At 37.7% G+C, this 144,179-nt stretch overlaps 2 protein-coding genes across 3 annotated transcripts; both read right to left on the bottom strand.

The window, feature by feature from the left end:
- Positions 1–45,653: 45,653 nt before the first annotated feature.
- khdrbs3 (KH domain containing, RNA binding, signal transduction associated 3) lies at positions 45,654–102,927 on the bottom strand. Its single transcript, XM_087785968.1, has 9 exons — positions 102,593–102,927; positions 76,664–76,782; positions 71,100–71,216; positions 64,459–64,605; positions 63,727–63,866; positions 62,744–62,924; positions 56,826–56,908; positions 50,527–50,579; positions 45,654–47,666 (listed from the first exon to the last, which is right to left on the bottom strand). Exons 1-9 carry the CDS (start codon positions 102,681–102,683, stop codon positions 47,575–47,577), a joined length of 1,023 nt encoding a protein of 340 aa, XP_087642094.1. The 5' UTR covers positions 102,684–102,927; the 3' UTR covers positions 45,654–47,574.
- A 26,844-nt stretch (positions 102,928–129,771) lies between these two features.
- On the bottom strand, positions 129,772–138,246 carry LOC148084577 (CMP-N-acetylneuraminate-beta-galactosamide-alpha-2,3-sialyltransferase 1-like). Of its 2 annotated transcripts, none has more exons than XM_087787676.1 (7): positions 137,929–138,246; positions 136,580–136,890; positions 133,720–133,916; positions 133,482–133,649; positions 131,214–131,241; positions 131,021–131,140; positions 129,772–130,397 (listed from the first exon to the last, which is right to left on the bottom strand). In XM_087787676.1, exons 2-7 carry the CDS (start codon positions 136,805–136,807, stop codon positions 130,230–130,232), a joined length of 909 nt encoding a protein of 302 aa, XP_087643802.1. In that variant the 5' UTR covers positions 136,808–136,890; positions 137,929–138,246; the 3' UTR covers positions 129,772–130,229. The 2 variants fall into 2 exon arrangements, with proteins under 2 accessions (XP_087643802.1, XP_087643801.1); XM_087787675.1 differs by having other exon boundaries at positions 137,938–138,246.
- Positions 138,247–144,179: the final 5,933 nt, after the last annotated feature.

The raw sequence follows: 144,179 nt of genomic DNA, 5'->3' as shown, positions 1-144,179 counted from the left end.
GAAGAAACGGAACATCCCGCTGAAGTCGGCAGCATGAGCTTCACTCCCTGGTAAGCCTATGCGACTTTCACATTTGGACTTAAGGCCGCGTTGGTAAAATCACAAATGGAGATACCATGTTCTGAATCCATTTCAATTTGAACAGCAGATTAACCTTGATCCTGCATATCTTGGGATTATCCACTCAGTGACAAGTGAATATGGTGTGCTTTTCTGATATCCATCCAACAGCAGAGCTACAGTCTATCTGTCTAACTGCAGCTCCTCCTGGACACTCAGAGCTCAACCTACTTATCACTGGACTCAATCAATATTTATCCCGTCTTAAAGCTGATAAAAAGAAACCTGGGTCTGGAGGAGGGATGTGAAAAAATAGAACCACCAGAAAGAAAGAGATGCACATTTAAAAAAAAAAAAACGATCTCATGAACATTGTGGAAGAAGCAGTGACCGGGAAAAAAAGCCTTTCATAACCAGATATAGCAGCAATAGTTGTAGTTGAAACAGATGAAAGAGGCTGATGTCGCTTTTGTGACAATCAACATACATCTTTAGACAATGTTTTAGTGGAGAGCTGCGGGGAATACGAGCATCCATAGATTGTTCAATTTAAGAAAAAAAACATCATTGGAAACATTTGAAAAAATCTCTGAATATTACTGTAAATAATACAAGATAACTCATTTAAAACATGCTTTATTTGTAATTTTAGCCTCCAAAATTTAAAAGTATTCAGATTTGATTTTTATCTAAAACAAAGCTTTATAAATTCAGCTTGCACAAAATTTAAAGGACATTTCTGCTTCAAGACGTTTGAGTTCTACCAACAATTATCAGGAACCATTCTTTACGGTGTTTGTGTTCACATGGACATCAGTGATGGTCGCAGCACTACAGACACTTACAACAAGCACTACTGCGATGAGTGAGGACGCATCCGCTCTTATGTTTCCTGCATTTCTGCATTTGGTCCTTGAAAATTGATAAAGAATGTGTTTGTGTTCACAAATGAAATAAACATCAGCTTGTGTTGTCTTCAGACAAATCATTGTGCGTGTGCATGCGTGTGTAGGGAGAAAGATAAATCGACTTCAGAGTGCTAAATAAATAAGAATTATGGCTTGGAATAATCAATTAAACAAACTTACTCTGATATTTTTGATCGCTAATATAAAATGTGGATATTCTTCAATTATTTATTTGATTTTATTGTATAAGTAAAAACTACTGAAATACAATCTTTCAATGTTCAACATCGCAGAGATGTTCGAGTTGTTTTTATAAAAACTATGGAAAAATGGACATTAGGTTTTCTAGAAACTAAATATATCCTGCTGAGGAATAATTAAATCCAGAAAGATGGTTATGGAGATAAAAGGTGTCATGTCTGTTTGAGCCGCAGCTCGTCATGCAATCATCACCTCTGCAGCAGAGCTTAGAGCCTTCTCTCCTGCAGCAACAGATTACAATCGTCTCTCCCTGGTACGTACATTCTCTACACAATCCTCTTGGATTACAGTTCTTTCTTGTTTTTGGTGTTTTTGTTCTCTTCGTGCCTGAGCCTACTTTTTGTCGTTTTATCCAGTGTGTGTTTTTTCTAATCACCGCTCTCTTTATTTTTTTTAAAAATAGTCTGTTTTTTCTCCGCCTGACTTGTGGTGCGCTTTGAGTTTCCTTTGTACTGTGATACGGACACTTCATTTTTTTTTGTGATGTAACATTTTTGGATTCTGTCCGTTTTTTGGGTTGTTTGCATCTGCACTTGTGATCCAGCTCTAGTCAAAACCTCCCGAAAAAGGTTCCTATAGAGAGTTCCTTAAGCACTTATCTAGTTGGTTTTGGATTGCCTCGGAGGTCAGAGAGGACCACAATTTCATTTATGCTGTATGTCTTAATACATGCATATTTGAACTTGAACTTGAGTGGAGGTGCCAGGAAAACGTTCTAATACAATCAATGTACAATAAAAATGTGCCCAAATGTTTGTGAATTATCAATTTTCCAATTCATCATGTACTTGTTTCAGTTGAGGTCATCATAGGTCAACGTCCAGTGGAATTTTACACTTACCTCTTAAGAATGTATTCTTATATTTTTTTAATATGTAATATGTATGGCTATAGTAATATAATCATAATATGTACCGTAAAATATCAAGAAAAATCACAGTGAATTTGTAGTTTGTACTTTTTTACTAAGTTTTCTTACATATCTCTCTATATTTTTCTTAATTATCTTGGGCCTGCTTTGTTTGTCACTGTGTTGTCTGGGCCTTTTAAAGTTTCTAAATGTGTGTCTTTTTTAACTGTGTATTGGTTCGTTGTTTAAGCACCTCGTGACCCTGGTCTGCGAAAGACGCTTAACAAATAAAACTTACTCACTTACTTGCTTATATTTTTCTACACTTTTCTATCAACGACAAACCAAATGATATCACATACACATTTCTTTTCGGGCCTCAGGGTCATCTTGGCCCAGAGATAACACAAGGGTTAAAAAGCTGTTATAGCCATATACTCACAATTATTAAGAACAATCTAGGCCAATTTTTATTTTTGTACTAAAAGGAATTACAGCATTCACATATTAAAATTATGTTAATCCATAGTATTCCAACTAACTACATCAAAACACATTTTGTGGAAAAACCCATCAGGAAATTATATAAATCCATTCGATTACTGATGACTTCAAAACTGAAGGTTATCCTTCAGCCAACATGTTTATCGAACAGTGCAGTTCCAGTGCACTCAAAGGTGTGTAGCAGATGTACAATAGTTGTACAGCTGCACTGATTCAAACATTTTTACTCTTAGAAGAAACAGTTGTTATTTTATTATTATTATTTATATTATTGGAAACATTTTTTTTTTAGTACAAACAGTCTTTAATTAAACATATAAACCTCAAGGTTTATGGGTTCAAATATATAGTAACATGTATTTGCAATTATAGTAAGGGTACAGACGTTACAGGTGTGGGAGTTTTTTTGTACAGGACAGTTGAGTGACTTAAAATACGGTTTTGTGTAGAAAGAAAAATCAGGACACTGAACAGCAGCTTGTGTATAACCTGTCCTTGTGTCACTCCACGACGATCTGGTGAATGAACCAGAAAGATTTAACACCAGCACAAGTTAATTTGACAGGCAGACCCATGTCCCACATGCTGCCTTTATGTCTGGGGTTTAAGGTCAAATGTGATTTGCAGTATGCTTATTTTGATATTTAAAATATCTTCTCTAATTTTCTCTTCTTGAACGATTCAATCGTAATCCTCCTTGACGCAATTTTGAATTAATTAGCCAAAGAAAAAATCGAAATCTGCGCTCCAGCTCTCCTTCTGAGCACCCTCCGGACCATGAACCCTACATGTGACCACTCTCATCAACTTATTTTTCTACTTTTCACTTGCAATGTGTCGACTTCTTAGCCACGGACACAGCCCCATTCAGTGGAGCCAAAAGATGAAGACGTAATGTTAGAATAGTTAGCAGTTCTTAGCTAGCATGCAATGGAATCATGATGCTATCAAGGGAACGCTTCTGGAATTATATGTACATCGCAATAATGCATTTATTAAAGTTAATCATACAATAAATAATACAAATAATATGTATAATTATAATTGAAAAAAACAACCTCCCAATAAATTTAGATTCATCATTGAAATGGTTGCTGTAGATCAACATTGAATAAATGTAATTTGATCCAAGATATGTATGTCATTTATTTTTTGTGGGGTTTGTTTCATGTGAATTTCCTGTTAAGTTGTGTTTGTGAGCATTGGATTGTTGTTGTACTATTTATATTTAAAAAAAAATGTTTTCATGAAATATCATTAAACTTTAGCATGGATCGTTTTTTTGTTTCCGTCGTAACATGGAAGCACACATATGGAGGTAAAGCTACGTCTACTTTATTCTTCATGCGTTCCAGTCCTGAGACTGAATCTCAGCTGCAATTGTGGACAGTTTCCACATTAATGACCCCACCTCATTATCCAGCGGGTGAACTTCATATACGGCATCATTAAATGTGATTCTGCAAAACTTAACTCATGAATTAAATAAAAACGAGAGTCCTGTTCATCAGGATGTGAACATGAAGCCATGCGAGATAGAGACTTGAATGACAAACGGCCATCTTTTCATCGGACGTATTGTTTTCCAGCCCGTAATGAGTGTACGGATGGATATTCAGAAGGAAATAACGCTGGCTGTTCTTGAATGTTTGAACAATTTAAAGGCAGAGAGCTCTGAGCCTTCATCTCTCATTAAGTAATGAACGGTGATTAGTTTGAAATGACTTGAGCCCACTCTGGCGCCGTCCATTAGTCTGTTAATCAACAGCATATGACTGTACCGAATCACCGCGACCCTCCACGCTCTCCCACCCCCCCAAACTTCACCCACAACACAATGTCTGATTTGCATAATGAGGGCTATGGGAGGGCAATCTGTGCTAATAATCAGAATTCATTTATTCACAGGAGTCGATCTCTCAATTCACACCTGCTCTGGCCTGTAATCACACTCCAGGTGTTCGCCTCTGGACCTGCTGTGTTACCGGGCAGCACTCATCTGTGAGGGGACGCCCCCATTTTTAATATTGGCATTGTTTTAATATTCCACACCTTTTGCATATGTTCAATCGTTCAATACTTAAACATGTTATTTGCAAATTGTTTTTGAAATGTAAGATTTATGATCCAGGGTGGATCACAATTGCAGGTAATCTATCTCGTTGATGACATCATCGCAGCCCGCCGTAGTCTCGCAGCTCGCAACGTAAGTTATGAGGAAATATCTACTTCATCAAGCCCTCACCAGGTGAAAAAAAAGACCTATGATATGTTTTCAATGTGAAAATCTAACTCTCCTGACTCACTCACATGTTTCAAATGTTGAAGTCTTCCTCTCCAAGATGCAGTAAGTCTCTCATCATGACCATGTTTTGAACTAATTACTTTAATAAGTTCCCCCCGTCTGAAATCTCAGCGAACGAGTGGTTATAAGAGCAGATTCGATTATGAAGTAATAATGGTCTTCTCTCCTCCAGCCAGCCAGTAATTACACCCGCTTTGTTTATACAATGATTCTCTTGGAGGTGGAGACTTCATGATCCATGAAGCCTGGTGACACACTTTGATGTTTGACCAATCACAGCAGAGTGGGTGTGGTAAACAGATTTTAGCTCCAGTAAAACCAGGTGTTTTCAGTGGGCGGGGGGGTTAAGTAAATATTTGAGTTATGATAGAGTATTGTACAAACAGAGACATACTGATGATTACAATAGAGGTCCAACATGTATTTAAGACACACTTAATCAACACATTTACATCAACACCCTTTAAACAAGAAGATCAATTATTTAATTTAGTTTAAAAACACCACAGACATTATTTCTTATAGAACTAAATGTGTGTAATTGGACTTTGTATATGGATTTCTAACACTGAATTTTTACAGCATCAAAATCAGACTTTAAAGCTGTATTATGAATGACTATATTAAGAATGTCTATTTACTTTTAAATGTATGATTAAATTCAGTGTAAAATGTAGTGAGTGTAACACTTAAATGTGAAATAAATTCAATGTAAATAGATTCCGTGTAAGAAATTTGATGTCAACTAAATTCAGTGTTAACATACGAGCAACCAAAGAGAAACAATCGATAACACAAAGGTCACAGGAAGGAGGCGTGAGCGAACCAACACGTGTGATGCTGCTGCGATGAGTCTCTACTTTATTAGCATTTGTAACATTGAATATTAGATGTTACTTGACAAATTGCATCAGATTTCTTACACATAATTGTTTTTTAGAGGTTGAATTTTACACTGAATTGTTTCATGCATTAAAATAAATTAGACAGTACTTGAAATGTAAGTGCTTTTCAAATTTAAAGTCAGATTTTGATGCTGTAAAAATTCAGTGTATAAACAAAATTGCAATGTTGATGGCACACATTTATTTCCATTCTTACCCTGCACTAGATTCATATCTCTTAGAGCATTCTATCGTGCCAAACAAATAAAACTTGCATCAAAATCATGAACTAAATGAAAACAGTTTACAGTCATCTTGAATCTAAAAGAAAATAATATAATATTTAGAGAACATTTTTCGAGTGTGATTTTTTTTTCTGGCACCGTTGTTATAACGCAGACCTAAATTAAAAATGAATTTCCCTTGCGTCAGAGTCTCCAAAAAGTCGGAGGGAACATTGTACATTTGTGTTATTTTCCCCAAGCTACACAAATAAATGCAATTGTAGTGCAATGCAGACCAACAACGCAGTGTTCCAACACAGGATCTACACAACTCCTCAATCCTTCTATGACCCAACAACGTACCGAAAGACAACCATCGTTCAGGACCGTGTTATTTCCCAGAATCCTTTGTTACAGAATGAGCCCACAAGATATATTTCATCAAGTTACTGATATCCTCATTCATAATTTACTGATCATTCTTTATTTAACATACAGGACTTTTGGAGTCACCGCATCTCCTGTCAATACAAAGTTGAGCAAGAATATTTGGTGAACAGCTGCTATTTTAAAATGCAGATTGTACTTATTATTTCAAACAACAGATCGATGTCGTCAGAGGAGGTACGATGTGTCATCATTTCAACGGAATATAGATTTACGACCATTAAACGGTGTAGCAGTGCGATCAAAACAACCCACTTCTTCATTGTTAAACAAAGCCGTCTGCTTAACTGCGCTTAAATCGTTATTGAGCGATGACCAATGCGTACTTTTGGAACGTATGCAACGTTAAATTGGACATAAATCATGGAATAGATTATTTTTGGAGCCAATACATCCTGTGTGGCTCTTTATTTCTGCTGTGCTCTACAAAATCTGCTGTCATTTGTTAAAGGATAATAGAAATAAAACTGTCACATTTTATGTTTTCCTTTTTTTGTTCCGTTTCTCTTGTTGTTTGACACACAGATTATAGTGTTTCTAAACAAGTTTTCACGTTTTCTGTTTATTTCTGTTCTTACCGGTCATTCTTTGTGCCGTACCCTGTTATTGACTGCTACGTCATTCTATCAGCAAGTTTCAAATTTTCCACACGGTATCCAATTGTGCTTTTTTCTTTATTGTAGGTTATTTTATTACTAAAATAAATTCTTAATCTTAAAGATGTGTAGTCAAATCTTTTTCTACTCTCCTGCTGCAACACACGTTCCAAACTTCTCTCTGACAAAAGCTAAACTTCTTTAGTATCTTAAATTTAAAAAAAAAATGTCATTATTGATTTGCTTTTCTATCACTTATAGTAAATAAATGTAATGACATAGTATCATTTTTAACGTTAACATTTACCAGCTGTCCAACTGCTTTAATGGATTTGAAGCATTTACGTTCAATACATTCTTTCATATAAGAGTGTTCTTGGAAAGGATTTCTGATGGAACATTAAGTGAGGCTGCTGCCACCATTTTAATGGAAAAAATGCAGGCAATTATATATATACATATATATATATAAATGTATCATCAGAGGATCGTGGAGGTGCGCTTCCTGTTAAGTGCTTTGTCTTGAATTAAAATCTTTGTAGCAATGGTCAGCCTGGTATTACATCTGTTAATATTATGTTCCGTCCATGTAGATTCCGTCCGGCATCCTTAATGAAATGATCCAAAATGGGGCAAATTTTCTATTTTCTATTTTCTAAATAATGCACATTTTGTATTGCCTCAAATGTTTGCTGAATGTTAAATCGTACTTAAATCATATGTATAAAAAAAAAAGCTTAGAACCTAAAAAGACTTTGAAATCAATAAAGAACCACAACATTGAGGCTAAACCAAGGGCCGGCAACCTTAACAACTCAAAGAGCCATTTGGAACAATTTCCTACATGAAAGAAAACCCCTTTGACTTTAAAAATAAATATCATTCCATAATGTTCACTTTCTCCTTTTGCCTTTATACTATAAATAAATAGACTATAAATAAAACGTTAGTTAGTGTTCACTCAAAATTCAAACTAAACTCATTTTACACTGTCATGTCGACTAAGGCTTGGGATTATTTTCAGATTAATTGTTCTTTTTTAGAATTATGGACAAAAATGTTTGTTCATTTTTATGTAGCTACTGTAGCTCAGTTGTCTTCGTCTTCATCTTCTTCCAAAGAGACACTTAAAATCATCCAAATACCTCTTTGGTGCGCGTCTGTAACGTCCCTCTTGTATTTAAGCCTCGACATGAGAAGAATTGATTAGAAAAATAATAAAGAACTCTATATTTTAGGCTTGAGTGGAGGATACCAGGCCCGCCGCCTAAATCTCTCATGTAGAGGCTTCAATACCTTTTTTTTAAGGTCTGCACAAATTTGAAAATTGAAGTAAAATACTATAACCTTGTTGTTCTGCGTGTTACTGTTCCTTTAAGAGTGACACAGGTGAGGGAGGGGGAACCTTATCTTTCAGTAACAGTTTTGGTTAAATAAAAGGTAAAGTGAAGGAGATGTTTGCTCGTTTTTTAAGCATTATTGGAAAAATGCTCTCAAACATTAAAATGAAATTCCCACATTTATACTTACTTATTTTCTAAAAACTCGGTGAGCCGCATCAGAAGGCTGAAAGAACTGCATTCAGCTCCGGAGCCGCGGGTTGCCGACCCCTGAGCTAATTATGCGTTACAGAAAATGTTTGTGTTTCCCTTGTGTGAGGCCAAAGTGGAAGCTAATCAGATATAAACCTTTTCTTGTCTCACGGATTGACTATTGTGACTCAATTTGTCTTCAGTGCGGCAACACAGCAGCATTAGTTTGTATTTTGATGTACAGCTGCAATTATATGTTGCTCTACATAAGTGGCGTAACTGACCTCAAAGCTTTCAATGATATTTAACAGCGGCGTTAAAAAACATCTCAATTTAACCTTGAGGTATCATTTGTCCGGGGTCTTGAAACGTGAAGCTTTGCTTTCCCACAAGAGGATTAGAGATGAAAAGCTCTCCACGTCAAGTGCCAGTCCTCCAACAAGAGGCCCATGTCGGGGGAAATTGCATAAATGGCCACTTTTCAGGCAACAGAAATGACCCACAGGGCTGAGTGTCTTCTACAAATCTGGCTGTGGATGTTCACTGTACTCTACATCTTTTGGATATAAGAGTTTGTCTCTCGCTTGAATGATGACCATCAAGCTTTCAGACAAAAACACATCTATTTGCTGGTGGTATGCATTCTCATGGCCAGTGTGGAGGAGACCTCGGGGCAGACCTCGTTGGAGAGACTCCAAGACAAAACTGGACTATAACTATAACTATAAGATAATTCTGTGTTTCTTTTCTCAGGCTGCTGCCCCCACGACCCAAACTTGCTTAAGTGAAGGAGATGGAAAGAACGATGGATGCGTGTTCATCCAGAGTAAGATTTTGAGAAAAGGATTCAATCGTTATACAATTTCAGAAGATAATCACACATTAAATATTATCAGCATTTATAAAATACTATATCTATCTACATGTAGATGCACGTTCACCTGAAAGTCTTAGAGTCTACACCATAAGAAATAGTTTTGAAAATGATCATGTTGAGTTGACTACTCACCTCTCATTGAAGGTTTTAAGGGGGGCATGACAAGTTGTTTTGGTCAAGTGAAAGGGAGAAAAAGTGTGTAGGCATGTGTGTCCAAGTATTTCATCGACTCGATATAGTATTCAGTACTTGGAACATATTTCTTAAAAACAGCTTGAGTTCACTGTGAAACCTCAGTGCACTGGAAAGAGCAGCCTAATCGACTCCCTCCTGAATTAGGCCCTAATAAAGTGTCTGCTAGTACAAAGCATGTGTCCGATGGTTTGTTATTACAGAAATTGTCACAGTTCTGTTGGACCTGTTCTTATTATAAGTGCTATTTCTTTTAGTTGATCCGACACAAATGATTTCGCCCTCACATGCAACTTAGCTCTTGCTGCTGGGCTCAATCAATTAGGCTCTTTTTCCACTTTAAAGCACCAAGAATGGTGGGGGGGTTTGAGAGGGTTGAGATGTGTTTGAATAATGCTGTTGATAATGCTGATAAGCATCCAGCTTATTATCCCAATTAGAGAACACAGCTGGAGGAGGAAATTAATTCAACACTGAGCCACTTTGTTTGTTTACTCACCGTTGTGTGCGAAGTGAGATGAGGTAAACACGGCGCCGTGATGAGGGCCGACCCGCAGCCGCTTCAGAAAAAAAAAACAAGAAAACTGAAGATTCCTGAGGTTTGATTATATCTGCAGAAAATCAAATCATCATCATGTGTTTGTACGTATGAAGGAATTCTAATTCCTCTGCCCTCGAAAGATTAGCGGCTACCAACGCTTTGCTAATAAATCTATCGCTCAAGTGCATGACTATAAAGCCAAATTTCTGCCTTCAACAGTGAAAGTAGTTCCTCATCACACCATCCATCCATGTCCTTCAGATCTATCTAAGTCCAGTGGTTAATGAAGCCTAGTCCAGCAACATCAGACAAGAGGCAGGGGCGCCCTCGAGGGGCCGCAATTTCCAGCAGTTCTTCTTTTACCCACCAAAAATAAATTCTTGTGTTTTATCGTAAACATGAACTTCACGGATCATTTACTTTATTTTAAGTGTACACACACAACTATTGCTTCTCCGGTTTGTTGGTAACTTCTCTAGTTGTTGTTTTCTTTGTTTTTTTTAAAGTGTAGTAATGCCTGTTGTTTCAGGAGTAACAGGAAATATTCCTGTATTGCAGCAACTCAAAAGCAAAGTGTCTGCGATGAAATGATGGCCACATAGTGAAGATCATAGTTGCCATTTCTCCAAAGCTGTCAAAGTAAAATGTGTTTCGCAGTATGAACACTGTCTTTTATTTTGAAACTGAAAGGGTATCCTTTGATATTCTCTTCCTGAAGGATCCAATCGACATGCCCTGGACAAGGTATGAATTTGTAAAATAAAGAAAAACCAAGGTGCACTGTGGCCCTGGGATGGCTTTGACAACAAACACACAAATGTTTAATATTTTTGGAACAAGCTTCATACATTTTGAGACTAAGAAGAGGCTTAAATAATGAAAGATGCCACCAACATGTCAAATGTCTCGGCTAATAATGACTGATATGAATCAGCAACAGCAAGCTTGTCTCATGATGTCAAAAAGTTTTTGGATGTTGACGAATCTGGTCTGTGGTGACACTGTGAAGCTGACTCCTCTTTGGTTGCGAGTCCAGCTTCAGACTATCTTGGCAGTCTGATGTCAATCTCCCAAGGAGTCCCTGGGCCTGATACCAATTTGTCCTTCTTTTTTACTTAGTTCTCTCAGGAATCGCACCAGTTTACCGGAGAGGAAAGATGGTAGTTTCCAGGAGAGGCGAATGAGGATAATTGGAGGACATTAAAAAGTTATCAATAGCTAAATGAGCAGAGAAAAACAAAGGAGAAAGATGCACCCACATACCCACTAAATGGTACTTCCCTTCATCTGCCTCTGCCATAATGTGGTTTTCCTCTTAACTGGTGTAATGTTCCTCCCAAGAGGGCAAGGTTGTTCCACATGAGGTGATTCCCTAATAACCATCCCGTCACTGGCTACCGAAAAACCCATTAAGGTCAAGTCATGCATTGGTGATTGAACATGTTGGCTGGGTTCTGCTTAGAGAGAGCCATGTGTCTTTAGAATAGCACATTAATCAGACATAAACTATTTTACGGTTAAGCTTTTGGTTGTGTCATGATAGAAGACATTTGTCTCATTTGTTTTCAGCTATGACTTGATAAATGACACGCACATGGAAATGCAAAAAAGGGGGTTTACATTTGAGCCCTTGGGAGAAGCCTGGAGCTCTGAACACTTTGCGTGTACAAGCCAAAAACCATGATGACAGTAACCTGCTGTTCTCCAGATGTACTTGAAGAGCACCCTGTTCTCACCTCTAGCTCCTTCTATTCACAGCCAGCCCGTGTTCTTCCTGCTCCATTAGTTCAGACACCACATCCATCCCACACCGAGCCTCACACGGGGGAGGCACAACCAAGGACGTCACTGTCTAATGTTGTGGGTGTTATTAGGCGAGTGTGTGTGTCTGTGTGTGCTATTCGGTGTGTGGCAGCAGAGTATAGAATCTGGGAAACAACGCAGCCAAGCATGAAATCATGTCTCTTCAGCTCTAAAGAGCGAACATGGATTTTTAATGATGAGCCCATATCTTTTTATGTGCCAAATATAGTCAATGCCTCCATTCTTTTTAATACATATTTAACACAGAGAAAGGCGATGGGACTATAAGACCACTCGCACGATTTTCACGCAGCAAAGCAGGAATCCCTCTTGTCCTTGCTGCGGACCAACCAAACCAGCCTGGAGGCTATTTGCATTTTAAATTTTGGGCTTATTTGTTGGCAAAGGAACTGTCTGGATGCGTCTTTAAAACAACTGCCCTTTGGCATGTGGTCAAATCAAATTCCAGAAAAGTCGTCAAAATTCATAACAATTCTTCATGTTCTCAAAACCACCAGACTTACTGACAGTGGGGAAGTAAATGTTATTGCTTATTTTCAATCTACTGAAAGCTGAAATCAAGAATAAGCCATATGATTGTGAGAAAAAATTGAAAAACATTGCTATATCTGTAAGAACGTTCATATTTTAGGACATCAAAATTCTTTATTCAAAATTTTCCAGACTTTGCCACCGCACGATTAGCAGCACTCCTGAAGAGAACATTCGACACAACATTCGTCTTAAGCCTGTCTTTCAATGTCCAGTGTCTCTGGCTAGAATCGCTTGTTTACCTAATAACGCAAGGATAGTTGATGCACTCTAAATTAACCCTGGTTACTTACTTTCAGAAATGTTTGTACGTGTTTGCCACTCAACCGTGTTTCAACAACAAACAACATTGTATTCATCAAGCAACACGTCCAGTGTCCATCAGAGGCGACGAGGTGGAGATAGTGGACAACTATAGGTACCTCGGTGTGTGGATGGACAGTAAACTGGACTGGTCCTGCAATACAGACCATGTATATAAGAAGGTTCAGAGTAGACTGTACTTTCTGAGGAGGCTTCGATCATTTAACATCTGCAAGAAGCTCCTCTGCATAATCTACCAGTCTGTGGTGGCCAGTGTCATGTTCTATGCTGTGGTGTGTTGGGGTGGAAATGTGTCCAAGAGGAGTGTCAACAGGTTGGACAGGTTGATCAGGAGGGCTGGCTCTGTGGTTGGAATGAAGCTGGACTCACTGGTGACAGTTGCTGAGAGGAGATCATTGAACAAACTACTGTCCATCATGGATGATGACAGTCATCCTCTGAGAGAGAAGCAGAATGAGTGCACGAATGCTCCTACCCAGGTGCAACACTAATAGACTCAGGGACTCATTCATCCCTCGGGCTATTAAATTGTACAATTCTGAGTTCGGGGGCAGGAGTGGAGTGAAAGTATCTGGATGTTCTGTTCTATGTTAGTCTTTGTATCCTTTGTCTTTGTTGTTTTTCTTTGACCTATGTTCTTTGTCTTTATCTTTAGACTTAGATTGTGTCATCTTGTTCTTCCTCTGTATGTTCTTCATCTTATTTTATTTTTTATGTATTATTTTTTATTGTTTATGAAAAATTGCTGGCTATTGGTAAAAAACAATTTCCCGAAGGAGACCTCCTGAGGGATCAATAAAGTTTTACCTTACCTTACCTTACCTTAACAGTCAAACAATTCAACAATAAAATAATTCCAGTAAGCAGAAGAAAGGTCAAGTAGGAAAGTTGAACTATTGTGGCATTGAAGGTTTAAATCTCAATTATTCACTCAGAATAGAAATGAAAACAAGTAAAGCAAGTTGATGATCATATGGTGATCAGATAGGTCCATTAGGCAATGTAACACTAGCTAATACGTTCTATAGTCTTGGCTGTTCTAATTAAAGTAAAGCATCACAAGGAATGTTTCAGAATATTGTTGCTTTTATGCACAAAAATATGGTATGCTGGAGTCTCAATTATTGGCACTCACAACATAACGTTTATGAAAAGTCACACTTTATATTGTTGAAGAGATTCTGTCTAGCGCAGGGGGAGCACTTAAATTGTTGAGGAAAATGCTGTTTTGGGATTCGAAGTGACAATTATCCAGCAGAAGAGCACCCTTGTGGCTTCATACTGGGTTTTTACAGCAACAATACAAAACAAATTGAGCAAATGACATGGTGAATGTTATCTGAATTCTATTGATTTTGATTTTTATGTCTTGAACAACTTCCACTTGATATGTTTGGTTGAAGGTTTATTAAAGTATCCGTGAACCACTTTTCTTAACCCAAACCAAAATCCATGGATGAAAGGGTCTTAAACATGTGAATCAAACTCAGGGCTGGGGCCAAATCCCGCTCACAAAATAATTTAATGTGGCTCATAAAAGCTTTTTTTTTTTTAAAAGCAAGTAAACTAATTTAGTAATTCACAGTTTAATTATAGATACACACTAAATTAAATTTTGAATTGTTTTATAGAAATTCTTAAATGATCTTCATCTGAAATTATTAACTGTATTTTTTAGGGGAGTCTAGTAATTGTCAAGGCCACAAATATACGCTACATTTTCTTCCGACCGTGACCTTTATTGTGTCACATTTTGACCCTTTGTGCGACTGAGTTTTTCCATTCCTGGTCTAAAACTGAGGGTTGAAAGGATCCAAACAACAAACTTTCTTGAAAGTGAAGAAGGTAAGCTGCTGACATCAGTAGTAGTTGAACAACCCATAAGGTTCAGGTAAAGCCCAGGTCTCTACTTGTTGCTCTGCTAGCCAGCTGTGAAGATCCATAAAACAAGGATTTCAGAGATGGATGGTTCAATTGACTAAGGTCTGCGACACCACAGTGTCTCTTATCCTAGGAAGGAAAAGTCTGCTGGGACACTGGCTGTTTTGCACAAGTTTTAAAGTACTTATACCAGTGGAAACCCTAAAGAAATCATTTTCATAAAAATCATGCTATTTCCTCTCATTTCCTCCCTTGATCTCTTCTCTACTTCTCTATCTATTCTGTTCAGCAAGTCTAGAAATAAGCTGCCAAAGATTAACTGTGTTGGCTTCCACAGGGAAATCAATACACAAAGTGGGTAATATTAATTCATCATTCCTACTCTACGTTTGGATCAACTAGGTTCCTCACACTTCATATTCCAGTAAAACGACTGCAGTTTTACAGCAAGTTTTTTAATTGTATGAAATATTCCCAAAGAGCATCGATAAAGGAAGTCACACGTAGGGATGTGACACAATAGAACTGCAGAGCGGATAATGTAGTAGGAAAAATAGTGGCAGAACAAGAATTTATGTAAATAGAAAGTGAACTGACATTACATCTATCTTTAGGTTAATGTTATTTAAGATTGACAAGAAATGCTTCCCTGCAAAACTTAACCTTGGGTTTTGACACACATCATGGAGATAAACACAAAACATTAGGTCATGTTAAGCATATTGTGATTTATTGAATGTAATTTTATAAATTCTTCAAAGGGGGTTAGAACTGAATACCATAAATTGTGACATAGTCCGTTGCGTACTGCACTAATTTGGGCAGGTCCACTAACATCTTTATGTGTGTCTACTACGCTTCTATGACTAGGACCTGGTTAAAAGATATGACAAACATTTTTTCCCGGACGGGCTATGGAATGTCTCATCACAGTGCAGAGTGGATTGTTGAGGCCTGAGGTGAGACAATTTGGATTACGTAAATTTGTACAAATGTTGGTTTCCATTTTAAACAGAGGCAAAAATTAATATCCTCCCAAGCGTAGAACTTTATCACCACCGTTGATTTGTGGCATGAAAAGTGAGTTAGAGATCATGTGAGACGGAACTTCAACCCTCGTTCATCTCTGGGTCAAACTTCAAACTTTTCTACTTACCGGAGTAGAAGTCGACTAAGGGTTGGGATTATTTTAAGAGCAATCAGTTTATTTTTTAGAGTTAAAGACAAAAATGGATGTCCATTTTAATGAAGCAACTGAGCGCCCAGTCACAAACTTCCTAACAAAAAAACACTTAAAAACATCCATACGCCTCCATACTGCTTGTCTCTAATGTCAATATTTGTATTGCTATGAATACTTTTGGATGAAACTGTAAAAGTAACATAAAAACAAATAACCATTTCACTTTATCAAAAGGTCAAAATGTCACCTGTTATTAATTACACATTGATGAAGGGTTGTCATGATACCAAGATTCCAGTAGTTGACACCAATACCAGTGAATTTGTTCAATACTTTGCTACCATGGTTAATAAAAAGAAGAGTGGTTATGGTATACATGCACTGATCAGTGTCATCCGACTGATACGGTAAATTTAAAAAAATGGTATTATATCAAATTACTTGAGCCCAGCAAACCTCCGGAAGCCTTTACATAACTGTAAGTATTAGAAACATGGACATCTGTAGTGAGTGTTTCTTTAGAAAAGTATTCTCTATCTAACAGAACATGTGTTTGTTGTTACTTTAACGTGACTATATGGAACTAAAATTCACTTACCTTGAACTATTTAAACAAGGTGTTGGAAGTGTTGCCTTTTTTAGTTTTATTTCTTCAGTTATTCCACATTCATATGCCCTGAATTCAAAGTACTTTCAAATGTGATTCCAATTGCCAGGTTTATCAATGAGATGAAATGGCAGTAGCCATTGTTTTGAAGAGGTCAGAGGTTCTTCTTTGGTGCTCACAACAAACTCATGCATATACTGCCCCCGGTGGTTCTGCTAAGAACTTGTATCCGTTTTTTACGCTGACAAGGTTCTTGTGGCAACCCTCGGTAGAAGTTCAGCTTTTTAATTTTTTTTCTCATTTGTATACTTTTTAATCATTTCGTTGACCATAAGTTAAGGCTCTGATTTTATGCACATATTGGACGACAGCAGCTGCAAAAAAAAAAAAAGTATTTCAGCCGGTCTGAGCTTTAATTGCCAGAGGATATTATTGATTACTGATGCCTCACTCCGAGTTGCTCTCTCTGCCTTCAAGAAAAGAAAGTGATGCTAATTTTATAGACCTGGAATCGAGATGGGTGATGACGAAGAGACTATTGTTGGACAGCATGTATGAAGTAGCTTGTTGTTTTGTAACAGCAGGAAGGAAAACAATATTACATTTTCAAAGGGAGGTCATGTTTATTACAGTTATGCTTAAAACAGAGCACCTCAGTGTGTTCAGCCTTTTGTTGGTTACAAGAAAAATGGTTTTATTTGCTTTATTAGTTAGTCAGACAACACAAATCACCCCATTACGCCTTAAACAATGCATCATAATGAAACGAAGACTTTGTTTTCAGTCTTGTTTGCGTCAAGATAAGCCTTGAGCTTGTAAGCCGAAACCTGCTACTTGAGAAAGCAAGCAATTTCTTCTACGAGTCAGATGTTTGGATTTTGATTAGAGTCTATTTTAACTGTTGAGAGAGATTAGTGTAATTACCATAATGGGGACTTGCACTTAAGCACGACTCCAGAACGAGGGAAGATTTAAAATTCCATTAGACTCAATGACAGCTCAGCCGTGGGTTTAAAAATGGTCTCGTCTGATTAGAGTCCAAAATACTCAAGGTGATTGATGAAGGGAAAATTAGCTCCTTACTGCCCCGTGATTGATACCAGTGACTCTAATTACAGAGTGCTGCCTGTTTTAGGGACCCAAATGCATATACAGTGTTGAAAAATAAGTCATTTTTTCAGCTCATGAAACCAATAGCAGGGCTGTTTGATTGTCATGAATAGATGTGATCTGACTACCTAATGGTTTCTGAAATTACCTCAATGTCCGGCTGGTCATACAGAGCTTCTCTGCTGTGTTGAATGTTACAGTTTGATTATATTTTGAGCTTTGAGAACAAAAATACCTTGTTATTTCCATTTTTTTGTCTTTTGTCAATTACACTTTACCAGGTCTATATTAAACATGAATCTATATATTCATCATATGTAGTTTATACACTTTACTATATTCCGTCTGGGACATCTTTAGTCCGTTTTACTGAAAGCTTGTAAAACTGACCACGTTTTAGAAGTGTTACAAATACCAGATGAGTCTAGGATCAAGTTCCAGGTAACATTGGTTGAAGCTAACAGTAAATTCTCTCTGGGAGGTGGGTCATATGAGTTTGGTTTGTAGGACATCATGCAAGAATTTATTAATGAATCATGCTCTTCATGAAATGTTCCTCAGAAGACCGCGTTCCACATCTTCAACATTCTATTGAATTGAATTGAATTCAACTCAAATCACCATCCCAATTCTCAACCCACTTAAATATCAACCAAATCCAACGGGACACTAAAGTTCAACTAATGTGTTGATTTAAGTGTCTCTTAAATTGACCTTGGACCTCTGTTGTACTCAACAGTATGTGTCTAATGAGTAGTAATATATTTACATACCCCGGGAAAACACGTTTTTCTTGGGATTAAACCCCTTTACATTTTAAGACAGTTTTACTGAAAGCCACACCCACTCTGCTGTGATTTGTCAAACATCAGGGTTTGGCAACACACAATGGGTAATCAATCTCAAAGGGACTCGTTGTATAAACAAAGCAGGGCATGATTACAGCATGAATCGTCAGGGACATCTCAGAGCAACAACTCTGTAGTAAAAACATATTTTTATTTCATAACAGAGGGACAAAGTCCATTAAAAAAAAAAAGTATGTCAGCATGGAATTTCAAAAATCTACAATTCACAAAGTGTCCACTTGAGGCTGGCTGCAATAACACCGAAAGTCATGTACACGCTCAACTAAAAAAGGTCTTTGACAGCATTAATAAACATATTTAAAGCTTTGTTAAAATGCTTGGGTCTTAAACATTGATTTCACTATTAGCCACTTTGTAAAGGTGAATCATTCCTAACATTTACATTTTGATTAAATTTCTGTTTGGCAGTTTTCCTGACTTTACATTACATGGGTGTGGTTGACTTCATTGACAAATGAGCACATATTAGCCACCGTACATTCAACTAAATCTGCAGAGTTTTCATCGCCCAATTATAATTTAGCTCAGCCCTAAACAATAACTGTTGACTAGAGTTCAGTTAAACGGCAAGTCTGTATTTCAAAGATGGCTGCTAATGCAGATTGGTTTCATAACCATGATTTAGTAACAGATGAGTGACGTCACACTCTCCACTCTTTCATAACTACTTTTCTTTTGCTTTAATCATTTAGTCATTATTTGCCACAGCTGGTTATTTGTCAACAGATAATGAGCTACCATGAAAGACAAATGTGTGAAGGAGGTGAAAGAACACAGCTAAAGGGCTTTGCTATTTATAAAACTCTTGTCTGCATCTGATGTTGTGATTAAAAGCAGGAGCTCAGCTAGCAGACAATGAATGTTTTATTAACTCAAATAGCTTTAGTGTTTAAATATTTGGGCATGATATTGGCTCTTGGTTGATGCTAAGCTAATAACAACATTACTGTAGCTGTGTCACTGTTTGAAGGATTGTTTCCCGAGATTCACTCCTGTTTATTTTGTTGGCTACTAGAGCATGAGCTCATATCCAGTCCAATCCATCACCTGCAAAACGCTTTTTCAACACACCCTCTTCCCTTGATAACCAATCATTCACATCACTTACCCACAGATCACCAGTTGTGCTCATCCTACATTTTTGAAATGAATGGCACCTACAAAAAGACAAATATGAAACTTAAACAATGAAGTCAGCAACATTTCGACACTTAAATGTGACAAGACAAAATTCAAGCTTCATTCATTTTCCCACTCGACCTGATGTCGACTAAGGGTTGACATTCCTTTTATAGTGTTGCGTTCCTTTTTAGAATTATACACAAATTGTATGTCCATTTGAATGAAGTGACTGATGATCAGTGGTCTTGGTCTTCATCTTGCTCCAAAGGGAGACATTTTAATCTTGTTTGTAGCAAAAGTATCTAGAGCGTAGTCTACTGTCTACACTGGAACCGCTGTCAATATTTAACTGTAGTTCTTCTTGTATGTATCGCTTGTTAATCTTTTAACTACAGACTTTAGACTTGTTTAGGTTTTTCTGCAACATTTCCGACTTCAATACAAGATGGACGTTACAGACGAGCAGTATGGAAGTATTCAGATGTAAAGTATCTTTTTGGACAAAGATGAAGTTGAAGACAACTCAGCTCCAGTCGCCTTAAAAAATTTGACTTGCATTTTTGCCTATAACTGTAAAAAGTAAAGGATTACTCTGAAAAGAATCCCAACCCTTAGTCGACATAAGGGTAAAACGTTTGTGAAGTTTAAAGTTCAAGAACTATAACTTTAATGGCAAAACTGTATTGTATATGGCAGATGTTCGGGTGAAAGGCTCAAAATAGGTTTATTATAGTGTAGTGAACCTTTCATTTTAACCTAAGGTACACTGTCGTCCATGCCCGTTCCTTCTACTGGGAAGATCCTGCAGTTTTTTTCTTATGCATTAGTGCCACATGTGACTTCTTCTATAACCCTCTTCATCTTCTTTTGGAACAGATACTTACAGGATACTGCAGGACCACGTCTGGAGTGTTGAGACCACTATTTCTCAGGGAGACAATTGAGTTATACATTCAAGTGTGCTGCCCTTGGGTGAGACGAAGTGGATCTTGATGGGATGTGCATTAGTGAAGCAGGTACTTGACAACTCTATCCCCACACTTTGGCAAGAGTACCATGTTGTATGTGGCTCAAATGATAAAACCTGGATGTGTCACTTTCACCATTCAATGGATGGCGTGTGAGGCCTGTTAAGTGACGGTGACAAATGCTGGCACACGTGCTGCCACTGGTTGAGGCTGCCGGGCCTCCCAGTAATTGTTGATTTACAGGCACCGTTTTAGGTGACAGATAGACCATCAGCAGGTCTAAATGAGCCCAATGACTCAAGAAAATCACCACCTGCACTCCAACAAACAAGATGGCTTGGAAGTGAGTGGGCTGAGTTATTGTTTGTCGTCCCAGTTCCTAGATATCTGTTATGACTCCGGCTAAATGGGTTGTATTCATCATCACTGACACGTGTAAGCGATATGGTCTTACGGGCGCGACGACAGAACCTTCTATGAAGGCAGACCAAACAAATATGTTTGAGTCTTGTGTGATGTGCAGATTAATAATCCATGACAGGGAATTGCACAAATCCCTCAGAAAAGAACACTGAAGCTGTAATAAGAGTGTTCAATAGTTTATCAAGTGTCTGACAGCACAAAGAGGTTCAAGCGTCAACGTCCCCACCAACTGTTTAAAGTGAACGCTTTGACGCAGACTGACCTATTACTGGCTTTCATTTGAATAGCTTGTCTGTCATTTACAGCCACTTTAAATGGGTTGACAGCACAGTGTTGTAGTGTACATGTAAACTCAAAGAAGAGCATAGGTCTCAAACTTGCCATTTTCTGTTTGTTTTTGTTTTTTTAATAAAACACACATCAGACACTAATAATCAATACAACCGAAATAAAAAAATAAAAAATCTTTCTGTGCAGGCAGGTTACAAATGCGTTAAAGACTTGTGTCAGACCTCCTGCCAGCTGGCTTGGGACAACCTGAGTAAAGAAAATAAAATTGTAAAAGAGGGAAAAGCAGAGAGTGGGATGCCACAAGGCTCACTCCTGGGACTCAAATTGACCTTGTTGCCTCAAACCTGCAGCTCAAGAGCCATTTGAAGTTTGTGGGAAGAGATTCTGCTGCACTATATTTGATGTCTACGTCATTTTGAGTGCCGGCCGAGCAAATGACTCCATCTTGGAACAACAAATGGTTGAAGGGCAACTAAAGTGAAGACTCAACCTTCCTGACTCACTCACATGTTTCAAATGTTAAAGTGATTACTTTATAAAGTTCTCCCTCGTCTAAAATCTCGGCAAGTCCATTATGACGTAATAAAGAGCTTTACACTTCCTCTAGTCAGCTGAAATCAGGCTCTGGTCTTTTCATACAAAGTCCATTAGAGATGGAGACTTCTGAGATTGATGAAGTGCGGTGACGAACCTTGATGCTTGACCAATCACGGCAGAGTGGGTGTGGTTATGGTAACTGAGATTTGTCTCAAGAAAAAGTTTTCAGTAGGCGGGGCTTAATCACATTTTCTAATGTAAATATTTCAATAAAAAGATAGGTTTGCACCAACATACACATACTGATTAGTACAATAGAGTCCATATATTTAAGACACACATTAGTTGTTAATTAATAGCAATGTCTCTTGTTTTTTTTAATTTAAATTTAATTGAATTCATATTATTTACTTATTTTACTCCATTGCGCACCACGAAAATCCTGTGTGATAATGAAAGTTTAGATTCTGAAAGTGTATTTTAATGTTCCTACTGACTCTCAATTATACAATATGTAATTAATGTAATAGAATGTATTTCTTGTGCAGTTAATGGTCACATTGTTAATTCTTTTAGGGCTGTTTTTGGAGTCCTTATATCAACGTGATGGAGATGGCAGAATATTCTCTGCCTTATATGCCGTATTTTATTAAAAGAAGCTCATTATTGCGCTCCACAGGGGGGCCGTATCGTTTTTATCAAGCCACCTAAAAGAGCCGGATCAGGCACCATTAATTGTCGTGGTTTCCTGTGTTCTTCAGTGTCTCATCTCTTTGTCTTCTTCTGCTCTAGTGAATGTCTTGTCAAACATTAAAAGTAAAAAGATGAAAGATGGTTTCAGTCTTCCATCGGTCTGCGGAGGTCGATCCTTCAATCTAAAGCCAAGATGGCGGAACGATCATGTGACTTCTGCAGGTCTATTGTTGTATGATGATAAACCATAGTGGGTTCATGTATTACTAGAACACATACCTTATGTACACTAATAGCTATTGATTAAAATAAAAAGATACGTACCTAATTTACCTCGTATTAAATGCATTTAATAATGCAGCTGTGCAGCAAAATCTAGTGAATTATTTCCCAAACAACATTGTTGTCGACTACAACATAAGAGCGCCACACACACTCTGACAGTGACGACGACACAAAGCAAGTGTTGGCAGCGACCTGTTGACATGAACCCAGGCTAATTGATGTGGACAGCTGTCAGGAGCCTGATGGAACTGATTGCTGAGTTTTGATGCTGGTTTTATTTGTGCTTTCACAGTTTTCTTTCTTCTCACAGGGATTATTGGGTTGCAGTGGAGGGCAGCGGGACGAGGGGGAGGGGCACATCAGATTTCTTCTTCCCGCACAGGATATGACCACATTAATTATGGATCCTGGATGAATTTGTTTGGTATATATTTAGAATATGAGCCACTCTTCAAGGCGACAGGTGACGTTCGGTAGTGAAACCTGCTGTTAATTGTCAGTGTGTGACATGTGGAGCGAAGGAGAACAGTGAGGTGTCTATTTGTGAATTTTGGCTGCAGGCTAAATACACTCTTACCAAGTTAAACGTGATACATTTGACACGTTTGTATTTATCTATCTATTACCAAAGGTTCAATACAATGATCTCTCTGATCCACAGCAGCAGACAGTGATTCAACAAAGTTACAAGAATGTAGACAAAATAGTCGCCACTTGAACAGGACTCCATTTGTAAAGTTAACAGTGAAATATAAATACATTTGTTATAATAAATGTTTCTGAATGTTTATTGATTTTAGTGTTTGAGATTGATATCGTTTTTTATCTGAAGTAAAGACTAAACTGTTCAATCAAAGACAGTTTGACCTGTATATTTGGACTGTCGATGATCATGATCATTTTGAGATTACTTCAATAATTTTCTTCTTCTTATATTAATATATATATATGTATATATAAGTATTTTACATAAGTTACCATCCCAAAAAAAGGCAGTGTAATTTATAGAATATATACATATATAATAAATATAGTGATTTGAAAAAAGAGTATAATTCATTATAATTGTGGAAAGTAATTAAAAATACATTCAATAATAAAAATTCAAGATTTCTTTATATCGTTTTAAAAAAATCTTTGGAAAAATAATTTTAGTATGAAAGACATGAATTGAAAAAAATTAACGTTTCAAAATCAATCTTTTTTTTTTTACAGAAAAATATAATAAATAATACAATTCAGTTTTCCGCAGTTGAAACGTTTTTTTGACCTGTATAACAAAATTATTTGAAGTATTTGTTTTGTCATGATTATGAAAAATGGGGAAAAAAACATTTATAATTATTTATATATTTAGAATACACGTAATGTATAAATTGTAGTCATTATTTGTTCACCACTGACAAGATAATTATTATATGTGTAAACAGAGCTTCTAAGAGAAAATAATCAGGCTGAGTATTGTTGTTTATTAAGACAATAAATTATGGATTTATGAAGGATTCTTAATCTGATATGTCAGGTAGCGCCATTTAAAATTCCATTTTTAAACCATTATCAGCAATAATGTCTCACTTCTTAATCAAACTTCAGTTTAGATACTGCTCTTTTAATCTCTCGCCGACAAATGAATTGTTGTCTATTCATAGATTTTTGATTAGAGTCGAGCTACTAATGGAGGAAAGTGCAACTAATGTGTCTGGAGACTTTTCCGTGGCTCTGCCGAGGGACTCTCCTGTTCTCACATGGCGCCTGGAAACAAAGAGTCCATTAGGAGTTGGCAGAGAACACGATACATCCAAACTCTAATTTGTTTCAGAGATTGAATGAACTCATCCAAGAGCTAATTTGCTGTGGAGAAGATGAAGTCTTCTTTACTTTCAGTTGTTGTCCCGTGTCACCTTGGCTGGATTTTGCTCTAAATATGGAGCAAAAGGATCAATAGAGGGAGTAAAGTGGCAGGTGACATCCTCTGAAGGGGAGATGTGATAATGGATCTCGCTGCATGTCTGATACTAGCAGCATGCCGGTAACGTCTTTCTCTCATCTCCTCTGTGGCTTCCACGAGGTGTATCATATCAGCTGATGCTTTTCAATGTGACTTTGATTGATATCGCCGACGTCTCGTTCCCAGACCAGAACCTGCCTCTTGACGGTATCACGTAGCCTCTGTCCCGATTGTGTGAGGGTTCTTCCCCAGACTTTTTCCATCTGTGTGGTCAGCGACACGTTCGTGCAAGATGAGGACGAGATAACTTCACTTGCTTCACGCCGGAGTGAAGTTCCTGTGATTCACTACAGAGCACATTTATGACTTCATCAGTTTGTCAGAGTGAAATACACATATGTTAAGGATACACTTGGGATTCTTCCTTCAAATAAATAAACATGTATTTTGTACAACCAATATCTTCACTATGATAATTGTTATTATAATTGTATTGTTTGAAAAATATGTACAGTATATTCTTCCTTAAGAAGTACACATTTGAATCAACAATATGGTTATAGGGTTGTGTTGGTGAGTAGGTGCTTAATGTTTTTGTGTGTGTTTTATTTTTCCTTGTGTGGGTCTCTGTTTTAGTGTGTGCATTTCCGTTTTGGGGTTGTGTGTATTTGAGTCCATGTTGTGATGTCTTTGTTGGGTTTGTGTGAGTCTGGGTTTTGGTGTATATTTGTCCTTCTTCTTGGGTTTGGGTGTGAAACTGTGTTTTGATGTCTGGGTTTTTTTGTGTTGGGTTGTGCGAGTCTGTGTTTTGGTGTCTGTGTTTCTGTGTTTGGTTTGTGTGAGTCTGTGTTTTGGTGAATGTGTTTCTGTGTTGAGTTGGTGTGACTCTATGTTTTGGTTTGTCTGTTTTCTGTGTTTGGTTTGTGTAAGTCTGCGTTTTGGTGTCTGTGTTTCTCTGTTGGGTTTTTGTGAGCCTGTGTTTTACTGTTTCTTTTTTCTGTGTTTGATTTGTATGAGTCTATGTGTTGGTGTGTGTGTTTCAGTTAGTGTTGAATATGTATTTGGATTGGAATGTCAGTATTTAGAAGCAGAGATTTGTGTTGTTTAATTTATTGTAAAAATCATAGAAAAACATGCATGATTCATAGAAGACAAACAAGAGCTACTGCTGCATCTTGATACGAAGCCTCGGGCTTCAGCAATTACACATTTTTCTAACCTTTTTCCACGTAGAGCAGAATCCGTCAGACCTCTGCCCCTACAGGGTGTGTGTGTGTGTGCGTGTGGATGTGTGTGTGAAAGGGCTTTCTGGGAGAACGGCTCAATATAAAAGCTGCACTGAGACGCAGAGCTATCATTTACCCAGTGGGAGCAGGATACCACAGAGTAGTGAATGTCAGGAGCGAGTAATTACTGAACACTGTCAATCCTATGCTGTCTGCTTCTGTGTCACATATTGCCACCGGTGTAATCTTATTGAGGACGGTGGCTGGGGTGCCACCCCGACACTGCAAGCAGCCGGCGGGGTTTCGGGTCACCACACGTTCTTTACGACTCATTGATTTTGTTGTACAACAGAAGACTACACAAGTGGTTTGTCTCCTCGCAGCGGTCCCACTGAAGCCAGAATAAACAAACAGAGCAGCTAATTTATGGTTCTGATAACACTCGATTCACCAGATTTACTCTACGACTCCCAGGGAACCGTCAACAGATGCTAATTGAAGCCGACTCCCGTTCATCCCGTCAGAAAAAAAAGGATAATGGAATGATTGATTGAGGAGATGCGACGCAGCCGGCTGCTAGTCAAAGCAAGTTAACTCGCAAGAACATGCACGAGGACGGCGCGATGCCTTCACTGTACCTGTGCTTGCTCATTACGGGAGCAGTTGAAGCGAAACCAGAGACCTTTACACACGTTGTAATTTGTGCAGCAGAGACACGTCCTGCCAAAGAAAGACAAGAGGTAGCAAGTGGAGCATGTAGGTGATGAATATTAAAATACATCGGACAGATGTGAATACAAAGATGTTTTTATATTGGCACGAATAACCTCTAGATATATTGCTGTTCACACTCGTTTAAGAAGCTTTTACAGAGAACAACGAGAATATATTGAACACATATTCAGTTGAATTCTTAATTTAAATGTGTAGTGCATGCTTGTAGAGCTGCTCATCTTCCTTTTTTATTCTCCATATACAAGTCAGTAAATGCAACATCCAAAATTGCTGTCATGTTTAATACATCAAATAAAACTGAGAACAATTTTGTGTTTTGTTTATGAGGCGCCTACATTATTATTATAAAATCTTGAGTTTTTAAAAATATCTGGAAACAAACGAAAAAATGACAAGGAAATAAATAGAGATGCTGGTTGTCTGAAACCCATCTGGATGGTTTTCACTTTGGTTCCTGGTGATCAGAAGTCAGATATCGATGGATTAAAGTTGATTTACTATGAAACGAGGGATTGATCCTGAAATCACTTCAGTGCAGACGTGCATGCTCGATCCAGAAGAACGAGGACATTGCAGACTTGACAGAGATACGGAAAGTTAAGATCCAAGACAATCATTTGATCTGATTTAATAATATTAATTTGTAAAATCTGTCATATAATGAGAAATCACTTGAAAAACTCTTCCTTTTATTTCCCCAAAATGTTGGTTTTATTATTTCTTTTCTTCTGAGGTCTTTTGCCTTTGTCTGTTTGGTTTCATGTTCCTTCTCCAGAGGTTTAGTAATTATGGTTTATAGACTGTTTCTTTAAGTCACATTGCTTCACAGAGTTCAGGTGAAAGAAATACTTGGCAATAAAGTTGATCAAATTGCTTAAATTCTGTGCCCAAGTCCTTTTTTCAGCCGCTGCCTGACATTATAGGGAAAACAAAAAAATATATACAACTACTCCTAGCAATCAAAAATAAGTTTCATGTTTCAAAAAGAAAATGCATTAGCGCTATAGAAAAGTCTTTGTGCTGTGAGGCCTTCTATCCTCAGATGCAGAGAAAGAAAAAAACACTTTATATTATTTCTCTTCTATTGATTTTTGCTATCTGAAGAAAATCTTTTCTAGACATCTGTCAGTTACAATGGCTTGTGGATCTTACGTCAAGACGCTTGTTTTGGTCAAGTTCCAATAGAAAATAAGTGTTAACTAGTAAAAATTAATAAATACTCCAAATGGAACAATTGTGTTATACAGACACCAGCCTTCCTGCTGAGTCAGCGTTACTGTGAGATACTAGATATATTTGTATTTTTACAGATCATGCTATTTTTTATTTGTTATTTCTATATTTTAGTTGGTTTGTGACACTAATGGCTACATTCAACCAGTCCGTGGTGCGATCAACATTGGAGATCTCTGAGCTGCTCCACATATCCCTTATTAAACAGAAGAAAACCCCAATAAAACACACCTATAAATATAGATCTTGATTGACAACTTTTGTGTATTACCAGCCGAAAATGTTTCGACATGTACGAATACAGAGCTGAGGTGTGTGTATTTCTGTCAGAATGATGTGGGGGGAAAGTGACATTGAAGGATTAGACTCCCTTCATCATGTTTATTGATTGTGTTGTGGTGTAGATAACAGTCGCATTCTCGATTTCAGACAGTGCAGAGGAAAGAAAGTGCTTCAGGTAATGAAATATGAGGATCCACTGAAGTGGAAAAATAAACGCTCGACAAAGCCAAATTGACGGCATTGTGAAATAATATTTATTTATGGTGTAACAGGTGGCAGCAGATGACACGGCTTATACTGTTCAGCATTTTTCACGCAACACGATATCGCAGATTGGACGGGCTGGAAAAATAGGTATAAGGGAGCGAACATACAGAATCAATAACCAATCTGGAGAGCAGGGAGGGTCATGTATAGAGCACTGTAATAACAATAACAGAGGACACATCGATATGCGCAGGATTCAGCGTGTATTCTGAACACAACTGCTGGAAAGTGTGATGAATTCAAGTAAAGGTACACAACTTTTGGATGACTCAATATATCATATAGAACAGTTCATATTTATCTTTATTACAAAATGGAACAAAATATCTGCTATCTTTATACAATATCTCTTTTATCTTAAAAATTTGCTGGGAAAACATGTCTTCTTATTTAATTTCAACTTGTTTTTACGTTTTGACAAAACTTCCTTGACATTTGAACCTGATTGTTCCAGATTATAAGAAGGATAAAGTACTATGATCATTTTAGCTTTTGGACGTTTGCACTTTTAAGAAAGTGATTCATCCTTGAGTAGTGAAAGGAGGTTGCAGTTGATGTTGTCTACATCACTGGAGTCAACAACCTCTATAAAAATGTATTGTGCTAAAATATAAGTGAATCTGGAGGACGCTCACGTCCATGTGTGTCTCTTGTGTTGTCAAAGGGTAGGATCGCGCTGAGATTCAACAGACATGCGTCACAGACACGTCAAAGAACATGTTCAGTCAGCTCCTGTAAAACTATATACTGTCTAAGAAAAGAATGAAATCCTTGTTAACTAAACTCTGGTTGATGTTGAAGAACATCTACTTCATTAGGTTTGAATAACAATCGATATGTTTTCTACTTCATTTCTTAGCGTTATTATCTAGTTCCATGACCACGAATGACGACTCCTGTTGTTTGTGTTAAGTTTTTGTAAACATGTTGACTTTAAACAACTTTCATAAATATAGTCGAAAAATACTTAAAGGCACTGTGTGCAATGCATCAAATAAGACATTAATTAAATATAATTCTGTTTGTATTAGGATTGAAAGAATAATTATGGTGGCTCATAACAATCTATGTCGACTTATCAGTATATATTAAGTATTTGAGGAAATATATAGTGTTATAACTCCAGAATCATTGCTACTAATTACCGCAGAAATTAAATAATAATAATAATGATGACTTTACAACACTATATTATGTTATAATAGATAACATTTTAATAAAATATTTCATAAAAAATGTGGCTAATTGACAGAATAAAAACACATTTGTACCTAATTCAAAACTTAATCAGTTATAATTTATTCAGAACAATTATTATCATTTATTATTTCTTAGAACTTTAATATATTCAATTAACAGTTGCTTTTTACTGCAATATAAGAGCAGCTTTCTCACGTTTCTATTAAATCTATTTTGATGTATAGCAGCCATTCATAGACAGACAAAATTATGGTTTCAACAAATAAATGTGGTGGATGAAGGTTTGAGTTTCTAATTGTCGCAGGTATATGACGCAGCACCTACATTTGTACACAAATAGCAGATATGATCAATTTGTCTGTGCAGCCAGCAGCACATGAGTGATGGTTCTGGACCTTCAGGCAACACTGCATATCAATTTTTTATCAGGCTGGATTCACACACGGAATTTGAATCAGGATGGTGATTAGAAAATGGCGCCCACGCGGCCGCACTCCTCTGGAATTGTCCTCCCGCCGCCTTAAGCGAAGGAATACGAGGGGGGAAAAAAGAGGCTTTTATTGCATTATGACCTCGACCTCGCTGCCTGCTCCACGCTGAGCTCTGCCCATTGAGCCACTTGAGGGCCTCTTTGTGCCACTATTAATGCTCAGTTTTGTCATGCCATCACTGCACAGTGAGCCCACGGGCCAAAATAATGAAATGAAATGTCAAATCAAAGAGAGGACAGAGAATGGTCTTTACCACAGGGCTTAGCTGTTTGAGTGAAATGGGAAAGTAGATTTGACGCTGCTGTGGTCTGGTGTCTGTGTGTCGGCCGCGAGTCAGCAGAATCAGCACACAGGGCGAAATATACACTCATTATGACTTCATTGTTTGCAACGATGCGACTATTTGTTGGCATTTACATCCATCATTATCAAATGAAAAGACTGTCTCACTCCAGGGGTTATGTCTGGTTGTTTTTGTTCATCGTTCCTCCAGCTTTATTTTTCATAAAGGTGTTATGCAACACTTGAAAACAACATGATTGTTAGAGACACTTTCTACAGGTGACCATCAACCACTTTCAACAATACGCTTGGATGCTTCAGACGCCAGTAAGGAATAAGAAGGCTGATCTTCTCAGCCTCCTCACAATGCAATGGAGGGTCTTGAAGCAGGAGGCTCTATGGTTCCTATATAGAACAAGCCGATGATGGCATTTATAAGGTGGAGAAACTGCTCTGAGTTTATTGGCCAGTAATGATGTGTTGTTGTTCCAGGACAGTTCGTCAGTGACATGCAGCCCTGAAACTTGGTGGTACACATTCAGGTTCAGTATGCCGGGACTGCGTCTCCTGAAGCCCACAACAATCGAACCTTCCGGGCCATGCGACAGACCTGACTCCTGTAGTCTGTGTCATCCTTTTTGCTGGTGAGACCCACCACAGTCCAGGTGACAATCTGCCGTCCAATCTTGGATCTATCTGATCAATGATGATGGCGTACCACCTTAGCAGACCACCAGAACTGGTCAAGTTATGGGAGCAAAACATGAACAGGCAGCAGAGTAAGAAAATATGACTGGACAGAAAGTAAATGGCGAGTTTCATGACGAGTAAAACAACGATAATACTTCAATAAAGTGTCCAAAGAACAGCCATCATTTCAAAGATTTTCAAAGATTCTTCTCCAATCTCAACCACTAGTTGTTCACAAAGGAATATAAGCACCTGCGGTTGATATTTCACTTAAGAGTCACCCAGTGAGAAGCTTGTCAACCGTGACGCCTTGCATGAAATTTGACATTTCTGCTGCACCATTGACATGGAAACAACATTCCTGTAATGTGAGAACAAGCAAGAGGGCAACAACACTCCTTAAGGCTGACAAGGCTGTGAAATCTCCTCTACTGATGCAATGTGTGAACCTCCAATTAAATCATGACATTTTAAAATAGAAAAGTTCATCGTACAGTATTTTTTCTTTATATAATAAAATGATTGACAAATAACAGGTGTTTATGTATATATGTCAATCTAACACCCCAGATCTGGCACTTAAGTCTGTGGCTCAGAATCTACAGATGGTTCCTGAACATGGTTCAGGACCAGAGGAGAGAAATCCTTCCAGGCTGTTGCTCCTAAGCTTTGGAACGATCTTCCTCTCTCTCTGTGTTTGATGGATCTACTGACTCCTTCAAGAAACATCTTAAGACTTTCTTTGTGACCCTGGTCTGGAAAAGCGCTATACAAATACAAATTACTTACTTACTTACTTACTTATTTGTGCAGTCTTTTTCCTAATCTTCTTGGGGCTGCTAAGTATGTATTTTTAACTGTGTATTGTTGTTTAAGCACCTTGTGACCTGTGCTCTGTGAAATGCGCTTTACAAATAATTTTTACTTAATATGTATATATAAAAAATACAAAAATAACATAAAATACAAATTGTTTATAAAATAAAACATTTTTTGATTTATCTGTTGTGTAGGCTTTAATTTATTAACTATTTATGTGGGTCTGTAATTGAGACAGGTTATATAACCAACTGTGAAAAGTCAAATGGCATCTCGAAGATCAAAAATATACCTTGTGTAACCAGTTACATGTGCAGAAAAATGTGAAAGAATTGATAAAAATGGGTTGATATAAACACTGTATATGTATATATAGACTGAAAAAACATGTTCACATTTGATGACATTTTAAAATATTTTAATACATAAATAATAATAATAATCTCTATTTATATAGCGCCTTTCTAGACCAGGGTCACAAAGCGCTTTGACAGCCATTCACACATACTGATGGGAGTAGGCTGCACCACATGGCGCCGAATCTGCCATCAGGAGCAATCAGGGTAAAGTGTCTTGCTCAGGGACACAACGACACAAGCTTGTCTGCAGCTGGGATTGAACCTGCAACCTTTTGGATTGCAGGCAACCACTGAGCTATGACGCCTATAATACATAAAAGTTTTTGAATCATCACAGATAATTGAATTGATATTAAGTTTTTGTTTTGTTTCGTGTATTCGTGTACAGCATGCAATCGTCATCGACTGAAGGAACGAAGAGATGAAGTGATCTTCTAACTCAACACCCTCATATGTGAATACAGACACAGATAGAACTTGAGTCGTTTGACCCTTTCAACTTTGTTCTCTTTTTCTTGCAACAACAGGAGAGACTGTTTGAGCATCAGAAGTTGCTGTTTTATTCACCGTCCAGCCATGTGGAGATAATCTCTCTCTGAAGTGTCCTTGTGGCAAAGATATGAAGCATCGCGGCACCTCCCGTCTTTGCTCAGCAGTAAAAACAACACACCATGGATCATGCGGCCGTGGCGTCCTCCTGAGAGAGCGAGCGCTCGCAGGGATGACGCCGGTGACCTCACAAGCGATCGGGGATCAGACCCGGTCCTCCGGCTCTTTAATAGACACGACTTGCATAACGAGGAAGATCCTCTGGCTGAAGGATGAATCGATGTAGCATGAAGAAGAGCACATCCCTGTGATTACGACCACATGTTGCTCTCTAATAGCCGAGTGAGTGTCATAAATCTCAAGCACACAACACCAGAGAGAGCCCATGAGTTTGATTTAAGCACCGTTTTGATTGATTAAATAATGAGTGAATAAATAGGCATCTCAGCCTATTAGACCTATTAGACTTTTTATTTTTGAACTCCCAATTCTCCCTCCACATTGATGGTGTTTTATCCTGGAAAGTTAACTTCAGCATATTTATTTTGCCAGAAGGCCAGATCGTTGGAGCACAAACTGACCAGAAACTGTTTCCTTCAACTGAGAAAAATCTCTAAACTTAGGAAAATGTTGTCGGAACATGATCTGGATCTTATCCATGTGTTTGTTTCTTCTCGTCTGGACTATTGTAACAGTTTGTTTTCATGTCTTAACAAGAAGGAGCTGTCTCGCCTGCAGTTGATTCAGAACTCTGCAGCGAGAATTCTGACCCGCTAAAGTAGAAGAACTCACATTTCTCCAATCCTTAAAACTCTTCACTGGCTTCCAGTTTCTTTCAGGATCAACTTTAAAATTCTGGTTCTTACTTTCAGATCTATTCATGGTCAGGCTCCTCCTTACATGACTGATCTGATCCAGCCTTACACCCGAGCTCGGGCTCTGAGGTCTGTGGATCAGAGTCTACTGATGGTTCCTGAACACGGTTCAGGACCAGAGGAGAGAAATCTTTTCAGGCTGTTGCTCCTAAGCTTTGGAAAAATCTTCCTCTCTCTCTGTGTTTGATGATCTATTGACTCCTTTAAGAAACATCTTAAGACGTTTCTATTTGTTCAGGCTTTTCCTTGATTTTCCTGTTGTGTTCTCAGTTTTATCTTGATCTTTAAAATATATACTTTATTGAATATTGTTTTGATTGTTTAAGCGCTTTGTGACCCTTGTCTGGAAAAGCGCTATACAAATAAAAATGACTTACTTACTTACTTACATCCTAAGCTGCTGTTTGATATAACGATTTTTTTAAACATGTAAAGCCAGAATATACTCCGGTGATCAGAGAAAGAAAGCGGACCATGCAGCTGGGATAGTCTCCAGCCTCCCACCACTGCAATATGGGAATAAATGGTAGAAAAAAGAACTGCTTCAACAATCAAAGCTTCCTACATCCAAAATATATACTCCTGGTCGACTGTAGCGACGAGTTAGCGCTGTGTGTCGCTGCGTGCACGAGACAGCCGAGCTGCAGTGGGTCATGATGAGCGGTGGGAGAGATACACACATTAGTCATCCCAGTAAATTGACTCTTGCTGACAGAACCACTAATTAATGTTTGAAAAAAAAAAAAGATTCCGGAGTGATTTCCATGCCGTGCTCTTCCACCTAATCACTTCATAATAGCATTTTTGTCCTCTGGAAGGATAATGCCTCCTCTCTGAAGCGGCTGGCTAGCTCATTACGCTCCGCAGGAGTTGAAGTGGATTCTTCTGAGTCAGGAGGAGATGGTCCTGCCACCAAGAGAAGCAGGAATAGATGAGAGGAAAATGAAGACAAAGTTCTTCATTTCGCCTTTCCATAGACTTCACGTGGAGCGCCGTGAGGTGTTCCTATCCATGATAACATCATCATTTTCAGCACTAAATAGCATTCGTCATCGCTCAGCTCAAACACGTCTGTGTCCTGAAGTCACATTCCTCAACGCTGCTGGTTGGATTGGAAGGTCCTAATTGTTGCTCACGAGTTTGTTCAGAATAGTTCAGAAACATTTTCAACGGTGAGTGGGCGAGCAATTACATTTCCTTCGCTTCAGTTCAGAGAATAATAAGAAATGATTTTCTTTCTCTGCTACTGTTCAGCCTTTAAAATCTAAACGATTGTATATGTAAAATGTATGCAAATTATTTGGTAAAATTGACTATTAAATAAATAAATCACAAGTGAATTGTGAAATGAAGCCAATAAACTATTAACAAAAACTATTTCTTAGGTTTATCTTATCCAAGTTCAGTTCAAAGGAAGAATTCAAGAGAGCGACTCATTGTTTTGGCTCATCCTGGTATTACAGGACATTTCAGCAGCAAAATGACGAGACATTTATGGATATTTTATATGTTTATCATTATTTTAAATGACTAATTGTTCTTGGCTTTTTTTCCCTTACTCAAGATTGATGAGTTGAAAATGTAGTTCAGTGACTTGTATGTAACAGGGGTTTGCTCATTTAATTCTTTGCATTAGTTCATCATGACAGCTTGTTAGAAGAGTCTTCATCCACTTAAATAGACACTAAATCAGTTATACAGTAAAATAGTTTGAAATTTAGTTTAAAATATCAACAATAATTCAAATTAGTATCATTTAATAAAAAATGTTTTTTAAATTAATATGACGTTGTAATTACAATAATTAAAGAAGAAAAAATCATTCGTAGACTTTCAAATAAAAAAATAAAAAAATGAAATGTGGTTTTATACAACAGAGACCGGACAATACCAAAGGATACCGAGCTACGTTGATCTTTCAGCCAATCATGTGACGCGTAGACGATCATGTGATGACATAGAAGCACTGGTGCTTAGGTTAGGTTAGGTTAGGTAGAGCTTTATTGATCCCTGAGGAGGTCTCCTTCGGGAAATTGTTTTTTTTCCAAATTATTATTAGCAAATACAGCAATTTTTCATAGAAAATAATCAAAATAAGAACAAGAACAAAGAGAAATAAAGAGAAAGAACAAGATGAGTCTAAAGATAAAGATAAAGAACATAGATCAGAGAAAAATAACAAAGGATACAAAGATTAACATAGAACAGAACATCATGATACTTTCACTCCACTCCTGCCCTAGAACTCAGAATTGTACAATTTAATAGCCCGAGGAATGAATGAGTCCTTGAGTCTATTTGTTTTGCACCTGGGAAAGAGCTTCAGGTATTTTCCCAACATTGTGTTTGTTTTGACGCCCGGGGTCTCTAAAAACTTCAATCTGTGGTTTCTGAATTCAAAGGATTATATCAGGAATGATTTTATAATGGGTCACATCATTAAATATTAATTTGACACACCAGCCGTTTAAAGTTTATTACGCTGTCCTTGTGCATAACATAAACACTTAAGGATAGAAGCCCTCAACAATAATATCATCGTTGACTAAACGTCCGAGCAAAAGCGAGGGATCGGCTAAGGGCTCCTGTCGGAGAATCAGCAGTGTCTGACGGCGGGGTCCTCCTGAGGGTCCTCCTGCTGAGCAGCCGCACGGCCACCTCTGACCTCTGGCTAGTCACAGAGTTTCTGATCCTTCCTTCAGCCAGAGGAGCACAGCTGCCCCATCAGAGGGAGTCCTCGGGCCCCAATTAGGCTCTGAGTTGCCGAGCCCACCGCAGCAGTTCTCCTGCAGGGACCGGCCCCTGACACTAATGTGGCGCTACAGCAGCTGAAGGGGAGGGCAGCAGTTGTGCCTCTGAGTCTGAGCCAATCAGAGCTCTGAGAGAATGTTCGCCATCCTTGTCACTTCTCCGACCGGAGCTGCTGGCTTCGGCTGCTGGTGAGACGTGATGTGACATTTGTTCTCCAAGAACGATTGTGCACGGATCACACAATACTCAACACAAAACACCCTTTTTAGATCAGCTTCTGTACTTTTCATTCATCCTTTTAATAATCTGTGCTGCAACCTGCAAACCACTGAATTCAAATCAAAGGTCATTTTACATATAATACCACCAACAAATGCTTTGAAAAACAAAATCATACGTTATTCATTATTATTCAACTGTTCAATTTCTGGATACATGCGTATGTGTATTTTAAACATTTCAGGGTCTAATATTTATTGATTTAAGTTTGTTTTTTTGATGTTTCCTTTTTCTGTTTTAACTCAACCTGTCCTTGTTTTGGTTTTGGTTTTGTTTTGTACGTCCATATTTCGCAAATTATTAAAAAATAAAACATGTAAAGGAAGTAATAAGAACGTAGTTAAATAATGAATCTAAAAACTGTTTAACCAATGAGGTTTCAGCTTAAACAAGCAACACCAGACTGACACTCAACTGAAGTACACTCTGAAGACTCCTGATTGGGTTAAAGTGGCTGCTTTTGATTGGTTGGAACAAAAACCTGCACCACCGGCCCTTTGAGGACCACTTTGGAGACCCCTGATCTGAATCAGCTTAAGTTTGCCTTTACACGTTAAAATTAGGCGATTAAGATCATAATAATTGTAATTTCAAGGGCGAAACTTGTGATTTTAATTCATGTTTTTCAGATAGCCTTCAAAGGAAGACTTGAAAAGAATATTATTATTGTCATTTACTTGTTTCTGAGAGAAGAGAGAATGTTAGTTGTTGTTCCCTTGCAGCAGTGACACCTTATGAATGTGGGATTCATTCCTCACTCAGTGTTCAAATCATGAAACCAGTCACATGTTTAACATGGATGTATTTGATGCTGTTTCTGGTGGCGGTTTTATCATTTTTGTTTTCGAGAGTCTTTGTTCGTGACTCAAACATTCCACGTGAGCCAAACATTCCCGCTGCGATGGAAGAAGAGCGACGCATGACTGCTGTTGCTCACTGTCTTCTATTTTCATGATTTCATTACAGGATTCTGTAGAGTTCTGTTCTAATTAAGCTGCTCCACATTTCTAAATATGTCCGAAAACAAGAACCCCCCACTGGTCATGTGATGCTCCGGCTTACAAAGGACTTCATGTGGCGTTCGCTGAGCTTCTCGCCCGCAATGTTGAATCTGTTGAGTCTGAAGTAACACGTCCATGTGAGGAAGACAAAAGCTTTCATTACGAGAGCCAGTCATGGTCGTCGTATCGAATCCAAGCAGAAAAGCCAGCGCAGAATTAAAAGTCTCTGGTGGAAGTCACTCTGGGAATTCTTGGAATTATTTCCACTGCAGTCTCAACTATCAATTTCTTCTCTTTTTGTCCGATTTAATTACTTTGGAGGGAAACAGAAGATGAAAATTACTGCCTTGGAACAAACCAGAGTTTTGACACTTTGTGTCAAACCGCGTTCAAAGCAAAAGAAGAAAACGCTAACGATTAAAGGGTTTTTACTTTTTACTTTCGAAAATGTTTGACACATTCCAGGTGCTTTTTGAATAGATCAGGCGTTAATTAAGAAGCAACTCAAATGCTGGAATGTTGAAGTCTATTTCACTTTGAAGACTTTTAAGTCTTTGTCTTATTTTTTTTATTAGGTTATTCATTCGTTTTTGTGTTGTTTGTTATTGTAATTTGTTTTATTCTATTTGACTTTATATTATTTTACTTACTCTGTTTTAATTTGTTTTATTTAATGTTATTTTTTTAAATTTTGTTTTACTATGATTCATTTAATATTCATTTACAGTAGTGAATTGTTTAGTTTTATTTTATTCATGTTTCTTATTATAATTTTTTTGTAACTTTTAAAATTTAGTTTTTGTTTTATTTAATTTCATGTTTAATTCACTTTTGTGCTATTTTCTTTACCATAATTAATATCAGTTAGAAGTACTGTTATTTATAAGTCATGCTGTATTTTTCATTTAATTAAAACATTTAAATTTGACTTGAAAATTGTCTTTTTTTTTCTGTATTGTCTAAACAGATGTTCCAATGATTGTCTACAACTGTCTATAATCAATTTACCTGCTTTTTAACTCTTGTGTTATGTCAGGGTCAAGGTGCCCCACAGGACCGAAAACAAATGTGTTTGTGATATCCCTTGTGTTGCCTCTGGGTGAACGACCTCTACCACTGCATATGTATTTCCGGAAGCCAGTTCACCTTGACCCAGAGACAACACAAGGTTACCCTGACCTTGAGGATAATAGCTAAAGTGTTTGGTGAAAAACAAGATAACATAAACATAACAGGGAACAAACAGCTCTGTGCTTCAGAGAGGATTCAGACAGACATGTAAACTCTTCTTTCTCACTTGCAAGTAAATGTCTGACTTTAAACCGGATTTGATTTCTATTCTTTGTTTAAGTAAAAGTGTTAATTCAGATTCTGACATTATTTGTGATTAAGATTGAATCCTTCATGTTTAATGTATTTCAGGCTGAACTCACTGAACTGAAATTGTGAAGGTTCATCTGAGAAGCTCTTCTGTCTCCACTGATTTGATAAACCCTTGTTAATGAAACTGTGGACGATTGTGATAGAAGGTACACTCGCGGGGTTTCTCTCGTGTGTTTGCAAGCCTGGAATGTGAGAAATAAGCATCAGAGATTGTTTATTCATGAGGTTCCCGGCACTGCCTCCCAGGTCATTTTCGCACTATTCCACTCTCTGAATGGAAGCATTTAATTAAACTGCAAATAAACCTGCTCATTGCATTTGCCCCAAGTATGACCTATCATAAGACCAAATGATCTCAGAGGACGAGCAGCCCAACAAGATGTGAGCGTCTTTTAATGGCACACGGCGAGAGAAACATGAAGACATGAACATCTGATTGATAACCCTGGTATAAGACTGTTATTATTTGGGTGCAAGTCTGGAAGAGAAACATCACAAAACACCATGACTTCAACTCCTTTTCATCGTAATGCCAACCTATGAATTCATGAATTCATCTTTTTGTTTCATAAAAGAGAAGCTCGAGGCTATTTTCTAATGACTTCTCTTCCTCACCAAAGAAAGATTTCTGTTTTCCTAAGGCACTCTGTAGAAGTCTGTATGGGTTTAATTAAATATTGTAAATGTTTTATTATAATGTATAATTTGAATTGTTTATTTTGCCTCAGATATACAGTTCACAGTAAATGAAATCAAATTAATAATAAAAAATAAATTTAAAAAAAGCTTTTATAGTAATTAAACTATGACAGAGAAATAGAGTCACACACACTTTTCTGGGAGATATTATAAGATTATAAAACAGAATATTAGAATAAGAATCAGAAATATTTATTGCAATTGTAATTGTAATTGTAAACAACATTTGAATTTGATGTGATGAATAAAAAGTTAAGAATATAAAAAGGAAATGCAAATGAAATAGAAAAATAGACTAATAGAATAAAACATAATAAAAACATAAATAAGAGACATTACCATAAAATGTCAGATAAATAAATAATTGATAATTAATATTAATAAAATAAAATATATTAAATTTAATCAAACATGATTCATGATACAACTTTAATTGTAATAGAATTTACTACGATATGTATGTCCCGATAAGGTAGTGGAAATTCATGTTTGTTTTTTTTTAAATTCAACAGTAGAAAACACAACAATATACCTTTAATTATTTTCAATACATGGTGAAATAGGCCAATAATATAAACAAGAACGTTAATATTAATCATCAAGTAAATGAAAAAACTGAAAGATACCAGAGGTAGTCTTCATAAACAAAGGAATATAGAAACAAAGCAAGAGCAAGGTTCCAGAACATAGCTTTTGCTACGATAAAGCCTCTCACTATGTGTTCATGGGCGTCTCTCAGGACAACCAGACAAACTTTGTGTTCTCAATACAACATGAGATTTGTGTCGCTGTCGGTTATTTTTAAACATTTTAAAGCCAAAATATCCATCTATTCTGTATTAAGCCGCGGCGGGTTGTTATCCCGGTGATGTAACAGTCTGTAGTGGAACCATCACTCGCACCTCCTTTGTTGGAACCCTCAATCAATTAAGCTGCTCTCACTTGATTAGCTCGCAGCAGCTCAGCGCCAGATAAGCCTGTCATGTTAAAACCCCGCAGGAGCAGGAATCAGCAGCTAAAGGTGAAGATATTTGACTCCGGGAAGATCCCCCTCCTCCCCCGTCTCCGGAGCCGAGCCGCTGAGTTATTGTCTGAGGCTCTGTACGGAGCTTCGGGGAGAGAATTGCTGCTTTAATGGAAAACCATTGTTTGGCGCAGAGGGCATACAAGTGCAGCGGCCGCGGATCAGCCTCCCTGGACTCACGCGCCACTGAGAGCGACTCTGCCATCCATTTTGGGAATGTAGAATCCATCCATGTCAAGTGTGATTAAGACGCACACGTGGAGCAAACACGCATCTGTGTTTAAAACAACACAATGATTTATTCACATCCGTGGGTGAAATGTGGGTCAATGGGCTCAATGATCCGGGTTTGGATGATACGTTATTATTTATTCATTTGTCGCCGACCACGGTTCTAGTTGACTATGATTTCCTCCACAGGCTTAAGGCGATGGAGCGCCACAACAGTTTCATTCTCAGAACCATCAGTAAAAAAAGAGATGATAAAGATGGACTTGTTCTTATTTTATTATTTTTTATTCTTTATGAAAAATTGCTGTGTTGCTGTGGCTAATTGGAAAAAAAAACAATTTCCCGAAGGAGACCTCCTGATGGATCAATAAAGTTCTACCTACCTAACCTAACCTAACCTGACAACACTGTTCAATATCATGAATCACAGCATCCTTATCCTACATATGCTGCATTATTACTTTGAAATGCTGCTGTAAGTAATACTACAACCATTTTGTTTAACTACAGTGTTTTTGCACAGGTAGTTAAAGTGATAGTTCACCCGCAATTTAAACTTAACTCATTTTCCACTTACCCTCATGACAACTAGGGGTTGGGATAATATCCAGTAATCTGTTCCATTTAAGAGTAGATAAAAATGTATGTTCATTTTAATGTAGCGGATGACACTCAGTCGTCTTCATCCTCATCTTCGTCCAAAAAGACACTTAAAAACATCCAAATACCTCGTCTATAACGTCCCTATCATATTGAAGCCTCGACAAGAGGAATTGTTCAAAAAAAATGTAACAAGTCTATATTTTAAGCATGTTTGTAGCGTAATCTCTCAGTTTTAACTCCAGCTCCAAGATGTACGATGGTAGCTTGCGATCTTCCGCCAAAGAACAATCTTAAAACATAAACTTTTTTTTACATTTTTGGGAACAATTTGTAAGGTTGAGGCTTCAAAACAAGATTGACGGTACAGACGAGTACCATGGAGTCATTTGGAGGTATTTAAGTGTGTCGCGAAGACAATAAGCATGAATAAACAAAAAGAGACATATTCTAAAAATAACATCAGAGTAGAAAATGAGTGAAGTTTGAATTTGGGGTGATTATCACAAGTTTAGCATTTATATCTGTATGTGCTTTTGTTTTAATTTCACTAAAACCAGCACTTTGTAGCATGTCAACATTATATTTTATTACTTTTTCACATTTTCTGTAACGATGGTTTAATGTTTAAGTCACAATTTATGTCTAACTCTCTATTTTAAGTCACTATATAACTTTACCCAGAGAGTGATCTGACCACCGAAATTACTTACTTATTACAGCAGTCAAACTGAAAAAGATTTCTCCAACACAAGGCATCCAAAACAAATTATTATTAAAAATATATATACGATGGGGCCTTTAATGTTTTTACAGTTTTAGCTTCTTTAAATATTGATAAAAGAGAATGTCAAATTGTAGAAATAAATACACAATTCTAAAAACAAATACATGTTTGAATTCAAAGAAATGAATCACTTTTTAAATAAATATAAAATATACTTAATTTATGAATTCATTATGACTTTTCTTTATTTGTTTATTTATTTACTATCATTATTACAGTATATATGTATTGATTGAGCACAATCAGTGACTCAACAGCAAGTGAGCCATAAAATATAATTGAACTCTTACAGTTCTTGTTCTGCCACTTAAAATAATGTTTTGCAAAGAGATAAGAATCAATGCAAGATATTCTGAGTCAAATGTCGTCTATATAATTAGCAACGATGCGTGTTGTGAGGGAAAGTGCTTCACATTGGAATGTCAGAGTGAAGCAAAATTATCACAATGAATTATTTAACAGTTGTGGTTTAACAATAATAATACAACAAAAGCCTTGAGCATTAATGAGGCAGAAAAGGAGCGCTTTAAGAAAATGTTTTATTTATAATAATAATAATGTAGATGCAGTGTTGAATGGATGTCTGGGCTTCGATGAGTTCAGGGATCGTGGACACGTCACTTCAATCAGTACTTTTCTCATGAATATTACTTTAAATCCAGCAGTTCTGAAACAATAACATGATTTTTCACCATCCATACAGAACCAGAACAGTCTCCTTGGTTTGGCCCGTCCTGGGTCCAAAGAGTACAAAGTCCAGTAGGACTGGGCGTCTCGTGGGACCTCTGTGGAAGGGCATGAAAAAAAAACGGAGGGAAGTGATTTCTCAACACTGGGGTTATTTCTGACGTTACAAGCTCCAGAAATATATATATATATTTCAACACTAAACACAGAAGTCAGGAGACAGTACCTGTGTCTCAAAGTCATGTAAATACTAGATCAGGCGAACTCAGGTCACTGACACAATGCTGGAGGAATAAAGTGCACAAATAATTTAAACAAGGATTTATTGTATGTAGCATTAGTTTTTATTGTAAAGGACACTGAAGGACAACCCTCCAGAAAACTATTGGACTACTAGAATAAGAGAAAGATTAGGATGCAACTGAAACTGCGTGTCTGTTTTTTTTTCAACCTGCTTTATAATGATATTTGTGGTCACCATACATTTATAAACCTTGATTGCATGTCCTGGGTCTTCTTCATGGTCTCCCAATGTCCGAATTCTGTGGAAACTACTGCTGAAGCTTCATGAAACAGTGTCATATTGTTTAGAGGTCAGTAGGTGGCGCCACCAGTTTAAAAATGATGTGATGTTTCATTAGAACAGTTGTTCAAAACAAAGGAAAATAGTGCAGAGACCGCCATCTAGTGGACACTGAAAATATTGACACTGCTTCTTGAAGCTTCATCGTTACTTGTAGGTTATAACCGATATTAGTGCCAAACTGTTGCTTTTGCTTTAACAGGGATTCAAAAGATTAACGCAAAAGTCATTTTCAGTTCCCCCAGTATTTTTTGGCGACTCAGTTACACTGTCAGTATTATGTTGAGGCTAAGTTGTGTCTGCATGAGATGGTTGACCAGGTGAGTACCAATGCGTTGTGAGAGATGGAAACACACATCCAATGTTTGTCTTTTGGATAAAAAACATACCAGAGGAACTAAAACAAAAAATAGAAACAAGGCACTGACATCTGCGTTGCATCTCATGCTGATGACAACTGTTCATCCCAGAAGTGGTGCTGATACTTGATACCCTGAAAGGTACCTGCAGTCTTCCTCTCTTCTCTGAAGACAGTCCTGAAGCACACAGTCAGCATCCCATCGCTACACAGTGACATTGTTTGGCATCACTGCGTCTACTTTTAGCAGCACCAGAGGACAGAAAGTGGCGAGTACCATGGCTTCAATAAGAAATAAATAAAAAGGTTTTGGCGGGAAACGAGTGGTTTGGCAACGATTGGGTGGAATCTAGAGAGGGAAAGTGGTCTCAGTAGATCTGGAGAAGCTGTGGAAGTCCACTTACATGTGACTCCATGTGGCACGAGAAGTAGAACCATAAACAATCATTAACAATATGTCAAAGCTAATGTACCTTCATCACAGAGAAGACAATATGATGGCCGACTCGCTACACTTACCTAGAAGGAAAAAAAACAAACAAGAGCATAAATGTGCCTGATCAGCAATTTTGTAATGGTCGTATCAAAAGAATGAGGACGTAGGAGCAGTTAGTTTCTAAATTGTTTCAAGTTATGACTGGGGTTTATTTCACTTTAATGATTCTGACTTTGTCGCATCTAAGTCAAACTGTGATGCGAGAGGTTAAACTATGTGGCGGCCTTTACCTTGTGGGACGTTTGAACGGCTACTGCCAGCCGGGGGACGTTTAGACTCTTATTAGCGGACAGGGCAGACTCTTGAAACGAGAGGGTCACATGACCAGAGGAGGAGAGAGAGGACGGGAACAAGTGAGCGACATTCATCCGAGGAAGGAGCGCCGTCCGTCCTCCGTGGCAGTGACCGACAGGAGGTCAATACTGCGGCGCTCGCAGCCATGTCGCCTGGCAGTAAACACCCAGTTAATGCATGTTTACTGATGAAGTAGATGAGCGTTCGCCTCACGTTGAATTATACGAACAAACACAACAGATTTTTCAAGAGTGGCAAAGTAATTATCACAAAATCCGTCACAGGGAGTTTCGACAAAATGCATTACATGCTGACCAGATAGCAACTGTTATCTGATCATGAAGGTCGCCCACAAGGTCGGACTTCTGTCTGCAAGGTTTTCTTTAGAAAAGTCTTTAGAATATGTCCGTTTAAAGTTAGTCGAAAGATTATGTACTTTTTAAACATAAATATTTAATGTTATATTAATTATAAAACATAATTATTCCTCCAAACACACATTATTTTCAAATGTTTATTCAGCATCAACAAGGGTAAAATATTAAAGGGCTTACATAAGCTTTTATTTTATATATATATATATATATATATATATATGTATATATATATATATATATATATATATAAGAAACTTAAAATCACATAACTTAAAAAACTACTGTTTCGGCAGTAGAACATGGACAAAATATGAAAGGCCTGCTTCTATAAGCCCTTTAAAATATGTTACAAAAAAGAGTGTAGACAGCAATACAGTATGCAGACAGTCTAGTTTCCTGTCTTGTTGAAAATTTATTTTACAAAGGACAAACCTCCACCAAAAACCCCAGAAAAAAAAGGATCTCTAGAGTACGGAACTTCTCTAAATCTAAGCTACGACAATTTAGTGAGCAACAGTTGAGAGAGTCGGGGATTCAGTGGCACAACCTGTTGTGAGGGAATCATCCGTACGGATTACGACATGTCTGTTTCTCTCACACACATGGGCTTCATCCGCACTGTTGAGTTTAGGTTTTTATGCAGTTTTATGTCCGGTGGTTTAGTGTTTGATTCACAGTACAACATATCAACATGTTCCGGGCAATAATTTTTGACGTTCAAGTGAAAACTGAGGAGTAAAGTAATATTTCCCTCATACATTATTTCAATTTTCTCACCAGTTTCAACTGCTGGTACCTTTTTGTGGTGATGGAGGATGAACTTGTCTGTCACTAAATTCACATCTATTGTATTTTCTAAATATAATGACAAATATTTATTACTATTATTATTGGACAATGTTGCTTCAAGTTGCCAACCAAGTAATTTAACCTTTGGCTGACACGATAACTTTTCTGTGGGATAAAGACCGGCTGCAGACCTGGTCGATGGTGACCCTCCTACAACTCCTGAAATGAGGGATTACGTCTTTCTCAAGTGAAGCTTAATGTTTCTGGTTGAGAAGATTCATTTTGTCCTGGTACTTAATCCTGAAGTTAAAATTGAACATCAGATTTGTCACGCGTGAGCAGGGCTGGGTGTGAGTAAAAAAAAAATGTCGATACAATACACACTCCTGAGTGACACTTTAACTGATGATCCTTCCCTTAAAGACACTGTCATTTCAATGTCATTTCAATGTGGAGTCTAGAAATTAACCTTAATTCTCAAACGACATACCTCAATCTAAAATTGTATTTATCCCACAAATGCTAAAGGTTTATTTGTGTTCATTCTGAAAAACAATAAATAATGTTAACAGAAAATAAAAAAATCAAGTCTACTTTTATTATTGATCATAAATTATGTTTTTGTCAAAAGCAAGCATTTATGTTGTGTCTTGTCTTGTTTTCGTTATTAAATAAAGGCTTGGTGATGACAGTATTTTGTCTTTGTTGATGAAGGCTTCACCAGACTACATACCAAGGACATTCCCACCGTCCGTGTTTAGAACTTGGCACCCAAAGATAAGACGTATTTCGATACTTATTAGTCGCAGAACATTTTGATGGGTGCAATGAAAGAACCAACGTTCAGTCACCAGCACTACCTGTGACATCAAGTTTATCTCTTATTCCTCATTTACTATATTCAGTTCATGCCAAATCAATTATCCCCTGTTTTACCTGCATCCTTTCAGGTGGAAAACACTTTAAGTTAAGGTGAGGGTTAAACCATCAATGGAGATATTTACTTAACTTGAGCCAATAGTTGAGAGACGAGTGTTCAGTTATATATATATATTAAAACATACATGAATGATGGCTGTTTATCATTCATTGACAAATAAAGAAAAACTCAATATATGAGGGATCGACAAAACCTCCAGACAACCAGGTCGTGGTCAGTTTGTTCATGAGCTCCACCATCTAGAATGAGCCACAGTCACGGAGATCATTCGTACATAAATGTGGACGATGTCCGAACATTGGCCGCAGTCCGTCTGACCTCCCGTAAAAAAATGTAACATTGACTGACAAGGTCTGGATTCAATTTGTATTTCATCTAATTCCATGTTGGATTGGGATTCCCTTCATTTCCACTTGAGGTTTCTTGTCTAAAAATGAGGAAGTGTCCATAAAAAACTCCATTACTTGGGAACACAGCCACGAGGACTTGAGTGAGGACTGTGTCAACAGTTCAATATCTTGTGTATGGCTGATCTCTGTACGCTGCTTTAGTTTTCCGCGCTGATGTTGCCTTTCCACGATTGTTCGCCCAGTCTTCCTGACCTGGGAAACAAGGAGAGAAAACGTCAGCTATTGTTATTGTTGTCATGCTTCAATGTTACATTCACAAATGACATTCCAAAGATTTATCAAGTTTAAGTCAGTGTGATTGACGAGGACGATTTCTAACATGGCAGATGGCAGCTACTAATTCTAATACAGTGAATTAGCAGCATATTTAATCAATGCAGAACCAGTCTGACTAAAAATAAATTGGTATAAACTTCCTTTCATTTGCTTGAGAGCAAATACGATAAACAATTATATATTAAAACTATAAGAATCTTGACTTGAATAAACGCAGAGTTTAGATACCATTATGTTGTATCTAATTCTGTGTCAATTTAGAGATATACAAACCACAGCCATACAATTGTAACTACCGTATCTCTAGAATAACATCATATGAAAACTTTTTGTTAGAACAATGTCCTAGCTGTTGATGTATGAAGAAAACATGGAAAAATGTCTCGATTTTAGCTCTTAAATGAAAGTGTTACTTGTACCAGACATCCAGATTAACACGAAATTGAAGAAAAAAAAGGTCGTTAAATCTTACATGACATTTCGAGGCTGGAACATTTTCGACATTACAACAGTAATTCGACAGTTAAAAATAGCTCAGAGAGCGAATAAAATCCACCTTCTTCTGATTCCACCAGGAAAGATGTGCCTTCAATAATTGGATTAAGAGGATGAAACCAGGTAATTGAAAAGAAACCATTAAGCTACTTGTGGGGAAAAAGTTCATTATTAGTGTGAACGTTGATTATTATCCCGGCATCGGGATGAAGCCTGCCGGTACCGTCAGTGTGACTGCGCTTGTGTCAATGGCGGCTTTGTCTGATCTTCGGCCAGTGCATAGACTTCCCCAGAGGTGCTGCTCACAAAGCCTTGTTTTTGAGTCGGTGCGGTGGCGCTCTGCAGCACGGTGCCAATAGCCCGTAATTAAAAGTGTCACCCTCATTCTGACACTCACTTTGAAGATATGGACCCAGTTAACCTTGTGTGCGGACACCAAGGAGACATCAATGATGATTGTTTTCTCCCCCACTCTTAGCGCCGTCTTTGTGTTTACTTTGACGTCGTTTAGAAAGGTTTCCGGAAGGTTTCTGGATCAAGTCAGATATCAAATCATGAAAGAAACTAATAAAATCCTAGACATTGTCTTCATGACAAATGAAGATGATTATCAGCATACATCAATTGAACTATTAAGATGATCAGGTGTCATATTAAAATAAAAGCTAATAATTATATGTGAGTGATAAAGTAAGTTAAGTGTTTCTACTGGCTTTGTCATACAAAAGTTTAGGATGCGACCTCTATTGTCTTTCTATAAATGGATCAATATTGCAACAATCAATAATTTAGGTCAATCTTACTCCAAAAGGAAGACTGAATAGAAATCAATTACTTTGGACTATCTTATCTCGATGTATAACTGTTCAGAAAAAGCTTTTTTGTTGATGTTGGCCTAAGTATTCCCGAGACTCGTCAGTAGATATTTAAGGTTTGGGCCATTCAAGCGATCCTTGACCAGGACTCACACCAAACCTGATTGTGGTGTCCCACATTCGACTTCATTTACAACTTTATTGACACGACACAGCCAGCGGAAACAACACAGACCGTGACTAGTTTGAAAAGGAACCAATGGGCCGTGGGATTTGATCGCTTCAGCCAGCTGCCAATTAAAACAGTTGGTGTTTTGAAGATCACTGGATTGAATTAATCAAAAACCCTGGTTCTCCTAGTGTCATAAGAAAATGCTGACTCTTGATCTTAAAAAATGAATCTTCATCCATGGCGTTGAGTTAGTAACGGAAGACTGTCGTCTGGGACAAAACAAAGTGTTTGTGTTGTAATGTTTATGTTTTCAATTAAATGCGACAAAACATCTGCCAATATGGTCTTGTTTTAATGAATCCAGAAAAAAACTAGTTCACTATTATGTCAGCTTCAACTTGACAGCACAGCAAAGTAAAATATCAAAATTTAAACTTTACACTATTGAAGTGGTGCAGTCTTGAAGATCCTCTGATTAATATATACAACATTATGTTCCTGCACAGAATATAACAACAATGACGCAACTGAATTCATTTTGTGAACAGGAGTTCATCTTTACTAAATCACAACTGAATATTCTGAACCCGTAAGTACCAAAATTCTTAGAAAAAGTTTTTTTCTAATCCATCTACTAACTATCAAAATACAAAACATATATTCATCTAAAAATATACTGAAAATGATATGTACAATGATATATCTTACATAACCACATGAGACAATGCTACACAACATTATTAACTATGTAAATGTTTACCAAAGTTTACTTTGATGGCTTCTGTTGAATCAATTGAGTCATTTAAGTCGATGCAATGAGAACATTTCATGAGTTTATACCAGTGATCTTCAAAAATACTACTCATCTATTTTACTTGAAAGCTGGCTGATCCAAGTACATCTTTTAGAATTACCACCTTATGAAAAAGAAAGGAGCCAACTGGTTCATTTTCTTTTTTTTTAAAGAAATAAACATATTTGATCAGACCAGCTGCATCAATTACATCAAATAAGTGACAGGATGGATGATGGGCTGAAGTCTATTTTTTCTATATATTATGTGTTCTACCCACAATAGTTTTTCAATCGAGCGTTAGATCCTGATCTACCTATTGAGCCGACCTACTGGAGGGCATAAGATGCTGGAGTATGACGCTCATGAACTGTTGAGGACACACAGAGACCCTTTGACTCCAGGTGCTGATACAAAAGTTACTTTTTGAATTGGTAGCGTCAATGTATGTCAAAGCATCATAAAGTAAGCGGGTCCAAAAAATGTATGGATTAAACTCACCATATTCTTCATATGAGTCACTGCCGTTTCCGTATTCATAGTAGTCGTCTGAGCTGTGAACAGAAAGCAGATCATTGTTTTCAAGATAATTTGTCAGACAGTTTCAATAATGACAACTTTATTATTAATATAAATAGAGACACATTTTTCCCCTTGTTTATTTATTTAATTGCACTTGCTAGGACGACGCTGACAGACCCGTCCTGTGTGTATCGCTCAGTTAAAGTGCTATCATCCAACAAGAAGAAATTCATCATTGAACTGCCACATCGTTGACACCGGCCATCACAGCCGGGTCCCCTCGTCCTGCCTGTCAGTCACGCTGTCAGACGCGCTCGCTCCATTTGGCTGTCTGGATTACAGACCCGCGGACCCACATCTCAAGACAGCGTTCAGAGGTCACTGATGGGACCTGGCAAGCTACATTTTTGACCTTGTGTCAAGAACAAATCTCCAACTGGATCCATGCCCGAACCTCAAACCAATGATATCTGGAGGTGTATTATGTGTTTTAAATTCCCAGAAAATAAACATTTGGACTTGTTCAACTGCATACAAGCGGCCTCAGCAGGGAAGGTGAGTATGGTAACTGACAGGATGAAAAAATAATTAGATTCGCACTATGCTACAAAAAAAAAATGCTGAACTTCAACAATGCCATATAGTCAATGAAATTTGAAAGGTTGTTTCTATTAGATTCTTCTGCTTCCGCCAATGATACAACACTTTCCCTGCTGAAAGCTTAACTAGCTCTGGAGGGAGGAAAAGATAACAAATACATAAAGTGTTATAAAAAGTCTTTGTTACATTTATTGTATTATGTTTGTTAAAGACTACTGGATCCGACCCAGTATTGTCTTTTTATTTCATGTTTAATGTTCAGCGGTCGTTTCGAGAAGGAGGCATTATTTTATCCTCACATAAAAAAATGTTGACAGTCTCGTTGACGCACACCAGAGGTAATAAAAGCTCGCTCAGACAATCAGGAGTCTGCTCTGCGCTGTGAGGAGAGGTTCATCGTGCCGGGTCCTTCCACTTCTCTGCTCGGATTTGTCATGCAGCCAACCAGGAAACACACCGTCTGTGGTTTAGATAGGCGTGTTGCCAACACTTCACACTTAACTGCTCACACAATCTTTGCAAATCACAAGCAAACCACACAAAAAGGTCAGCATTCTGTGTTGAATTTTTGATCCACATGCTATTTAGGATTTATGTGCAGACGATGGCGTGGATTTGGGACACTAGGGACACGTCCCTGTCCGCTAATGTGTAGTCACGATCAAGCTTGTTCACTGCAAGTCCTGTCTCTAACTTAAACATCGCTCTGGGATTGGCTCTTACTCTGTTGTGTTTAGCCATTGACCGCCGCATGGGTGAGTTGCAACATGATTATGCTAATGCTTGACACCTTTTGACTGGATATAACCCAACCTTTGGGCGCAAACAGGCTAAAACATTTGCTACCATAAGAGAAACCAAAAGGGTAACAGAAAAATGTATTTCCAGAAATCGAGACGCCTACTAATCTTGACATTTAACATCTTTTTGTGCTTGTTCTTTTTTTTAATCAAATCAAAAAGGAATAAAAAGTGGATATTGACAAGACTTGTTTAGAGGTTACTGAATAAAAAAAATAAAAAAATTGTTTGTTAGATAAGCCTTTTATATTAAATTATGATTGCAAATACACAAAAACACATGAAAGAAACTGCTAAATGAATTTCCACTGTATATAATGTAAGTTTGTTGTATGTTGAAGGGTGATATTTTGCCAGGTTAAATAACTTTTTAAAAGCTTGATTAAACAAAAAAAAAAGAAATACGTAGAATTAAAAAATGTATAATCAGATCAGTGTCAGATTAACACAAATTAACCAGTTTTAATTCAATGTTCTCTCATTAACACGAGAGATTTTCTCTACAGGTCAGAAAGGACATTAACAGCAAAACCTCCTCATGAACAATTCAAGAAAAGCTGTTGGTCTGGGCTGACATTTCATCAATATTGTCTTCCTCAACGGTTAATTAGGAAAACAGTCTCCAGACTCAAATATCCATGATCTTGAAAAACCTGACTGTTCGAAAAAAGCTAAATAAACAACATGTTTTATTATATAATTTTAAAAAATACATTTAAATGTCAAACTTCAAAATATACCTTGAGACCCCCTGTCTATTGCCTGGATATAATTTTCAACATCTTCCATCACTGATCTAGAATCACAGCGTCTCTTGTCAAAGTGCACAGCTGGCTGCACCAACACTTGCACGAGGATGATGAAGCGCCCGTGGTGTTCCAGGGCATGCTGGAGATATCACCCTCTCATAGGTGTGAAGATGCGTTGCTTTTCTAAATAGGTCAGCTTTTGATGTGACATTCATTAGCAGAGGGCCACCGCTGTTGTGTGTCCCCCTGAACAAAGGCATCCCAGAAAGACCACAGCTGCCTGAATGCTAAGAACCTGATATGGAGCTTCTCGTGGACTCAAATAGACTTTTGATCAATAACTTGTGTTTGCAGTTAAGATGAATTGTGCGAAGCCGTCTTATGCATTTGTCATCGCTGTAAGTGGTTCATCTTAAACAATGATGCTGAGTAACAGATGGCAGAGTTAAATCTGAATGATGTAGTACAAGTCCCCGGTGGATTGTTTTTGGATGGCATCATTACTCTTTCTGTCCTCCAGTGATGAGTTTAAAGACACCTGGATATCAAGTGGATATGTGAGTTAATACAGAGCACGATAACCTAATCTGTCCTTAATGTCACATATATGAGGTAAAGCTGACATTTATCAATGATTGCTGTCTTATGTTTTGCAGTTAATGATGCTTGGTTACATTGTATCAACGACTATTGCCAGGGTAGAGCTGTTATTCCGCTGGCTACAATAGGATGAAACACAAAATCATCTATGTACACCCATTCTTGAGTCAAATTAAAAGTCGGTGGACACAAGAAACCAAAATTACGTTACTCTGTCTGGACTCTATGAGAGAAGGTGAGGAGCTCAGTCATTGAGGAGAGACTCAAAGTACAACACAGACGGACAGATGGACAGACAGAAGAATAGTTTGAAGGATAAATGTATGTGGATGGATGGTGCATGGACAGATTCATGTATTTTTTTGGATGGCTGATTGAAATACAGATGGATGGATTAATGGATTGATTAAAGCAAGGATAAATGGATGGATGGGGGATAGATGGATGAAAGTGTTTTGTAGATGGACGGACAGAGGGATGAATTGATGGATGGATGGATGGATGGATGGATGGATGGATGGATGGATGGATGGATGGATGGATGGATGGATGGATGGATGGATGGATGGATGGATGGATGGATGGATGGATGGATGGATGGATTGATGGATGATGGATGATGGATGATGGATGATGGATGATGGATGATGGATGATGGATGGATGGAGGCAGGATGGATGGATGGATGGATGGATGGATGGATGGATGGATGGATGGATGGATGGATGGATGGATGGATGGATGGATGGATGGATGGATGGATGGATGGATGGATGGATGGATGGATGGATGGATGGATGGATGGATGGATGGATGGATGGATGGATGGATGGATGGATGGATGGATGGATGGATGGATGGATGGGTGTCTTTTCTAGTTGTTTGGTTGAAGAAAAAGTCTCACCTGAGCCAACATACAGAAAAGGGAGCATGCACATATTGTATCAATAAAGCAGGTTTATTTATTGAATGGTTATGAAGATGAGTTTTGGTGGAATAAGACCTTGCTACCCTGTTAACATCGTCTTCCATGTCTTTTATAAATTCCCATCAGGCGTTGCCACGTAAAGTCTCCGCCACCATAACCTTGTCCTCCCTAGTCACTCCTTTCCTACTCATGGCTTCATGTCCTTGAACCATTGACTCACGTACATTAATGAAAGGTTACTTTACTGGTGAAACAGTTTGTACATTTTTGGCGAATAAATGTGGTCTCAGACTCTTGACAGTCACTGCAAGTCTGCTTCCCCTTCTTAAATCTGGCCTTTCAAAACTCTCTCTCTCCTTCAGCCTTGGGATCTTTTCAATTTAACAGCCAACTGAGGGGGGAAGGTGAGAGATGTCATCTAGTGACAGTTTCTCAAGTGTCAAGTATAAAATAATGCTTTAAACACACCTGAAGTGTGTGAGACGACAGTTCTGACCTCTAAACCTGAAAGGTGCCACAGCTGTCATTCCGCAAAGGTCCCCAAAGACATTGCAGTTTCTATCTGTGAACGCCATTAAAGCAGCACTTTTCACCCGGAGGCCCCCCCCAGCATCAGTTAGCTTAGCTAGTGGTGAGCCGTTCAAAGAACTTAGCCCTGAAATACTGACAGAACACAATTTAGACCAAGCGTATTCATCGTTTATATTTTATTCTATTATTTAAACATTTTTAAAAATCACCTTGACTTTGGTTTCTATTTAACAAATGTCATTCTTTAGTCACAACCGGCTAACAAGAACCTAACATCCAGACTTGCTGTTCTTTTTCCTGCTTTTCTATCGCTTATTTTGTGTGTTATCCTATTTCTTTCTTTTATTCTGTACTGACACCACATCAAATCCCATGTTGTGTTTACAACACTGGCAATAAAAGTTTCTGATTCTGATAATGGCACCAGTTCTGACATAAACCAGACCGAAAAGCCACAGGGATAACAATGCTCCAGTTTGAAAATAGAAAGTCTACATGGCAAATATGGATTTAGACAACATAGATGGAACATGTACGGTATCCGGGATACCATTTGGACTGTGGGAAGGTACAACCTCAGATGGACAAGAACCTTGAAACCCCACTGGAACATGTCCATGACGTTTCTCTTCCTGACAGGCCATGATGACGGACCACACAGCTCAGTGCATCAGTCATAAATTGAGCAAGATACATGTTACAGTGCAGTAGATAAAGAGTGAAGTAGGTGGTATGGAACCTTTTGTTACTACCTTTTGGGGCATTAATTCGATTGAGTTCACCTTCTGCTCAAGGGAAAACAGCATATATGGATATAATCCTGATAAAACATATCAAATAATACCATTGATATATTTGCTCTTTTACACTTTCCACTTCCTTCCTCTCCATCCTGGCATGTCTGTCTGGAGCAGAAACTGTTTAAGTAACAGAGAGAGCGTAAATAGTTCTGCTTTTTCACCTCTGGGTACTGACATCCTACCAACCCGTCAGTTCAGATAGAAGTGTGACTTCGTTAGATGTGAGACAGATTGTTAGACGTATACAAGGGTTAAAAAACAATCCTTTTTCTAACAAAACATGACCAAAATATATTCAATTTCAGCCTCATAAGTGTGGGTCACACATAAAGGATAAAACATGTAACTTCTTACTAAGGTTTTTTAGGGACTTTTTGTATAGTAAGACATGTTTCGATCAATAAAGGTTGAAATGGATGTTACGGTTGAATGTAGAAAGTCAAATGAGGACAAACATATAAAACAACAACCAATATGTGGTGCCTGGATGAGCCTGTTTAAAGTGTCTAGACAATAACAGCAGCGTTACCTCGCAAAGATAAGGGAAAATACATCTCGATCAAGCAAGAACCTTGATTCATAAAATGCGCTTCAATTTTTAACTCCACATAGAAAAACACCTCCTTTATTTACAAGCAGAAGCTGATGACTCAAACACTTAATGGGAAAAACCATCTGTCAGATTTAAGAACCAGGTTTGTAATGGTCTGGTATACTTGAAATAGTATCCGTGTGTCCACCTTTTTCTCTTTGACGTTAACAATTTCAGCATCTATTCTCATCAGCAACCCAACAGACGCACAAAGTATAGCAGTAAATAACCACAAAATAGCCTTTTGACCTTGTGACTATCAAACTCATCATCACAGAAAGTGATATAGTTACGACCAATATGATCAATTAGGAATTAAGTATTTAACTACACAAAAAAAAAGTGGAATTGATATTAATTAATATTGTTACACTAAATTTATTCACACATATGTGTATTTAATTTAGAACATTGAACACATTAACAGGTGTGAAACATGTGCTTTGAAAAATCTGTATGAAAATAAATGAAGTAAAAAAAAAAGTCCCATAATTCAGTACAAGAAAAATTCATTTGCAACATTCGGTACACAAAGGAATCACATTTAAATTTGGCATAAATTCAGCCGATGAGATTATGGTCTGCTGGTCATGTGACTAATATTCAAGTACAAATACACAGAACATAAACATTACTACTTCACAACTAGCACCTGTGAAGAGAGGAGAATAATCTTACTTTTGTCCTTGATCACTGTAGTTGTTTTCAAATGACTCGTAGCCTTGGTCGTCATATGCGGCGCTGTATCCGTCTTCATAGTCCTGAACGACAAAAGACAGAGATCTCACTGGCACGATATCAGAAAAAACAAAAAAATGATAGACTTTATGAACTTCAATGATTAAACACCTTTACACGTAGCTCCCGAAGATTTAATCAAAGTAGAAGAATATTCAACAAATATTTCTGCTGAGCAGGTAAAACAACATTCCTGTGAAACCCACTGTATCGATTCATCTTCTGAAGCTCACTCTCTCAGAAATCAGTTAATATTTCCCGGCGTTTCAAAGCGATTAGTGAAAGGTTAGTGAGGTTGAGTATAGCTGAGCGGAAACTGCTGCCCTGCCCAGGTCTGTGTGTTTGACATAAGTGACAGCGCCCGGCTGACTTTAGCTGTGACTTCGTTTTATCGTCACCTCAAAGGATAAGCCTTGAACATCTGTTTGGTTTTCAGCAATCTGCTCGCTTCACCTACCAGCACAGCACCTAGACCCCTGCCACGAGCAACATCAAAGCCAACCACTGTTCCACCACTTCTAATTTTGGATAAATGGGACTTATGTTCCACAAAAGACGAAGAGCCCCCACGACACGTCTCTCATCCTCCACACACACTTCATATCCAATTCCATCTGCTCCTAATTTGCATGCAAAAAATGAACATCTGCTGGATTAGGCGGGAGGAGGAAATGTTCATCACGTTCACATTAATTGGTTGTAATTATTGAACACAAGTGTGTATTCGCTTAATGAGGAGTATCTTTTCTGGCAGCGAGCATGTTTTCTCTGGTCTCGACAGCAAGTTTAAATGTTTGCAACCTTGTTGGTGTTAAATGGCGGGTAAGGAACCTTGAATTCATATTTGACTTCAACCAAAACCCTTTTACTTTGAACTGGAAGTCAAGATGTTGGGTCTCTAAGATCCTTTTGGTCATCACTCACTCCCAGTCTCACCCAAAAGGAAGATATTCTGGATGACTTGTGTCTCAGGCTAATGGTGACTTAATGTAGCGCATATGCTTACCTGCATAAGAATTTAAAAGCACATTGGTTCCAAGCTTCTCACACAGCTTTCATATCATCTTTATAGCGGTTATATAGGAATGCTTTATTATAACTACTAGGCGCTACAGAATGTCTGCCTTGTTGCTTGGTTCTGTTTTTCTATTGCTTTTTTTGTGTGTTATCTTATTTCATCCTTTTATTATTTACTTTACAAATAATCCTATTTTGTGTTTACAAGTCTGGCAATAAAAGTGTTTGAGTGTGAGTCTAAATTTTCCTTTGCTATTGGGAGCTTCTTAATAGTTTGGATTTCTAAGAATGCTGAGAAAGATGTGCCATGCGTACTAATGTGGTGAGAAAAGTATGAAAAATAGATTTTAAAAGCCTGTCGTCTCTCGGTCCATGAGAGGATCTAGCTGCCTGGTGAACATTTTACTTCTAAGAGGCAACTCACAGTCACATCTGTTTCATCACGCAACAGAATATGTGAATATGATACAGTCAGTGGAATATACCTGCCAGTTTAACCTCATTTCCATTAATCAATACATAGTTGACAAAAAATATATACTGTATTTACTGTTTTTTCAGTCTCAGTTTCATGTTTGTCTAGACCTCATTTTCTTTCTTAAAGCTGAAGATTTACTATAAAACAATGGCTGACGAGTCAGGGTTCATATGCAGAAGAACGGGGTTAAGGTTGTTGCAGCTGATAAACCCTGCACCACGGGGTAAAGGTGATTCAGAAGCTTTTGTGATGTGTTCAAATTGATGCAACATGGACTCTGGCCATCTTGAGCTCACAATTGCACTGCAACACTGCCGGTTTTCCAGCACTAAACAGGATTAGTGTGACAGTGAGAAGTTGGAGGCTACGGGAAGGATCGGGAGCAGAGAGAGACAGCGAAGGGAACGAGCAGCCCCAAAGTGAGTCTTTCATTTGTATGCCAGTGGACGGCTGAGAGGCGTGTTGTTAACAGATAAGGACTGGCCTCTTAAACCAGCAAAAACTCACAGGGGGCCTGGCACTACATGTTAGAACAGCAGCGTTAATGCACACTACAATACTCTATTCAACTGATACTATTGATCTTTTTGTTAATCCAAATGCATATTTATTTTAATATTGTTACACATAAACAACTGTAAGGTAAAGCTTTTAAATACAATTATTACCCTACTTGAATGTGTAGTGTTTTGTCTATCTGAGAGTCATCAATACATCCTGAACGATTCAAATACATATTTGCAGTCCTTCATTAGAATTAATTGGCTCTTCTACGTCACTCCCTCTTCTCACTGAAACATTTTACACAAATGGTTCAAGTCTACTCTGATGTCGCTCACAACTTCCTCCGCTTCATTGTACTAAACTGAACAACCGAGAATAAAAGTACAGTGTATATCTTCTTATCTTATCTTTTTAATGATGTCTTGTTAAGTCTTCAAAAAAATATAAAACAAAGTGCAATTATCCAATGACAGTATTATTACAAAACAAATGCTTTAATTGATTTTAAGGTGTATAATTTTCTTTTACATAATATTGAAAATTAAATTAAAAAAAATCAGTGTTAGTTAAAGTCTGACATCTTGAGGACCACACCAATACAGTCAACCAATACAGTCTAATTGACCTGAATTGTAATTTAAAAAAAACATGGTCTTTATGCAATCTGTTCTGGAGAAGACTCTATTTTATCATTTATTTTCTTGTTCCCTGTATACAACATTATGAAGACGGTTTTATTGATTATCTTGAGGGAAGCTCAGAACAAAGATTTCCTTGCAAAGAGGTTCCTCAGGAATGATTCCCATTTGATGAGTGTCGACCAATATATGGATTTTTTTCTTCTTCCTTTTGTCTGCTACTTCTCAAATAGGTTTGATGCAGAATGTGCAGACACACACATTCCCCAAATTAAAGAAATGACCTGTAATTATGTTGTAATAACTTAAGGTTGATGGAAGCCATTACGCTAAAATGAAAATTATCGACAGGGAAAGAAAGTCTCTTTTTATGCATAATCTTGACCAAACAGTTCCACTAATACCTGTAAAAAACAAAAACATTTGGGGAGCAGAATGCTACACAATTCACACACATAAAAGAGAAAGAAGCTGGGTTAAATACATATAATTTACATATAATTCAGAAACATGCTCTATTGTGTGCCATTGTTAGGACTTGTCAAATATGCAAATGCACTTTCCAACTAGACAGAAACCACCCACAGGGACCACGTCACTTTGGAGACATTGTATGAGGCTAAGCACATAATTAATACGATTTCTAGATTAAATTTTTCATTTAAGGATCTTAAAGATGGTAACATAACAAGGAAACGATACAGAAGAACATTAGCATCATTTATTTTTTCAAGCAAGATTTACACATTTAGGTCGTGCCCTTCTATTCTTTTCAAGTTTGATATTGTGCAATAACAGCATATTGTGGTTATATATCCGTACACTTTTTTAGGGGTTGCCAGGGCAATAATAGCCGTAAAGTATGATGAGCACATTTCTAAGCACCTCATCACGCGCTGAGTCTCACATATTTTATTTTATTTTTTCAAATAGATGTTAAACCATGCATGTTTTGTTTTTTTTGCTTTAATGAATTCAGCAGCTTGCAATCCTTTTCTATGACCAGGTGGGGAACACTTATTTTTGTTGATGGTGTTGCAGTCATTAAATACAAGACAACTTCATCTACCACTAATTCACAGCAATGTTTTTCCATTTATCTTCTGCCAGATGTTGGGATGTTTCTTCCGCCCAGGGAGGCATAGAAGCAGGTGTCGGGGGACCCAGGTTACAACTGTGACAATGATGGGAAACAGCTGGCCTAGAAGTCATTCTCCCTGACCTCTGCACATTTGAATCACAACCCCTGAATAAACCTGTCAGATTGGGTTAGCTATGTGCTGCTGGGACAAATTTCCAACATAGTCCTCGCAATCTCGTTCTCCCTGATAAATATGTTAATGCAGGGAGTGCGGGGATGAACCGGCGCTGGAAGTGCGACAGCAGACTTATTTGGCACAGGTTCAGAGGCGGTGACTCGCACTAATGTACCTGTGGCAGCTGTTGTTATTGGAGACACCCTCGCCAGAGAACAAATTAAAATCAAACATTTTTATTTGGTTATTTATTCAGCTTATCCAAGCAGCCATTTTTTTCTAGAAATAAATCGAATATTTCATCTTGCTGTCCTTACAATATCTGCAAATTAGGCAGTACCTTTCCAATGCTTTGCCAATCTGTGTGCAGTTGGTTCTTCACCTCACCTTGAGCATCTCTCGAGATTGAATCTTGGTGGTGCTAGTTAGATTCTCTTTGGCTATTGCTTGTGTTAAACCGAGGGCCAACTCTCACTTTTTATAAAGTGAAGCCAATGGGATATACATAGTTTATTGATTGTCAAATAGAGGCTCGCCGCAGAAATACTGGAGGTCTTGTTAAAAACATATTTACCATTTTTCCATCTGCACCACACAGATGAATTTCCCTTTTAATCATGTTCTCCTTAATCAGTTTTCATGAATTGGGGGGAGCGTGGTTTACTAGATTGGCCCTCATAGGCTCAACTAAATGGGTTTAATCTCATCGCTTACTCTTAATTCAGTCAGATTAAAATGGGGATGGCATAGACACGATTTCAAATCTTGATATTTCAAGCTAGATATCTGGATATTGATATGATTTAAGTGAAAACCAAATAGTTTATACAAAAAAAACAACCAACACATGAGGATGTAGAAAGTGATACTTTATTTATCATCACTCACTTTAATTAATAAACATTTATTAACAAATAGGATGAGACAACATTAATTTTAGTTGGCTTTGGGTTAAAAAGAAGGAAAAAAAGGAACAACATTGCCATGTTTTAAAGTTTTTTAAGTCTACTTTTCAAAAGAAACTTCTGACTCAAATTGTTCTCCAGATTCTTACTAACTTAGCAGGATATCAGGAGATATAGCTGGACTTCTAATATAAATATCTTGAATCAAAAAATGGTGGTTCAGTCGCCTGACATTACACATTACACACTACATCTATACCTTCTATAGTCTATGTAAAGAACATTAGTTTCTGTTTACCTCATACGTGTACAGCCTAAACAGGTACCAAACAAGCAGCTTTCTTGCTGTACTGTAGAGGTTTTATCAACAGGATTAATGGTTAATTAATAATGAATTACCATTACTGAGTAATGTAAAGGCATGTGTATGTAGATGTAAGCTAGTTAGGCGTCAATACACACTTCTGTACCCCTTCAAGGATTAGATGTGACAGTGTCTTTGTTGTTCGTTTGAGGTTTAGGCGGTCAGGATGAAAATATTTTGTGTCACTGGCTTAAGGGCTTCAAAACAGAAATGTTGTGATACTTTTTACGTGCCAGAAAGACAAAAAAATGAGAGAAAGCCACTTTCAAGCAATTTCCACTGCTCACTGGCAAATCCCCCAAACAGCAACTGGACAGGTTTCAAAGCTTTAAAATAAGGTATATTGATGAGTCATCAGCGGCTTACGCATTATTTATTGGAGACACTTCAACAACAGCTACTATAAAAGCACCTTTGTGTGAAGCACAGGGACATGTTTTATGTTTTTGTAAGAGATACTGCCATCTGAAATGATTGATGGACCCTTTCAGAAAATATCAGGCGCAGCAAAAAATGTGTTTACTTTATGGATGTTTAAATACACGAGCACACTTCTGTCTCTCTTGTGCATGTCTTTGTTTGATAATATTAATAATATACTCATAATAATATTATTAAAGTCAACATGTGAAAATACATTATGAGCAAAGAAATACATAGTAAATAGAAAATGTATATGAAACTGGTTGTACTTACATATTCCCCATATGGCTCCTGGACAATGGCAGCAGTTGGTCGAAATCCACCAGTGGGTGGAGTGACTCGGGCTCTAAGAACGCCCCTTCCTCTGGAGAACGGTGAACGATTGGGTGGGGTCCCTCTTGGTGCTGCCCCTCTGGGAACAACTGCATGCAACGGGGGTACTCCACCACGACTTCTGAAACATTAGATCAAAGTGGTCTTAACATGCCATGAGAGCTAAAAGACCAATTTGTCAAATCAGAAATGAGTCAAATGTATCTGTAGTTGTGAGTCTGTGTAGTTGTGCGTCTCTGTGCTCAGTGACAGCTCGGCGACCTGTTCAGGCAGTCGTACTAAGTGACCCTACTAAGGCAATCCTTGCTAGAAAATGAATAAATGTAGTTTTGAATTTTACTGCTGCTCCTTCTCCATTGTAAGGTTTTGTGTTTTATGTTGTATGGTATTCCATCCGTGCATTTGTCTTCATGATTAATATATAACACAGGTCACCAACTTTTCAAGGGCACAATGTGATCGAAAGGGCTACCATTAGTTTGGTACACACTTCTGAAATTACTTTCATATATTATTAAGTATGATGAATGATATTCCTTCAATAGATTAATCACATTATTTATTCTTCAATATTTGCAAATGTGGCAACAAGAAAGGAAACACAGATACAACAAAATTAGATGTCGATTGTGTGTCAAATACGTTTTTGAACAAGCCCATAGTGGGCTGCTCTCTGGGTCTGTGGGGGCTACCTGATGACTATGGGCACCATGTTGGTGAACCCTAATCTAGTGGATGAAGATGAACTTTTTATGTCGAAATTAGTTTGACATTTAAAAACTGTTTCCACTCTACAAAATGATATTCCCCTTTAAAATCTTCCCTTCATTGCAAAGTTATATGAACACTGCCAAAACCGAATATATATAGGTATATTAGGATATATCAGGACTAGAACAAAAGCAATGAATCACTCTTGTTACCTGGGAGGGACAGGTGCAGGTGTTCCCCGAGCACGGGTGGCTGACTTGCCCCTTGCCGAAGGTACCTTGGCATCTTCTGATCCCCCATTCAGGTACGTGAGCTCCTGCAGCTGGGCCTGTCTTATCTCGTCGTTGTAATCCTGCACACAGGGACCAGGCTTGGTCAGAAAACAGGCTGATTGACTTGCTTTCAATTACTCTGTATCAAATTACACACTTTATCTCTGCTGCACCTCCGGGAATATCTAATTAATGGGTATTACAGTTCTGGCACTTTCTGAGGCAGCAAACAGTCAAGATGCTGGCTGATAACACTGAGACGTGGTTATCTTCTATTTATGTTTTTTTATCATTAAATTAGAACCCTGACTCTATTAAAAAGTGATTGTTGTATAATCTTAAGATGTGGACAGTTGTGTCCTCTTTATTAATAATCATTTTTGGAAAGAAAAAAGGCTCTAAGCAGGAGGAATAAGCTCATGAAGTAGGCGATGCGCTTGAAGTTGCTGCCATTAAGGATGTGCAGAGAAACTCCAGCTGCTAGATCCACCACTTCCAACCAAGCAGCACACAATTGATATCGATGTCCTGCAAACAGTCACAGTGTAAGACACAGAGGGGGAGATACAAAGGGCAGGAAGCTGCCGGCATATCTCACAGCAGACAGACTAGACAATGAGATGCCTCGGCTGCAAGTGTGTGCAGTGTGTGCTTCGACAGTGCAGAACGTACTGGGATGAGAAACTTCTTGATCTCCTCGAGGGCATGACCCATCCTTGCGTAGGCTTCAGCTGGTGGGGCGAACACCTCAATCAGGACGTGCAGATCCTCGTTCAAGTGTAGATATTTGGCCTCGCCGCTCTGTCTCAGCTCTTCCTCCTGATTGAAAACAAATGTTTTTCTATGGTTAGATCACACCCTTTGACAGTTTCTATATGCATTAGAATTTCAAATACTGAGACATTCTGCACTAAAAAGACGAAATAAAACTTCAACAGATGCATCATCAGGTTTACTATTGTTAGAGGCTAGGAGAGATGGAATTGAACTGGAATTTTTCTTAACCATAACAGATCCATTGACTGTATAAAACATAAAATAGTATCTGAGATATCACCCTTCTGATACTACGGGTGTGGCTGTCTTGAAAATACATGAAAACCCTCATGTAGTTGAAGCTACAAGGTCTAACATGCTCAAAAAAGTTTGTATATTTAGTAAAGGTTTTTATAGATAAGATACAGCAACTGCATCATATATATTTATCATTATATATACTGGAAAATGTATATATATATATGTAGTATTTCCTGAGCACTTGACTCTGCATTTGCAGAATATACAGGCTGCATGTTTTGAAATCAAAATATGTTTAAACATCAGCTTTAAAAGCTGCTGTAGTCAACTGTATCCTCTTGTCCTCATTTATCGCCGGGATCTCGCGGAATCTCATTGTTCCTTTACCTGCAGAGGACATAATAACTGCTGCCATCTAGCGGATGATTATCATTTTAAGTTTTAATGCAAAACAAAAAATGAATGCCGTTAATATTTGCGTGCTAATTGTAAATTAAAAAATGAGTTATTTTACTTTGTTGTATAGTGCTGACAAATATTGCTACATTATCATGGAAAAAATGTCGCAATATATACAGTAGGTGTGTCAATATTTTCTAACACCCCTAATATATAGTTGATTGTGTAACTTATTGTCTTTAGGCAGCCGACCTGAGGAAGCAAAATGTGTTTTGGCATTGGCCTCCCCTTTGAAATGTACCTCAATGTATCACCAATTCACAATGACACACAGCAGATAAAAAAATGGAAAACTTTGCGTATGACATTGGACGGACTTGAAGAGTCCACCTCACAAAAGTATTAAAGGTCAACCAGTAGATCATTCAAACATAAGTGTCTTACAACACTGTGAAAAAACACTGACATCAGTATTTAACATTCTATTGTATCCCTTAAACAAAACTGTCACATTTATTCTCATAAATGTGTGTTTTCAGTTAAAATAAGGGATTAATATTAACCTTCTAACCAACTATCTTAAAGTCCATGGATCGGAACAGGCCAGCCCAGAACACCCAGAAGGAGCTTGAATGTGGCGTCCATGCTCGACAGAAGCAGGCCAGAGCAGTGTTATTGATGGTGTGAAATAGGACAGCAGAAACCCCAAATGTCTCGCACACTGAACACAAAGGAAACAACAGGTTTGGTGTCCTAGATTTTTTTTTCCAACACAAACTGCCGCTTTCCAATGTCGGGGACCGCCTCGTTACCCGCCATGTCAACCAGTGTCTCAGATGTCAACTAATTATAAATAACCTTCTTTAAAGAGTCACTGTGGTATGTTAATGATATGTTAATATTACTCATAAATCTCCGCTTTTATGAGCACGAGCCTCGTCTGCGCTGCACACTGCCGGCTTGAACTGCTGGAGACATCTGCTCATGAAAGGACTCGGATCCTTCCTGCTGCTGTGTTTGTGTGTCTGTACACTTGAGTATGCTTAAGTGTATGTACGTGTTTATGTCCTTACATGTGTGTTGTGTGCAGTAATGTGCGTGTGTGTACATATGTATGTGTCTGTGTGTGCATGTGTAAGTGTGTGTGTTACTATTGGTGGGTTTCTTATGTGTGGTAATGTGGTTTCTCCTCATGACCTCATCCTTCTGATATGACATCATAGGTCCTCTCATGGCCTCACTCATCCAGTGATGATAACGGAAACGCCTAATCCAGACACTTTCAACATCAGCTACACAGCCCACAGCAAGAGATTAGAGCTGCCTGTTATTCATATCTGTTGGAAGCATCACTTTCACTTCACTGCTGAATCTGAATAAGCATCCTTGACAGATACTGTAGTTGGTGTTCCTAGTTTATTATTAATATGAACTATGTGAAGGGCAAATATACCACACATTTACCACACATAAATATTCATGTTCAAGTAATCAACAATATTTAGGGAGCTTCCATGCTAATGAAGTGACAATTCAAATGAATCTCCTAAGTGACAAAGTCAATTATGTCCTAGATCAGTAACATCGTTCAGTTTACTCTGACAGTATTCGTTACCAATATTCACCCATAAAATATATCAGGGTCTTTGAGTTTAATTTCCCTCTTTATCAGTTAAACCAATCTCAACTTGCTGTGACCTTGTTGAGCTAATTTTTGGACCTTGAACTGCTGACACTTTACTGTCTTTACTTTTACTTACTTTAATCTTGCCACACATTATAGGGCAAATAATGTGTTGATTAAGTGTGTCTTAAGAGATGTTGGACCTCTATTGTACTCATCAGTATGTGTCTGTTTGTACAAAACTCTTTTCATTTAAATATTTACATTAGAAAATGTCATTAAGCTCCGCCCACTGATAACACATGTTTTTTCTAGAGTTCAAATCTTGTTTACCCCAACTACACCCACTCTGCATCATCAACACCAGTCTCTACTGCCAAGAGACTCTTTGTATAAACAAGGCAGGACGTGATAACAGCTGGCTGTAGGAGGAGCCATTATTGTGTCATAATGGGCTCTGCTCTCGTAACCTCTCTTTCACCGAGATTTCAGACGGGGGAGAACTTTATAAAGTAATAAGTTCAAAGCATCGTCATGATGAGGGACTTACTGCATCTTGGAAAGGAAGACTTTAATATTAGTGCATAAAATAACAGAAGCCATATATCTTGATAATTCACCAGTGATATGAAAACAAGTAAGAGACAATGCTGTTGAGAAGTGTCCTGTGAATCATATATTAGCAGCTCAAACTTAAGATTTATGATTTCATTTTAACTATTTTCACTGGTTGTGTATTAGCATCTATCGCTTATACCCCCTTCATCCAGCTGGTCCACAGCCACAACACAGAGGTCAGTGTCAACAAATAAACAAAGGCTACTGTATTGATTCAGTCGATAAAAACATTCACTGGTTAACTCAGATCAATAATCAATAATCAATTAGCATATGTGGTCTCATGCTAACAACTGTTTGCTCACGTGACACAGATGCATCTTCGTCATCCAAGTCTGACCGAGGCAAGACAACAGAGGAGAACGGCCAGACAGGGAGCCGGTTCAGTCAACTTAAATTGAAGGTCCCAGAACAGAGAGTGTCTCACAATTATCCTGTCTTTATTCTGTGCGGAAGAATACTGCCGCGTCATCCAGGGTGTCAGTCGTCCTTCTGAAGCCATTTATTCACTGACAATTCTTGAAAAAAGATTTCCCGAGATATTGTTCTTTTATAAGCAGCCCTGACAGCCAGGATCCAGAGTGGAAGTGTATAAAGTATAAGCTAGTTTATTGTCAATTCTGCAATATGTGTAACTGAATACAGAGGATTGGCATAACAGTACCGAAGGGCCAATGCTGTATAAATAAATGTAAAATACAAATCAGTATATAAGAAAAACACTAGAAAAAAACAATATAGAGTATGGTGTGCAAAAGAAATGCACCAGTCCTTACTACGAGATGAAGGGTCTCGTGACTTTGGTATGTGGTTCTCAGGTAGTACGAGTACATGATGGGTGTTGGGGCTCTAGCTCTAGGTCACTACTGTGGGCTGTCTCATCCATGTTTAGGACCCACCACAGTCGTCCCACCACAGTCGACATGTCGTCTGCGAACGTGATGCTGAGGTTAGAGCTGTGCATTAGAGTAAGACTTATAGTCCCAGTCCGCCTATTTTTCATTCAAGCTGGAGACCCCATGATAAACCTCACCTAGAAGGTGTGAAGGTGCGGTGAGGTTCACGCAAGACAAGGAATTACCTTTTCTTTATGCGTAATATCAACCTGCTATAAATTCAAGTGTTAGTTCACTACAAATTCATTCATTTCATTCATTTTCGACTCAAACTTATGTCGACTAATTCAAGGCTACTGAAAAAAAATTATTCCACCCATGTGGTACATATGTTTCAATGCAATCATTGTTTCTAAAAATAAATAAAACGCTGACATTTATTTAAAGCTCCAACAAACATGAACTGGAAAATATGTCAACACTAAGTATGGGATGTTTAATATATCAAGGTTTTTGACAAAATTTTAAGCAGGTTTTTGGCCGTGGACTGTTCCCTGTACACATGACTCAATGACTGTGAATTACTATTTCAAGCATTTGTTATCAGCATACATTTATATTTTATTTATCTATATGTAAAGTAAATAATTTCAAAATAACATAAAAATTGTGAAAGCCATAGTAAATACCACATTTTGAGCAGAACTTTTCATACAACAGTAAACTTGCATTCAATCGTTGCGTTAGAATCAGTCAGATTCTCGTCAAGATCTTTTAAATAGGGTTCATAGCGGTTCAGTGCTAAATTTTTCCATCATTCACACATTTAGTTTCATCACTCATATCTAAGTTTATTTCTCTGTATTTTCACTTGTATTTAAATTGTAAGTAAATGATGCTGCACTGAAAACTTTCCTTGTTGACCTCAGATATAATCACAGTCATTCATCTGTTAGAGAGTGAGCGGCTAAAAAACATCTAAATGTCACCTAAATGTTACAGATATTTCCATGTGACACAGAAAACTTTATTGAAACTAATGTGGCTAGAAACTAAACACTCTTCAGTTAAATATTTATAATTGTAAATAAAATCAAGTGATATATTAAAATAATGTAATTCTTAATGTACATACAGCTTAACTGGAGCTTTGTCAGCTTTGACATATATTTGCTTACATCACGCTATACAATCAAATATTGAAGGGTTATCATATTTTTAATAACATGACATTTTAATCGTCTCTCAGTAGTAATGGAGCAACGTTAGTATCTTATGTTAGATAAAGACAGAGCTACAACACTGTAACATAAGTGCCACTGTAGACGATTCATTTTTACACCAGGGATTTCAAATACTGTATATACTTGACCTCCACCAAGAAATCCTTCAAATACCTTTGAAAACTTCAATCTCAGTCTGTTAATAATTGTTGCCATCATTATTCTTTGTTGCTTATCGTATTGTAAACCTGGCATCTTTATTGATCAGCAACATGAACATCTTTGACTTTGAGCAAACCAATCGTGTGTTGTGTTGTTCTGATTTCTGACTCAAAGTAACTTGGAGTAATGGATTACTCTAGTCTACTCTTCTTATTACTAAACATTTAAACGGTCATTTAGGAAACTAAATAGCTGTAGTTGTTGTGTAATGATGATTTTGATCAATTAAAAAGGATTTAGTAATAAATGTCCATTAATACACAATAGGCTCATTGTCCACAATGAGGTTGATAAGCACTATTTACAAGTCACTAGTGTGTGGTTGGAATGATCACACAGGAAATAAATCATCAACTAAAAGAGTCACAACAGAAATGTTTTCAAGTTTTCAAGTTATTAGACATCATAAATTATTCCATAAGGAGCTTTGGCTGCTATAATATTCCACAGCAGAGTTAAGACGAAAAACAAATTTGCAGAAGGAGATCAAATGTCTACCTGTGTTCACTCTACCTTGTTACTATTGTTTACGGTGAAACATATTTGCACTCCTACGATCATTAAAATTTCCATAAAACTCGGAAACGCAGTTCTAGACAAAGCACTTTGTGAAAAGAGTCTCACCCAATTGTGACCATGCAGCTGTCAATCATCTGCTGTCTATGACTAAGTGTGATCTGTAAGATTTAATATGGATGAACTAAACCGCAAGTGAAAGACAATAAATCAGAGGGAAGAAAGTTTTACTTTTGATCGAAGACATGTTTCTTATTCACCACCACATTCATATAAGACTCTGTTGGAGGTAGGAAATATCAAAAGTCAACATTGCAGAGCAGAAGATAGAAAGGAAAGAAAGAACTTCGGATGAATTGAGTTGACTACAAAACCATATTTTTTAATATAAAAAGAAAAAAATTTAAGCTGAAGTTGTAAGTGTCTCTGGTTTTCCTGATCAGGATCAATGATAAATAAATAGAAACATACTTGATTAATTAATGTTATTTTTAAAAAGTTGTTTTTAAGAAGTTATGAAGTAAAATAACACATTTTTTCATTTAAAATTACCATGCAAATATTTATGGCATTCATTTTTGTTTTGCATTTAAACTTAAAGGATGACAAAAAGTGACAAGGATGTTGCCGTATCCAAGTAGTCTTGTTTAATTCTGGCAATAAGTAATCTTTGTAATCTCTGTAATCTTTAACAACGTTTTAGAACAGAAAAAAGTTTAAATAACGACTAATATTATTATTATGAGTTTCTTCTCTACACTTGAAGAACCGGAGTTCAATGTTTTAAACATTCTTCAAGGCAGAAAAGTTAGAAAATGTTGACTGGATGGTGATACTGACACTGGTCCACTTTCTTACCTTTTCTTTGTCTCTCATTGAGCCTTTTCCCAGAATTGACATTTTTGTGAGCGTGTCCTCCTGTAGTCTCTTTAACGAGTTCCCACGTGGACCCAGCAGTTTGCCAACAAAGTTAAACTGTGAGAAGAAAAAGACAGGAGAAGTGAGAGATCAATCATTTAAGGATTTTAAAGACACATGTACCTACAAAACAAATCAAGCAAACAGTGGAGAGTTGAGAAAGGCAGAGTTATGAGGCTTTTGTTTGCCTAAAAAGGAGTCATAAATATTTATGTCATTCACAAGAAAGCACACATTAACAACAGTTTTCATGCTAATCTAAACACTTTGATTTGTCCAGGCAATAAATAACACAGTATACAGCAACATTGTTCTGAAAAATATGTTCTGATGAAATATAAGAATACATATAATCAATTTAAAAACAAAACAAATAAAAAAAAAGCTTCTTAATTGAGGGAGAAATGATGTTGATATAAAACAAATTAAAATTAGTATTATACAGAGCAATAAAGTAAATAACAAAATCAGGTGTTGTGATCCATTCTGCATTTGCTTTTACAGTGTTTTTTCAGTTGTCCATCTGTGTTCCTTTCAGTTTGCCTTTTCCTCGACAGGTGATAATACACAGATACAAACAATCTACAATCAGCGCCCCTGCAGCAGCTTCTTAAGACCTGGTTCCAGTCTGTGGTGTCAGATCGTCGCAGCTACTACTCTGATTAAGTTGACCTCTGCAAATTCATTGATTTGATATAACTCCCTGGTGCTTTTAAGCTTTTCAGTATATTCTGTGAATGTGGTACTGTATGTTGACAGCTTTGTTTCTTTTGGTTATTCTGACCGATCTTCATCATCTTTAACTGTTCTGAATTATTTTTCTTGTATGTTTAGATTTACCTCCTCAGTTTCCTATTATATGATTTTGTACCCGTTAATCAATGCCGGGTTTCATTTTTGCACAGCTTGTTTACCTGTACTATTTCGTGTTTACACTGGTAAATGTCTTCGCACTTCTTTCAGTGCCTCCAGTAACTACATGCACTTAAGCCCAGTTATTTTCAGGTTTCATGACAATAGCCACATGTTTACCATGGGAGTATATAGACAAACAACACTGCCTTGGGCCTATTTATTTTCCTAAATGTATGAAATAAGACAAACTGCAAAGGTTCTAACACATCATTGAAGGTTAAATGTTTATCAAACAAAAGCAACGAAGCAGCAGAGGCTGAGCAAATAAAAAAATAGTTTAACACTGTAGTATCACCTTTGGTAAAAGAGGTTTCATAGTACAATGTACAATATTTTAACATACCAATAATAAAAACACAATTACCCTGTGAAATTATAATGACACAGTGTTTTTATTGTTTAGATGTGAAGCTACAGTATATTTATCGAAGACGACAAATGAAATTATATAATTAGGAAATGTATTCAGTCAGAGGTCCGACTCAGTTAGAGAGTACTTACACATCACACTGTGTTTTTATTTAAGCTTCCAGTTACACCTGCTGTAACATTGAAATCCCCTTGTCAATATCGTCTGTACACCTTCTAGAGATAAATATCTAGATTGAACACACATTGTTTTCTAGCGCTGATTCATCACAAGGTCACAGTGTCAGACCTGGAAATATATTCAATGTTAGGTTAAGAAGACAACCTATGAGATATATCCCTGCGGCAGCTGCTGATGGCCAGTGAGACAAAAGGCGAACACTGCCTTCCTCCACCTCTTCATGTTTCCCTGTAATGGTGAGTTATTCGGCTGTCGGCCTCGACTATCTCTCTCATCAATTAACTAGCGGGAGGTAAAAAGGAAACGAAAAAAACAGGCAATTTTGTTTCACATCTATCCTACAGCTCTCCTTCCTTTTGTTCAGAGAGTAACTGCTTATTAGGGAGCTCCTGCCAATACCTGGCTGAGGGATTTGAGAGGTGAGCTTCAGTGATTCACTGTAACACAGTAACTGGCTATTTTATCTAGGCTGCGTCTGAAATCCAGCAGCTCATAGCTTCTCCGTGTTCCTTCAACATTTATAATTACACCACGTTCTGGATCGGTATGCGATTTCAGAGGGGGCAGTTTCTGTCATGCCCTTATGAACAAAGTCATACCTCACACCTACAAAAATAAGTGGCCTACTGCCCCGTGGTGAACCAGGCTTGATGAATGTAGAAGAACTATTGCCCCTGCACACTGAAGCCATAGTTCTGTCAGAATCCCAATGTGTAAATTAATCTGCAAAGGTTGACTTTAATTCATAATGTAAGTTAAAGGCCAGGGGATATTGGCAGTTCAGACCAGAGTCAAATGCCAGTGAAAGATCAGTACACTAACAGTTACTACCATGTTTACCAGTAAGCCTTTTCGCCATGTTCTTATTTGGTCATCGCTCAACAAATACAGAGAAAAACATTGCACTGGATCAATCACAATTATTGGGAAACTACTCTTTTTGTCTATCAGTTTCTTCCGTTATCATTTGAATGGAAGGACTTCTGAGAAAGTATACATGACCCTTTCTCTCTCGTCTTATTCTTTTGAACATTGACTTGGGTTCTCCGAGCCCCTGCTCTCCCTCAGAATTTTCTGGCTTTGATTCCTGTGCCAGTGCTTAGACGACTAAGGGTTTTGGCTCTTGCTTAGGATCTGCTGAGCATGGCTTCCTTCGAATCTTGAATAATGCCAGGGCTGTTCCACACATAGGTTGGACAGCTGGGACCCTGGACCTGTTGTCTTCCAAGGTTTTATTCCTGGACCACTTGGGTTAATAATCTCCTATTGTCTTTGTCAGAGGAGTACTATAGTCAGCAGCACTTGGCAGTCTGGTCTGCTTTTGGAGATCTGGGCAAGGTGAGTTTTCTCACGGGATGAGGTCAGCTATTGTTCAAGCTCACCTGGACCTACAGGTCTAGCTTTCTTCTCCATAATCTGGGCATTGCTGTCACATTGGCACATGCTGGGGATACATGCATTCTGTTGGCCTTAAATTTAATAATTATCCAACCATGAACTAATAACAAAGCTCAGTTCCGTGGCACAGCGCTGAAAAGTAGAACCTCAGGTTAACTGAAGAAGGCTAGCTGCTTCATTTAAGCAGGACTTCTAACCACGTTGGTGAGCAGTCGCACTTCTGATCTGAGCCTCATTAGGAGGGAACCTTATTAAGAAGGTAAATTACTTCAAACTTATTCATAGAACCTGGGTAATGGCAGGAATCCTGGGGGTTCTGACAGGCAAAAGGGGGCCTTATTGAGAAATTAACTTTTCACATTCAACCTTCGTGAGGAACTGAACACAATCTATTCTCTAGAATTGGTCAAATACATGTAAACAAGCCTCCAAATGGACGGGAAAGAAATCTCTGCTGTAAAACTGAGAATGTGACCAGCTCATGCTGTGATGGATGCTTTTATCTTTAGCTGTTGCCTCAGTTATCATGATAGATTGTGTGACTTCCAAAAAAACAATCCTTCCCCAAATCCAGAACTGGTTTATGTGATTAAACCATGTGAGAGGATTGTCGTGGTGTCGCCTGTAATCTCTGGCATTAACGTGGATGTGTTGACTGTATGGACAGTTGAATTCACTGTAAGTGAAGGTAAGAATCAATAATAAAATTCAGATAAATTCAAATGTATTGTATACATTGCTTGGTAATCATCTAGGAAACAGAAAGTAGAAGAGGTGGATCATATGGAACCTGGGAGGAAGCGAGAGAGAACGGAAGAATGATTTATCACACTTTGGCAACTGCATTCGGAATGCTGGCGCATCAGAGATCTTTTCATCATTTGCTGAATGTATTACTGTGAGTGTAGTAAAGGCATCCACAAAAAGGACCAGTGCTAACTGATGGTGCTTAGACCAGCAGAGAAGCATGAGATAATTTCGGAAAATACAGCGATACAGTTATCGCCTAAAAAAATGTTTTACACATTCAGGTAGCATACAATAAACACACCATCAGTATCCAAACTACATCTGCACTTAAAGCACATTTTAAGTGCATAATAAATGCTACTTTCTATGTTCTTTTTTTTCAGATGTGAACACAATTCTAAATTAAATTTCTCAAGAAATCTCAGCTATCCTAGCATGTCTTGATAATGTCACCAGTGTGATGTCACTGAATTTCCTCCAGCTGAGCCAGTCGAAACAGAAGAGAAAAAATAAATCTGTGCATTTGGAGTTACAAAACTGGATTGAAAGACGCAATTAGCACTCCCTTATTGACAAATCTTACTGCCAAAAAAAAAATTATACTCCTTGTTTAGATGTTCAGAGGTAATGTCCTCCATTGGCCCTTTTTCTTCTACCGTTGCTGTTAGACATAGAGGCCACTGAACACCCTGAAAAGTTACCACATAAATGGTAATACCAGTCAATCTTCAGAAACTCTACAAGCTTTAATCTTTTCTCTTTGGTTTTATTTGGGTGAAAAGCTTTCCACAGAGTAGAAATCTTCTTCAGACTTGCTTCTAAATGGTTTTCTTTAACATTTTGATGACTGAGGTTGAAGGGGAGAGTTGGAGATCAGGAGAATCTTCTTCAACAAAATCTGCGGTTAAAGTGTTTTTTTTTTCTTCTCAGTAGCTTGTGAGGCTCTTAACAGGACATGACTGGCTTGGTTTCTCAAAATGTGTATAGATATTTATTTTAAAGATTATTATTAGCTTCATGTGTACATGTGTACAGTGATTATTTGCTGCAGGATCTAGTAAAAGTTTTAAGAGGTGAAGAGATAGACAATCTTCATAGTGGAGTGGCCGATAAGACAGATAGAATAAGTGGATGCCGGCCTGACTCACCCTGGAGGATCGAGGTGAAAACTTGAGTGATGTCCACTTGGAAGAGTGGCCATCTCACTTTTACACCAGCCTCCCCACCATGCTCCCAGTGAGATGTGTGCATACACTGAGCACGGGCTGAGGTAATTGCTTCTGCCAAAGTACCAGTTTCACCTTCAGGCCACTTTTTGCTTCCTTTGTGACTTTCTGTGACTTGCTTGTTGACTGTTAAGGTACAATCATTGTTGTCTCTCTGAACTATAAAATTGTCCAAATTGACTAAAATGTTGATTTATTTTAAGCTTACTCTGAAAACTATTTCAACATGTGATACTAATTTAATAAGTGTAATAATGCACAGGTTCGATGGAGTTTTATGTACTAGATTGATGCCAATAAATGTTTTGATAATAATGTTTTTCCTGGATTAAGTTGTCATAAATTCTCGCTGTCTTCTTAAAGAATGGTAAATGTATTTTTACCCATACACAAATGCCCTTTAATGTAAGCAGAATTGGAAACTTTAACTTAAATATTAGTTGATGGTTTCTTTTCATTATTACCAATATAAATGTTATTATCTCCCATGTGTATATACAGTATAAATCCACTTACACAACTTATGAAATATTCAAACAAAAAGGAGCCGTGAACAATGTCACCATCAACTTTGTTGAAACATATCTAGTCTGCTGTGCTTCGTTTTCTAAAAATAACAGGGAATTTGTTAAATGGTGCACTGTTGGTGTCATTCATGTACTTACTTTGGGAAACTGTTTCACTGGTATTAAAACTTTCTGGCCCAGTTTCATGTTCTTGTTGATTACCACGTCAATGAACTTCTCCTCTTCCTTGCCCTCATCCTTCTGAACTTTTTCAATTTCTGTAGAGAAAAGAGCAAGTATAATGAGCATAAAATGTTGACATGAACTATGGGTCTCTTGTAATTCATCTCTTGATAAACAAAAAAAAAAGACATACAACACATGGTCCTCAATGAAAACGCACTTTCATTTAATAAGTTGTGCTAAAACAGTTCGGAAATGTTGGTTTCAGAGGAATGAAAAAAGAGGAGCCTCAGGCAAGTGGAAGTATGAGCAACTGAGGCTTTTCTCCCGGGACGAGCAGACCGATGTATTTAGAGATGTAACCTTGAACATTTAATCAGAAGGATAACATTTGAGTTTCTGTGCCAGAAAAACTATGATTGGGAAAGGGCATGAAAGCAGTACAGAGCTGTTATAAAAAGGTGAAAATGAAAATACCCCTAAGAGTAAAGCCTCACACAAAGGGTAGATTACTTACACGTTCCGTTTTGTCAACTATCTTAAGAATTCTATTATTGTCCCTATAAAAAACATTATTTATTCATATATTTAATTCAATTACATTTTACAGACAAAAAGCCTAAAGTTATCTCAAGAAACTCAACAGTCTAAATAACACTATATAAGAATAGAGAATTACAGATCCCAGCAAATCACAATGTGCTTCAGTGCTGACAAATTATTAACAGGCAGAACATTTGAGCAGAACCAGACTGAGTGTGAGCAGCCTTCTGCTGTGGCTGAAGAGGAGAAACAGGGAGATGGAGAGAGATGGCGAGGGGAAGGTAGAGGGTGAGAGAAGCGTAGAGAGAAGAGAGAGTAGTGTATTACTGTATGTTTGGAAAACTGAAATAAAAAACAATTATTTTGATGTTGATTAGACAAGTTGGTCTGTTTCATATTTGACCTTGATGTTATACTCTTCTATATTTTTACTGTAAAGTACAGCCGTTATTAATGTCACGTCGATCAGTCGAAAATACATCTGGTAACACTTAATATTTTGGAGGAGAAAGAACAACTTGAATAACCCGACACTTCTGAAGTTCAGAAGATTGACATTCCTAAACTGAAGATGGTTGCGGGCTGAAGAAGAATCTTTTCAACTAATCCAGACTCTTCTTCAACAACTTAATTGGGACTAAAACCTATAAACAAACTTCCCTTAGTTACAGCAAGCAAATGATTCTGGAGTAGACATTTAATTAAGTTTGTGTTGAGAACCAAACTTGGAGAGGCCTTACCATCTCTGCTGTACAGTCAAAGTAGGGCCCTGAGAGTTCTGTGATTGATAATTAACTAGCAAATATGGTATTCACCACAAGACCACTCCTCAGACTGAGCTCCTGAGGATTGGTGGGGATGTATAAGTAATGTGGGGGTGGCACAAGCATCATAAAAAAACATCTAAGGTACGCCGATGTTCAGCATCAAAAATAGAGCGGAGCATATTTTATTAGCAGAGGCCGGTGCTTGGGATACAGATCCAGTGCTGGTTAAACCACTCTCAGTGACGAGAGTTGAGGCTGTCGGTTGAAGATCTGTCACCAACATTGTCCGGGGAGATTTCTATGCCAGCAGCATTGCTTTCATCAGCAAAAAACTCGGTAACTTGACACTTATCCCTCAATAAAGGACTGAGAAATACCCGGACGACTTATTTATGCCACAGGAACTATGTGGGTTTGCAAATTCTTCCCACGTTCAGTCGACTGGAAACTTTAAATATGTGCAATGACTACAGGCCTAATGCACACACTAAATATTTCCCCGCATACGAGGGAGACACTCACAGAACTCCAAGTGAACTGGTTGTCCACCGTTTATTTCAAATTATAATATGTGCAAAACCTGGAGCAACAAAACTCTAAATTTCAGAGTGAGTTTTTATTATGGTCAACCTGAAGGAAGTATTACACTGCTGAAGAAGTTGCCACGACATCCGCGACTGATCAGTTGCCACGACTCTGACTCGGGACGACGTCTCCAAGACCTAATTAAGATTTGAAAACGTTTCCAACTAGTCTCCAGGAAAAATATTTCCTGCCGACTTGTCTTGTGTCGAGGAGCCGTCACGGATACACAAGTCGTCGCCAAAATCGCAAATTAGTCTTCAAGCCAGTTAAATAGATAAGATAGATAGGTATCATGTGGTATAATTAGCGTGTTGATATGCCACACATGCTAAGAAATGGGAGCAAAAATAAAGGTTTTGTTTTCAGTTCCTGTACTATTTATTCATTTACATGAACAAAAATTAAAACAATATTAAAGTTTAAAATAAATAAATACATATTCACCAAAAAAATAGTTTCAAAATGAAGTTCCAAGAAATAAAATGGAAAAAAGATACATACAACTATTGAAATCAATGAGATTTGATAGTTTGACAAATCACTACAATTTCAAATGTATTAAACAAAAATAATCACAGACATGAGCAACTAGTTTACAAAACACAAGAATCAATTCTGATAGTGGTTCAGGATGAAGCTGCTTTGACATGAGACATAAAGAGTTTGACGATCATCAGTAAACAGTGTGGTCGTGCGCTTTCCCAGTGTGACCTCACACATTTAAACTGAATCATCTTGTCAAGGCCATGACCCTGGAAAGAGGAACATTCAAAAAAGTCAAGTCTGCACTGTCCTAAAATCTCAATTTCACTCGGGCTCTCCTATTGCCTTGACAAGGTCAGACTGGCAGAAGGAATTCGTTTCGCCCCCTAATCTGGAGATTACATTTGCAGTGGCTGGGTACTGCCCCTCCTCCTCTGCCTTTGCTGCCTCTCCCCCTGCACCCCTGCCAGCCTGGCGCTCCACTGCGAGGTAACGAGCCAAGACCCGCTTACAGTGTAGAGATAATGTCTGGGATTAGGACGAAGCGCCCCTCCAGTGAGACCTCTTTTCACTATCTAGCCGGGGATGCACCACAAATACACTCGGCCACTTGGTCTTTAAGTCAAACTCCTCCTAGATCATAACACTGTTGCTCTGAGAAATGCTATCTTTGGATTAATTAGTTCTGCTGTTGTCACCCTTCAGGATACTGCAGTTAAAAATGGTGCTTTAAAAAAAAGTGGAAACAGGGCATTAGGATCCATAAAGATCCCTTTGGGTAGTGGGGTTGTTGGGAGTGCACCAGCTTGAAGTTTATAATCTCTTCGCTGCCGATTGGTCCAAAAGATGCCAGGATTGCCACGAGCATCAACCGTGTGTGACATATTTTTAGATACTTAGTGTGTGTGTCATTAGATTACCATTTTCGATAGTTGTGGGGCAAATCTAGAGGCTTACTTTCAAATAGGATTAGTTTAATAAAAGGGTTTCCAACCTTCCAAAAAGTTGCTCAACGGATTTGCTCTGTGGAACAGAAGATTGTGAAGGATTTCCAGGATAACTTAAAAATGTTAGATCTTAAGATTTGTGTCTGGCTCTACATAGAAGTAGTAAACATGGAAGATGTAAATCAAGCCATGTTTGATTATTTCGCTTGACTGAAAGACAAAAATATTGCTCCAAATTAATTTTTTAATTAAGTCAATTTAATTTAATTAACTCTTCCTTCTTAATGTCAGGTGTACAATATTAAATATATGTTGGAAGTATGATTGGTATATGTATTCAATTCACTTAACTATTGCAGATTTTGGAGAAAAATGGCTGACAGAAACACCAGAAAAAATGGCTGAACAGATTGTTTGGGAGGCCGGTAATATGCATATTTTCCCATTTAAAACACTTACAGGAGTATAAATACTGTATATAAGATACACTTGAAACTGGGGTGTCAGTGAATTTGTATATGTATCATTAAATTATTTTACACTGTTTTCTTATATTCTTACTGTATTTATAGAAGGCTTACCCTATTGATCAAATGTGATGTGTGATATCAATTTTGGCTTCCAAGATTAAACATCCTTGATGATCTTTATTATTACAATCTAATTTAGGACTGGTTGAACCAATGGTCAGCCAACCACTAGGGGGCGAGCACGTGCTTAATTCAATTAACTAAACAAGCTTGTAACAAAGTGTAATTGAAGAGGTCATCTTAAGTCAATCACGTCTATAAAACATTCTGAAAACAGTAAAAAGTGTTTTAGTTTTAATGCTTAATAAATTAAATAAATTAAATAAAATTAAATAACTATGTTATAAAAGCAGTAAACAAATATGTGAGATCCAAAATAATGTCAAAGACTGTAAAGGCTGTGTTATTTCTAAACCAAATGTTATAAGTATATGATATGGTACGAGTATATATAATATGGTCAATATTAAGGCATCTCGTTGAACGTTATCTTGTTCTGAATTTAGATGGAAAGTAGACAAAGAGGCAACATCGAGTCTAATTTCCACATTGGCTTGCATTGATGGAGGAGTTCATTGAGTATCTGCTTCTCTAACTGTTAAACATGCTGTGCACGAGGTCACTACTCAGACTAAGAGGTGATTGTGAAGACAATAAAAAAGCCTAACAAGCTTAACTAGCGTATGAATTATTGAACAAATAAATAATCCCTGTGGCTCAAGACGAAAGGTGTTTGCCGGGATATAGGATGAAAACCTATAATGAAGTTGGAAACTAATTAAATAGTTATAAGCTAGTTTCTACATTTCATTTGCAAAGAGGCTATTACTTGCCTGTCAAAGGTTTAATTAAAATAAGGAGATTAAAATTATTTGATCAAATATTAATGCCGTTTTGAGACAATCATTTTTCTTTTAAATAGACTTTAATGGGATATTATCGTTGGTCTGCAGAACAGGTGACCTGAAATAATAGAGTTAAAAAAGAAAGGATAAGAACAAGTCAAGTCTGGTCTCTTCTTTAAATGTCCAAAAGGTTCCAATGTGCAGTTAATTAGGTTTATGGGCAGCTACCCAGTGTGAGTGCTGTTTCTTGACTGAGGTTTATGATACGGGTTGAGGAATTTTATGAAGAGGAACATTAAATTACTTCTATGGTCTCATTACAGTTATGGACAGAGGCAGACTAAAGTACTTCAGTGCATACTTAGTGTCCCGTGACGGCCTATTGAGTTACTGTAAGTAATATCCTTGAATGGCCAGAAATGGATATATGCAGCTCCTGTGTCTGAGCACAAACACCTCTGTGGACTTTTACTTTTTACACAACTGCCATTTAAATGTGAAAACTTTCTATTATTATTTTATGTTGGCTGTGTAAAAAACTGAGTGAAAAAATGTTTTGGGTTATAATGCACTTTTAAGAGTGTAGAGGAACTGATTCCAGATTAATTGTATTATGATACTCTTATGAATAATTTATTTACGACTAACAATACCACATTTAACTAATTATTACCTTCCAATTTAATGGTGCCATATATAATTCAGGGTTGAGTCGCCAGTTATATACTGACCTTTACTGTTGCCATAATATTATATAAGATATGAATTGGAAATACTGTCCTCCACTTCTTGTTTCAAATAATATCAGGGAGTCATTCAAATGTGTTATAGTAGCCCAGACTTTCCTCACCCCGGCAATTTTTTACTCCTCTTCTCTGGGGACCCTGAGGCATTCCCAGGGCCGCGGACAGACATAGTTTCTCTCTCCGGCTTGTTTTAGTTCTCCCTGGCACTCTCCTTGTGGCAGGACATTCCAAGGTTGCCCTTTGTCAACGGTTTTGTTCATAACTTTTATGGACAGAATTCCGAGGTGCAACAAGGGCAGTTTGGTGGTCTCAGGGTTGGGTTACTGCTTTTGGCAGATGACTTGGTACTGTTGGCATCATCCGATCATGACATTCAGCTCTCGCTGGATGAGTTGAGAGTGAAGCGAAAGTTCAATGGTCAAAAAGAAAAAATTCTCACTGCCCTATTTGCATTTCAAAAATATGAAATATTTTCACTTTACTAATATCAGGTGTGGCGAATGTACCAACTCAAGAATTGGAAACAGAAAAAAATGCTCTCAGAAACAAGGTTTTCGGGGCCAAATCCAAACTGGCATATGAGAATGAGGTCTTGGAGCAACAACACCGACACAAGGCAGAAGGCAGGCAGGGTATCTGCTGATAGAAAAGGTGCAACAGAAAGAAGAGGGTAGACGTGCCAGGATTTTGGCTTAAGCCCAGCAGGAGAGATGGGTGAAGTAGGTTAATGTACGGAGAAGGAACATCACTTCAAACATTTTTTCGTACAATACCTTTTCCAAACATTCAAACGCCTCCGAATTGCAGTGTTTGTGTGTCTTTGGTTAAAGCCAGACATTGTAACGTGTTAAAAAAAATGATCATGTTCAGGTATATAGACTGTTGGGAAGATAGTCAAGCTTTGATGCTGAATATTCATTTCATGCCATATTACATGATTTTACAGGTTGGCTGGTGCTTAATTAAATAATTATTTCTGCGGAACACCATCATGGCTTCTAAATTAAAGAAAAATAGGACACTGGCTTTTCGAGGTTTAAAGAAAATGTGGTTTGACTTTTCTTTCTAACGAAAAAATTGCTTCCCGCATCTGCCCCTGACAGGAAGATATATTTCCAATTTAACACTTTGCTTGACGTTTACGTTTGCTGCAACATTAATGCCGATAGAATGCTACATAGAAATGTGCAAGAGTGCGTAGACAGCAGGTCTTCAACTTTTTCATTCAAATCTTGCTAGATTTTCAGATTTATTGTCAGCATTACATGTGACACAACATTATCACGAGTGGTCAGGATACTATATGTGCTTGGCTTAAAAAATGAAACTTTGAACCAGCCAAAGCCTTATTATGTGTTTATTAAAAAGTATGTTGATTGACAGAGACTGGAATATAGTTACTGATACAGTCTGGCTAAGACTTTTACAGTAGTTAAGAAATGTTATAGTCTTTCAGCCAAAACTAAGCTACACTGTAGCTCAACAACAGCTCCTAGAAGCAATGTAGAGACAGTTTTATTGAATAACAAAACCAGATAGCTAATCAGATTGAGCAGTCAGTTTAAGATGCTAGGATGTTGTTGTGTCAGTCCCACAGATTCTACATATTTGGAGCATGCGAGAGTAACAAAAAAACTATAAACAAATATGGCAAGTTTGTTGGAAAATCTGATTATTTTACTTAAGATGTAGAAAAGGTAAAGCCTCCAGAAAACACAGACAAGATCTTTTATTTTAGTAAAAAATATGCAGACTTTGGCGTTCGGACCGAGACACTTCAGTTTTCAAGAGAGTCAAAAACAAAAAGATCTTGCTAAAATTTAGATAAGGTTGATATTTTGGTCAGAGTATTTGTTTATTAATCAACTGACTCAGGGCTGAGAACAACTTGTAGACTAAGCCGAAGAAACATAGTGTATGAAGAAGTGAAAATGTTTTAAAGGAACTTCCTGTGCATTACTTCGTTTTTTTTACTTTGTATGGTCTTGTATGCTTTGCCTTTTTGTTTCTGCCTGACCTTCCACTCCCTCTACCTCGACAATCACCAGCTCCTCTCTGATTAGCCGCTGAACTCCTTTCACCTCCTTGTGAGTCTGTGTGAGTTCTTTGTCTTGTGCCAGATCGTCTTGTCAGAGAGCCAGTATTATTTTCTTGGAAGAGCCCAGTTGAATTTTGATTCCTGAAACCTTGCCTGTCCACAGTTTCTGATTTTTTGTCTGTCCCCTTTTTTGATACGTTTGGAGTGGTTACCTGTGTATCAAACCTTGGAAATAGAAAAAATGGAACTACCCGTTTGAATTTTACTTCTTTTGAAAGGTGGAGATTTGGGTCCTGATTCTGTGCTTGGTGATGATAAAACTATGTTTATGTTTATTACCCAGTAGAGAACTTAGTAACTTTTTGTTTTTATTATTTTTCTAGTTTGCTTGAGAACTTTAAGGTTGATATTTTCATTTAAACTTACATATAGAAAATGCAATGTATTATTATTATTTGTTTGTTGATTGGCACTATTAAACGAGTGGAATAACTGCACAAAAACGATGGCATCACTATCCATCACAAAAGTTTTTCATCCTTACTTCCTCTTTTCTGTGTGTAGATTTACACTGGCAGGCTGTGGTTTATAACGAAACACTGGACATTACCTTTGTACAGCATGATGTAGTTGCAAATGATCTGCATGATAAAAGTGGTTAGACAACAGCGTAGGCTCAACGATAAGAAATGTTGCTGGCGAGTCAGAGGCAGTGCTGGAGAGGTTGTTAGCCGCCCAAGCAGACAGAAGCCAGGCTGATGGATTACAGCTGCTCTCTCAAGGTAAACCAATACCAGCATATCTTCTCCGTTAACAATGCCTCAGCCTGTACCGCCTGTGAAATGCCTCCACAGATGGAAATGAACATAAATCTGAGCCACTTAATCTCAGAAACTCAGCTTCGTACCCCAAGCAGTGGATTTGAGAGTCTCCGGGAAGAAATCTTTGGAGTCTGGTATCCTTTTCTTAGACTTTCCTACCAAAACCAATATCATCTGAGAGAAGAGAAAATCTATCCAGTCACACATCGATTCAGTCAAGACGAATTACCAGTAAACAGCAGCGTATTGCTTTCATATATATTTTCCAGCTACTATGATGGGGTCTGGTCATACTTTGGTTTCCCAAGTCACATCAGTGAGGATCATTCTTGCTACAACAGAAAGAAATCAAGTATTTATTATTAAGTATTTATTTACAGCAGTTCAAACCGCTACATGCCAAAGGTCACAAACCATGTTAGTGCTTAAAGCTATTTTAGGCGATTTGAAGTTGAGCGACGCTAGTGGACTAAAGTGGTAGTGTTTAGCCCGATGGGAGACCACATTTCCCATGAGCACTTGCTAAACGTCGCGAAAGTTGCCATATCCCAGTTTAAACCAGTTGGACGAATTTTCTGTTTCCTAGGGGAAGGATGGATATTGATGAGGTAATGAATCAGATTGTGAATAATGATATATGATATGTGTTATGACAGCTTTGTAAATAACATTAACTTTGTTTTTGTACCTTAATTCTTAACAATGCGTCTTGAAATATATCTTATAAAGTATTATTAATATTATTGTTGGAAAGCCTGTTTATTCCCTTTTAAATAGTAAAGAAGGGTTAGCAGCAGAGCAGAGTATGTAGGTCATGACCATTACAAATCTTACAAATCTTCTCCACCCAGTCAAAAATCTTGTTCTGCAGTTGCCTCTTGTTTGGTGGATTTGAAGAAGCAAGACAAAAGCAAGACAATAAATTGCAATTTAACAAGAAGAAGTAATTCATTTTATCCAAATTGTCTGTTTGATCGCAAACTTTGACTGCAAATCTGTAACGGCAACCTGTGACACTGAAGTGTTGAATTGATGAAGAGATGGTCCGAGGCATACACTAAACAATGACGCTACTTGGTTTTGTGGAACACCAGCAACATCAAGTCTCCCTGTCACAGAGGCTTTATCTAGATCAGTCCGTAGTCTATTTACGTAAAGTGCCAGATTGGCAGCACCTTTAGGTACCAGAAAAGAAAATTAAAAAAGAGTCTGACTGGAAAGAAAAGCTGTTTGACTGGAAAGAAAAGATTGTCACATTTCTTGTGGGCACAACCAGGATACTCAGCTCTGCTGCTCACCCCACAAATGCATAGACATTACAAGTGAAGCACAATTTAAAAGGGGAATTAACAGGTTTTGCAAAAATAAAAGATGTATTTCCCAGAACCATTGTTATAACAAAGACAAACCTACCAAACACAAATGTCCTAACTTTTTTAGTTGGGTACATTGTTTGCTTAAGAATGCATATGATAGAAAGTAAATAAAGAAAAATAACTTAACTATAATAACAAACCTGTTAATAAAAGGTGATAGGAAAGAAAATGTAAATAAATCAAATAACTTGGTTGTAAGTGTTTAGGTACTTACAAATAGGACTTTTTATTGAAAACATGTTTGAAATTTGATGGGGCTCTTCTGCCTCCTTTTTAAAAAGAACTGAAATTCTATGAATATATATATAAAACACCATGAATCAGGACTTTCTTTTTCTAGCCCAATTTGCTAATTGGTAAAAGTTGTTTGATGGTTCTCATGGAAGTGAAACTATCCAACATGGAGCACGACAACTAGATTTGGTAGATTCTTTATTAAAAGTATCGTCTAACAGGGCTTGTGTTTTTCTCCCTCCCTTCATCCCTTTTCCGCAGGAGATGATACGTGAGATCGAGTAGCAGGCCGACTGATGGAAATAATGACTCAGTGTTACTGGACAAGCCTGTGGGCCAAGATTAAGGAAATGAAAAAGAGTTCAGAGAGTTTTCATGCCGTGCTCCCGTCTCATTATCTACTACACACCAGAGGGGTTGACACTTTGGTTTTTCAGCACCTGGGTCCCCACGATTGCTCACACTTTCTTCTGATTCCAAATCAAAGTCGAGATGATGAAAATTAAAGTGTCACCATGGAAGGCAGTCGCACAATAGGAATGATTTTCATTGTGTTTTAACAGTTAAAGCCAAAATCTTTGCTTCAAATCCCTGACAGGCGTTGAAATAAATAGGAATTTTCTAGTTTAGTCATGGCTGGTTGTTTATGTCATTTATCTGCACCACACTTTTGTGCTGCTAATAGAAAACAAGCTTATTTATCAACGCGTTCAATGTTTAGTGCTGTTCATTTAAATCGTTCAATTAGGGCTGAGGCGAAGGGTTTTTTGATGGTGTGTGACGTTAAATAGCGTTTGTATATCACTACACAATCTGAGGTGTCCACATGGCCTGACTGGATTTAATAAACCAGTCTACATGTGGGCCAGCGAAAAAGTGGCAGAATGTGCCCGCTGACGTGGACCTCCATCTCCCACAGCTGCAGCTGCTGCCGGGCTGTCAGGAAGATAAAAATATGGTTGGCTTCATTTAGTGCTTGGGGGATCCTGTGGAGAAAAGGGGCAGGTAGAGCTAATGGACTACTCTCGGTCACAGCCGCTGTCGACTCAGCAGCACTGTGGGCAGACTCACCAGGACGCACCATTTTTATGACAATCTCTGAGGGCACGATGGGGAAAATGAGAGCCCGGGGGCCATCACTCGGCCAGTTACGGAAAACCGAATCCATTCTCAGGAAACCTCCCATTTCTTTAGGCTAGGACAACTAGATGTAAATCTGCAGCATTGCCGCGCACACACATATTTTTGTACAAAGCAGCTTACTGATTACATTTGCTGCAAATTCAATGGAGAATGAAAAAAGCTTTGCATTGAACTAAAATTAATACAACTCATAAAAAAAAGACCGATATAGACAGGGTTGGTGAATAGAGAGGGTGAGGAGAGAAGATAGTACTTTAATTTCTAGAATGGCCTCAAATTAAAGAAATTATCTTCATTTAATATGAGTACATGTTGTTTTTTAATTGGAAATATTGGAATTTAATGATCACTATAAACAATACGGTAGAGTTGATATTTGGTAAATCTCCCTGACTTAAATTTCCTATTTGAGTTTCCACAGGCACTAAAAAACACGTAACTTCGTACATAACTATACACACAGAGACTTTTTTATTTATATAAATTTAAATTAGCCAAGAATTAAGTTGAAAATGAAAAAGAAAAATATAGTTTATATGGCAGAATTTAAGTCGAACTTCCAAAACGTGCCAATAAGAAACAGCATTTCATTATTTCATTATAACATTATTCATGTGAGTGTGTGTATGTGTGTGTTACCGTTTAATCATGTTCACCGTGATATCATTATTAATGTTCAGAGTTGTGACCACAGGATTATGTCTTGAAACAATGACAATAGAAACTCTATTGGACTCTATTTAGTGTGACTGAATTCTTAATTAGAAAAGTCTGATAAATACTGAATCTTTAATACAACAACATCAAACATGTTATTGATATTTGATTAGATCATAGAGATAACAATTCATCTCCGTCTGCCGGGCACTAAAATGTGTGTTTTACTTCATTAAAGACAGATAGTGAAACATTACAGGCGGTTACAAATGAATGTAATTGGCTCATTTTCTTTTTAAATCACTTGTTTTTCCATTAACATCTTGATCCATCAAAACAAATTCCATCAGTCACTCTTGCAATGACTGACACGTAGCAGATGCACTGATTAAATTAAAAATAATGTGTCATATTAAACTATTTATCCAGATTTATTTAAATTCTGTCACACACAGACTGCTCGAGTTGATCAGCAAGGACACGGAGGACAACAGTAATTCAATATTCAGCATGAGGAAGTGATTGTTTTTCAGATATTGTCTAAAATGGTTACCTCCGTCCTTCAGAAACATGGACAACCACATCATAGTGATCTGGAATATGTTGAATCAGAAAATGAACAGCAGTATTCACCAACTGTTTAAAACTAAACACACCTTAATGAAGGCCTGTTCAAGGATTTCTATGACAGAATCCTTCTGTCCACCATGAGAGTGGCGTGTGAGAGGACTCTGCGTATCACCGCCCACAGCACATCATTAGCGTCGCGGACCCAGCTGAAGACAGACAAGGCAGCTGTCCAGCCCTGCTTGACCACTTTCCAATCTCGTATTAATAGCACTTTTTATAAGGGAATGCTCTCTTACCTAAAAAAAACTGTCCTCAGATTATAGGAATTGCTTTTCACATCACGTTTATGCTATTAATGGGCTTTTAAAACAATATTGGACTTAGTAGGTTCACGGTGGCAGGGTTTATTTTACATACATACAGCCTCAGGTCCGTCTTTAGAGAAATTATAGAATACAAAGAAGTAAAAATGTTTACGCCTTTGAATATACATTTGACACACCAGGTGGTTACAGGGGGTGTTAGAAAATGTTTAAAAAAGTTTTTTTCCACAATACTATACCGATATTCCGGTTATGATTTATAATACAATAGTTTGTGTGAAAAAAATATGTCAAGTTTTTACAATCAATTTGCATCTCAATTACATCCTCGCAGCTAAACCTTAAATGAAATCTCGATGATGACTGAGGACGAGAGGATACAGACGAAGCCAGCTGCTTTTAAAGCTGATGTGTGGACTGGATTTTTTGTTTTTAAAGCAAACCAAAGCAGTTACGACTTCATCAAGAGTCATGCGGCCTGTCAACACGAGAGTCAAGTACTCGGGTAATGCTTCAATTATATCCCAATATATCCCAATACAACACAATATATTGTTGCCACTGTATCGTGATATGTATCGTATCGCCAGATTCTTGCCAATACACAGCCCTAATGGTTACTGAAAAGAAGCATCTCTCTATTGAGACCTGACCATGAATGACTTCATGAAAAACAAAAGGAAACCCAATTATTATATATTATATATTATTAAAATAAAATTAAAATGTATTTCAAGGCAAAAAGTTATTGCTTCGCAACAGTCGACTGGTTTAGCGTCAGCAGCACCCCAGATGTTATTAGCATGATCTTATTTTTTTTTTCAGGAAACCAGCTGGAAAACACAGATTGAAGATGCAAGACATTTCAAAATGACCTGCAACAATGGAATTTATTATCCTTGTGTGGTTTGTTAACACACTCACAGTAAAAAATATACTAACAAACTACTTGAATGCATCCCCCAGGCAAGTTATTTGGCCGCAACCAGCTGGCCACCATCGCCAGTGGTTGCTCAGGGGGCCTCCATATATTAAAGTTGAATATTTAAGATAAAATGCTGTAAACAATTTGCTGTGAACATACGACAAGAAAAATTTATTGATACTGGGGTTTTAAAGTTTCTGTTTCTAAAAAAACAGACGACCTGGGATGACCTAAGTCCCAAGTATCTTATATCTAGCTAGTAAGCAGGAAATAGACAGGTTCAGCAGTCCTGTCGTGGAAGGCAGCATATATCAAACATGGCTTTTCAGCTAAGCAGAAAAATGGCCACGATTGTACAAAATAAACAAATAATAGATATTAAAAAGTAAATCAAAGTAAAGCAATATAGTCTTGTAATGTTTCTTTACGTGTTTTGAAGAATTTTCCGTGTTTTGTAAATATGGCATCCCAAAATGGTTTAAAAACATATTGCAACAATATATTGCAACAATATGTTTTCTTTCAATATGTTTGGACGGATGACTATACAACTTTAACTAAAGTCATGAGCATCCAATCGATACAGTACGTTATTAAGGGCCCATCTAACAATTCAACATCAATAATTAATTATACTACACAATATATCAAAAACAGTGATGACTAAGGCGAATATGAATACACAAATAGCTTCACGTCAGCTGGAAAATAAAGATAAATCTCCAGGAACGTCAGTTCTGTTGCAGTCAGGAGTGACTGTAGCAGGTTTGAACTAAATGGATGGTTTTAAGAAGTGTGTCCCCCTGATGACACTACCTACAGAACAGACATTAGTTCCATGCTGAGGTTGCCCCGTTCTGTCTCCTGTCTGCATGTACGCTGGTTTTAATGAAAGTCAAACTCCACATTTCTTGTGAGTACACCACTGCCCTCGGTATGACTTAATAGCAGCAGGTCCTATAGACAGAAAACTCGACACGTCACATTAATTATGCCTGTCATTCCACAGCCCCCAGCTGTTTGACTCAGGTAATAAGAGTGAGCAGCGAAGCTAGAGGAGACAGCTTGGGGACAGGGTTGGTGTTAAGGAGGGGTTCTCAGGTTCCTTTCCTATGATCGTGTCAACTCAGATCTAGGCTAATGCTGGTGAGATTGGCCGTATAGACGAGTTGTTTTGCTTCGAAATCTGTTTTGGTTTTGTGTTAACAGACCTATAGCTTAGTCCAAATAGATAGTCAAATCAAATAGATTTAAATACTAGAAGTTTAAAAAATTAGAATCAGAAATCCATTTTAATTTTAAAGATATACATACCAGCAATACATTGTTTGGATCCGTCTACGTCTTCTTTGAACAGCTCGATGTCTGGTTGTAAGATTATGAATCTGTAGATTGATGGGGAAAATATGTCCGAACTAGTCTCGTTGGATTTCCGGTGTCGTATTAAGAGAGCAACGTTCTCACCGGCACATCTAGAGCAAGTAAAGGTTTGGATATTGAAGAAGATTAGGGAGCTGGATAAAAGTCTGTCCATCAAGATTATCCTGCCCTCCACACCTTCACTTGTGTTATGCAGTAAGCTAAACACCATTTGCTGTCAAGACTCTGAAGACAATGGATTCGTTGAACTCAGGTTTATTGACTTGCAAATCTTTTGTAAAACTGAAAACAGACAAAATATATTTTCAATACATTTGTTGAAGGATAAACTGTGCATCATTAACAAAGAGTGTATTTAAATTACCAGACAATTACCGATTAAACAAAGGCAAATCAACACACGATCACAGTTTAATTGTGACGTGATAAATGATTTAAACGACCACCGTGTCACTGGAATCGACCACTGGTCTCAAAGGTGCACCAGGTGTGGCTCAACACGCACTCACAACACTATGATAATGAGGCGATCACCGCACAAGCCATCAAACAATCAACCAACACAAATAAGTTAAACAACATCAACAAAGAATAACAAATGTTACACACCGACGATGGGGTACGACGTAAAGGTGCTGGACATGGGACACGATTGTGCTCTATGTGTGGCTCTAAAACATTGCACTGCACCTTCGCTACTTCCCTATATGGCGTTGTATATTTTAATATAACCAATTATATTTGTACAACAATTTAGAATTCACAAACCATCTTTCCAATAACAAAATAATACAAAGGATCTGTATCTGTCACCTACTTATTTTACTGTGGTGCTTAATCATTCAAAAATAAACGAATTGCATTAAAACGGATAGTAATGTTTCAAATAGTATTGTGGATGATATAGTCATCAATGTATCTAGATTAGTAATCGGATCGCCGTTTTAGAAAGAGCAGCCCAATCAGATCCCAATTTCAAAAGTGCCATTCGTTTCACCTTTTTCAAAAGACTCCATTAGCCCGGTAAGAACCGGGGAGGAGTCGTTATTGATAAGCATTTGTGAGAAGTAAAACACTGAGTAGGTCATAATCAATTAGGCAGATAAGGTAACAGTGAATGGCTCACAAGGAGAGAGGATCTATCAGGCTGGGACCGACTGTCGCATCCACAATTGGAGAAAGTCAATGACCGATGTGAGCCAAGACAACAATGTTTATTTCTATTTGTGTGAAAAGAAGAAAACAAAACCATAAATTTGCAAGTGGTGGGTCGATGCGGGGCAGGCCCCGGCCAAGTACTGAAACATGTATCCAAGGGAAACCATTCAATAACTCCAATCACAGATTTACCACCAACATGCTATTAATCTTCCATTACAGGCCACAGGCCAGCTGCTGTTGCGGGAGCGCACGATGTTTAGTGACAGATTCAGCCATTAAGGTGCGCAGTGATGTGTGTACCTGGCAGGTGGACAGATTTCTCCTTGTATTATTGCTACAATCATGACAGTTTGTCTGATGTGGTCCATTAGACCGGTCGTGTTACAAATGACAGCTCTGTAACCTTTTTCTTGCCCCAACGTGGATCTGTGTAGTTTATCACCATCCACCAGGAAAACACAAACAGCGTTTCATCTCAGATTGCCAACATGGCAGACCATTGATCTTGTGTGTCTTGTGGAATTCTGAGCGGCACTGCCCCCATGTTACAAATGGCTAGGATGGTAAATTAAATATCAATAAAAAATAATTATTTAATGGACAAGGACAGGTCTCTGTTTAATAGTTAAATCCCTGTTATGCAGTGCTGCATCTCAAGAGACTGCCTTTAAATACGGGGGTACTCAATCATGACGAGTGGACTGCATGTTGGAATTAAATGGGTCATAGGATACTTTAAATAAATATGATAATGAAGTAGACAACGGTGAATACTTGAGGGAATGTATTAGACAATGGCACGGGAAAAAAAGCTATCGAAAAGTAAAAGCATTTATCATTATCTAGAGATTAAAGTACAATACAATGTTTTTGCTTATTATCAGCATTTAACATGTACATAGTAATAAATCAAATTGCGGGGGGAAAAAAATGGAATTACTATTTTACTTTTGCCACCGGATCCTGTGTGGCGGTTGGCAAATTCATCACTTTCACTGTTGGTGTTTAGTACAAGTCTCAAATTTGCAGAATTCGTACAAATACCTTGATGTTATAATTTAGTACCCGTACTTCATCATTATCGAATGATGTAAAATAATTTCTGGAACACTGGAACTAAATATGATGCAAAATTGTTATTTACTCCTAGAACCGTCACAATAAGAGCATTCAAGTGAAATTAACGCTCTTGTTCTTAAATGTATGACTTGTCTGTGCAGGTGGTAAAAATATAAAGATTAAATCATATTTTGTCATCATGTTTAAGATGAAAAGACTTAGTGACTTAGTTCACGTAATAACCATTTCTACACATTTATTTTTAAATTATTTATTAAATATATTTGTTGTTTACTCTCAGTGCTGATTTGTTATTGCTCCTGAAAAAAAGTGCATATTATTCAGTATCATTTGCAAATGGCATCCCTGGTGATTGTTTTGCTTTTTCCACTTCACCACAATTAATACCTGTTTTTTTTTTTTTTAATACCTGTGCTGTTCTGACATGGCAATAATGTTTTTTTCTGATGTATTCTGATCACTCCTGTTGTGTAGGGCTTTAATTTTTGTTATGTTTTTTAAACTTCTCTCCTGTTCCTCCCCCCTCCATCTCGGTGAGCTTCACGGGTAATTACACCGAGATGGAACCGATCTACAATCAAACCTCCTACCACACAATGAGCTCTGCAGCTCCAGTCTTGTGCCAGATCATGGTCTTCTCAGCGGCTTTCTGTTTGTGTTTTTCTATTGGATGTTTCAACCCTTTTAATGATATGTTATTTTTTATCTTAATTATTGAGTGATATTAAAATTGTTCTTATGTTTTTGCTGGTTGCGCACTAACCTGAACCCACAACAGCGAGCTCACAAGTAGACTATTTTGAAAGAGTAAATATTATTTTTTGTTGTAGGCAGCAGTAATTTGTAGGAAGAGATTGTAGACTCAGTAAAAGACACATCAAAAGCTTTTTTAAAATATAAGATGATAGTTCAGGCAAAATAAATTAAACTTGTGGTACTGGAATGAGTAGTGTTCTAAACGCCAGTGAACATTTCCTAATGATCGGTTTTAGCAAAACAATCTTGTATCATAGATATCGAACGTCTTCAATCGACATCTGGTTCAAGACAGAAAACATTAGCAGCATTTACAGGCAAAACACATTAGTTAAAGTAATTTGTGTTGCACTGATGTCCAAAGTCAACGTACATACGTAAAAAAAATAAAAGGATTCCAGTTAAAATGAGGTGACTCTGAAAATGTCCTGCTGTTCCTCTTATTTGTCTTTATCATACCTTCAGCACAATGATTTCAACAGAGGGTTCCTCAACTGCAGAGTGAAGCAGTAAAATCAGTCGGGGGTATGAAGCACAGCTGAGGTTGTTGTTATGAAGTGATGTGCGGAGATCAGAACTGGGTCTCTGAAGTGTGTAAACTAAACTAAAGTTACTTCAATAGGTACAAAGGTGACACGCTAAAAACAAGCGTGGAAAAAACTGTGCCTTACATTCAATGCTTTGTGGAACTATGTTTTACATATGAATAAATAAAATTGAAAAAATGTGGCAAAACATCTAGTGTTCTTATCGAAGTATACACTCTATTTGAGGGAAGAAATGCATTTTTAATTACATTACAAAAATAAATATGTGTAAACAGCTGTAAGTGATGCAGGCTTAATTTCCAATGAACTTTAACGATAAATATATATTTTTATGTTTAATAATATAACTTACAGAGCATTTTCTAGCACCATCATAAATCCCAGACCTGATTCAAACATATCAGCCTTCTAGAATGATGCAGCCTGCAGTCCTTCAATTTACACATATTAGCGATACCTCAAATCTCCAAATGAAGATATGGAGCTAGGGCCTGGAGTCTTTAGACACCTCACGACTCTTTCTGTCCTGCATTATGTCTCCTCACCTGTGCAGTTCTAACCCACCATTGCTTCTCAATCTCTCCGGTGCTCCAGCTTTTTTCACAGCACCTCTAGAGCTGTTGGATCTTCAACTTGATATAATAGTGGCAACAGATCTAGAATCCTCACTTATCTCCCGGCCTCCCTTCCCCCTCTCCTATTCTCCAACCCCCCTGTCCCTCTTGTCCCTCCCAGCTGGTTAGAGCAGAAGACCATTCACACTCAGTCTGGTTCTGATCAAGGTTTCTTCCTGTTTTTCCTCTTCTCTTATATATCGATATTTAAACTGTGTCTTGGGATAAATGGAGGTGAGATGATAACATGGTGGTCATTTCCTCATCTTTACCATTTACTGTCAGAGTTAAAGCTGGAGCTACGTTAGCCAGTTAAACCTCCCCCCAACATTTATGAGGTGGGATGGATATGTGAACCAGAGCAGGAGCCGAAATGTTTACCAAACCTTGAAAGTGTCTCTAATTCCTGCACCTGAAACAAGATCCACTTCTGTGTGTCTGCCTACGTCTGCGTATCAGATGCTGTCGATACAACAACCACAGAGAAAGAAAATCATTCCTATCACACATTTCCCTTATCAATGTGTTCCATCTTCACACATCCTGGTCAGGCAGCAATTAAAAACCATGCGCTTCAGTGGAGGGATCCACGCCTGCAAACCACAGATCCATAAACTTGATTTCTATCCGTTCACCTCATGCAGCCTTCTATCGACACACTAGCCTGGGAGCACTGCACTCTGCGGACTTGGTGCTCATAGCAATTAACATCAACCTTCTGGTTGACAAATAAGTTATGATTGAGAGAAATTGAGCCGTCATGGAATAACACTTTAGCCGAGAAATGAGCCGCTCCAGTACATCATCATATTTGTAAGGATTCAATATTTGTATTGTCATTCCACTCAGTATGAATAGAGCCAAAATTGTGACTAAAGCCCAACAGAATTATAAACAATAGATACACCAATACCAAAACCTGTCCCAGCTACATCTTCAAACTCTTTCTGGGGGACCCCAAAGTGTTCCAAGACCAGCTAAGAGACTCTCCAGGATGACCCAAGCCACACTACCCAAGAAACTTGTTTGGTGTCGATCTCACACTTCATTCTTCCCTCACTTGTGAACAAACCCCAAGATACTTAAACTCCTCCACTTGGGGAAGTATCTCATCCCCAACCCAGATAAGGCTCCTCTTCTTGTTCTGACTAAGAACAATGTACTCAGATTTAGAGGTGCTGATTCCCATCCCCACTTCAAACTCAGTTGTGAACACTTCCAGCGAGAGAAAATCAACTCTAGTTTAAATTATTCTTAAATAACACTCTGGCATTATAAAAAAAAAAGTCAAATACAGAAGAAAAATAAATCTTGATATGATACTTTGGCCATAGACCTACTTTAAATATGCTAACTCTGGTTTTAGCTTGTGCAAACAATGACAATCACAGCTGAAGGGCAACCTTGTCTGTGCCAAAGTAAGTATGAGTTCAAGCTCAGAAGGAGCAGATGCCAACAAAATGACAACAGAAGCTGCTAAACGCTGACTACGCTGGTCCAACTTTCTAATGCAGAAATGCACTTCTATCTGCTTGAAAACTTAGCAACTCATTTCTCCTTTGGATTCGGGCTAAGGAGAAAGAAAGGAATTGGTCTTTTTTTTATGTTGTCAGCTTGTAGTTTCGAAAGAAAGATGTTTTCCAGGCAGAAACAGACTTTTCCACCTGGGAATGTGTATCACGAGCTCACCAGATGTCTTCGGTGTGGCTGGAAGATTGTTTGAGAGACAATCTGGTCCATTTACCATTGCATGGAAAATCACTTAAGACATTAAGGGTTTCGAATGCACAGATCTATAAATTAAAAGAAATGTCTTGCATTAGTGTGTGTGTGCGTGCATGCTTGTATTTTACCACTAAAGTAAAGTAGGTGACAGTGGGATTAAGTAAGACAATTAAGTGAACAAAGCAGCTTGTTACGATCATGATCCAAACTATAAAACAAGTTGTTAATAGCACTGACGTGATCTTAACTGTGTGCAGCTGTCTGATATCTGTGTAAAAGCAACAGGCTCAAGTGGCTTTACTGCCAAAACAAATGGCACCAAGTCCCTGAGCTTATCTTGCCAAAGGTACGCTGCCGCTGCTCCTCTGCACTATCATAGCAGAACGATACACATAATTAAATTGAGTTGGATTACAAAAAATGGATTGGCTCAACGTTGGTGAGGCTAATCTAGCGCAATCCTCTCTATAGTGGTGCCAACCACAGAAGGTGACATGAAGAGGGGTGACATACAATCATCAAAGTAGGACCTGCTCAAGAACCAAACCCACGGATGTTGGTGTTTCCTGCAGAAATCATCAGACTGGGGGGGCAAGTTATTATTCTAAAGACTCAATAGTACTGTATTTTAATTTCAGCCAAAAATGCACACTTTTTTGGGGGGGATTATTTTTACTGTGAATTTTGTCCAATGCTAATGAATGCACCATACATGTCCATGCATTATTGATCACACCACACTCCACTGTGTACATATTTGTGGTGCTTTGAATCGAAATAATCTCAAATCATCTTCTAAATTGGGTCGTGTCTTGTTTTTCTCAAATGATAATTTCTTGTTGACAAAAATATTTTTTCATAACTTTCAATGACGACCAGGAGAAGGGGGAAGTGAAGGGATTGGGTGTTATAGGGGGGAAAATGACTATGGCCAGCTGTTTATGTGTGTGTTCTGTGCTTAATTCTATATGCAGACAGAATAACTTTAATGCCACTTTCATTTTTTAAGTTCACACAAATTCACACGTCCCGGTTTTACTGTTTCAGCTCCTCACTTGTGTATGCTCACAGCACACTGCCTTTCTCTGCTGTAACTGGCACTGGAACAATCGCTAACAAATAACCTTTTCCCTCCAGAGAGTCTGAAGGTCTTCCTTCACACTGACCACCTCTCATCATGTCAGTTCCCTGCTGCCCCGGATTACTCTCAGCATACTTAAAACACTGACTTACTCTTGCTTTTCCCTAATAAACCCACCACCAACCTGCCACAGTTAGTGCTTTATATGTTGGCTTCTTTGTCATTGATGAAGATTACAACGTGAATCATGTATAATCTATTTGTCATTTTGATAAACTTGTATTGGGTTTATTGAATAATTCAAGTAAAAATAAATAATTCATGAGGCCAATATTGCTATTTCTTATAAATATAAATTTTACATATTCTTATTATAATTAATTCATAAATGTTGCCCATGAATGTTGTGATACACAACACAAGGTCTCTAAAGGGCTCACTATCACTTCACCGTGGAGGTGGAATATCCACTTTCAACATATCCTGATGGCAAAGCAAGAAGTGTTTGCATTATTGAAGAATCCCTGTCTGGTCAATGAAAATGAGTCTTCCAGCTAGACTGTTGCTTTCAATAGTATCATTTAGAACCACAAACCAGTCACAAATGTTAATAAAGCAGGAAGACTATTTGAAGATAAGTAGAATAACAAGCAGGTTGATTCAGACATGTCTATAATGGTACAGAAAATAAACCAATAAATAATCACAATATTAACTCATGGCTTTAAAATAAAATGCTTTTTATCTTGTGAATTTAAAATTTCTATTTAAAAACAACCTTTTAACACAATTTGTAAAGATAATAATACATTAATACACACAATAATAAATTGTTAACACAAACAATAATAATAATATTTATGCACTTTGCCACTACAGTGACACATTGATGCCCACTCTTCAGTTAAAAAACATGAAAGTACAAACTGTTCTAAATTGAAAAAAGGACAACTTGAGAAATCTGAAGAGTGAGTGTGAAGGATAAGGACTTGTGAGGCTCACATTATAAATAAGAAGACAGAATTACAGAGTTCTTTCAGGGTCACCAGACCCGAGGGTCAGTAGAATGGTCAGACTTATCCAGCTTTAGTTCTGTAGTGAAACTTGTGCGGCTCAGTTCGTCGGCTGGATAAAACATCAGAGATTATTTTCACTATCAAGAGCTGTACAACACAGAGATAACACAGACTCTGGTTCAATACCAAAGGGCTATTATAGCTTTGTCTAGGCATTCTTAGACAAAATAAAGGCTCAAGGCCCTTCCCATGCTCAATATGTTTAGTTTCTTATATATAAACATCCAATACTTGACTTCATTACCTAACCATTCGTCAGAAACACAGAGCAGAGTGCACTGTATCCAACATACACATTAAAGTACGGATGTAAAATTCCTAAATCAAATACAATTGATGCTGACCCATGTGTGTTTTCTTATTTTAATATTTACAGAAATGTGCAGCTGCAGCAGTTTTTCTAATGTAAGCATTGTTCCAGACCCCTGCTGAGAAATAGCCAATTAAAAAGCAGAGAAAGTGAAGGTTTACGCAGAGTTTCCACATGGAAATGTGGCCCAGAGGTCGAGAAACATTCAAATCTTGTCCAGCAACATCTATATCCTTTTATTATTAACTGAAGAATGAAAATTCAGCTCCTGTAAGGAGAGTGTGTAGCATTTGAATTAAGTATTTATCATCGGTTGGTTTTAAATCATTGTTTTCTTGTTTCAATTAATCGTCATAATGAAAACTGACTTTTATTTGTATTTATTTTGTTGGGTTTCATTGTATTTTAAACACCAATGAAATTATTGTCTTATTATTAAAGCTAACCCTACACATAACGGAGACGTCATCGAAGAAGATGTTGTGAGAGATATATTTTATAAAATTGCTTCAATCCTCCTTAAAACCTTCATGAATTAATTATTTAAAAACCAGAAGAGAGAGCGCCCTCTAGATTGACCAATACATTTTTATTGATGTTGAAGATCCCATTGTTGCACACAACAACTGTCACCTCCTGCACTTCAGCCCAGGTTGTGCAGGTCGGGTAAGTATGCACAAACTCCATATATGACCAGTCTAATACTTAAACAAGTTGTAAGGTAAACTTGTCTATTTTGAGGCATTTGTTAAGATAATGAAAAATGTAGTTGTAAAAATATGAATTATTATTCATGACACCCTAATATAGACAAATCTTAGTTATACTTGGTTTTAGTCTAACTGATGATTAGACTTGAATTGTCTTTGAGATTGTACATTAAATACACAAGTTCTTCTTTCCTTTAAATACATAGTTTAAGCCATCCTGTAAGCATTAAAATTTCTGTTAAAGCTGTTTCAACTGAAGTTATACATCCTTGTTATTACAAGGCAGTACCACAGATTCTACCACACAATGTTCCTGGCTTTCGAGGCATGGAGTAGTGTCATCCTCTTGACTTGCTGACATTCAAGTGACTCTCGGCAGTTGTTTGAACTCATCCAAAACTAGTCACCAAGAAGGCACAAGTGCTCGATTAAGCTGCATCGTGTCCCATCTGTTGTGTAAGAGAGAGATAACGGTATTTACAGCTTTGGAGTTAAGGGTGTGTGTTTGGGCCAATTTTCCCGAGCCGCTGTCTACTTAATGAAATATCATGGAATTATCCAACCATGTAAGATGAGGTCCCAGTACGAACGACAAAAATAAATAGCTTAACTTGATGAAACTTAAAGTTACTTTTACTTTACCAAAGCCTCAAGCTAATCTAAATTTAACTTGCATGACATTAAAAACATGTTTTGAACAAAACTGGGTGACAACTAATAGACAACTGTAAAAAAAATATACGTATATATACATAATGACAAATATCAGTTGATCTTATTATAATTTGGTTAATATTTTATTCCATGGAATGTCATTGAAAGGAATCATGGTGTTCATCGCAGTTTCTATCCAATCTAATCTTTTGTGTGATGTTTTGTAATAACACGTTTCATTGAATCTGTGTCTATGAGTAACTGAATCCAATGTTCTGATAATGATAATTAACATAGAGTTAGATAGAACATGTTTTTTGACACTTTAATTTGACACTCAAATATCAATGCTTGCATAATTCAGAAGACGCCGACCATGATGTCAAATTAATTCATTGGACTGTCTTAAGTGGTCATGAACCCCTGGTCCAGGGACTGGAAAACCGTCACTGAGGCATTAGTTACAAGGCCGCTCAGAAAGAAAAAATAACGTATATCATTTCTGGTCTATTGATTATAGCTGTCTGAAAGGTGTTTTGCATTAAAAAGCTGCTGCTTTGTCTGAGGTATCTGGCTCTTAAAACTCTTGAAAATAAGTCAAAAGCTATTTTATTAATTTTTTTTACCAATGTTATCTTAAAGGAATTGATTAAAAGCTGGCATAAGATCAACTAAAAAATTAATATCATTCAGTATTTCATCTAGAACTTTTTTTTCAACATTTTTAGACCACTTTATATCACACATGTTGTTCCTCTTTAACGTTGGGAAAACTGTAAACGGCTCCTCTTTAAACTTTAAAAAATAAATAAATAACAAAAAACAACAACAAAACTGTCACTATAATGATAAACAAACGATATAATTAATTTGATACACTTGCACTTTTGTGACAGACCATATTTAATATATTACCTACTTTAATCTTCATAGTGTTTTGGAAAAAATCTTGTGACTTAAGTGACAGAATAATGAAAGAGATTGTATGAACCGTGACTTGACGGCCTCGGGACCGATTGGCACATCTCTGTTTGTTTTATTTCTAAAGTTTCGTTTTTAAAATAAAAGGAACCTGTGTATGTGGAGGTTGATAAAATATTCAAAATTGTCTTTTGTGTTTGTGTGTGGATAGCCGTTGTCAACTTGTTTATTTTTTTTTTTTTTAATGAAATAGTGTCAGATGGATATGTCTTCTTATAGCCAATTATTTCAGCTATTATTCCAAACCCTCTCCATGCATGAAGCCCTCCAGAGAAGGCGCGCACGGGCGGACGTACCTTGCTCCAGCAGCCGCAGGGAGTGCTGAAAAGACGGCTCAAGCGAGTCCTTCTCGGCCATTAGCTCCGGCAAGTACTTGTCGGTCTCCATCTCGACGTGGACGTTCCGGCGAGTGACTCGACTGCAGATGAAGTTTGCACAAAGGTGGCCCTCTAAGTTTCCCGCGAAACCCAAGCACTGACAGGTCTGTGGAGCCTGGAAAAGGCGGGAGAAAACGTCCACGCGCTACAGCTGTCTCGTGTCTTCGCGCCACTCGCTGTCGTGAACATGTGCGTGGCACGTTTTATTCCATGAATCGAGGCGCTGCTGTCGCCGCTCAGATCCCGTGCGTGTGTGTCCGAGCCGTGCGCTCCCGGTGTCTGGCTGTACTTTGAAGCTGCCAGTGTCTTCTTCACCGGCAGACGCTATTGGAGCGCGGCCATAAAGGGGCGGAGTCAGGCAAGCGGAGCTGTCCGTGGTGCTGAGACGCGTTATTACCATGTCATTATCATGAAACCTGCAGAACAAGGACGAGGAGTCACAAGCACCGAGCAAGGGCAGATGAGGTGTAGCAAACCAAGTGTCGCTGGAGCATGTCTGCGTGTAAATATTTATTATCTGTTGTTTAAGCCTCTTACATATTCTAAGAGTGTTAAAAAAAAAGACATGAAAACTCCTCTGAAGTTGTGTAATTGAATGTGTGTGTAGGGGTGTGTGTGTGTGTGTGGGTGCACAAATAGAACGTTTGTTTGTTTTGACAGCCAGGGTTTGTTTGGACGGTGTGCAGGTGTCGTCTTGCAGCGGTGTTTTTGTGTGCAAAGGTGTGATTCTGGCTAGAATTGTTTGGGCAATCATAATAACGCTTGTCTCTGAGAGGCACCAAACCTTCCTGCTCCAGACCGGGAACTTTCATGTAGTTTAATACACTATATCTGGTACTATTTAACACGTATGAATATAAATGTCATCAAGAAAATGAAACCACATATCCAAAAGTATATATTTATTGAGTATTGTTTTGATTGTTTAAACGCTTTGTGACCCTGGTCTGGAAAATTGCTTTATAAATATTAATTACTTACTTACTTTCTTACTTAGGGTTTTGACTTTAGATGTGGTGATTTGCTGGTGTAACCTTGTTTATTCCTTTCATTATAATTTGTCAAGTTGTCTAAATGAGTCTTGTGTAGAAATGTGTAGTAAAGCTTTGACTAAGCTAATTATTCTTCATTTAATTTAAGATTATTAGAATAGATGTTCGAATTCCCATTGTAGATTACAAGGTTGAAGTTCTTTAAATATACATGTGCTTGTCTGCCTTGACATTTTTTAAAGATATTTCCTCGAAAGACACAAGGCAATAAATGAATGTATGACATTCTCCTCTGGGGATGCACGTTTTTTTCTCTCTCAGTTTTTGTCTCTTTATTGCCACAGCACTCTACAAGTCGACAACTCGACTGCTCTTTGTTGTGCAAGCTTGTTTTGTTAGGCTTTAATATATCTTATATTTCCATGTGAACCATAGAACAAACAAATATCTGTGTCACTGCCCAGCTTAACTCGAAGGGGCACATTTTGGCGTGTTGGCCAATCAAACGACGGTCCTAAGGTGACATCATTGGTAACACTTTCATATTAGAAGATGGTGCAGATGGTCTTGGGTTTCTGAGGATGCATAACAATGTTTGAGTTTGTCAGGAGTCACTGCAGGAAAACCGTGTTGATGCTGTGGAATGGATTGCTTATTCTACACACCTGATCCACCGAACACTTCTGGGTCATCGCTTATTATTCTGAGCAAGCGGGAGCTTACGACGTGTGTTGTGTACATGCAGGTCTGGGACATTCACACTCCTGTGCCTCAGTTGTTGCTTGGAATATTGCACATCTTATTCCGAAAGCTGCCGCTCATGTGTTTCACTGACACAAAGACACTCAATGCAAATGTTATGATTCATGAAGGCAACAGTTAGAGCAGAGATTGACTTTGAATTACCCTAGTATTCAGAATAAGAATCAGAATCACCCTTTTTGGCAGTAATTTCAAACACAAAACCGGATTTTTTTTGCATATGGTTTGTCAAACTACACTCTTGATCTGATGAGAGAAAATACTTGAGATAGAGATGTTTTATCACGACCAGGCATTGGGTGAATGGACAACATCTAACCCTCCTCAGGCGAGTAATGAATCCTGCATTCTGCATTTTCTTTTCTCGACTCATTTAGACTCATTGATTGCTTGTAACTGTTTGGACAACTTGTCAATAGAATTCAGGAAATCCATTCACCTTCTCATAGGTCAAGCATGGTTTTTGTCTGTGCGTGCTTATGAATTAATGAAAAGAAAAGTCTATGTTCATCCCAAAACAACAGGCAAGAAAAAAATCACTAATCCATTAAAGCTGCTATCTTTCTATCAAACAACAACTCTCATTTTCATTTCTTGAAGATCGGCATAAACTGCTGTTTTCTGCAATTTTTAAATTGAAAATATTAAGGCTGTTTTTAGTTCATGTGAATTCAACTTTACTGATAAACACTATACTTTTGTTTAGTTTTCAGATAAGTGGACCCTTTAACCAACCAAATAAACACCCAAAACACATTCATCAGATGATACGAAAAGTCAAATCCAGTTTGAATCCAGAAGGCCGAGTGGAAAGATGGTATAATAAGGTTTATGCTAAGAACAGACATTGTTGATAGATGAACGTGTCATGACAGTGAACAGTACTAAGACTATGCTTGGTTGATTTTCTAAAAATAAACACATCTGGATATACCTGTTGAATCCGACCAGAGTTCATTACGCATGGTTTCAGAAGTGGGATAAGAATCCAGGCCTTGAATCTGAGACCAGAGCTTTAGTCTAGAAGAGGCTGATGGACTGGTCCAAACAAGATATGGAAAGACATGATGTTTTGTATTGATAAGCCAAGGAAAAAAAATAAAAGGTTGTTGAAAGTTAAAATGTGTTTCGGTTTTGTTTTTTCAAAAAGGGGGGGTGTTTTCTTTTTAAAGGAGAGTCATTAAGTCCATTTTGGGATCATACTTATGATTGGGTATTGTATACAACCTGTATATACATGTAGCTTATGTTTTCATGTTTGTAGCTCCTTCTACTTTACAAATTCAGTTTCTATATTCTTGCTGAAGCTCTTCTGGATGGACACGAACAGCGTATTGTTGTGACATGTGCAGTGAAAGTAAAGTTGAATCATCTTTTATTCTATTGGTTCTAACACAACTATACAAGGAGATGTAGCAGTCAGTTGCTGCCCTTAAGCAGAAACAAGGAGGACTTCTTAAAGTAAAGTTGAAGATCTCAATGCTTGTTAAAGATGCTCACCAAGATGCAGTAAATCTCTCATCATGACCATGTTTTGAAGTTCTTTCTTTATAAAATTGAAATCTCAGCAAACAAGAGGTTACAAGAGTGGAGTACATTATGACGTAATAATGGCTTCACTCCTCCTCCAGTCAGCTGTAATAACGCCCCGCTTTGTTTATACAACAAATCCCTTGGAGGAAGAGATTTCCATTTGTATACAAACAGGGGCTTAAGCACATTTTCTAATGTAAATATTTTAATGAAAAAAGAGTTTGTACAGTACAATAGAGATCAACATCTATTTAAGACGCACTTAAATCAACACATTTGTTCTTTAAAAGGTTGATTTGTTTTGGTATCCATGAATATGGGCATACTAAGGCTTTTTATTTGACAGAAACGGAAAAAGATATCTGTCAATATTTGTGGAGAGGCTGATGTAACCTCTGGTGGGCGACTATCTGTAGGCTGATCAGAACCAGTTACATAAATGAGATGTTTGTTTACAAAAAAAAATACAATTCTATTTTAACAAGCTGGAAAATATGTAAAAAACCCTGAGGTGGGTCTATGTACATCTGTCAACATCACGTCGGCCACATATATTACAGCTGTATCTGAGTCCGGACGAGTGTGTTGATGTATAATTCATCTTTTAAATAAAGGAGTTAAAAAGCTTTTATAATAAACTGTCAAGTCGATTCAGTTGAAAGATTTGACAAGCAGACAAAAGCACAACAACCTCCAGTCATGTTCCCTATCTACTATCATGTAACTTCTTGTCTGTAGCATGTCAGTGACACCCTCCTCATCCCCACACACACAAACACACTCTGATTCATCTGCTTGTTTAAGAGTGATTCACGGCGAAGAGAGCGCATTATGAATCAGCTTACTTTTAATCTCTACCAGAGACCATTAAAAACCAGCTCAAATGTACTAATCTCCTTTCGAGAGGAGCAACTTATTTATAGATATTCTTACCATCTGTTACTGACTGTGGTCATATCTCCATGAGTGAGAGTGACACTGATGCAGGTCCTGACAACTGGAGTATTTATTGTGTGTGTATATGTACAAGTAACTTAGTACCATAATGGCCCCAGTTCTGATAATGAAACCATACTGAAATTGAACATGTTTTGGTTTCATTTTACCTGATAATAGTTTTTCTCACACACAAACAAATTAGCCCCAAAGTTTAACGGACAAAGCATAACTCAGTCAAGTGTTGTTACTATAGACGATGGATATGCCAGCGAGGCCCTTGGCTACTATTTATGTAATTGCTAATCTATTCAAAACTCTTCTATTACATATAAAACAAAGTATATACCCATGGACGGTCTTAGTCTGCCTCTTCGGCCACAGCAACATTCCAAAAGTCGCGACCTTTGGGGCTTCGAAAGCAACCTCCACTGACCTCGAAAGTCACTTTTTGCCACCTAACCCACCTAATTTGTCTCAGCCCCGTCGACATGGAAATCCCATTTTTAGATTTTTGGCGGGGGTGTGGTCGCATCAACCCACCTACCCACTGACACTTCCCACTGCCCAACATAACTTTTCATTTACTCTGTCTCTCTCTTACGTCCTTTAGTAGGCATTTTTCTGTGTGATGGATGGACGGACATTGTTTTTATTATAGTAAAGAAACACGTTCAAAGTAAATTTTCTATTCAACATTTTTGAGATGTTTATATTTTCTCATTAAGGTCTTGAAGCATAAGAAAAAAAGAATATACAATATCCATTCTTAATTGTCTGTCTGTGTGTTTAGATTATTTTTCTTGCCAGAATGTCATAAATTAGCTTTTGAGGAATAAACACTTCACACAGTCAAATCAAAAACAAAAGAAGAGGGTATCTTAAATTATCTTTTGCTACAGCATCAAAAATAAGCGCCAAGCCACAAAATTAGGAAAATGTAACCTTTTCAAATGTTCTGTAATTTACTTATTAGTTTACAGGCTAACAGATGAATAAAACATACTTATATTATAAAGTTATATCCAGTTGAATCATTAAAGGATAATTTTCTGTCATACACTGAAAGGTAAATAGAACAATCTGATGCGTATAAAATATAAGAGCTTGCTTGACTTACTGTGGACCTCCAGTGGCAAACACAAAGCGTAGAGCGATGACAGATCGGTGTAATGAAAGGTTCAAACATGGCTGTAACATTGACAAACCGTTAGTTTGATCACTAGAGAAAGGCTGTGCACTGTGGGGCTGCCACTGGTGATTCACTTGGTGCTACATAAAGGTGAACTGTGGCTTCAACGCTTCATATTTCAGTCGGTACCATTAAATAATTTAAAAAGATTCTTCTCAACCAATGGAACTGGATTTGTCAAGAAGATCCTGTTAAGTTGACTGTGCGTGACATGGACCAGACCAACGCAAGAACTTCTGCTGCCAGACTTGATATTAAGATGTTCACGTGTCATTGAACTCCTAGGGATTGTATCCAGAGTGGCAACACTGCCTCCTTGTGACCATTCACATTTCCTTTTTTAATATGATCCAGCAGCATCCGTGAAATTAGATTTTATGTAAAAAATATTTATATTCTAACACAAAATATGAATTTGAAATATACATTTTGTGAGATTAATATCTTAGAAATGAGCATCTGCAGCAGAGATGGAAGCACTTCTAGAGTCAAACAGCTTAAAGAAGGAGTATCCAGTTCCTTAATGTCTCAGTCAACAAAGGATTACAAGAGCCGGTGCCCTACTTGACCTGACATCACACATGAATTGACAGACACAAGCTTCCTCAAAGTGAGCGGCCAAACTGCTTCAAATGCAACACACAGTATCGCACCAAAACATTGATCCGAATATTAAATATTATATTCAGTATATTTATTTGATTATTCTACTATTTATTTGGGGCCAAATGATAAAATATGAAATATTGTTACAAATCAATAGTATATAAATTCTTCTACATTCAACTTAACCAGAATTTATTTTATTATTTTATTCTTTCATTCATTTTGTTCTGTATTGGTTATGATGCGACAAACGACAGCTTATGTTATTTCATGTTTACGTTGTTAAATCAAAGTTTAAAACACAACAGATGCTTATGATTCGAGTAAAGCTACAGAGTTCTGCTTCTCTTTCAATTAATCCTGTTATTTGAGAATATTATTGGTACAATTTTATTTTAAGTGTGAAAGTCAATAGTTGCCTCAAGATTATTTAGCGTTTAAATTCACTTTAAATGAATAGAAGGCATAACAATCAATGAGATAAAAACAACGAGCGAGCGAAAACAGTGGTAAGAAACTTTGTTTTAACAGACAGAAACCTTGAGAACCAGAAGGTGCGACCGGCTGGAAGGGAAAAGGGAGACAATGGGAAGGAGATAGAAAAGAAGAGGGTTGAAGAAAAAGGGGGAAATGTGTAGATCATGGGAAGCAGGGTCCAGCTGCAAACCCTACGACTTTTTTTCACCTTCATTATCCTCAGCTCATACAAAGCACAACATTTTCATTTTGCTGTATTTTCACTTCTACTGTTCTTCTTACTATGGAAGTCAATGAAATGCGGCAGGGCACTTATATCACACATAACTACAACCCTTTTTCTGTGAAAACAGACTAGTTTAGCTGAAAAATGTTTTTTTAAAAAGAACAAGCATTTTAATCACATCCTTACTAAGTGTTATTTTATTGTTTTACCAATAAATCATCCAAAAAGTCTCCCTCGCCTGTACATTCATATTCCAAGCCATGTGACTTTTACTGACATTCAGGTTCATTCTCCGATAGTCAAAATATCTCCCACTTATTCTCTTAACTTGGATCCAAGGAACTGAAACCTATTCTAGTTATAAATAATGAGAGGCAGTCACACCTTGGAAAGAACACATAGTTCACTTCACACAGAAATTATTTTTTTAAAACTCTGTGAGCAGTATGTTGTTCTGCTGAACATCAATGTAATATAAGATCATTTTTGTTGCCTTTAGTAGCTTAACTTTTATGTTGTCTCTGGGTCAAGGTGACCCAAGCCAAGTAATATCAGCGTGAATGCCTTCCATACTGGGGAGAATTGGATCTACAGATAAACTCAACAGAGTAATAATCTTGTTTTTGTTTGACTTGATTTGAGTGGACGAAATATTTGTTTGCAAACGTACTCATGACATTCAAACAGAATGAATCCAGAGCTAAAGACCTATATAGTTTTTAACAATACATTATTGTGTACTGCACACAAACCTAATAAGGTTGAGCTTGACGTCGCAAAGTCAAACCGTGAGGGTTCTTCTCCCGGCCAGGAAGAGAAAAGTGTCAGTGCAGGGAAACAACAATGGGCTTGAAAAATGTTAGATGTAGCAGTTAACCGTCTCAAACAAAGTCCTGCTGTCAGGATGCGTTCTCCCTTCGCTCTAGAGTCCCACAATGCTGCCTTAAAGACAAAAAGACACCTTATTGTGGCCGCTAAATGGAGCGCTCACATCCATTAGAAAGGCATTGAGCAGAATAATATTGCTGGTGCCAATCTGTGGCGGGCATTGATCACGCTCTGTCGGCTTTGAAGTGCAGACTCTGCTCTCTCGCTTGGAAGTGTTGTGCAGAAGAAACCTAATGAGAAAGTGTCAAGGGTGCACAGGTAAACAAATCAATGGCGCCCAGCAGTTTTGCCAAGGTCAACTCTCACAAGTACACACACAGATAAACACAATTACACACAAACATGAATGTAGGAGAGAGGAGAAGCTAGGCTGTAGAATTGAAATCAAAGGAGAGATAACATTTTTTTTTATCATTTGAGATGGACTGAGTCGAGGCACGGTCCTAACAGCTGAACAGAGGATATAAAGCAGCTCTTGAGTCATGAAAACACCAGAAATAAAGAACAAAACCACAAGGTTCTCTTGTACGTCACAACGAGGGAAGTACATTTGTTTCACTAAAATTGCTAACTGGAGAACAGCTGCTACATTGTTCCTTCCTTGTTATTTTCAAATCATTGTTAAATGAGTTGAATGTTCATTGAAAGTCAGGGTTGGCAGTAAAGCTTTACACTAGTGATGGTCTGATGAAGCTTCATGAAGCAGTGTCATTATTTTCAGAGTGGTCTCTGCACTATTTTCCTTTGTTTTGAACAATTATTCTAATGAAACATCACATCATTTTTAAACTGATGGCGCCACCTACTGACCTCTAAACAATATGACACTGTTTCATGAAGCATCATCAGACCATCACTAGGTTACAGTAACTTAACTACCGCCTCGTTACTTGTTACTTCATGTGCGTTAACATTTAACGCTACATTACATTCAATTAGCTCACTTGGCAGAGCAGTGGAGTGTCATGCGAAAGATTGCGGCTTTGTGTTCATTTAACTTACTTTTGCTATTCATACACACATAATGATACATAGATAAAACTCTTTGTTATTACTCTTTTATAAACAATGGATACGTAGATTAATCATACAACACGATGTCTGTGTACTTTGACGCACAATTGTTCTTATTTTACTTTGATTTATTTTTTGTGAAAAATTGCTGTAAAAATTTCCCTGAAGGAGACCTCCTGAGAGATAAATAGAGTTCTACCTTACCTTACCTTACCTTACCTAAAAATGATGCATTCAATGACAATGAGATTACTTTGTTGTGTTCAGAAGCACATGATATTTTAAACCTTAACGGGAAACACTACAATTGATTACTCTCTAGACATAGAGAGATTTACTTCAATGAAAAATAAACATAGAAAGCTAATGGGCCTTCTATCCATTTTTTTTTGCAAAGCTTGCACAAGGAGCTGTCAATAAGAAATGATTCAAGAAATGAGATTCAAAAGATTTTATTCTATTGTTTTTTTATTTCACATATTGTTCTTGCCTTTTTGTGGATTGTTAAATCACAGCATCCAAACTTACTTACTTAATTACTGGCCTGTACACTTGGTCAATCTTACTTTACCCCTCTATTACAGAAAGTTACTTTCCCTAGTAACTAGTTACCTTAAAGTTAACAGGTAGCTTAAAGTAACTGAGTTACTTATTGAGAAAGTAACTTGTAACTGTAACTAAGTTAGTATTGTAAATTTAAGTTCCCAACACTGTTTAATATTGGCCAAAACTTTGCATGTTTTTCAATATGTGTCAGTGAATTACAAAAGCTTAGATAACTATTCAGTGATGACCCTGGTCTAGAATGAGCTTTACAAATAACTATTACTTACTTACTTACTTATTTAGTGGGGGACTAGAAACAGTTCACCACAACCAACGTATTTTTAGGGATGATGGAATTTATTCGGCCAGTCATTATGCTGTGTTTACACAGTGTAGGCACTGATAAAAATTATCAAAGGGGAGTTTTTCTTTTAATGAAACCTATTTATTTTATTATTTTTTTACCATGTTGTGATCTATCAATAGTGCAGCGATCTGCTCTCGAGAGACGATAGACTCTTCATTTTTCCAATACACAGGCTTTGATTACACTTCATAAATGATTTATTAAACATCTCCTACAAGCCACTGTTTCTGTAATTCAGCTGAACACTGCACAGGTGATTCAAGATAGAGAACATCAGACACTCTTTTACACTTCATTTTAGGATGTGAAAATATTGGCAAGCTAAAGGAAGAAATGTAAGCAATATTTTACTTTATATCGAAATCAACAAGTCAGTTAAAGTGAGAAATGTACAACCTCCAAAGTTGCGATAAAAGAGTGTTTGTTAGATACGTTGATTTATGATGTTTTTGCAGTTGAGATAAAACACAGAAGAAGCAAAACAACATCAGCAAACACTACATTGGTCCTCTATTCATCAATTTACTCAATTTTCTGGTCTTCTGGTCTATTTTGTCAAAGTGGTTTCATTTAAGTGAGATCTTGGGACAGATACTCCAAGATTGTCGTCTCATCCTGAAAAACAAAACAAAATATCGAACACTGGACCATTTTTTTAAGTCTAAATTTATACTTTTGCAACTCTCAATTTAACATGTTGGGCAATAACACAGCTTTATGTGCTGGAACTTTCTAAAATTGTCAATATCTGTTTTGTGGTGTATATCCAACATTAAATAATCTATTAACGTCAATTTCATCCTGAAAAAACGTCTTATTTTGTTGCATAAGTGTCCAGATAAATGCCCCTCTGACAGCCACTTCTTTTGCAAAATAAAAAATAAAAATGTATATATTTTTAACTGGAGCATGACAGGGACAGACGGAGGAACCTGCTCTTGTAATGTCCCATAATGTGAATAGTTTTGTATGTTTAGTTTCTATGGTGGAATCAGACACTTCAACTTACTGCAACATCAATCTCAAAAGAGCCCTCCCAAGATGGCAGCTCACAGTGGTGCAGAAGCTCCCTGAGCTCATGGATTTATGAGCCAATATTTCAGCACAGTTAATTTTTACTTTAAAAGGCCAAGACACATAAGTAAGTAAGTAAGTATTTGTAGGACAAACACAGGAGTCCCAGAAAATCAGGGGAAAGCCTGCACAAATAAAAAAGTCTTTAGATGTTTCTTGAAGGAGTCAGTAGATCATCAAACACAGAGAGAAGAAGATCGTTCCAAAGCTTAGGAGCAACAGCCTGGAAGGATGTTTCTCCTCTGGTCCTGAACCGTGTGCGAGGAACCATCAGTAGATTCTGATCCACAGACCTCAGAGCCCGAGCTGGGGTGTAAGGCTGGATCAGATCAGTGATGTAAGGAAGAGCCTGACCATGAATAGCTCTGAAAATAAGAACCATCATTTAAAAATTGACCCTGGAAGAAACTGGAAGCCAGTGAAGAGTTTTAAGGATCGAGGAAATGTGAGTTCTTCTACTAGAGCGAGTCAGAATTCTCGCTGCAGAGTTTTGTATCAACTGCAGGCGAGACAGCTCCTTCTTGTTTAGAGACGAAAATAATAGTCTAAATTAGAAGACACATACAAATACATATTTAATTCCTTGTAAATCACTATTCAAAATTACTGGCCCAAAAAGTAAAAAGAAGGTAACGTCACTTCTGTTTATATTTTGAATAAACATTGTTAAATGTAATACATTTATGTTAAGTACATATTTGCTCCTCCATATTTTTCTTTCAACAAAAGTTCTTATTCTTTACAGGAAAAAAAAATGTTATCGTCAAATTTAAACAAGACGTCTCGATGTTGCAGCTCTCAGGGAGTTGGAATGAACTGGTAACAAAATCTCTCTCTCAAATGCCTAATGGACGCAATGTCATCACGGGTCAAGCTGAACATTTTATTGGTCAAAACACAAACTGTCCACATAAGAAGGTCTGTGAACCTTTCACCTGGAGGTTAGAGAGGAATGAAATATGAATCTGCCAAGTGATTTTTCTTTTAAAGCTTCAAGACAAATGTTCTTTAAGGAGGTTTAGATTTGTATCTCATTCTCTTCCGGTTAACCTAGGCTATTTCTCAGGGGATGTCAGGATACTCAAATGTCCCAATCATTTCTATGTCAGCTCATTCGTCTTTAATCATTTGTGTATTTCTCAGACCGTGGCTGATGCTTATATTGTTTTGAGCAGCAAAGGCTGATAAAACAGTTTGGCTTGAATGGTTGAGATGTTATATGGTCATTTGAATTATGCCAGTAATCTCAATGGAGAGTCGCTTTTACTTTAAGTGATCTTTTTCCCTCCTTTTGTCAAAGCATTAAACTCATTCAAAGCAATGCAAAAAACTTACCTTTTTGTTCGATTTTTCATATATTTTCTGGTTAAATATGAACAAGGACTGATCTTGTAAAACTCATTAGATATTATTTGAACACTTTTCTACCCTACACAACTTTGCCTGGACAGCCCGTAAGTGTCACATGACCACTAAACTGCTTTATAACATTGTGTTTCTATATGAAGACTTCTGGAAGTAACTAGGACGACAAAACTAGGAAGATAAAACCATAAATTGACATAACAAGAGACTCGTCCTTCACCAAATGCATATGTGGCAATAGAGGTAACACAAGGGGTAATATAGATTAAATATAGTGGTATACATTTAATTGAAAACATACCTATTTTGCTTTTCCTGGTGGTCTATTGTCTCACTTTTTGCCTCTTTACATTTAACAAAAGTAGCAGAAATTCTAGAAATATCCCTTGGTAAAATTTTATTTTAAAAATTGTACGTATCTGATTTTTTACCCTGTTTTCCTTGAACTCCCCACAAAACCTTTACTGAGAGGTCAGACGTCTACATGATTATTTAAAAGAAATTCTGTCAAACAGTTATAGAGTTCATGAGTCATTAAGATCAGGCGCACACAAAGACAGACCTGTTTTTATAGATATTTACACATGTATACTGTATAGATGAAAGAAAGTGGAAAATGACAAGAAAAGCTGTTACACATATTTCCTCTGCTTCACCTCAATTTCAATGCGACACTGGTTCCCCCTGATGCAGCGATCAAAGACTCAATTTCCCCACAGTCTAACCTTCCAATGTCAAAAGTGTTTGCTTAAGCCTCAACAAACGCTGACATCCACCACTGTGAGGATCCGCCCTCAAAGATGTTTGCTGCTGCTGGACATTATCATAAATCTTCGTATTATATTCTTTAGATTGATTTCTTGAATCATCCTCGGAAGCACATTGACACAAATCCAACATGGACCTGAGCGTTGTGCTCGTGATTCCTCCATGACTGACCTCCACCGTTCTCCAAGGGCACGCGCTGAGAGGTTGAAAGACTTGCTGATGCCTCCGCTTTTTCCTACATGGTTATCTGCATTAGCGTGAACTCCTGTTTACACAGCAGCCGCTGGAAAACCAGCTTTTCTTTTTTGTGTGGGTAGAGGTCATTAGAAGTTCATGGGCAGAGAGTGAAGCGCCTGCTTCTGTCGACTATTAGCAACAGCAAGGCTTGATGAAATGAAAAACTCAAAAATGTTGGAGACACTTTACGACAATACTATATGTAAGCTACAAAGATATCAGAGAGGTTTTATTCGGAGTGGATGTCATAGAACAGTCGTCCCCAACCTCCGGACTGGGGCACGTACTGGTCCGTTAAGCTTTTGTTACCAGGCGTCGCTCCGTGAATATAATGTTGAAGTTAAACCGGTCCGTGGTTAAAAAATATTGGGGACGTCTGTCATAGAGAACCTCTAAGTACTAATAGGCTGATGAAGCTTAATGTAGCAGTTTAATGTTGTTTGGAGGTCAGTAGGTGGCGCCATCAGTTTGAAAGTAATGCCAGGTTTCAATGGAGCAGTTGTTCACAAGAAAGGAAAATAGTGCAGAGACCGCCATCTAGTGGGCTATGAATATAATGAGACTGCTTCATGAAGCTTCATCAGACCATCACTGCCATTTAACTGTTTTACATTTGTTAACAAAACAAGATGGACTTTCTTGTTGTGCCATTTTCCATTTTTATCTTCCTGATGATTTCAAGTCTCTCATATGATGACATCTACGATCAACGAACTGCAACTGCAAGAAGTTTGGTAGTCATGTGACATTTACTGACTCTCCTCCTTGCGTAGAAGAGTATAGTTAAAATAATAGTTAGAGAGTTCTACTACTATATGAGTCATGGATGTTCAAAAATTAAATCGTCATTACAGAAAACATGTAAATAGTAATAATTTCAAAAAGTTACATAGTGTTGCTTTAATGCAGTATCTAGTTGACTCTTGTAATTTAGAGTAGAGAAGAATCATTTCAATTTCAAGGTTTGTTTTAATGTTATTATTCCCATAATTAAACAAAAATAAATAAAGATCAGAATACATAAATGATTTTCACAAATTCCTTCAAGGAGACATGTTTACATTGTGCTGCCATTTTTTAGGTGATTTATTAAAGGTTTATTGAACATATGCTGTAATTCAATTTAACTGGTGTGTAATGGAAAAAGGTTATGGGGGGATTAAATGGGGGATAGCAGAGTGTAGGACATTCTGAACCAAGGCTTCTAACCTGCTATCTTACACCACAGGAGGGAAGGTTCCGCTGCACATGCCATAAATATTCTTACTTTACGCTCCTTGCTTGGTAAACGTATGTGTCTGAGAGTATTGTTCTCAAACTCTTACACAAACCTGTTCTTCAATCACTTAAAGCCCCATGATACTCAAAACACGTATTAAAGAAAACATTGACTTGTTCGTCTCTTTGATCATCAGACGGTGTATGTAATATAAATACTGGTGTTTTTACTACAACTTTAATCATTATGTTCAAACGTTTGTTAATCCAGAGGGCGCCCACTTTTCTGTTTGTCTGAACTGAAGTGATTTACACATCCAATCTCCCTAACGTGACCAATTCCTTACATACGGCTCATGTTCATATTTATGCTTTGAACCTTTTCCTTAATCGGGATGTGAGGGAGGTTTAAAAATATGCTATAATATCGTCCATAAATATCCTGAACCTACAAACATTCATGCTGCGAAACATACGACAATGTCCACAGAATATTCTCCCGTTCTACTCCACTCCCAGTCGAGTTATATCATCAAACAACAAAATACAGAAGTTAAGAATGCCAACTCATGAGTTTTTCCTATAGCTTCAGATTGAACTCTGCAAAGAGTCTGAAACTTTCCAAAAGAAAAGGAAACATCAAGTGAAACTGCAAATCCTTCTAGATAAATAGAACGATTTCGTCATCTTCTGATTACAAATTTAAATTTTTATGCCATGTACGCTCCATCAATACTGGTTTGGGCTTTTCCTGTCAAGAACCAGAGCACACAATATCTATTACCTCTGTCCTCTTCAACCTTTGAGGATGATGGTCCGTGTTTCCCAGTGAAAGGACATGACTCCTGCATTAGGCAGCACATCCCTCTCTGTCTCAGTGAGGCCTTCAGGGACCTCTAAGATGACAGCGTCACTCGAGCTTGGGGTTGAGGGCTTCCTCCAGCTTGGCTGCCTGCCTGCCCCTCTTCCTCTGTGTGCTGAATGGACATTGATCCGCCATCAGCGACACTGTGTCCCAGGGAAGGGTAAGAAGATACACCTCGTTGCCCCGAACAATCGTTCCGTCCCTGTTGGGACGGGTCTGGGTAAATTAATAGTGTGCTTGCAGCGACTAGATATTGTTAATGTATTTGCTATTGATGGGGTGAGATAACATGAGTAGCTTCAGCCTTACTTAACACAAAACATAAATCCTCCAAGGCCAGGGAGAATGGGAGGCTAGGGCAGTATATTTTAGGCTTTTTTAAATTCATGACAGAGATTTTACCATTCATTCTTAGAATGTGACAATGAATATTCATGCTGTCAAATGTTTTCATCATCATCATTCTTTACCACTTCCTCAAAGTCGTGTAACAAAGGCATGATCTCACCAACAAGACAAGGACTCAATTATTCCAGGTTTGCTAAGTGGTTTGTGAGGATTCCAAGTCAGTCCCTGTGGAGATGTACTCTCGCCACATGGTCCTACTCCATGGTTTCCTCACACATAGATGTGCCATCAGAACCAACCCAATTGGCTTTCTCAATGTAGAAAGTAGTGACTCCACCCGGCAGATGTCTGAACTCCACAACATAGCTCTAAGCGAGACGCCAGCCATCCACCTTGGGGAAATCCTTAAATCCCGGATCATATTTTTTCCGTTATGACCAATAATAACAGACTGTGACAAAATGGCAAACAAGCAAACTCACTTGTGGACTAGACTCCACTTAGGGAAAATACTCTTTCCATACCTGGAGAATGCATTCCATCCTTTTCCTGCTGAGCAGCATGGACTTAGATTAAGAGGTAGTGATCCTCATTCCTGCCGCTTAACTATCGGAAGAAGCAGTGTCAGAGGACAGTAGGGGGCGCTTAAAAATGATATGAGGTTTCAATAGAACAGCTTTTCAAAGAGCGTTGAGGTTGAGAAAGTTAAGCGTTGGCATGTTGTCCCATGGCTGGGAAAGAGTCAGTCTGAATCTCCAGCAGCTTGAAGTAGGCAAATTGAGAACATTATAATTGGAACACAGCTCATGGTCTCAGGGTCTGTCACTCCACAGGGATTTTTTGCCATCTCACAGCTCTGTTGAACAGACATACCAACCAGGACAGTCCCTAAACACCAAGAATCTTTAGAATCTCATCAGTAACTAGAGGGCAAAAGTCCTTCTCCATGGTCTTGCCAAAATCCTGTGTTTTGCCTATGCAACAGTAAAGGCTGCAGCTCCACCAGATCCAAATTATAACCCTGTACCTTCCTCACCAGTTCAGGTTCTCTCACCCCCCAGAGAAGTGACATATCACATTTTCGGAGCCAGCCTTTGCAGCTGTGGTCCAGTCCCTTCTGTCCCTCTGGCATTCATGCCATCCGTTTGGCTTTACACCCAATTCCAAATTTATCTCTCGTAGGTGGTGTTAAGGACCTCCCACGTTGTTTCTTCGGCTGTTACCCATTCAGGCCCAATGGCAAACCAAGGCACGTCTATCAGACCTGCGCTATTTTCAGTGCCAAATATGATGGTAGAGTTTTGTTAGATCATGTTTAAGATGGCTACTGAAGTCCCTGACTTTATCTAATCCTGTTTCAGCTAGCTAGTGATGTCACTGACAACAATCACGTGTGAGGTTAGCAGAATCAATATTTCTGGCCTCTGTGCAGTTTAAGTCAATGGAAACAGCCAAATAATAATGAGTAGTTTAGCTAGAAAGACTCATTAAAACTGACATTTCTGAATCCTGTGATTAGATTTACAAGCCTCACAGTAAATAAGTAAGTAAGTAATAAGTAATTAGAATTTATAGAGCGCTTTCGTAGACCAGGGTCACAAAGCGCTTAAACAAACAAAAAATACCCAATAAAATTAATACTTAAAAGGTCAAGACAACACCCAGACAAACACAGGAGTCTTGATGTAAGGAGGAGCCTGACCATGAATAGATCTGAAGGTAAGAACCAGAATTTTAGCCAGAGTTTTAAGGATTGGAGAAATGTGAGTTCTTCTACTTGAGCGGATCAGAATTCTCGCTGCAGAGTTCTGAATCAACTGCAGGCGAGACAGATCCTTCTTTTTAAGACATGAAAATAAACTGTTACAATAGTCCAGACGAGAAAATACAAACGCATGGATTATAAATTCCAGATCATGTTGTGACATAATTTTCCTAAGTTTAGAGATTTTTCTCAGTTGAAGGAAACAGTTTCTGATCAGTTTTCTGCAGTGTTGAACTAGAGACATGGCTTTATCAAATACAACACCCAGGTTTCTCAGGCTCAGTTTGACAGACTGACCTAAATTCACATGTTCATGTCTTGTCCTGTGATTAGAAAAGCCCTTTATTAGCAACACAAACTATTTAGAAAGATACACCAAGGCTGAAGGTGAGCTGATAGACTAAAGAAATATAAATAGTATAAAAAAAAAGACTAATGTCGCTGAAGAATACATATAAACTACACAACAAAAATATTGAGGTCTTCTTGAGTAAAGAAAAGATTTTATTTTCAAGTCAGCATGAAGGAAATCCATGTGTTTGAGTGCAAGCATTTGAGTTTTAATGTTTTGACATTTTATTTTGTTATTATTTAACCAATGATAACCATGTACAATCTACAAATTACACAATTATTTCTGATCCACTGCAATTTATAATGTAAATAACGCCTACATGTTAGACTGTTTTTCTGTTACATTAATTTTAAACAATTTCTTTCACATAAACTATTAGTGGACTTATTCGATTTTTGTTGACTCATCACTTAAAATCTCTTTTTTTTTCTTTTTTTAATCAGCAGAAATATTCGTTATCTAAGTTGAATGTGTTACATGTGATCTTATTGATTGATTTGCGTCTGACATGAAGTGTTACTTGAACAGCTTTATTAAGGTTCTTGGAGTGTGTATGTGACTCTCCAGCTGTGGTGATGCTATTTTGAGGAGGATTCATCCAGCTTTGCCTAAGTATGACGGTACCGCTGGCCAAGGTTCTGAAATGCACAGCCTACCACTGACATAATGTTTACCATCCTCTATTTGTTAGTCATGGTCCACTTGGTGGTGCTTGAATTAAAATGAAAACCATAAAACTCTAACCCATGATGAAATTAGCTTTTACTGTGTTACAATTGTTTAAGGGTGAAGTACATTTTTCTGCTGGAGTCCAGCAATGGCAAGTTGAGAGAAAAATACAGTTACGTTATATATATATCAGAATCAGAATCAGAAAAACTTGCCAGTGATGTCAGAACAAAACAGGAATTTTGTAAAAACAAAACAGGAATTTAACGAGGTGGATAAATGCGAGAGGATCACAAAGGGCGCCATATATTTCATGTTAAAATAAAAAATAATAATGGATGTTAAATTAGTATTGTTGTTCTTGTTGTATGTCCAGTTAATCTAGTAGTTTTGTATTTATTGTTTTCAAATGTGCTTTATAAACAAATGTATTAATTAATTACTTACTTACTTACTTACTATTGAAGTTTCAGCGGAACCCACTTGTCTTCACACATCTATTTAGCTAATCTATATTTTTTGAGAGAACCTCAGTAGAGTTAAATGAAGCACGCACTGCAATCATGATATAAAGAGCTACATGAACTAAACCATCACATTATTGACGCATTATTGAGATGATGATTAAAAGGCGGCAAAAGACTGACCTCGTGTGGAGATTTTTATTGTTGCAGTTTGTAAACATTAAAGCAGCTCTATGCGATTTGAAGTCGAGCGACGCCAGTGGACTAAAGTGGTAGTGTTTAGCCCGACAGGAGACCACATTTCCCATGAGCACTCGCTAAACGTCACAAAAGTTGCCATGTCCCGGTTTGCAGCAGATGGACGAATAAGACTTCTATTGGCTGAATGAAGGATGGATACTGATGAGGTAATGAATCATATAGTTGATAATGAAATATGATATGTGTTATGACAGCTTTGTAAATAACATAACTTTATGTAGAAAGTAATGTATAATGTATACAGAGCAGACCAACTTTGTTTTTGAATCGTAGTTCGACCCCTTCTTCCTTCTTGGTGGAGGCTTTGGGGCATCTAGAGTACAATCCCTGAGTTATCTAAATAACTTCAGGTTCTACGATAGGTGCAAAGCCCTCTAACCACTATTGGTTAATCCTTGAGGCCCTGCCTTGGCTCTGAGAAAGCTCAATTAATTTTCCACCGAGCTGGGTGCACTCTCCTCTTCCCTCCTACTAAAAACTCAGCTAACAAAAGGCAGGCAGTTGGGCTACAGTTGGGCGCACTATTCGTAGAACCTTAAGTTGTGAATAGATAACGGGGATTCTGGACTACTGACCTTGTTGCCATGTTGAGGAGGTCTGCTCTGGCAAATGTTGAGGTGGTGAGGAGCTCAGTATGCAACTGCAGAGATGTCCTCCGTTTCAACACCCAGCAGTAAGCCAAAGGTTTACACACCACGGGTGAAGTGTGCCCTAAGACCACTAGGGGCAGATCCACGTGTTTCCCGGTAAGCCCGGACGATGGCTGATCTCACCCAGTCATCAGAACGCCTGAAGGCAACCAAAGACCTGCCTGGACACAGGAAACAGGAAACAGGAATTTGAATTTTTTTTTGAAAATAGGTATAAGTATAAATGTATAGTGTTTTGTAGAGTTTTTTCAATGATGCATGAAAAACAGGCAACTCTCTTTCATTTAGCCTTTTAATTAACAAAAACTGTTATTGTAAGATGTAACTTTGACGATATAAGAACATAAGAACAACATCAGTCCATCGCGATCATCAGCACAGAACTCTGACTCCTCCCTTCTCCCTACCTCACCTGTCTCACTCTTAAAGGAACACTAACACGCACAAGAACTACAATTTCTTTGTATTTTTCAGTCAGTCAGTAACAGACATGCACATTTTTAAAAATGAGGGTAGGTTTGATAGCAAATCATTTCAATTTGAATTTCCTTTTATTGTGTATTCAGCTTTGTTGAAAGGATAATATTAATAATGATGATGATTATAATACAATTATTATGATGTAATATAATAATAATAATGTCTATTTGTATAGCGCCTTTCTAGACCAGGGTCACTAACCCTTCAGATTCACATAGTGCTTAATAAAAGAAAAGAGCTAAAAACAAATAACAAAGAGTCAGTTCAACAAGACAAAGTTCAGTAAATACACAAAACATTTTTATTGTTGACATGATAATTATCAATGCTTAAAGTCATAGTTCACCCAATATTCAAATTTCACATATTTTCTACTCACCCTAATGTCAACTAAGGGTTGGGATTATTTTCAGAGTAATCTGTTCCTTTTAAGAGTTTAAGACCGAAATGAATGTTTATTGTAATTAAGCGACTGGAGCTCAGTTGTCTTCGTCTTTATCTTCTTCCAAAAAAGACACTTAACAACATCCAAATACTTCCATACTGCTCGTCTGTAACGTCCCTTTTGTATTGAAGCCTCAACATGAGAGATTTAGGCTGACAGCCTGGTATCATCCACTCAAAACAAGCCTAAAATATAGACTTGTTTGGGTTTTCTGGCAACAATTTCTCATATTTAGGGGGAAGTACCTAGAGCAGCCAACCTAGTACCGGGGGTACCGTGAGAAGTATTTTTGACACAGGGCTGAGGAAGACCAAGGGAGGGGCTCCGACCACTATCTGTGCCAGTTCTAGGAACCACAGTACACACAGAGTATAAGGGGTCACCATAATCATCCTAAGAAATCTCTGCCTCACCCTCTGAACAATATCGAGGAGGAGCCATGGAAGTGGAAATGCAAACATCAGCCTGGCCGACCATTTTATGTGGGCCAAAGCGTCCACGCCCAGTGGGAGCACCTCTACTATCTAGACGGAAGTAATATCAGGCGAATCCAAGCCGAAAAATGTTCTGACAAAACCAGGCAAACCTCAGACATGCACTATCGTGTTCCCTGAGTCTCTCGTAGCTCCAAGGACAGCTCTCTGTCTCACTGGAGCTGACGAAGAGGATTGTGTGGAGAAAAGAGCACAGAGTTGATGTGTAGTAAAAACAGTCACAGTGCACGTTGGGACCTCATCGCTGACCCAATCCAATACATTCTCCAGCTCTGTTGGCAGACTTTATTGCCACACACACATCTCAAGATTTCACAACAGCAGCGGTGGTAGATCCACGAATCCGGCCGGTCCAAGAGTTCCTTTAGTTTTCTCTGAGTCAAGGCATGGCCCGAGGATTAACCAATAGCAAAGCTCGGTTAGAGGGCATAGCAGCGAGAAGTAGGACCACCAGACCGAGGGAACAGCAGTTGACAGATTGTTGAACTGTGGGTCTGCTCTGTATTCACATTACTTTCAACTAATATTTAACTGTAATGTTACTTGCAGCAATACAGCTTAATTCATATTTTTACTTTATCATGATTGTTGTGATTGCTTTTACATTCTTCATTGTAGCAATAATAGCAAAAAAAAACGCTGACATTGTATTGCGATCAAGCTATCCCTAGTTCAGGTTTCTCCTGTCATGAGATAACATTAAATCTAAAGAGTCCTTGCTTAACTTCATGGTAAAGCTCCCAATTGTCATTCAGAAGGAATATATAAACTTCCAGCTCCAAAATGTAGAACTACCTTGTAATTCTTCATCATAAGGGTCATAATCCAGGTACACGATGTACTCCGGAGGATTCGTCCAGGGAAGGCTGCTGGTCCTGACAAGGTGTCTGCTCGACTGCTAAAGACCTGCGCTGTTGAACTAGCTTAGCCACTCCAGCATGTCTTCAACCTCAGTCTACGGCTGGGGAAAGTACCAACCCTGTGGAAGACTTCCTGTATCGTTCCAGTCCCGAAAAAGATCCGGCCGAGCGAGCTGAACGATTACAGACCGGTGGCACTGACTTCGCAGCTGGTCCTCAAACATCGCAGGCTACAAGTCCAGCCCACACAAGACCCCATGCAGTTTGCCTACTGACCAGCAGTTGCTGTAGAAGATGCCATCCTTCACCTCTTGCATCGGACCTACTCCCACCTGGATAAAGGAAGCGGTTCAGTGAGGTTCCTACTTTTCTAGTGCCTTCAACACCATCCAGCCCACTCTGCTGCAGGACAAACTAACACAGATGCATGTGGACCTTGGTCTGGTCTCCTGGATCTCGGACTATCTTACTGATAGACCACAGTATGTCAGGCTGAAGGACATCACGTCTGACACTGTGGTGTGCAGTTCAGGAGCAACTCAGGGGACAGTACTGGCCCCTCTCCTCTTCACCATCTACACTTCAGACTTCTGCTACAACTCAGAGCTGAGTCAGGTTAGGTTAGGTTAGGTAGAACTTTATTGATCCCTCAGGAGGTCTCCTTCGGGAAATTGTTGTTTTTTTTGGGGGGGGGGGTTCTAAATTATTCACAGCAAATACAGCAACTTTTCATAAAAAATAATCAAAATAAAATAGAACAAGAACAAAGAGAAATTAAGAGAAAGAACAAGATGATACAATCTAAGTCTAAAGATAAAGATAAAGAACATAGATCAGAGAAAAATAACAAAGACAAAGGATACAAAGATTAACATAGAACAGAACATCATAATACTTTTACTCCACTCCTGCCCCCGAACTCACAATTGAACAATTTCATAGCCCGAGGAATGAATGAGTCCTTGAGTCTATTTGTTTTGCACCTGGGAAGGAGCATTCGTGCACTCACTCTGCTTCTCTGTTCACTGATGACAGTGTTCAGAGGATGACTGTCATCATCCATGATGGACAGTAGTTTGTCCAGAGATCTCCTCTCAGCAACTGTCACCAGTGATTCCAGCTTAATTCCAAACACAGAGCCAGCCTTTCTGATCAATCTGTCCAACCTGTTGACACTCCTCTTGGACACATTCCCACCCCAACACACCACAGCATAGAACAGGACACTGGCCAGAAGTATGATGACGAAACTGCCATTGTTGGATGCATCAGAGACAACAGCGAAGATGAGTACAGGAATTTGTATTATTGATTATTACTGTCTGAAATGTGTTTTGTTTTGACAAAGAGATGGTATTTTGTCTGAAGTAAAATTAGCTTCTGGCTCTTGACATGTCAAGATGCTTGTTTAGGTTAGATTTATAAAAAAAAAAAAATAGTTAAAAAATGAGTAAAATACAAACTCGATACTTTTTGTTTTTACTGTTTTTATCTGAATGTTGGTCCGTGAATGTGGTGCAAAAAACGTTGCGGACCATGAACTAGAGGATGTTATCCCACAACATATCATAACAACAGGATGTAGGCTTTAAGATATATTATTAATTGAATAATCATATTTAAACCATCTTATTCATTTGACATTGTCAACGACGTGTATGCTGTAGCTTGCACGGAGGTGAGGACATAAGCCAATACAACAAAAAGGTTTTATTATTTATTTTATTTCGCCGAGTGCGTCATTACACTGAAACCTTACTTTTTTTTAATTTTCTCAAACTTGGCAGCCCTTCATCCACAGTCTCACTATACTGTTTGTACCATTTTCTAAACACTCCAAAAAACACTTCGCTTTCGATCGCTTCACGACTTCCAGTTTGTCCGGACAGTGTGTGGGCGGGGCCTCGTTTCCATGACAATGACGTCAATGTTGGTGTCGAGTAACCAAAGGTCAAAATAAAGACAAGTGAATGAAAATGGAAGGGAAAACTTCGCCGTCACAACGCCGGGGCATAAACGCGGTCGACACCGCGCCCGAGTGGCTTCAGTCGAGGCAGGGGACGTGGAGGACACCCGGCGAGGAGGACAAATTCGCGCGGCTTTTGTCTCGCTGGTGAGTGAGCGTCAGACAGAAGGTTAGGGTCACCGACGAGCTAACGGAAGCTAGCTCTGTCAGGGAGTTAGCGGTAGCTCGTCGGCTAACCCGAGCTAACCGCCGTTAATCTGTTGAACAGACCCAAAGTTTGTCACCGCTGTTAGCTAGTAGCCCTGCTCGCGTCTCCCCTCCGCCTCGCGGTCCTCGCAACTTTTACTCGACGGGTGCTGGAGTTGGTGTCGTCACGGAGCTGGTTGGAAGGGTTTCTCGCACAGCTGGTCGCCCGAGAGAAGTCATGCCGCCGCTACTAACCATGTGACCTCTGCCGCTGCTAGCTGCATGTCAGGAGGACAACAAGAAAGTTTCAGCCCCGGCGTCTCTTAATTGTTGAGATGGTGTCGCTTTTTTTTGTTGCGATTATCGTGGTGGAATCTTCAAGGTCCAGCATTAGCATCTGCAGGAATGCTCCCCCCCTCCTCTCCAAAAGGTCACATTGACTTGTTTCTCTCTCTTTTAGGTGCTAAACGGCGGCAGATGTCGTCGACAAAAACCTCCACAAATGTTCCTCGAGGACAGGATCTTGCGTTTTATGGACTCGGAAAGAAGGGACTATCAATCGAGGTGAAGGTCACCATTATCTTCTCGTCAGCTGCTGTGTTTTTGTTTATCTATGTGGGTCAATTTCACCGTCAACGGTGATTTTTTAAAGTAGTTTGAGGCTGTAAACATCCCCGACTGGAAGCTTTCACATCTGCCAAGCTTTCAGTCTGATGTTTGCTGCTCCCAGCTACGTCCAGCTCCATCCACTGCCAATGTCAACGTCTCAGAGTCACTTATTGCACTTTATTTTTCTCGGCTTCTTCTTCCAGTGGTTCCGACTCAGCTCATGTAAACATCCTACACTCAGCTGGAATCGGTCGCAGTCAAGGCTGAGAGAAGGTTGTTTACTTGATCTGGCTGGAAGTGACGCTGCACGGACGAGGCAGAGCATCCGATATCTTGCCAAGGTCATTGCAACCACAGTTGGTTTTATTATCTATGTCATCTATTTCTTGGTTTCATAATGTATTAGATGCCTTTTCGATGAGTGCACATAAAGAAAATTTACAAATTGCACTTTTATCACTATACAATGTAATGGTAAGAAGCAGCATATCGTTCCTAGTCTGTGCTCTGCTATGTTATATTCTTGTTTCATCCTCTCTTTTCTTGAAGCCATGACGACATTGTTTCTTAATGACATTTGCACAAGGTAGACAAGACAATAATTAAAGTGTGTGTTTGTAGATCTTTTTGGAATAAATAAATAATAGCACATCAGTTGGCTGAGTTGTGTGTTTTAATTCATTTAAAAATGTTTTCACCCTAGGCAAAACTATTGTTTAATTAAGCAGAAAGACCCGTTCATATTTTCCAATGCACATTGTGTTTTGTTTTCACTGGTGATGAGGTACTTCTCAAATGCATTTATTCAGCCCTCAGGTTGGATATTTTCCTACGTCATAGTTCACAAATTACAACTTTTAAAGCGAACAAAGACAAAAGAAAAATAACATGAGTCATAAATTCATCCATTTTGTTTAGAAGAGATATTTTTTACTTTGATGCTAACCTTGTGTGTACACAGTATCTTTAGATATTTTGAGATGAATAGCATCATCCTTTATTGCCTCACAATGAAAACATGTCATTAAAGAAAGAGTACATTTCTGGGTTCCGTAGTTCCATCTATCCGTCTACTTCTGCTTTATTCCTATTAGTGTCACAGGGTACTGAGGCCTATCCCCACATCTCTCAAGAACTCAACTACCTGGGTCTGGGTCCTGGACTGGAAACTTGTTCTCCATGAATCGACGCAATTCCTTTAAGCAAGGAAGTTCTTTGTTTGTTTTTATTGTTTACATTGTTTCAGAAATGCATGTGTAATGCACTTACTGGCAGGGGTATGTACTGTGTCAGTGCACACCTATTTATAACAAAACAAAACACCGTTTTCACTGGCACAAGGGTAAAATAAAGCTGCACCGTTTTTTTGTTCATTTTATTTTTGTTATGGCCCTTTTTTTCATTCCAAAAGCGACAAATAAAATAAAATAATTCTCAGTTGCATTATTAATCTTTGGCCAGCAGATGTCAGGATTGAACTGTTTTCGTTGTACACGTTAGTCTTATCTATAAATCACACTCAGAAAACTTATTGCCAATGCTATAAACACTGGAATCTGTTGTGGTGGCAATGCAGAATATAAATGAAAAATAATACGAATGAAATAAAAATACTTAATACAATACATAAATCATTAATTAAAATATACCATAAAGTGACATGTAAATAGATAATGAATAATTAATGAAAAATAAAATGAAATGCATTACATTTAAATCAACAATATTCATGACAGCACATGGATATAAAGAGTTCTTGAGAGGGGTCCACTACGATTCTGCCTGCACGCTTAGATGTCCTGGTGATGTACAGTTCTGCATAGATAGAAGAGGGCAGCCAATCACCTTCTCAGCAGAACACATAGAATGGATAGTCTCTTGCAGCAGAGGACCACACGGTGATAGATGAGGTGATGATGGACTCCACAATGGCAGCGTAAAACTGAACCAGCATCATCAGTAGGATTAGGAATTTCCCAAATACAATAATAGTAATAATAATAATAATAACGATAATATGAATATGTTAATTTTGAAAAATAAAATAATTTTAAAACTGCATCCCCTATCTTCGTATATGTGAATTCTGTAATTATATTTAGTAAAATTACTGTAGTTCAGTTTTGTATGTACTAACTTACTTTCACTTAAGTTTAGTCCACTAGATGTCACTCTTTGCTCTATAATCTATTTCTTTGAAAAGCTATGCTATTGAAAATCTCACATAATTACGCTAAGGGCGCCCCCTACTGTCGTAAAGGTCTGGAAACATGAGGACGCTTGAGAAGTCTTAACCCTCCATGTTGGTGACAGGTCAGCTGTGCAATGCTATTGGTACACATACTGATTGTCTGATTTGTCGAGAAGCTTTTGTCATCTCGTGTTGGGGTTGGAGTTGCTCCTCCAAATCACAGAAACAAACTCACATGCCTTCGGCTGTCCAGACATTTGCAACTAAAAGGAACCATGACACTTTTATTTTTATTTTTTATTAAAAATATAAACCACAGAACATTGTTACCATAATTACAAGTCTCTCGTAACATAATCGGAAGTGCATGGAAGCATGGACACACACAGGGAAAGTTACAACGATGTCTCACAGTGATTTGTCGTAAAAAAAATCTTCATCAAAATACCTCATGACATATTCCATCAGAAACCTCTAGAGTGTACAATTTTTAAACAACCCAAATTGTTGATGTGTAAATATTGTTAAGTTAGCAGCTCATTTATTCCTTCTTAGTACATAATATGTATTATTAACAGTATATTTTAAATCCTATTTTTGAGTCTTAAACTTAAGTTAAGTATGTTAGGTCAGTTGGAGCTTTTTCAACCTCTATAGCTGCAACACTTATTTTTAACCGTGGAAAACTTACTTTTCCATTAAAAAAACAAACAATATCTGCACAAATGTGTGTTTAAAATAATCTGATCAAAATCCTCGGAAGAATTGTAATTTGTCTTCATCGTGAAATTGCAGGATCACATTGTATTCGTCAATTCCAGCATGTGGTCCAGTCTTTAGACGTTTGTTTCGGAGAACCTCAAAGTAATGATTCCAGTTCCCCTGGCTGTCTGCTCCGAAACCGAAAACGCTGATCTGTCAAAAGAAAAAAAAAGGGTTGCTTGAGTCATTTTTACACTACATTTTACAACTTTTACACCATTGTCATTTTTCACTATTTTCAACCATTATTAAACATTACATCACTAAATAATGGTTGCCATTAGTGTGAGAGTCCTGATATATTTGTTTGATATTGAATCATATTTATGACTGGAAACCACATGCACGACATGTCTCAAGAGATATAAGCAGCGATATCATAAAGATAGTTATCTTTCCATTATCAGCTGACTTACGGAAAATGTGTTTTGTAATTTTCATTTTACGATAAACATTCTCTTTAAGGTGAGTAGTTCAGCTGGTTTATTAACAGGTATTTGGAAAAGAGAGGAAGGTAAGTTACAGGAAAGACCAGCCTATAAAAAATGCAAGAGCTGATGTGTCAGCCTTTATGAACCTGTTATGCCACTTGACCTACATTAGAATTAATACGTTTTCACAGCAGAGAGTCTTGGGCGGAGAACAGACAGAGAAAACGTAAACGCTCATTCTTTTTTGCGTGTGTGTGTGTGTGTGTGTGTGTGTGTGTGTGTGTGTGTGTGTGTGTGTGTGTGTGTGTGTGTGTGTGTGAGCTCTATGGATAACGTCTCTCATACCTGGTCACACATTTGTAAGCCTAAGGCAACAGCCAGGAAGCCTGTCGATGGATATTTGCCTTTCTTCTGCAGCAAACTTTCATGCACGAACCTCATGAAAGCAGGGTTCAGGATCATCACCTGAGAAGAATCGCATGTGACTGAGCTGATCATCAACACAAACACACATTTGTGCTTATTGTCGCACACTCACCATATCCCTGTTGGCCCCCCACTTCATTCTGTTGAAATATAAAGTAGTTGTTATATTTAGGAATAAAAAAGAAACATCATTGCACTGTGAACTCAACTTGTTCAACAGAATAACAATCATTAACGTCATGAATTTAGACTTTGCTCCTGAGCACTAAATAAAAGTGACATCATCCAACATGTGGACAAGTTGATAAAGTAAGTAAGTCATGTTTTTTTTCTAGAGCGTCTAAAGTCACAGCGCAGGTTGAAACACAGGCTCAACAAGTTTCAACTCTTACAAAAATACAAATTCATTTCAGCATGTCCTCGCCTCCAACCCTAAGTAGCTGGGGTACATCGCAGCCCTCCACGCCCAAAATAAGGCAATAATCGGTAGAAAATAATTGTTTTACCTTTAATAATAAATACCCACATCTGTGACATTTCCTTGGTTTAACATTTGACACATATCATAATGTCCCATGAACAAATATAATTTCCTTATGTACTGAAATGACTGGGGTTTATTTTCTTCTTTAAACATTAACCATTTAACCTAAATAAATGTTAATGGTTTCAGTGACATGAACTGTGTATATCATCGTGTAGGAATATGTTTAACCCTGATAAGAGTATACATTGAAGATATGCATCTGACTAACGGAGACTATATATCACAATTCAAATGTGTAGTTGAAGTTTACATTGACAGATCGCTCTCTTTGTGTTTCAGAGACGGTTGTTGAGATTGACAAAGCTGTGACAATGAGATAATGACGACGGAAGTTTTACTAACAGTCTTCTCACAAAGGACTGAATGTTCTTTTTAGTTATGAGCTCAGTGAAGCAAGACATTCTTCGTTTCCACTGATCTTGACCAGAGGCTACATTTGTCATTCTTACAACTGTAGGGTCGAACACACTTAATCATTATTTTTTTAACATACATTTAAAGTCTTGATATTACAAGAGTAGAATTTATAAAATTACAAGATTTAAAGTAGTAACAAAATGATGTAATTGAGTAAGAATCAGAATTTTAAAGTTGATCCTGGAAGAAACTGGAAGCCAGTAAAGAGTTTTAAGGATCGGAGTGTCAGTTCTTCTACTAGAGCAGGTCAGAGTTCTGAATCAACTGCAGGTGAGACAGATCCTTCTTGTTTAGACATGAAAATAAACTGTTGCAATAGTCCAGACGAGAAGAAACAAATGAATGGATTACAAGCTCCAGATCATGTTGTGACAACATTTTCCTAAGTTTAGAGATTTTTCTCAGTTGAAGGAAACAGTTTCTGGTCAGTTTTCTGCAGTGTTGGACTAGAGACATGTCTTTGTCAAATACAACACCCAGGTTTCTGAAGCTCAGTTTGTTTTGATTTCTAGCAAACAATTGACTAAGCTGTTCAGCCTCTGGGGCTCAGTTGGATCAAATGAGTAGTAGAGTTGGATGTCATCATTGTGACATGACAGTATTGCTATTATTTTAAAAGTCATGGTATTATGACTTTTAATCTGTTAAAATGACAAGTGATGTTTCCTGTTCAGCCTCGCCCAGCAGACTTTATTTGCAGGTTTCCAAATGAATTAGATGATGTCTGTTTTTCCAATCTTTTTTTCAACAACAATTGAAAACAAAAAAACTATGATTTTTCTAAATCACATTTAAATCTTACTGTAGTCGAGTAATTAAAAACAAATGCACATTCAGAAATAAATATAATAAACATTTTAAAACGCAATGAAATAACGGCTGTGTCAGTAATACTTTTAAAGTAAGTAAGCTTTATTTGTAAAGCACCTTTCACAGACGGTCGGGCCTCTAAAATATAATTTTTTGATTTCTCGGATGTTAAAGTTGCTCTTTTGTATTGCAGAATGCATGTGAAATATAAATTAAAACTGCCAAAATATGTGTTTCAATCGTAAAGGTTTTTCTGGCGAGATCTGAAATCAGGCTGTTTCAAACTTCTTTACTCATCTGACCGACCCCTCTACCGAAACCATACGCCCCAACTTCTCTGAGTCCGACATCAGTCAGTAACATCAGTGACAAGTCGCTACACTTGTAAGTGTCGTGATTTTTAAGGAGATGCATAGATGACTGCATTGCACACGGAGCACAAGGAGTATATCAAATTAATATTTTTGATGGACACATCCCAGACATGTCAAAAGACAAGCAGCATGTATGAAGAAACAACAGCTATAAGTTTGCACTGCCCCAACTTTTTACCACACATTAAGGACTGTTGATTGACATACTTGATCAGTTTTGTTACCCACCTACCCGGGGTTGATATTTTTCTTGAGCCACTGTAAATCTTTTATCTTGAATGGAACGAATACCAAATGGGTGGTGTTGGCTATTAGTGTGGCGCTCTCTGGGTACATCACATGATGAGTTGTTCTGGAGCCGACATCCACCTGGAAGTCTTTGGTGGGCGCACGGTTCATCCTGACAAGAAGAAAACACGACAGTCATGGGATAATGTGGAGCTCTGCTGCAGCATCATTGAATTCCCTACCTGATCACATAGTTGTGGGAGTCGATGAGATGGCCATAGTGAGAGCCCTTCAAATTACCAGAGTTCCCAACCACAGCACACGTCCTGCAGCGGTCCTGACTGCGCTGAACCATAACTGGAACTTGTTGAAAGACCTGGAACAGTTCCTTGATTGTATTTTTATAAACCAAATAGGTGTTTTTCTCCCTTTGCATGTTCTGAAAAATGTAAAAAAAAATGTATTAAAAAAACAAACACATTTTTTTCTTCCCGAAAGTAAGATTCAACCAAGTAAATCATTAATAGTAATCCTTGGCAGTGGTATGCACTGAACTTCTCCAGAATCTTTGTCAAGGAGTTTAAGAGCAAGAGTTTTTTTTTATTTCCCAATACTGGTTGATCAAATGAACAAAATTATATGAAATGAAAATGCAGGGAGAACAAGTATGACACCAAACTTAACTTCAATTCATTTTGAAGATCTATTCAAAAAAGTAGAAATGTTTCACTCTATATTTATTGCTCATAGATTAACAAGAAATGTGCCGGAGCTAGCATGAATGCTAATGAATGCTCACAGTAGCAGATCATACTAGTCCTGCCTCCACCTATATATAAGGTGGTTCAATACTATTTTAAAATAATAGTTTGAGTTTTATGGACAAGTACGACAAATATTAGGGACTAATATATTCTAATGTTTTAGACTAATGTATTCTAATACTGTTTTTTTTGTTGTTGTTTGAAGGTATTTGTATGTCAGTTGTGCTAAAGCTTTTCCTGACAACTAATACCAAAAATCTTTACTCTCTTCGTTTTCACAACAAGAGCTACACCACAATTGAAATGTGTGAGTGTGACGAGTCCAGAAGAGTGAGCACGTACATAAGTATGTCTAATATGTGTAAATACATTTAATATATTATGTATAAATAATACACTCATTCATCATTTATCCGTTTTATTCCACTTATTCCCTTATAGTGGTAGCAGGGGGCTAGAGTCTGTCCCGGCTCCCTAGGGCAAAAGATGCAGGACACTCTGAACAATAAAATATTTGTATAGATGCAGTGAGCTAACCATTAGTGGCATGTTGACACGTCTTCACTCATCAATCAATTCTTCTCCTTTCTTACATCTGTCAGTATGTGATTAAATGTAATGAGCAAACACTCCCTGCATTGTGTGGACTATCAAAAGACTATTCTCTAGTTCGTCATTTGGTAATGCTGAGTGTTCAACCCTGAACTATTTAATATAGATTCAAATGAATTACGTCATTAGACGAAAATACACTTGCTGTTTACTCTTTGATTACAAAGACAATGGAATGTTTTGAAAATATGAAGATGGTCCTGCTTCATGCATGCTCAGCCCAGAAACACAGCGAGCCAGTTATTTCAAGGGATAATGCAAGATTATTAGTAGATACTTTAAGAGACTTGTGACGAGTAACGAAATATTCAAATTTTTAGTCACCCACTCATTTAGCTATGTTGCCTTTTTGTTGCAAGCTTACCACCCACCTCCTCATAAAGACCTGGGCTTGGTTTGTCTACACAAGTTTCGTCCAGGGAGTGCGCTCTCTTGCTATTCGTTGGGGTCATGGGTCATGGGCATAAAGTTTGTCTTTTATGGAAGCAGTAAACCTGGCACTGCCTCCTAATTTTCTTTCTTTTAAGGGCATTTTCTGTATCACAAAGTATTTCTGCGCCGTAATCCCTTTACACCCACTTTTGACTGAGTGAAACTGCAATGTCTTATTATTAGTTGGTAACTAAAACGAGTCTTATATGCAGAAAATAACATTTAAGTTGATGTTAGCTGTGGGTTCTGTCCTCAGAGTTCTGTGTACAGAATGAGCAGTTATGATGCAGAAATATCAGTTAAAAAAGATACCAACATATGTAAAAGTTGTAGTGTTTCATTACACACATTCATACCACAATTATCCGCTTATCTCCAAGTTTTTGTATCTTTACTCATCCCTAACACCTGCGACACGAAAAGTGGTTGTAGAACACTGAAGAATCATTCGACAATTTGAAGTAAACTAGTTCCTCAACTTTTTATAGGATGCGTGTTCAATCTGATCTCTAAACATTCAAAAGAAGATATTGAATTCAGCCAATTATCCATCTTCACAATAACATTTGGAACTGGGACAAACAAACACGTAGACACAAAGAGTTAAGGTGCAGTACACAGTCCTACAGTGAAAAACAATGCGGCTGCTCTTACGTCTGTGCTCTTAAAAAACATTACTGGTATTGTACTGTGAATCCAGAGAAGCTCATCACATGCACATTTTCTTGTCGAGGGAGTGATGAGGCTGCACACGACATCAATTTACTTTTTTCCTTAAAAATCTGGCTTTTTTTTCTGTCGGTTTTTCACCTCAACTCTTGTATTTTGTTATGTCAATATAAGTCCATTACCAACAAAAGCATGTTTGTGACGGTGCAGGTGATTGGACCAGATTTATACTGGTTAGAAAATAAGCTTATTAAAGGCTTTCTTCATCATTTTTTCTTTGTCTTTGGGGGGAAACCCTGGACAGGACGCCAGTCTGTCGCAGGGCACACAAAGACAGACAACCATTCACACACACTCTCATACCTACAGACAATTTCCCAATATACCTCTGTATGTTTTTGGACTGTGGGAGGAAACCCATGCAACACAGGGAGAAATATAAATAAATAAATTCAATAGTTAGGCTTATGATTTACAAAAACAGACATGTATTGTAACTCTGTGATCAGGATGGTAACTTTCGTTACAATTTGTTACCTTTGGCTCTCATTCGTCACCTCAAGGAAAGGTTGGTTAATCATTAACAGAAGTGGTTACTTGTGTGAGTAGAACACTTTTCATTTACCTTCCACCAGTTAAAATCGTCCTCCTTTGTTTTCGTATTTTTCGACATTAAGGCTTTTGGGGCAGTCCTGAGGAGTTCACTTAACGGGTCGGTTCCTTCCGTTAAACATTTGGGGCAGGAGCATTGAGTGTTGCCTCCAGCTAGGAGGAGAGGAAATACCAGGCAGAGGCTTGTGAGTGACGCCAGCAGTAAAAGCAGTAATCTGGATTTTTTCATTCTGGGAGGCATCTTTTCTCGTCACACCAGGGTTGAAGCAGTTGATCCGCTTCACCACTGAAACTGTTTGTTTAAGGAGGTTAATTTCCGGAGGCCTGTGGAAGAGAAAAATGTCTTTCAGTCAGTGTTTGACTCACTTCAAGGTCATTTTCAGCCACAATTTTAACAGTGAAAAACATTATTTTGGTGGAGAGTGAATAACATTACCAGGTGGCAGGATGATGCAAAAGTAATGCTTTTAAAGACGTGTCAACAATGACACACCTGAAGGTCAAAGTTCATCTTCCCAGATAGGCTCCTCTCATTGGAGAGTACAGGTAGGAGAGCAGAGTCTCAAAGTGAGCAGTAGTTACTTGCCAAATAGAATGTTTAGTGTGATGCAAGACTTTAGTAGTGGTTCTCAAAAGTTATTTTTAAATCGGTATACACACCCATTACAGCTTTAATTGGCAACACACGTCAGTGTAAAGGTATGTAATACTTACAAAGAAGTTAAGCAGAAAAACGCGCAATAGACCGACAATATCACAATTCTGATAATTATATAAAAAATGACATATTACCAAGTGATACAATTAAATTATTTTTTAATTTTTTATTTTATTTATTTATTAACTTATTCTAAAATATATATAATAAGTTAATTCAGGCCTCTTGAAAAATATTGGACAAAAATCTGTTATTGAAAATCCATCCGTCATTAGGTTAGGTTAGAGTAATCACAGGAACATTCCGGAATGATTGGCAATTATAATCATTTATCATCAATAGAGTTGAAATTTCTACAAGCAAAAACTTCACTATACTATTTGGGATCATCGAGATTTCCGAAGCATATACGAGGAATTCACAATAAATTATATACAATTTAGCCCTTAAAAACAACTATCATATTTCTAACTTAGCTACTAGGGTTATTAAACAGAAAAGTATTACAAAGACATTATAAATTCACTTGATGTTTGTTTATGTTAGTTTTAGAATTATATATAGTGTATATTTATTGTTTGTTAATCTGTAGATATTGTGTTAAAGGAATCATCCAAAAGAAAACATGTTTATTTTTAAACAAATGAAACTATACTAGAATATAGATAGAATAACATTTAGAATATAAATGCCTAAACATTTACCTTACTTACCTTACAGTCAGGACATCAACAGGCAATCCAGTTCTGATCCGTAGTATCACATGTGTGGGGTTAGACTTCCTCCGTGTCGACAGGTAAACTGGTAAAAAGAACCTGCCTTCATGTGTTCTGGGTGTGTCACTAGAGCAGGTCCCTGTAGGCTCCTGACGTTTGTCAGCACTCTACAGTAACTGATAAACACACCACACAGTAAAGGAAGTTCTTTTAAATGCTATTATCTTTTTTAACGGAATTATTTGCATTCAAAGTTATAATGAATTTCCACGGCCACGTACTCCCAAGTCTAGAACAGATACTAAACCTTGAAGAAGCTTTAGCTATCAGGCTGAAAAAAACACCTGACTCGACAGGTTATGCTTGAAAACGGTTGGATATGTAGGTGTGTCCTTGTGTCCTAGTGTCCTATCATGCATTGGAATGAGAGATAATCTTCTTCATGCAGCAAGCAATACGAAAGAGGTATTGTAAAATGAAGTGTGGAAAAAACGTTGACTAACTAAACTCTCTCTTACCGGTAAACCAGGCTCAGCTCCAACTATACCAGGAAAGATGATACAAATCTTTATGACTGAGAATGCAGCACAGACATAGAGAGGAACCTCTCCTGCAACCTGAAGATGAATACATTTTGATATTTAGTTTTGTTGTTTTCTTCGGATCAAATTTCATGCAAGAGTGCATGTTATCACACATTCCTATTTCCTAGCTCATCATGGTAGCTTTGTCAACTCAGACAATGAATCAGGTTATTCCGGTGTCGTTCTGGCTGTAAATCATATGATTTAGAAGAACATTTTGAACTAGTTCATAAAGGTTCTTGTAAGAATACTCAGTCTTTGATAAACCAAATCTGCACGTGCTCACAAACCCCGGCAAGCTAAAAAAAAAGAAAATATAGTAAAACTTCTTAAGATCCCCCCATGGTCATAGAAGGTTTGAGATGGGTCTTATGTTTGCAGAAACTTTGGAGTTCAATTTGTTTTTTTAAGAAGCTGAAATTTAAATTTAAAATGAACCGTTGGGGCATCCATCATCATCAAAAAAAAAAAAAAAGTAGTATTCCTTTTTTTTCAACTTGTTCCTTGATGGGATTCTTGGGACAGTTATATAAAAAAAAACACAAAAACTAAATGAAAAGGATCTTCGTGAGTCGGGAGTGATATAATAGACGTGTCCGTGAGCATGTGTCTAATCATCTAGACAAGCTGCTTCACATACCTTGTGCTAATGTTTTAACTGTGCTATATACTTTATTGAATATTGTTTTGATTGTTTAAACGCTTTGTGACCCTGGTCTGGAAAAGCGTTATATAAATACAAATTACTTACTTACTTACTTACTTTACATAATAATATATCTCAGCATCAAACTACGAGAGGAAGAAATGTATAAATAAACAATGAATAAAAACGAGGTTTTGTGGTTACAGAATATGAACCTGGCTTTAAGGTTAAGAGTTATATATTCAAATAAGGAATGTAACAGAGTCACCTGAGGTTTTTTATTATAATCCTCGTACCAAGTTGTCGGTTAAGTGACAATAAAGTGCTCCTGCTTTCTTCTTTGACTTCTTGATCCTCTCACACTATGTTCAGAACTCTAAAGTAATTACTCCTATTACCTCATTTATGTGGGTTTTAAACACTGTTGTGCTTTTTACTTTTCAATTATCATTGTGAATGGAGATTTAAAAAAAAAAGGTGGTATGTGTGTGTGTGTGCTCAGGCATTCAGGCGTGTGTGTATATAGAAAAAAAAACTGACTGTGGCGCAACGAGATTCCAAGGTGTTGTTCCCTGGTGAGATGTGATCCTGTTTGATATCACAGATTTGGCACCTTATCTGTTACAGAAGGCAGGTCATGTTAACTTCACGTCCTTACGTGACTCTGATACTATTCTCCGCCTGTCGAGTCCAGTTACTGTCTGGAGCTTCTTCTTGTCTACCTGCCTGAGGAAAATATTATAATATAGCTATTTTAGGTCATATATACAAAGACATTTCACAATGTGTCCACCCTGTCATGTCCACTATGTTATATTCATGATTATTCAAAATAAACTGTATTTACTCTTATTTGAAATTGTCCATGACAGGGCGGACATATTTTGCTGTTTGTATGTAAATTGTCTGCTTGCAGTTCATTTATAAAAGAGTGTGGGAGCTCGACCAATAATAATAATAATAATAATAATAATCTCTATTTATATAGCGCCTTTCTAGACCAGGGTCACAAACACACTGATGGGAGTAGGCTGCACCACATGGCGCCGAATCTGCCATCAGGAGCAATCAGTGTCTTACGCATTTCTAACAGCATAACATATACTTAGTGCAATGAATATGAAGTTCAATGGGAAATCTCTACTTTTGGGGGGGAATGGGGAAGTCAAAGGCACCTTATGAATGAATGAATTGTTTATTTCAGGCATGACAGTTTAGATCACATTTCATCTCATTTCATCATAGTTCACAGATTACATTCATGTCCCGAAAGGTAGCAGCGGGTGAAGCCGAGGCTTATTAAGACCTGCCCCCATTAACTTCAATGTATTGGTAAATTATAAATCATTAAAAAGTAAACCAAACATATTTATCACAACAATTCTAAACGCAATGTTTTTACAATTGTTACTCTTTACCCACTAATGAAAACACTTATAGAGGAAATTTCCAAAAAATGTTTCTTAAATACATTTTTCTCAAATATTTCGTAAGATATGTTCAGAGAAAGTGGCTTTCCAGATATAAATTACTAACTTACCTACTTACTAACCCTTGTGTTGCCTCTGGGTCAGGTTCTTTTTTTAAAGATGGGTGTTTATGTAACTTAATGTAAGTAGTTTAAAGTAAAAACTGAGACTTAAAGTACTCTTTTATTTGTACCTTACACGGAGTTCTTAGTTTACAAAACTTGTTTTTTATATATCCTCTTGCAGAAAACGTTTAATAAAAAAAGCAAATAACCCAAATAACTCTGAAGAGAGAGGTGGAAGAGGAAAGAGGAAGATTGTAGGTATTACAATTCCAGAGAAGAGCTGCACCTTATTTGTCAACTGACTCATGTTTTCACGATCAAAACTAAATGTCTAAGGCGCGGTGACACAGGAATAAAATATAAATCAACCTTAATCCTTATACTACCAATAATTATAATACTCACGACATTTAATGATAACAAAGTGAAAGTTATAAATGACCTGCTTATAAAAGTGTTTGACCACATCCTTTGTTTATACTGAACACAAACTTCCTCGTTCACACATCTCGGTTTTGTTTATACGTCAATAACTATTTTGCATGAACTCCAACTCTCTTGACTCACTCTCATGTTTCAAATGTTGAAGTCTTCCTCTCCACGATGCAGTAAGTCCCTCAACATGACCATGTATTGAATGTATTACTTTATAAAGTAATAACGTCTGAAATCTTGGTGAACAAGAGGTTCGAGAGCCATTATGACATGATAATGGACTTCACTCTAGCCAGCTATAATCACACCCCTCTTATCATACGAGTCCCTTGGAGGTGGAGACTTTCGGGACCGATGATGTGCGGTGACGAACCTTGACTTTTGCCCAATAGAACTTCAAGTCTAAAGAAATGAATGAGAGTTAAAGGTATAATTTATAATGTGAAGCCAAATTGAATGAAGCACAAAACCAGGGGTGTCAAGTGGTATCATTGATGGACATGAAACTGATATAGGACCTTCTTTAGATTAGATTAGATTAGATTGACTTTATTAATCCCTCTGGAGATCTATCCTGAAAAGCGATCCACTGTTTAAATTAGAAATGGTTGCAGCCCAATAGTTATGAGTTACAATTCTGGAGGCCAGGTATAGTCTTTTTGAGTTGTGGGACCCCTCTTTTATTATTCCATTTACAATGTTTATCAGCCTCTGTTTAAGGCCAAACAGCTTACATCTGATAGTGATGATTCTTGGAGGTTTAATCTTCCATAAGTATCCTTGTGTATTTCCTCCTTAAGCAACACCTCCATTCAATTACTTTTTTCTATGACATCTTAAGTAACTTTTGGAAAGTCTCTGTACAATCTCTTCCTAAAATACTGGCCCAGTATGTCACAAAATAACATGAACATTAATCTATCCAACCTTCTGTCGCGCCACATAAAATCACTTGGCAGGACAGCTTTGGCCCGGGCGTTGAGAATTGTCATGTTAAAGATGTGATGTATTTATCTAATCTATTGAAGTACAATTTTGGGAGCTGGACAGGGAGCATTAGGATTAAATAGTTTGTGATTTGAGTGATTTTAAAGGAGCGAGTTACCCACACAGCAAGCTATATATAATACACAGTGTTTTCCGGAGATTTTTATTAGATACAAAATCACACTAAATAAATACTTAAAATTAAAAATTTAAATGCCATGTTATTTAGTATTGAATTTGATTTTTTGATTTGAATGCTTTATTCCGAACGTGTGTATGTCAATAAGAAAATAAACTTCAGACAACAAAACAAAACAAATGAGATTAGAGGAACAAAGTTAGCGATAGTAAAAACAATAATAGTCAAACAATAATGATAAGAAATAGAAGTCTGAAAAGGAGTAGGCTGAAGCATATAATGCATTTAAACCTACCCTTTCTCCACAACGCAATTAATTACAGGAAACTGTTGTTACATTTTTTTAACATATTTACATTATACATATTTACAACATGAAATTAAAGAGCGTAAACAAATAATACATAAATCCAAAAACACCAGATTGTTAACGTCCTTCTTATTCTGGGCTCATCCGCGTGCGGTTTAACTCGACCTTTGTCGCCATCTCACGGAGAGATCTTCATATTACACCCTTTTTCGTGAACGACGCTTATTTTTTATAGTAAGTTAGTTTTAGCAGTTTTGACCAGAGTCAGAAAGCGCTTGAACAACAAAACAATACACCTCTACAAATAAATACAAATGTAAAAACTATAGAAGGTCAGGAGACTTGTATAAACATACCTCTTTTATTTCCAACACTCTTGAGTCACCTCGAAATAATTGATTGAACTTCTTTGTGTTTTTGCTTTGTGCAAATAGATCATACATTTTTGTTATAAGAAGGCATATTCCAGTATCATTTTTTCATCCAGATGGTTCAATCTACAATACAATAATAATTCCCTTGACAAAAACAAGTACTCTAGTCCACTAAGTCAATTTATATTTCAAATAACAAAGGTTTAGTTCAACAATTGTCCACAGGATGGCGACAAAGGTCCGAGAAAAAATAAACTGACAGGATCGCGTTAGAAAAAACCAACACCAGGAGAAAGAATCGAACCAGACTGCAACAAGAGAAACGTCAAATAGTCAGAAAGTCACACAAAGAAATAGTCACACAAAAACTACACAGGAGACGGGTTCAAAAAAAAAAAGCATCAATGTATATATATGTGAACTATTGTTTACAGGAAGTTCAGCGTTCATGCAAACGTTCAGATGTCTGTCAATCCATCTTACTTAGGGATAAACAAGAATCCTTCCTCTCTGATCACTCGCAGCCCATTCATCATTATTACCGCATTAAAAAGGAAAAACAGGGAACTGTTGTCTTTTACCCTTGGCACGCCTCTGGGTCAAGTTGACCTGAAAACAAATGTGTTTGTGATACCCCTTGTGTTGCCTCTGGGTCAAGGTGATCGCCCCCAGCCACTGCTCATGTACCTCTACCATGTCCAGGTTCTTAGCATTTTCCTCTCCTGTACCGCTAATCCCAACCATAACTTTTGCTAATCCCAACCATAAATTTTTCTTTGCACTCCCGGATGTTCATCAGTGTTCCACCTGCAGTTGTCTGGCACATGCTGAAAACAACAGCTCAACAAGGAACTTCTGCTGTGGCCAAGGTTTCTCTCCAGCCCTGATGAACGGAATTCCGGTGCAGATGGTGCAAATTTCAGCACCTGGTCATGGCACCATCTGTACCTCTCCCAGGGATTTCAGGCAGCAGCTCGCTGATGTGCCTCAGAGAACCTCTTGCAGTGCACAGTGGAAATGATGGAGTTTCTGTCAACCCCTAGCAATGAAGATCTGACAGTCTTGGGAGGACATCATATGCTGGCTGGAGCAGGAGTCCTGCTGGTTCCCGACTAGGTAATCTTCCAAGTCGATGTATGGTTTACAGCGGGTCCAAGTTTCTTGTTGGCAAACTTTTCTGCAAGGCCGTTATTCCTCCATCTTACTCTGGATCTCACTGTGGAAAAGCTG

Source organism: Callionymus lyra, chromosome 3 (assembly GCF_982586985.1).
Source record: "Callionymus lyra chromosome 3, fCalLyr1.hap1.1, whole genome shotgun sequence".
In the NCBI taxonomy this organism is placed as follows: Eukaryota; Metazoa; Chordata; class Actinopteri; order Syngnathiformes; family Callionymidae; genus Callionymus; species Callionymus lyra.
Note: the sequence above shows the minus strand (reverse complement) of the source record. Positions and strands in the feature narration are given on the sequence as shown.

Excerpts from the sequence above, each read along its gene's own strand:
- khdrbs3 (XM_087785968.1), bottom strand. The coding sequence starts at position 102,683 with ATGGAGACCGACAAGTACTTGCCGGAGCTAATGGCCGAGAAGGACTCG. Across the intron at positions 71,217-76,663 it reads CAGTGAAACAGTTTCCCAAA|TTTAACTTTGTTGGCAAACT; the intron begins GTAAGTACATGA and ends TTCTTCTCACAG. Across the intron at positions 56,909-62,743 it reads AGGAGCCATATGGGGAATAT|GACTATGAAGACGGATACAG; the intron begins GTAAGTACAACC and ends TTTGTCGTTCAG.
- LOC148084577 (XM_087787676.1), bottom strand. The coding sequence starts at position 136,807 with ATGCCTCCCAGAATGAAAAAATCCAGATTACTGCTTTTACTGCTGGCG. Across the intron at positions 133,917-136,579 it reads ACGATTTTAACTGGTGGAAG|AACATGCAAAGGGAGAAAAA; the intron begins GTAAATGAAAAG and ends TACATTTTTCAG. Across the intron at positions 133,650-133,719 it reads TCCCACAACTATGTGATCAG|GATGAACCGTGCGCCCACCA; the intron begins GTAGGGAATTCA and ends TCTTCTTGTCAG.